Raw genomic sequence first — 123,005 nt, 5'->3', positions numbered from 1 at the left:
CGCGGAGCGGAGCGGCTCCGCCGTGCGCCCGCGGCGGGGAGCGCGGAGCCTCTCGCGGCGCCTCCCCCGCGCCGCCCGGCCCAAGGCAGCCGCGGGGGGCGGCGGGGGCGGGGGGCAGCGGAGGGCGGGCCGCGAGGGGTGGTGTGCAGGGAGGGGGGGCACCGGGAAACCTCCCCCCGCAGGGACCAGAGCCGGGGGGGGTTGGGGGGGCGATGTGTTGGGGCGAAACCCGGGGGGGGGACTCCTCTGGCCCCTCTTTGCCCCGCCGTCGGGAACCGCTGCCCCCTCCGGGACATCGCTCCGAGCACCATCCGAACACCTGTGTGCCTGGCGGGGACACCGCAGCAATGCCCCGGGCTCCCCCCGACAGAAGATCCACCTCCCGCATCCAGCAAGGCTACCTGCCCGGGGGAGCCGGGTCCATCACCTGTCTGAGTGCCCGAGCAGAGCAGGGGGCCCGGAAACAGACATTAGACCCGGGGGTGTCTCCCACATCACGCTCCTCATTGTTTGCCTGCAGTAAAACCCTCTCTTTCTCTCTCTCTGCTGTTTCCTCATCTCTCTCAAACATTTTTGCAGCCAGTCGGATGAGCTTATGACTCATGTGACCTTTTGAAGAAGCCCTATAACATATCCACCTCTCCGATTAGTAGTCTTTGAGGGGCTTCGTGTGAGACAGGGGAACGCATGCATTACCCCATAGCGTGTGCTTCCCAGCTCCATTTGTACGCACCTCCGTGTAAATGCTAATTGTTTACTTCCAAAATGCAAACAGAAAACGATGAAGGTTACCAAAAATGAAGTATTGAGAAGTAAGAAAATTAAGAACCTTCCACAACCCTAGATCACCTCCTTTATGCATACTCATTAGGTGGGGCATTCTAATTACGACATCACGCTATCATGTGCTGCTGCGATGGCTGTTGATGTGCTGCTCTGCCACGGGCCCTGCGCTGTGTTTGCTGCTGTGCTGAGCAGGAAAGCTGCAGTGCAGCTGTGCCCCCCTGCACTTCCACCAGCGGGATAGAATGGTGGACATTGGCCCCTGAAGAGGAGGAAGAGGTGGGCCCTTGGGGAGCTTGATCAGAAGCATCCACCCAAGCTCTTGGTGGGTGCCACTCAGGGATGCTGCCTCAGCAACGTGTCACTCGTCACCCCCCACTGCCTGCAGCCCTGCAGCAGCGCCCTGCACAGCCCCCGTCCTGCACGCGGGCAGCTGCCCTGGAGAGGAGGCAGCAAAAAGATCTCACACCTACAGAGAAGGGGCTGCAAATTGCATTCCGAGTGGGGGATTTTGCAGCCTTAATTGTGTTATTTTAACATCGTGTGTGTAGGTGTGTGCAGGGTGCACATGTACCGTTTCCTAGGCTCTTAACAAAGCGAGCTCCAACAGAATCAAAGTCCATGTCTCGAATTGCTGTGGTCCCTGGATGGGACTCCCTTTGCCAAGCCCTGCACCTTTCCAATCTTCACTGCACGGCGGAGCCAGGCCCAGGAGTAAGCGTGGAGCTCTGGCCCTTGCATCAGCACAGGGGGACCTAGGGAATGTGCAAGGGGCTGTGAAGCCAACAAGGACCTGGGGCCTTACTGCCCTGGCACACGGCTCAGGCTCTGCAGGGCTTTGCTGTGATGGCACATCCCTGTCCCCTCAAGCTGCTCCCTGCAGCTCATTGCTGTGTCCGTCAGCAGGCACCTGCTTGTGGGCCTGTGCCCTTCTGAGCTGGGCAAAGCAGAAATAAATAACAGAATCCAGAGTCTGCTGCAAAGATTTGAGTTGTGCAGGAAAAAACAAGCAGTCCTTGCAGACAAAAATGTCCTAAACCAAGATCTGTTTGGCTTTGTCCTTCCAACTCCAGTGATGAAAGCTCTGTTGCTTTTAAACTGGCAAAGTGACAGAAAGAAGGTAGTCAGAAATAATCCCTCACTGGATTATATTTCTTTCCTTGAAGGAAGAGAGATGCTGATCCGTGGTGAGCTGAGGTTGTTAGCAATGCAGTGCGTTGCTGAGCTCTGACCTTGCCTTGCCTGCACCTTCCTGCTCCTTGGGCTCCCAGGGGCGGGGGTTGCAGACCCTTTGGCACACAGCTTCATCCTTCCCCTTCCTACAAGTGGGTTCATCCTTCCTCCCTCCTACACATGGATTATTTTTATCTGCACATGCTTTGGGAGCACTGGGTGCAGTCCTGTGCTAACGGGACCCAGCAGTGAGATTGGCACATCCCTACCCTGTGTGCAACTGGGTTTGGGTTGGTTCTCTGTGCTGTGGTCTCACTGGCTCAGCTGCCTCTGGCCACCCCAGACACCGGGGGGGACATGAGATAAGGACTTTGCTGGGATGTATTCATGGTGCAGCAGCCCTCTGCCCGCTGTCTGCAGTGCGTCCGGCTCACACGCTGCCCACCTGTGCAGCTGCCTACTGGCTCTGCAGCTCCCTGCTGGGCTTCCTACAGTTTGATAGCAATAAAAATAGCAGGGGAGAGAAACAGAAACCTTCTCTTATTAAGGCTGCCTATCATGGGAACATGCACAGGCTACACAGGAGCGGCCATGCATGGGTAAATGAGAGGCATGTGGATTATCTGGAGACGCGGGTGAATAGCTGTCTGCTGCTGCATGCTGAAGGCCGTGTTGCTTTGTCCACACCTCTGCTTTCCCATGCACTGCTGGCATGCACCACAATTGCATCTTTTTTACCCCTTTCCCATACACTGGGAGGACAAAACAAGCCCGGCGCAGGGAAGCGGATGACACGGGGCAGCAAACTCCACGCCAGTGCCCAGGGTTCCCAGCTGCTCCATGAGGGCTCCAGGAACAACGTACAGGTCAGCTTCTTCCCAACACAGAAGCACCAAAGGACAGCCTGGCCGCAGCCCATGGAAGGGATTAGGGAATCCCATTCCCAAGGTCACAGGGAGAGCGGCGTCTGTGCGGAGCGTGGTGTGCTGGGACGGTGGGAGGGAGGAAGATCAAAGGGATTCTGTAAGGCAACTGTAGCATACAAGCATCAGAGGAACAAATAGCGGTAGATGAAGAGATATTTTGAAGGCTGAATCCAGCTGGATCACTCCGAGCAGCAATCGAAGGTTTGCTGCTACTCCAACCCACCACAATTTAATTGATTCCATTTAAATTCTTTGAAGAAGAAGCGGATAACGAATAATGAGGCAAACAGGATTGTAATGCAAATGAAAGAGATGAAAGATGGCTTCAGGGAGATGGTTCTTGAAGGTCAGCGTGTAACGACGAGCTGCTGCTGGTCACTCATTCAAACACTAATGAGGCCGCGTTCCCCCAGATGCCTTTGATGGATAGAGAAAAGGGAGGCATTTGCCATGCTCGTGCTCAGCCTTTCTTCTCCCTGCTCTGAGCGAATCGCCCCCTGGCCCCGGTGAGGAGGGTTTCACCTGGGCTGTCACAGGCACTGAGGTTTCTGCTGCCCACGTCACACTGGGTAAGCAGACTTCTTAATCGGGTTTTTCCAGATACTCTGATGGAGACTCTAACTTCAGAATTAATTAACTTCACTATCAAAAGCTGAGTCATTTGTCACAATGGTTTTGTCATTAGCTCCCATAATTAAGGAAAGTGTCACAAAACCAAATGTTTCACTTGCAGAAGCCAGAATGGCTGAAGCTCAGGAGTATTTCCGACAGAGGCACAGCACTGCAGGCACTGCTGAGATCGTGTGCTGGGGTCACAGGAGAGAAGTCCAGCCCTTGGCCACCCCATCCCACTGCACTCTCTTGCTTTGAGGGATTGTCCCTATGCCATCAGGGGCAGCCTCTGGTGGCCACACAGGCCTCCAAAGCCACACGGGCAGGGATGGTCAACAGAGCCCTGGTGGCTCCCATCTGTCCCTGCCTGCTCTCCTCACTACGGTCACGCCCCAGCTTTGCCCTTGGGTTGGCTTTGGCATTGCCAGCCACCTTGGAGTGTTCCTCTAACCAATCTCACCCCAGATATCAGCCTTTGTGTGTGCAGAGACATCAAACCAGAATGCTCAGGCCTCTTGCTGGGGAGCAGGGAGAGATGGGAACCTGCATGCCCCAAAGTCGCCCCCTAACCCCCTGCATGCTGTGATGCCATGGAGTGCTCACGGGGTGCTTGAAAGAGCACCTGCAGTACTGTTAACTCATCCTAGCCTTAGTCAGAAAATAGCTAAAAAGCCAAACAACCAACACTTTCCTTCCCTTGTGCTCTATGTGCATCCTTAAGTACAGCTCCTGCTGCAGGTTTCCATGCCTGGACCACGCTCCTGTGCTTTTGGTGATGCTCTCTTTCTGTACAGATCTGCACCTTTGTTACAAAGGTGCTGCAAGGTTTCAGCATCTGCTCCTGGGGCCACACCACAGAGCAGCAGCCAGAGCCAGTCACCCTCTGGGACCCTTCCCCACGTACGAACTGAGCCCTGCAGGCAAAGAAATGCAACTGCACAAGGTTTCTTTAAAATTATATATTTTATTTTATGTTTTTCAAACATGCAGCAAATAGAATAAAGAGTATATGCCCATCTAAAAGGAGGTCTTCATGAGAATCCTTCGACAAACACATAGCAGGTAGTCTAGGATGTAGAAAAGTCATCAAATACTTGCAGGTGAAATCAAATTCACAAACACAAACTGTTCAACAATAAACATTTTCTTTTTTTTTTTCTTTTTTTTTTTCTTTTTTTTTTTCCCTCCTTGTTTTAATTGCCAGTTTGAATGTGATCAGAAATAAACAGCTTGGATGACACTTCCCTGCATGGAGCAAGACGCTTCTTGCTGCCTTTGCTGATACAGGTTCCGCAGACAGCAAAAGCAGAGGAGCTGCAGCACGTTGGGTTCGTATGGCTCAGCTCCACACTCCAGATACAACCCCGCAGCCTGGCACTCTGTGCTAGATATCATGGCTCTTCATTTGCTCCTGGGACCAAACTGGGACCCAACACAGCCTCTCTGCTGCCTCTGCCTGCGAGCAGTCCCTGCTGCCCTGCTCCATGTCACTTCCCCCTTCCCTTGTGTTCCCTTGTCTCTATGAGCCTGCAGACTCCTGCTCCATCTGCAGCTGTGCTTTGGGATGGCCTGTGGGATGCAGCAGTGCAGGACAAGCCTTGCCTTACATGAAATTTCCATACAATTACAGCACCATTGGGTTGGAAGGGACTTCACAGCCCCTGCTGTGGGCTGGTTGCCCCTGCCAGCTCAGGCTGCTCAGGTGCTCAGGGCACCCACGGCTCTCTAGGCAACAGTGCCAGAGCCTCATTACTCTGAGACCACCCTAAGAACATAGCACACCAGATACATTTCACAGCCCTCACACCCTGGCCCCAACAGCCCTTTCCTATTCCGTAGCAGCAGTGGGGAAGAGCAGCCACTGGAGATGGTTTTGCCCCTGCCCCACAGTGAGTCCCCCAAGGCAGCCCATACCCCACTCAGTGTCAGTGGCAGAGCACCCGGTGCCTTTCAGCATCTCCTGAAGGCTCTTGGATCTGAGTCTCTTCCTGCAGTACTGCTTTCCCCATCCGGCACTAAAGATTAAATCACCAAATCACGGCAAGAGATGAGTCAGCCACTGCCACTCTACCCTTCCTTGCAGGAGTTCACACAGATCCCAGCATCTGTGCAGGGTAGATCCCATTTTACATTTCTGCATAGAAGAATCAGGTTATCTGGAAATAAACTTTAAGTTAAGAGCTTTGCACATAACAGAGTGGACAGTGTCAGCAATGCTCACACCCTGCACCCTACCCTGGACATAGTGCTGAAGAAAAGCTGCTCCGTGCAGAAGTGTGGCTCCTGCCCCAGGTTGTGGGATCCCTCCCTCTGCAGCAGCTCTCATGGGGTCAGGCCCGCAGCACCACAGCATCCCTTGAGCGACTGCACCATGGGAGCATCCTCAGAGCTGAAGGTATAGAAATTGGAAACATTCACCATTGAAGGAATACTAATTCTGCAGCAGCAGACTTGAAAGTTACAGTAACATACATGCTCTGAACATCAACTGTGATCTGCAGAAGATGGTGAGATGTCTTCTGAGACGTGTGCTGGAGTTATGAGCACTCCCATCAGAAGCTACCTCTCACCGCCCTGGTCATAGCATGATGCAAAGTTGCCCATAAGCTCCCTTGCACATCTGGCACAATTTGCAGTTTTGCTGTGTTTTGTTTGGTTTTCTTGAGCCCAGCTCAGCACCTGAACTCCAGACAGAGCTCACACATCCCAAAGCGTGCAGCAGGGCCGGCTCGGCCACGCACAGCTCCAGCTTCCAGCAGCCTTTTCATTTCAGGAATCATTGGAAGAAAGAAATAATTGCAAACGGTAGAGTTGGATGTTTACAAAAGATCTACAAACCAGAATCTCCTCGATAGGATTCCTTGTGATTCATAAAATTCCACCCCCGCTTTTCCCCCGTATTCATGAAGCAAAGTGTATTTACATTAGAATTGGTCGAGGTTTGAAAGAATATACATGCTTGGTTTGCAAACCAACCAAACTCGCGTGCACCAGGAGGGGAATGAGGCAGCACCACAGGAGATGTGTCTGCAGCACAGCAGTATCCTCTGGGCTGGGATTTTTGAAACCATACAGAAGGCCCTGGGTTACTGAACAAAATCCCCAGGAATTTTGCCTGAAATCTGGTAAGCCGAGATGCCTGCAAAGTTCATGATTTTGAGCCTTTAAGATAGTAGCAGAGGGTATAAAGTATAAAAGTTACCTTTATAAATAGCCCTCAGTACAGCCCCTTTGAAGTGGGCGTGTTTTCAGTTGGTAAACGGAGAATATAAATGTGTTTTGTTTTGGTAGAATATTAATATCTTTTACAGAGCTGTTAAATTTTGACAGTATCTGTGGAAAAAAAAAAAAAAAAAAAAAAAAAAAACAGGAGAAGGATTTATGGGAGTGCTGACAGAGTATATCAAAACTGCAAACTGTTCCAGATGTTAAAAAAAAAATCCTACCTTTCACTTAGAAAAAGATTTGTTCTGATTTACAAGAACATTAATGGAATTTATTTTGTAGTCTTAATGCCTGAGTAAGAGGAGGGGATGTGGTGGAACGCACGCTTACAGCAGGCTGGGGAGGAAGACAGCCTCGGCGAGCCGGTGTGACCGCATGTACAAGGCATTGAGAGATGTCTACAAGCAGAGGTTTCCACACTGATCAAATGTATCCATGTCTCAAACAAAAGGCTCCTCTAAGACACGTTCACAGTCATTGCAAGCTTCAGCACAATGGTTTAAAATATCAACCATGCTTAGCATTCAATGGCAACAATTTGTGAATACCTAAGTTCACAGGAATTTCAGCATCTGATTTCGAAAATTACAAAGACCGTAGCAATTTGGTATATTTCTGTTTAAAAACTCTATTAGTCACCACCAACTACAGTTCCTAGAAGTATTACTGCTTGTTGACTCAAAACCCCGCGCGTTTCCAGCAAGGGCAACCAAGCTAGCGGGTGACACACACACACAGAGGCCTCCTACAACAAGCGCTCGTTGCGTGCCGGGGTGTGGATGTACGCACTGCTGATCCCGGAAGACTGGTGTGGTATTTACAGGGCGAGCTGGAGTTTGGGGCTGCGGGAGCAGGGAGGTGGCGTCCGTGCCGTTGATTACACGTTAATGACAAATTCCGGGTTGGTGTAAGAGAAGCCAGCGAACTCGTTCTGGTCCAAGTTCATGATGAAGAGTTTGTCGGTGGGCGTGAGCTCCACAGGCTGCCGGGTGAACTCTTTGTCGAAGTTGGAAGTGTCGCGTTTGTCCTTCTGTCAAACGGAAAGCACAGAGTTAAAGAGGGCAGCGCGGGCCGTGAGGCCTTCGGCAAAGGGAGCGGGGCCGCGGGCGCTGCGGGACGGATCAGCACCGTGGACAGCGCCGCGCCGAATTGGCGCCAAACCAGCAGCTGCGAGGGGTCCTGGTGCCTGGAGCTTCACTTCTCACCATCATCATCATTATTTAGGCTCCTCTACGGTATGGTATTGATCAACACAGTGTTTTACTGATTTAATTTGAGATGTCATTTGCTGCAGGGCTGTATATAAGAAATACATAAAAACCTCCAAGAACAAAAAGTCCACATATGCAACCTTTTATCATTTTAATGTCACAAAAAGAACAATTTTGCAGCTACATCGTAGGCAAGCAAGCAAGCAAGCAAACAAACAAGCAAAATTAAAAACCATCCAAAAGGTATGGTCTTAATTAACACTGACAACCTGCTATAAGAACTGTAGTCCCATTGGCAGGACTGCGCTGAGATACTTTGCAAGTCCCGCAGCCAGCACTCACTGGGCTGAACCAGGGGCTACACTTGGTGCCATGTAGGAACCTGCCAAATGCTTTTCTTTAGCCTCTCTGCCTTTGAGCACCAGGGTGCCAGCTCTGTTTGTGGTGCCAGCTCTTGCCGAATGCTCTGGAGGGGCAGCACCGTTGTACTTGCGCTGTCACGTCACCACAAGAACCGCTTCCTGCCTGCCATCATAGCCACCAGCTGTCCTTACTGATGGAATACACGGACAATGAGCTGTGTCTTCACCACAACTCCTCCTGGCACAGCTGCCACAGCCAGAACATGGCAAATCATCCAGCCCACCTCCCCTGCAACCACATCCGGAGACCCTCTGGAGATGAATCCAACCTTGAGAGGTGGCCCAGGATCACAATGTCTTTGTGGGGACAGTGCTCTGCAAGGGGAGAATGGGAGAATCACGTGGGAACTTTTCCAGATCAGAAGGTAAAGAGAGCCAAGGATGTCTAAGAAAACACAAGGTAGGAAGAAGCAGAGAGATGGAGCTCAAGGAGCAAAGACGAAGCTGGAGAAAAGCCAGGATGTGCACATGAAATCTTGTTAGCCATGAGCCCTGCTGTCACAGTCCTGGCTGGGTTCTTCCCTTTGGACGCGAGGCAGCTGAGAGGTGCTGCAGCCCTATGCTCCCCTCCCAACAACACAGAAGAAGCAGAGGTGAATCCAGGGCATAGTGCAGAAGTGGGGAGGGGAAGACTTCAGATGCAGATAAAGAGCAAAGCAGCAGAAACACAAGTGTTAGACAGACCTGGATAAAAGACAGCCTCTGGAGGGGTCAGTGTGGGACCAGCAATGGGCAGAGGGCTCTGCCCATTGGTACATAGGCTGTAGAACCGTCAAGTGGCTACTGAGCCAACAAGCACTGAGATGATTCTGTCCTACCCAGTAGGAGAGTTGCAAAGGGGAATCCAATGTGCACATCTGGCTCCTGCGCACTGCAGCCCTTGGCCTTCCAGAGCAGTGCTGATGGTGCCAGGGCTGCATCCCTGCAGTGGGTGCCCAACCCAGGAGTCCTTAGGGTGAGTGGCTGCAGAAATGGTTGTGCAGTGCCAGGTCAGGGCTGGGGCTGCCCCTGCCCTGCCTCCTCCTTGCCCTGCCCTGGGGCCTTGGCACAGCCAGCGGTGCCCAGCTGCAGGCACAGCAAAGCAACTTCTGCTGAATTCTTACCTCGAACTTCATCCAAAATTGCTGGCAAGTTGGCTTCTGCCAAAGATGATGAACAGCCCATGAGCGGGTGGAGTTTGGTCACACAGAGCTGGCAAACAGGGATGAGGAGGAAGGGGAGGTTCATGGCTGGAAATGCTCCAGGACTCCAGGAGATACGGAGAAGCAGAGCAGGGCAGGGAGCAGCAGGACAGTGACTGTCCCTGTCCCCATGCTCCGCTGGAACCGGCTCCTGCTGCTGCCGTCCAATGCTGTTTGGAAAGTTCCCGCGGTGATCCCAACTGCAGCAATTGAGCAGAAGCTGGGTTTCCAAAGACAGAAAGGAAATTCTGCACGCATTCAGGAAGAGGGAGGATAGCAAGAGCCCCGTAATCCCTCTTTAGCTGAAACTGCCAATTGCTTTTAACAACTGCTCCTTTGAGAGCGAGCAGGCAGGGCGATGAGTCACCGGCACGCTGCCGCACTGAGATAGCGGCACTGAGATAGCGGCACTGAGATAACCGCGGCCACAGCTTCCAGAAATCCTCAGTGCTTTCTGCGATTGTCTCCATTTGAGGCGTTCAAAGAGCCACCGAGCAGCAGCCCCCTCTGCCAGGAGAAGCCCCTCTTCCTGTGCTCAGAGGAGGAAGGTGAGATCCCACCAGGCTCAGCCGCACGGTGACGCGGCGCACTCCTGGAGCTTCCATCCTGCATGGCGCTGCGCTGGGGTGGATGCTGAAAGCAATGGGCGAGCATTGGGTGCTTCCACCCAAAGGCCAGGGCTGCACAGGTGCTTCCAGACAAATGCAGGTTTCTTTTACGGTATTTCTTACTTTCTTTTTATTATTATTATTATCATCATCACCGGTATTGGAAAAAAAATAATAAATTGGCACATTACAACTTAAAGCAAGTCGATACAAAGTGACAGCCCACCAACATCTGCAGAACAGTAAAAAAAAAAGCTGTGAGGCCGTTATTGTTTCAAGAGAAATTCTTCCATCCTGAAACTTTGTCTTTGATGCCAGAAACAAAAAGGAGGCGATTTAAATATCCAGTGACATTTCTTTTTAAAATTGGGATATTAGTGGAAACATCTCTTTACAAGCTTCACAGCAGAATTCACAATACTGTTCAATGTTAAATAGCATCTCATTCGTGTTAATACTGTTTTTGACACATTTAAAGCACAGGTAATAAACTCCATCAATTGCTTTGGCATTCGAAAAAAAAAAAAAAAAAAAAAAAAGTTTTGCTATGAGAACCAACATTGTGTGCTATTTACTAGGGTGACCATGGATTTGAAAGCATCTACAGCAGCTCTTTAAAAATATCCTGCTTATAACTGGATACGTTTCGTTCGATTAAAAAAATTGCTACCTGGAAACTGCACAATCAGGAGAAATCTGTGCTGACAGCAGAGCTGCTTCCCCAGCCATTGACCACTGCTACCAAAGACCCAGAGGGCGAGCCAGCTCTGCCCCCAGCTGCCCCACAGCCCCCAGCTGCCCTGCAGCCCCGGGCTCTATGGGGTGAGGTCTGGTAGGGAACACTTCCTCACACTAAGATCAGAAGGCTGCAGATGGAACGTTCACGATCGTATTAAAGGACTTGGAAGGGGAAGAGCAGGAATCAAAGCACGTGTTGAAGAGATTTCTCCCAGTTGTCATGGCCCACACCTGTCCGTTTTACCTGGTAGCCAATAAACCATTTCCATTTTCTACAAATAAAAATCGATAAAAACATTGTTTTTACTTACTGCACATCACTTACACTTCAGGCATGCCCGAAATTATGTGAAGACACTTCTGGCTTTGAAATATGGTCACTCTAGTAGTATTACTAAAGAAAAACCATGAATGCAATGTCACCACAGCAGCAGTTGGGACTGGATGATGAAGATGAGATCTACACAGCTACTTAGCTCTTGGCTTCAGGTTTAAAAAACTCAGAGTTAAAAAAGGAAAATCCTTCGAATTCTGACTGGTCAATGTTCCTGATGACTTCCTGGTCAGGAGGTGTTAACACGGGTGGATGGCGAGTGAAAAACCGGTCGAAGTTTTCAGCATTGCGTCCACACTATGAGAGGGGAAGAAAAGAACGTATGGTGGGTGGAGAAACAAAGCAAACGGATGCGGTGTGTGCAGCAACCCCTCCCAGCACACCTCGCAGAGCGGGTTATTTCAATGCGGCAATGGCAGAAAAGAAAAAGGTGCAAAACATGTATGAGCTTTGTTAGTCACCATGTGATGTTATTGCATGAGATAGCTGGAGACGAGCAGGGACTGCTGGCTGCACCATGGCAAGGAATTGCAGGGAGCAATGAGATGGGAGTGCAATTACTTGCTGCTTTCCCTTGCTTGCACACAGTCCTGCACCACCTCGCACTGTGCCACACACACGCAGTTTCTCTGCTAAAGACCTTGATGGTTCCAGGTCTCACTGTGCACACATCCATGCTCAGGCCCTCCTCCTACACCTGGCATAGGAAGCTCTCACCCTGTGCTGCCAAGATGCTTCTCCCTGCTCCTGCTTGAGGAGGAGGCTTGCATCGCCTGTAGAGCCCCCCAGCTATGGCACTGCTGCCTGCAGGCTGTGCTGCTGGAGCTGCCAACTCCTGCCCCATCCCTGTCCATGCCCAGCCTGGCACGGTGCTGCCGGCACAGCACAATGAAGCCCCTGCAGCCAGCACCACCCTGGGCTGCCCCAGGGCCATTGCATATCAGAAGCAAAGGACCCATCAGTGCATCTCCACCTGCAGCAATCAGGGAGATCGGGAGCAGGCGACATGCTAGACACTTTATTTAATTTCCTTAGCAATCACAACAAGGGTCCTGTAATTTCCCGTGCTAGAATTATTTAATGTATTAATAATAGTGGTAGCTATAAACAGGTGGAGGCCGGGTTCCTGCAGCAGCTACAAATTGCACTCGGTTGCCACCCAGCACACGGGTTTCACATCCCAATGAGCTGCAGCTGATGACTTTGCTTTCTGGTGGCCGAATTCTCTCACACACAGTGCTGCCCTGGCCCTGCTCTCCAGGAGAGCTGCAGGAATGGCACCTCCCAGTCCTCACCTCTCCTCCCCTCCATCTCCCTATGGAGAACGCACACTCCAAGTGCTGGGATGTTTCTCCTGGTATTTAACTTACATTTGCTGAGGAAACAGATTTACATTTTTAATAAACATCAGACTAAACGTAATGAAATATTAAAGCAAATACACATACACTTCAACATCCCCCAGTGCCTGGCTCTGCCAGAAAGGAGGCTTCAGGGCACGCAGCAGCAGCATCCCGCAGCTTCCGCTGCTGTGCTCTCTGGGCAGCCCTTGCCACATTCCTACAGTGAGACACTCCTTATTCCCAGCTCTCTGGAAAAGGTCCAACAGGTGACAACAGAGTCCATTTAACCCCAGCTACAGCCACTTCCCTGCACTGCACTGCACTGCACTCCCCCCTCACATGCCCATGTCCCCAGTGCACTCCTGTGCAGCTCTGGCTCAGCTCTGAGCACAGCTTCTGTGTGTCTGCACTCCAGGACACACAGCCCAGCACAGTGCAGGATCCCTGCAAAGCTTTGGGTGTCTGACAAGTCAGCATCAGCCCAGTGCCTTCCTGAAAGCCATCGTCTTAACATCAAAATAGAAAATAAATTCCTCAAATTGAAGTTGCCGGCAGCACAAAGCCTGGGAGCTCACATCGGAAACAAAGCGACAGGGGCTTTTCTAGGCCATGCTGTCAGCAGCCTTCAGCTCTGTGATAAAGCACAGTGCGAGTGAGATTAGCACAGAGTCTGCAGTGCTGGAGGTTATCAGTGCGGGAACACGCGGCAGCACGGGGTTCACCTGCTAATAAGCAGCTCACCTGCAGATCATATCAACTGCCAATGCACTCTGAAGGCTGTGCAGCACTTTGACAATGCAGAAAAGACAGAGCTCTACGAAACGTGAGGGAGACGTGGGGCAGCCCCGTGCTGCAAGGCAACGCGTGTCTTCAAACCATCAAACCCCATAGGGATGACTCAAAAATGCATCCTTGGACAGCGCTGCCAGTTTCGGGATGGAGGGCACCAATATACTTTTAATACACATACTGACAAATGGTGATTCCCACCACAGTGCAATGCAGCAAGAATACATGGATGGGAAACTGTCGAATTCGCATCTAGCTGTAGTGTTCCAGGGATACAGGGGGCAGCATCTCCATAACTCCAACCACACAACATCCGCCAGCCCCATAGAATCATATCATAGAATGGCTTGGGCTGGAAGGCATCTTAAGGATCATCAAGCTCCAACCCCCCATCGCATGCAGGGCCACCAATCTCCACATTTCATACCAGCCCAGGCTGCCCAGGGCCCCATCCAACCTGGTCATGAACACCTCCAGGGATGGGGCATCCACAAACTCTCTGGACAGCCTGTTCCAGCACTTCACCACTCTCATAGTAAAGTATTTCCCTGATATACAATCTAAATCTTCCCTCCTTCAACTTAAAACCATTTTCCCTTGTTCTGCTATTATCTACCCTTTCACAGCTCTTAAAATTAAGTTCCTCTTTAAAGGACAGAGACACGCAGTGTCAATCTTTACGTTTATCCAACACCACGTCATGAAAAACCACGGTTAGGACTATATTAATGTACAGGCATCACTCCACTCTGAATGGAGAAAGGGGGAGGGTGGAAGTTTATCTTACATAAATCTTCAATGTGTCCTGCCTAATATTTATAGCCAGCACCAAATGACTTTTTTTTTTTTTTTTTTCTGGCTGCAGAAATAAACCTGTCAGTTTCAAAGATAGCCCTTTTATTTTATCAGCTTCAGCTTGACTTCAAATAGAGACAAAAGGGACCATAAAATATTCTCCATTGATCCCCCAGATGCAGTCAAGAAGGCTGAGTGGGCTGTTGCCACATCGCAGCCACTCTATGGATGTTCTCCTTTTTTTGGGGTCCTATTCAGTAGCGTTGGGAGGAGACAGGGCAGGGCTGTACCCATGCAGGCTGGGAGCAATTTTTGGGAGCATGAGATTGGTTAATGATCCCAGCTCAGCATGCTTTAAGCAAGGTTATGGAGCAGCTGCTGAGGCAGTTTCCTGCTGTAGGGTTTGCTGCCATCCTCCCCCATTAACAGCAAGAAGACTCTTCCCAATGCACTGAGGGTACTGCTGAGTGACAGGGGGGAATCTCAGAGAGCCCTCAGAACCTAAGCTTTTACAAATCCAGGTCTGTAAATGGCAGCTCACTATCAATTAATTCAAAGTAATTAGAGGAATAGTAATTTATGCTATTAAAGTTATTAGATTAAAAGCCATTTTTTAGAACCACTGTCCTGTTGCGAGCAATGCTGTGCTCTGCCATGGGATTTCAGTGCTTTCAGCATGAGAAGACTTCTCAAATCACCAGGCATTATGAAAAGTAAAGGAGTAATTAGGTTCCAAAAACAATAATTATCTCAACGAGAGATGGGGAGAGCAGGCGAGTGGAAGCACACTTCCCAGGGCAACTGCGGATCTGGGGATGGAATTGTTATGCACAAGCCCAGCACAGGAGCAGCCAAGCACAGCCCCATGTCAGAACCACAGCGTTTCTGCACACCACAGACAGCTCAGGCCCTGATCTGTCTCGTTACCGTCTCTGTGATAAAGGTTAATCAAGCACAAAGCACGAAGCAGCGCATGAGCTCCTGGGGATTGATTTCCAGCTCAGGGCACAGGCTGCGTGCTGTCCTGCTGAGGGTTACGGTGCAGCAGCTCTGAGGGGGGAGCAGAGCCCACTGCAGGGTATTCTCAGTGCTGCACAAGCAGCCAGAGGTCCTTGAGCAGCGCCTTTCCCACCCAAACGCATTCCAACATCACCCAAACCCCCACTTCCCCTTCTGTGCTGCTCTGATTGTGCTCACAGATGGCATGGAAGGAGCAGCGCTTTGCAGCACAGATGCATTGCTCTGAAATATCAGCTATCAGCAGTACCTGGCTTGGCTTAATCCTACCTAAATCCTGAACCAGCTGTGCTACCTTCCTATTAATCTCCCTGCTACCCAGCACTGCATTTCCCCCGCCGGCAGCCGGTACGTGTGCAATGACAGGCAGCAGCTTACGGGCCCCATTCTGCGGGCCGTGATCAAAAGGATTTTTAAAGAAATAAGACATTTAAAACAGGACAAAATCTGCATATTTTAAAACATAAGAACTGTGAGAAAGCACTTTAGGCAGAATTAAATTGTTTTCAGCTGCGACAAGACAAACAAGCAGTAACACTGTGTCACAGCACGCAGAGAACAGCACTGTGGGGAAAGGGCAGGTGGCAGGGAGGGAGCACAGAGCTGAGAGCCAACAGCAGCTGCTGACCTCAGGAGCAGCTTCTGCAGAGCAGGGAATGCCCAGCATCCTACATCCCGAGGTAGCAGCTCAGCCTCCCTCTGCTCTCAGCTCTGGATCGTTTGCACAAAGGCGAGGTCCCACTGTAAGCCAGAACATCATGATGTATGCACACAGCCCAACAGCTTCTGCACTGATGTGCTTTGGTAGCAGTCAGTGCAGCAGAGTAGTAACTGCAGGTAGCAGTTGGTAGCAGCAGAGGCTGCACGCACTGTGGGCACTGCAGCAGAAGGCTTTGAGGTCAGCAGTACCCCAGCTCTGTGCAAAGGCAACACTACTCAGGGACTGAGTTTGCAAACACATCTGTGACATTAAAATGTGCAGAGTGCCCTGACTTTGCTCAGTCAAACACAGCAACCACCTCTAGGCACTGAGATGTGGTCTAGGATGGTGGATTAAGTGAGCCAGCAATGCCCCAACCTCCATTGCTGGGGATACCTGTCAGTCTCAGCCTTGCCAATCAGAGTTAACTCTGGATTTGCTCTTTTCTGTAAAGCTTCAGTTCCCAGCAAGGGCACAGAGCCAACGGGCTCACAGGGCTCTGCACCTCCTGCCTGTCCCTTGCAGCACTGATGGCCTCACCCATCCTGAGCTCTGTACAAATCATGCTCCCACTTTGCTGACCCTGCTGGCAGCCCCTGCCCTGCAGCAGCACACTCACTGCACACACAGCCCCATTGCTGAGCGCACCCAACACAGCAGCATGGTGCAGAACTGCAGCTCCGAGCTCTGCTCACACCCACACCAGCTGCGGCCTTCCAGAGTTCACCTGGGAGAGAAGCTGCAGAGGGAAACACAGCTGTGGTGCCACCGGGGGCAGACGGCGCTGCAGAGCTGGATGGTAAAGTTTAGACAGAGGAAAAACGAGAGCGATCTGTGCAGCTAGAGAGAGAAAACAGGAAGGCTGAGCCCTGAGACAGCACAATGAGGCACGCTGTGATTAAATCCGAGTGATGCACGTGGTGCTGCTAGCCCTGTAAGAGCAAGACTGAGTGCCCAGTGGCAGCAGAGTGCCACTCTCACCGCAGCGGTGCCAAACCTCAGGGTGACTCAGGGTGCACAGGGGGTTCCTGCACACTGTAGGGGCACGGGCAGCACCCACACGAGTGCATGTGGGCACAATAAGCGGGGCTGGGGACTGTGTAGTGGGAGGGAGGGGGAGCGCAGAGCGCAGCACTTACAGCCTTTGGCTTGAAGGGTGGCTGGATCTCCTTGCGCTCCAGCTTGTCCCAGTCGATGTAGCGGAAGAAGGCGTGCTCCTTGATGTCGCGCTCCCCCTCCGGGCCGCAGCCCAGCCGCTTGGCAGGGTGCTTGGTCATGAGCTGCGGGGAGAAAAAGCAGCAGCTGTCACATATGGAGTGCCATGAAGTGTCTCCAGGGCTGGCAGCGGGAGGTGACACCCCAACAATGCTGCAGTGCCCGGGATGCGGGCATTGGTAACTCTGTGCTGGGAGCCTGCACAGTGGTGCTGCCACCCCCTGCCAGCACCACTCCAACAGGGCTGCCTGGGTGTCGAGAACTCAGTTTTGCAGCATGGTTCATGTTTAAGGCCACCATCCATTTCAGGAGAACAATCTGCCCTCCAAAGCTTCCATCAGCCCCAGGGGATCTCTCTTCTCCAGACCTGGGCTGCACAGGTGGGGACATGCTGTTAATGAAAGAGTCAACGTGGAGAAAAAGGCACACACATTATTCAATAAGAAAAGTGACAGGGGCTGTGGGAACCAAGGGCAGCTGTGTGAACATTCATGTCCTGGGGCATTTTTGGAGCTGTGTCAGGAGGCACAAGGAGACTCCAGAGATTTATAAAGCACTGAAGGCGCAGAGCACGCCTAACAAATGGGAAGGAGGAGTGGAGCTGACAGCCACCCTGCTGGAAAATGAGGCTCAGTCCATGGCTGACCCACTGATGTCAGCTCTGTGAAACGCAAGGAACTCATCCTCCCCCCGACAGGCTCTGGACAGCATCCTGACAGTTCAATCTGATCCCACCTCACTGTGCTGGAGCAGGAACATAAAAAGCCGCCTGTGACTCAATAAGGTTTTCCTAAAGCAAAGCTCTGACAACAATGCAAGAGCCTGGAATGTGCTAATAAACTGATGGAGCGATTTGGCTGTCGCTGCAAATGGCTTAGTTTGCATTCAGCCAAAATGGAAAGAAGTATGTCCTCCAGTCTTTGGTGTTGCATCCTTGTCCTGAAGCAGCATGGGGAGCAGCTCTGTGCCCACAGGCTCTGTGGGGCAGTGGGGCTGCATCCAGCACTGCTCTGCTTTGCAGTTGCTCTATGCACAACCAATGCTCAGGTACCAACTGGTTGCTCCCAACCAGAACTCCATTTCCTATCTGCTGCTCTGGGCTGGAAGTGGTTTCGTACAAACACCGCCTGCTTCAGCGGAAGTGTTGGTGTTAAACCCACAGTTTCCTCCTTGCACCATCAATGCACACCGCAAGCAGAGCAGCTCAGCCTGATTAATGAACCACACGGGATTTTCTACTTCATATACCTGCTGTGAAGCTGAGCAGAGCTGTACTGTAGCACACAAATCCAATATTTTCAATAGACGCATCCAGAAATTACATTTCCTTGTTTTCCCATTGTGCTTTTACGCATGTGAGCACGAAGGCACCATCTGTTATTGATATATAGGACCCATAAACATGCAGACTGATTCTCCAGGCTTACATGAGGTAATCATTGAGCTTTGCTTGTATTAAACAGGAACAAGTTGATTTAATCCCCATCCCTGAGACTCTCTGAGGCCCTGCAGGTGAGGAAGGAGGCTGATGGACACCTGTGATGGTGTTTGTGGTGGCTGAGGTACGGAAGGTCCCTGAGACCTAAGGGCTTTGCTCAGCTGCAGCTGTGATTTTCAACTCCCAAAGGCAGCAGGTGCTGAGCACCATGGCTCAGCCTTCCACTCCCCCACAGCATGCCAGAGCTCACAGGGACACTGTGACACCCGGGTGGCTCTGCAGGCACTGAGTGCTTTGCTCAGGCAGCACCAGCAGTGGGAATGCCGCTCAGAATACACCTCCCTACACACCTCAGGCAGCAAAACATGCCATGCTACGCCTCTGCTCCCAACAGTCAGAGGGAGCATGTGCTTGCAGCAATCTGTGCACCTGGAAAGGGCTGCTTTGCTCAGACACAGTGAAACCCTCCATATGGGAAGGAGAAGGGCTGCTCTCTATGCCAAGGCTCTGTGCACACAGACGCTGCTCTGCGAGCTGCAAGGGGAGAGGGTGTGATGGGAGCTGGCTGCTGTTACCATGCAGGGGTCGGTGCAAGGCCAAGTGCCTGCACCACTGGGACAGCAGCTCCTGCATCAGCCCTCAGACCAAACCTGAGCTGACAGCTGAGAAGGAAAATGCTCCATTTGATCTCCTAATTGGTGCTGCCTGCAGCTAGGGAGCTGTGTCCTGTCAGCTCCACATCCCGCTTGCTGGGCAGACAAACACTTGCTCCTTGGTTCACATTGACAATAAGTTTCTCAGCATCAGACACTTCACCTCAGAGCTGTACAATATCACACCTGAACTGACAGCAAGTGGTGACCAGCACCTGCACAGTATTGAGCTGCAGGAGCAGCAATATTCCTCTGCAATGGGAGAGCATGGCAGGGGAACACTGGACCCTTCACATCTGCACAGAGAGGCTCCTAGGGCTGCTTTGTCTCTGGGCTGACACAAGGCTGGTTCTGCCCCTCCGAAAGAAACACCAGGTATCAACACATGCAACACCACTTCAGTGAACTCAGGAGCATTTTGCTGTGTTTGAGAGGAAAATGCAAATACTTTGTTTCCAGCTCAATAATAGTTCATGAATACTTTGATGTTGGCAAAGAACATCACAAGATTTGCACACTTCCCCACAGCAGTCGTTGTGCACGGGGAACCACTGCGTGGCCCAAACCCAAGGATTACAAAGCACCAAGCTTTCTGTGCTTGGGAATTTCTTCCCATGCAGCTTCACATTTCCAGAAGTGAGAAAAGCCTCTGCAGCTACACACAGCAGACGTTCCAGTCATGGTTCCTCCTTGTCTCTTTCCAGCATTCAGATTGTGACTGGTGCCACACAAAGCAAAGCAGACAGCTCGATCTGTCCCCACTGCAGCTCCGCTTGCTCCCTCCGGCGCTGCAGGATGATCACAGCATCACACAGCATCCTCCCACCCTGCACAGCCACGGGCTGTCCCCTCGTGCCCCAACCCCAACACCAGGAGAAATGAGAGAGGGTGAGGAAGTTTGGGGTAACTCTTTGGTCACTGCTGCGGTTCCTAAATTCAAATGTGGTTTTTGCTGCGTTCTACTGGAGATGATTGCGCAGTTCTGTTTATTCTCTGGGACTCAGGACACCTCCAGCAACACCTTCTCATGGAGAAGTGATGTCCTGTTTGTGGCACAGCTCTGAACTCCGGCAAAACCAGAGAGGGACTTTGAAATACCATGGCAGCACTGAAAACAAGATTCACGTCTTGTTTGTAGATAGAAACACTATTTTGAGATATAGAACACTCAGATGTTTTAAGTATTAACTATTAAAAGCTAACATTTTTTAAATTCCTACACAAACATATTTATAGCCCTGCTTGACACTGGCTGGCTGAGATGAGGCTCAGTGCCAAGCACCAACCACGCGCACAGCACCAGGACCGAGGCCCTCCATCTCATGTAAAGGGAACTCAGGGCACGTCCTGCCCACACCTGGGGCACGGAGAGCTCAGGGCACTGCAGGTCAGGAGATCTGAGAACACAACAGCCCTCATGTAAGGGAGATGCCCACCAATGCCAAACTTCAGCTCCAAGCGAGAAACCTGTCATACCTAAAGTCAGTGTCTGCAGGATGAAGACTTTGTGTCTGAACTTGGGAAAACTATAAGTCACATTAATGTCATTTTTGATCAGTGCAAAGCTGCACAGCCCTGCCCTGCTGCCAGCCAGCAAGTCCTGTGGGAAGACTCCACCATGCCCACTGACCATGTCCCTCAGAGTCACGGCTCCACAGTTCCTGAACATTTCCAGAGATGGTGACTCCACCACCCCCCTAGGCAACCTGTGTCAGTGCTGACCACTCTTTCAGAAAGTAATTGTTCCTAATATTGAGCCTGGCAATGCCAGGCAGAGTAGTTTGCTCCTTACAGATGCAGCTTCCAGCCCTTACCCCTTTGCAGATTGCCACCGCCTCCTTGGACATGGACTTTGGGTAGGCCACGTTGTGTTCCATGATGGACTGGAAGAGCTCATCTTCATCTTCTCCCTCAAAGGGAGCCTGGGGCAAAACAAGCCGAGGCTCAGTGCCATTCATAACATCGCAGAACGGCTGTGTTGGAAGGGATCTCCCAGCCCCACCTCTGCCATGGGCTGGTTGCCTCCCCCAGCTCAGGCTGCCCAGGGCCCATCCATGGCCTCAGGCACCTCCAGGGATGGGACACACACACTTCTCTGGGGAGCCTACGTCCATGTACTGGAGGTCCCACTGCTCCTGCAATGTACAGCCAGGAATGCAGCCCACGTCTCCCTATCACTCGTCCTCCACCTCCCATCCTACAAACCACAGCTCCGTCTCCCACACAGAGCAGAGCCCCGCTGCTTCCCAGTGACAAAAGAAATTACATATCGGCATATTCTCATGATGGAATTTAGCACCTTCCCATAGGAATCAATTACAATTCAATTACCTGGCCAGCCAACATTTCATAGAGCAGGACTCCAAATGCCCACCAGTCCACTGACTTCCCATAGGGCTGATAAGCAATTATCTGAAAACAACACAAATATGGGATTACACTTCCAATTTTAACCCATTAGCACAATGCAAACTGATTTCACACTGTAGGCCAGGTCAAAAGGACAAGTTATTCACCAAGACTCCAAAATGGTGAGAAACTGCAATTATAAACAGGGCATTTCATAGTCCTCGACTGTGCACTAAATATTAGGAAAAAAACCAAACAATATTCACTCAGCCTGGCCTGTGCCCTGCTGAGGTCAGACCTCAGAGATATCCCCACCGAGAGCTTTCCAAGCTCCTCTGTGTTGCACTCCAGCTGCCCTGAAAGGAGTCATTACAGACCCTTAAAGTTCCCTTCCACTGACAGAAGCCTCCAGTGTGATCCCTGCATACTGTAGTGATTTGCATTCCAATTTCTCATTCTGTTTTTCTTTTCTGGGGGGAAAAAAAATAATTAGAGCAAGTAGAAGAAAATAAGAGTGTAAGTGATAATGCCCTGCCAAATACTGAGAGAAGTGGCCATTTGTCCTGTTTTATAAGAATATTAATCACAGCGAACAACAGAGGCGATAGGACACCATTATTAATCTTGGTGGGATGAAGGTATGCAGTGCACATTGGAGTTGGTAATTAAGTCTCTCTGGCTGCAGTAGAATGCAGGGTGGTGTGGCACACAGGTGCACCTCACTGTCCTAGCAAGGAGAATCTCTTCTCTCAATTATTTAAATGAATAAATATTAATCTTGTTACTGAAAATTCTGCAGAATGAGAGGATTTCAGAGGGATGCTTTTAGTTTAAGGCATCTGGGCATGATTGCCTGCCTGAATGTCACAGATCCAACAGTACCCTGCACCCACGTGGTGCTGCGCTAAGTGTCCCATGGTAACCCAGCACTCAATCATTTCTAGGCACTTTTGAGCTGTGGACATGGAGATTGTCCTCACCACACACCCCAACTCTGCCATGTCCCAGGGACCACCCCCTCCCCACCCCATGCCTTCTGCCCCCACCTCGGGTGCGATGTAGTCGGGGGTGCCACAGAAGGTCTTGGTGGTCACCCCATCCCAAATGTTTTCTTTGCACATGCCGAAGTCCGCGATCTTGATGTGCCCCTCACTGTCCAGCATCACGTTGTCCAGCTTCAGGTCTCTGCAATCAGAGCAAAGCAGTGATATGGACAGCCCCACATGTAGCTGTGCAGCACAGCAACGGCTCTGATCCTGTGGCCACGTGCCCAGGATCACGTTTGGAAGCAGATCGCAGACAAGCCAGAGCTGGCAGCACTAAGTGCTTATTTTACTTTTTCGTTTTACTTTTAACCCATGGGAACACCACACTGGGCAAATCACTTTTAAGTGTATGACAGAAAGTGCTCTAGCATGGCAGCAATACAGACTTCACAGAGCTTTTGCTGCACCTATGAAAAATCAAAGTCTGCTTAAGGCTCAGCAGCAACAAAGCAGGCACCTACTCAGCAAAACTCCCCGCATCACCTGTTCTTTCTCCCCCATGAAAATACAAATCAACTACCTCTGATCCCCATCCACAGATTGTTTGTGTTAGCTCTACCATCCCTGTCAAAGCTGAGCACAGCTGAAGCTGCTCCAGCTATGGAGATCCCTGACTCAACTCCCAGCACTGCCCAGGATAGGACACCCAGGCTGAAGGGCAGTTCTGCAGCAGCCATGTGGCACCATCTGCACATTACCAGGCATACATCACCATGCAGTGAGGTGCTCTGTGCCATGCTGGTTCTGTGCAGGGGGCTTCTACTCAGAGGGCTCCAGGGCTGCAGATGCCTGCAGGACGCACCCTGCCTGAGGGCTGCGTTCAGGCTACAAGGGCAGCACCAGCGCTGACACACTTCAGCTCGGTTTGGTTAAGTAAGAGCATGATAGAAGTAACAGCCATAAAAGGAACAGCCTAATTTACAACTTCTCGCTGATTTTTAAGAGAACGTTTTTTTTCTAGACAGTGCTTGATGGGCCAAAGCCAGCTGCACACGTGTCGGCATTTGGGGTTGGAGGAGGAGATGGGCACTGGGGACTGGCAGACCCAGAATCTCCGCAACAGCTGATGGCAAAAACCATCCCTTGTGTCAGCTTTGCTCCACTTCTTTCATCTTCAGAGCACTCTCAGCAGCACAACCCAGCAGCGCAGCTGTTCTCTTCCTGCAGAGCAGAGCAGGCGGTGCTGCTTGACACTGATGCTCATTAGGATGCTATGTCCTGTGCTGGGGATGCTCTGGGCAGGGGAGCACGGTGGCATTGAGTGCCAGTACTTAACCCAGCCCCAAGACATGGCCCCCACTCAACAGCCACTCGCAGTCCCTGGGGACTGCACATCATATTGTGAACAGAAAAGAAGTTCAGTGTCTGAGTTGGAAGTGACAGACTTGCACTACAAGTCTCAGAACAAGCCATTCATAAGCAGTTACTTTAATGTTAATAAGAAGAAACCACTGCCCTGCAGCAAAGCACACAGCTCAGAATCAGTCCCTGCTGCTGCCAGCAGCACTGGTTTTGTATGGAGATAAATGTGTGAGACAGAGGTGAGAGAAGCATTAGAACCATTCTGCTGAGCTCTCTGTCCTATAAAGCTGGAACAAAGCTGAGCACCTGTCAGATCCCAGCTGCACAGTGTGGCTCCTGTTCCCTTTGGGGCACACACTTGGAGCAGGGCTGCAGCCCCTCCTGCACAGAGCAGGGCACACCTGGGGCCAGCCCTGCTCTCGCAGCCCATGGTGTCCCCAGGACTTGCTCACCTACCGGTAAATTATGCCTTTGCTTTGCAGGAAGAAGAGGCCAATGGCTATTTCTGCTGCGTAGAATCTGCAATGAAAGATTTAGAAGGAAGACTGATAATTAAAGGAGATGAATCAAAAAGAAAACCTTTCACGTCCAATTGCACCACAAAAAACACACAGGACATGCATGGCCAAAGGATAACGACAGCTGCTACAGTAAGATACCAGACAGGCATCACATGGGGGACACAGCATAACCACGTCGGGCTGGGATGCGGTCAGGTCACCGGGGGTTGGCAGGGGGCTGTCATTCCTCATTACACTGATCCTCATTAAGAGAGAGCTGGGATCTATAGCTGTTTGTTACTGAGTGCTGGCAATGCAGCTTGAAAAGTTACCGGTCGTCACAGGAGATAACAGGAGCCACTGCTTCCTTTAGAGAATACCTGAAGGCTGCTGTGCTGGAGCTGCAGGGTGCTCTAAGGACTGCACTGGTTAAACCCACCTGGGCTCTGCTCACTGCCTCAGGCACTTACAGGTGCCACATGTCCTACAGAAGAGCTGCAGGCACAGCACCCTCAGCAACAGAAAAGGAATCACCTCACCTCTTCCATTCCTGCTGCCCTTTATTTCCCCTCATGTTGTGCTTAGGATGTGCACCACAGAAGCCTTGGACTGTGCTACAGGGATATGACATGAGCACAAAAATACCCACCCTGAAGGCACCACACCTGGGCACTGAACTTACACAGCGTGTGGCTCCTTAAACCTCCCGACCTGTTGGATCTGGTACATCAGGTCCCCACCGTTCACATATTCCATCACAAAGTACAAGCGATCCTAGAGGAAAAAGCAAACAATTAGCAGCAGAACTATTAGAGTAGGGAACCTGCAGAGGTCACAAACATTGGCCGAAGCAAATGACAGCTCCAATTTTTCACAGCAGTACAATCATCCCGGCTGCCCTCCCTATGGAGTGCAGGTGGAGCTCGTGTGCACACAGAGCTGCAGCCATTCCTGCCCGATGCTCCAGACTTGATTGTCACACTTCTTTGCAGGCAGATACAGCAGCAGCCATGTAGATACAGGTCTGAGAAATTCCCTTTTTTTTTTTATTAAAGTGCCTTCCCTGCAACCTGCTGTCCCAGTGCAAGGCACAGCTCTGAGCAGCTGCACAGTTCCTGTGCTCCCTGCTAACAGCACTCCTGCTGGATGGAAGCCCAGTCCTTCAACACTGTGAGAAATGTGACAAGTGTGGGCCATAAGCAAAGCCCCGAAGAGATAAGCACAGTAAGAAACAAGACCTGAGTATTTCCACAAATCTCAGAAGTGCAGATTAAAAAACCGAGAGTGGCTGCATCCCATCTCACAGCATCTTGCAGAGAGTGCCAGCACAGCACTAGCAGTGCGGAGCTCAGGAGCTGTGGTGGTCACACTGGGATGCTACTTCCCTTGGATCTTTCACAGTTAAATGGGAATGGCCGTGAAGAAGATGACAAGATTGCCCAATGCAGTGGCCTGGACATGGCAGCTTCCCCTGATAGGCTCAGAATGTTTTGGAGTAGAGGGAAAAGCGACAGCTTTGGGCAAAGGCACAGCTTCATATTTGCAGTATTACATCATAATACATAATAATTCCCATTCTTCACTTCATTTCCTTCCTAAACAACCCTTGCCCTGCATTTAGGACACTGAGGACAAGGAGCTAGAAGATATGCAAACGTGATCATTATCATAACAACTGTTGTATAGTAACTCCTTCAATTGCCCACTACTTTGGCCACAGGCAGAGCAGCAGTGACAGTTCTGTACAGCACTGAAGGGGCTGTGTACAACACGTGGCACTGATGGGATAGAAAAGCAATTTCAGCTTTGTCAGATGATGGGGAATTTCTGCACATTGCACTCTGTGTATGCCAACCCCAACACAGCAGCACCTGGGGCTGAGGGTGGGAGCAGCCACACTGCTACACGGTGACCCCCAGAGCAAGGCAGAGCAGGCTGTGATGTCTGCAGCTGCTTCCTAAACATATCGTCAGCTTCAAGAAGGGAGGATATTAAAAGGATGATCTCTTGAAACAGCCAGCTGAGCTCTAAAAGCAGCGTTAGAGCTTTCCTCATTTGGGCGGTGAAGGGAATGCTGCTGCTTCAGGAAAAAAACACCCTGAACCAAGCAGGCAGATGGTGGCCAACCCACGTCTAGGACAGGGTCATGTGGACTGGTGCTGGCTGTGGGAGGGGGATAGCTCTGTGGGACTGGAGCATCACCTAGAAGCAGCATAGAGCACCCCAAGACCTGCAGGGAGCTGGCACATATCCCTTCCTGGGGCTCCTTCCAATGTCTTCCTTCCTCTAATTAGCCCTTCCTTTAATTAATCCTTCATTTAGTCCCCCTGTCCTGCTCTTAACTGTGCAGCCCAGGCTGGGAGGGATGCTCTGGGCAGCGGTCCCAGAAACCCAAGTGCCCTGTGCAGCATTTGGTAATACACCCCACTGTACATTTTGGTTACATTACAGGCATAATTGCCACAAAGTTTCTATGGGTCTGCCAGGAGCAACCCGGCACTGACTTCAGTTCAGATGCCACAGAGATGCTGTGTGAAACAGCTCCCCCTTCCTTGCCATATTTCCATGACTGCTTCAAAGCCAGCCTGCACCCTTTAAGAGCACTGAATGTGTTTGGTAAATGAAATTTCTGAGATTAAACGTAATCTTTGTGAACAGTACTGTCACCACTCCAACAGGCCGCACTGGTTACCAGGAAGGCATCAGTGCTGCTACCTGGTGATGCTGGGTCTCCAAAAGGGATTTCTGCCCACAGCAAGGGTGATGCCAAGGGACCCCAGTGTGCACAGCACAATGCAGGGCATTTCAGCACTCACCATGGTCTGGAAGCAGGAATGGAGCTGGGTCAGGAATGGGGGCTTTCCAGAGAGTGCCAGCACACGCTTCTCAACCATGGTGCACTCCACGTCGTCGTCCTGGATGACCACGTCCTTCTTCAGGATCTTCACGGCGTAGAGTTCATCCGTGCCCTTCCTCTCAGCCAGCATCACCTGAGTGGGGCAGATGACAGCAGATGCAGGTAAATGTGTACCTGTCTTATTCCCAGCTTGTCACTGCCAGCACTCAGAAACCCACAGCCTGGTTGTCATTGTACAGCTCCTATCACAGTCATGAAAAGAGATTCAGGTGCCAAAGAATGCAGACAGCTCTCAGTAGTACTTCCAAAAGCACTGGGAAAGCTTCATCCAGCAGTCTTAACCCTAACAAATAACACACTGACGTGCTCACTGCCCAGCCCTGGGGTGAATCCCCTGAGCCCTCCACATGAGGATTGGCACCCACAGGTGGGGAGAGCACCCTCAGTGCCAGCGGAATGCATCCAGAGCATGAGCACAGAGCCCAGCAGATCACGGAATGGTAGAAATGTGCAGCAGAAAGAATTACTGTAAGCCAATGGCATCCAAACCCAGCGAGCTTCCCCTACCTCGCACATACCCTGCACAGTGCTCAGAACCTCCCTGTGAGCCAGCCCACCGCCCAGCCAAGAATCTGTTCAACCTCACATTTTACACTGCTTTCACCTATTTGTGGTTTTATTTACCACAAGGAATGGGATGTGCTGTGGGTCCTGGCATGGCACAGGGGCACGGCACTGAGAGTCCCACTGCTGCCCACTTCCCAGAGCTGAGCTGCAGCCCCACAGAGCAGTGCTCTCCAAATGCATGCGGCTGCTCCTTGGCTTGGTGCACGCACTTGGCTCCGGCTCAGTGCCAGGTGGGTGTCCTCACCACACTGCTTGTCATGAGCTGAGGAAGGCATCAGGGCTGCTCAGCGCCAAGTGCTTTGGAAAAGCCACTGACATTTACATTTCCATCAGCGGGGGGGCATAGGATTGCAACGAACACACGCGGCTGCCATCCGTTGGCAGCACTCAAAGCAAGCTGACAGCAGTGCTTCAAGATCGGATTTATGTTCTCACTGATGCTTAAAGGAGGTGGAGATTCTGCAGAATGGAGTGATGCTGTGCTGCACCCAGCAAGGCACAAGGGCCAGGACCACAGCAGCACTCCATTTCTCCTGCCCTCAGCCCTGTGGTGCTTCACAGCAGCTGAGTCCTTTGCACTGAGCACACCTCCAGGCCCATCCCCTGCTGGGGACATAGGGGTGCCCCCTCTGCAGGTCCAGGCAAACAGAACCCTTCAGTTCTTTTCCTCCTGTTAGCTTCACAAGCTAATATGCAGTTCAGACCTGTACGACGCTGTGCACGTTGTTACAAAGTGGGACTGATTTTTACCTGACAGAGGCAGTACAAAGCTGGCAAAGAAGGGAAGCAGTCCCTCCAAGAGAACTTTAAGAGAAAATGAAGCATTATGTGTCCGTAAGAGGATCCCACACAGTGCTGTCAGCACATGGATGTACCTCGAAATCCATAATCCTTTCCAAGAAAAATAAAACTAGGACTCTGAACCCAGTGGCTGTTGCCAGCAGGGATGGACCTGTGGGGGGCCCATAGGAGGAGTACAGGAACTGCAGAGCGCAGCAGGGCTGGGAGGCATCCTGCTGCTTTCCCAGACATTTTGCTTGGAGACTGTCAGGGAAGAGAGCATGTTGTTGTTGGTAATGGGCTGTGTTTGGGGACAAGTACACCAGGAAATTTCCCTGGAGGTAGAAAAGATCAGATGTACGGCCAAAAGCAGCTGCTGGAGAACAGGCTTGAAGCAGGAAATGGCAGTGTGTGGCACTGGGTGACAGCTCGACATCCCCACATGCTCCCAACCCAGGGCAGAGGCTGCCAGCACACTGTTGATGCAAAGAACTGCTGGCGGCCTTACAGGGCTGTGAATGTTTCATGTGTCATGTTCCAATGAGAGTGGTGTTCCAGCTGACCCAGCTCTGACAAGGGAAGGGCAAAAGGGCTTCTGTGCAGCTGGCAGCACTCAGCTGTGCTGCATGCTGCCCAGAGGCACCCGGCAGCCCGAGTGTGAGCACATACAAGCGTGTGTGCAGAAGGGATGAGGAGCACCACATTACTGCATTGCTTCTGCACATCTGGGCTGGCACAGTGAGCAGCTCCAGAGGGATAAGTTAAGACTGGTATTGCCCAGGATGCTGTCACCCCTACGAGTTTGCACATGCATGCAGAAGAGACTGCCCAGCGAGAGAATAACTTCCGCACCTGAACACCACGCACCAAGCCTGCCTGAGCAGCAGCAGGCTGGGACTGTTTCCAAGCAGCAGAGGGGCAGCAGGACCTGCAGGGGCTACCAGCCTGCACCAAACTGCCCAAGGCAGCCCGCATGGAGATGCACAAGGCAGCCTGCACTGCTGGCTTCAGTGCTGGCATCACAGTTCCTATGGTGACTGAAGCACAGATACAGCTGAAGTCTCAAAAGAAGAACAGCCGCTGACGAGCAGGCTTCAGCAACACTGCTAGTGACAGCACAGATTTGTACCCATTGCATTGCAAATCAAGAAGATTAGGACAAGTGCATTCACCCAGTGCAGTTTGCTAATGCCTCGAGCAGCACTGTGCAGGACATGCAGGTTTGCAGAGCAGCAGGAATGCAAACAAAGCTCACTGCTGCAGATGCCTAAGAGCTGGAGCACCATTGTGAGACAGAGCCAAGTCCCGGCCCCTGCTGTGCCTACACGTGCCAGCTGCTGGCCCTCAGCCACGTCCCACACTGGGGACAGCATCTCACAGATGGAAGATGTTCATGGGACAGGAAAACTGTCTCCCATCACACTCTAAACCATAACTGTAGCGGCAAAATTATCAGAAAAAAAACACCCTAAAATCCCCAGAAACAACTGACAGCTTGATAGCACGACAGATTGATTAGCTGCAAAAATATGAGCAAGCCTCAGAATTCAACTCCTCTCTATTTATATTACAGCAAAGCAAACCCAGGGTGGGCTGTGCCAAGCGCCGTGTTCCTCAGCCGGGAACAGCTCCCATCCCCATGCCAAGCCGGGGGCAGTGCTGGCACCACTTGCAGCCCTGAGGACAGGGACACCCATGGGAGCCACGTGCCCAGGGGTCGGTCCCATCTTCCAGAGTGCAACAAGACCTGAGCTGAGCCTTCATCCCACAGCTCTCCTGCACAAACAGCTAATATTGCACTTGACTTATTCCTGTAATACATAGCATTTGTTTGGGAATGCTCCAGCTTAATAATTGGAGATGTTCTGATGCTGAGTGCAGAGAAAGGGAGGCCAATGTGTGGCTATTGCTCACCCTGCATGGTCATAGCAGAGCAGTGATGAAAGTAGGACGTAGCAGCCACAGAATCATTGAATCATAGCATCACATATCGGTTTCAGTTGGAAGGGACCTCTAAAGGCCATCTGGTCCCACTCCCTGCACTGAGCAGGGACACCCACAGCTCCATCAGTGCTCAGAGCCCCGTCCAATCTGACCATGGGTGCGTGCAGGGATGGGGCACTGCCACCTCTCTGGGCACCTTGTGCCATCCCTCATTGCCCTTAGCATCAACAACTTCTTTTTTCTGTCCAATCTAAATGTCCCCTCTTTTAGTCTGAAACAATTCCCCCTTTCAGCAGGACTGTGCTCAGGGTTGGCAGTGGTGCCCAGGGGCAGTGAGCTGCTGCTGCTGCCCTTCTGCTGGCCCTGGGGAAGCATCAGGGCTGTGGGACCAATGGTGCTTGGGTGGCCCTAAATGCAATGCACGGCTCCAGCAGAGTGCAGGCACACGTGAGGCTGAGGCTGCATCTCCCAACATTCGGTTTTAATAAGCGCTAATTAGCATATTTATAACATTCTGTTCCAGGGAACAGTTTCTGTCACACATTCCCTTATATAAGCCATGATGCCGACTGAAGGGTTTGTTAATGTTTCTCAAATTAAAAGAAGGAAGAAGAGGGAATAAAAACAACGACAGCTTCCAGATGCCAAGCAGAAGACTTTAAAAGATTATTTGCTGGGAGGGCAGGAGAGAAAAGCAAAGGCTGTTGCTCAGAGCCAGGATTTTGGCTCTGTGAAGACAGGGCACTCTGCACCTACATACCAGCCCTGGGCAGAGAGCTGCTGCTGCACCCTGTGCTGTGCTTGCAAGCAGCTGAGCTACACTGGTAAGTTGGGAGAAGCACAGGTGCACGCACAGCGCTTGCTGCTCACCCACCTGCAGAGAGCACACAAAGCACAGAGCAGAGCAGCAGCACCCAATGCCCCAGCAGCGCCACTGCTCATCTCCAGGGGTGCTGCACACACCGGGAGGGGAGAATGGGGAGGGATGCGGTGCCACGGTGCTTTGCTCTGTGCAGGTGAGTTAGCACTGCTCCCCCTGTGCTTCCGTCTGCCTCCACTCAGGAGGTTTACACGCCGTGTTCCCTGCAATTAAAGCACTTTGCTAATCAGAGCACGTCAGCCCGGCTGTCACCGCAGTGCCGCGGCCCCGGAGCACGTGGCAGCACAGAGCTGCCCAGCCCACATGGAACTCACAGCAGCAACCCAAGGGCTGGGATTTCTCATGGAAATCATGGCAACGTTGGCGAGATCCCAAGAAAAATGAAGGCTCCAAGTCACATAATTACTGGAAGAATGAAATTCTGTTACCACTCAGAGCCAGTCTGGAAAATTAATTAAAATGTTCATGTACATTTGTAGTTATTAAAGGGAAAAAAAGGCCAAATAAAAGAATTTCAAAGGCAGAGGACAAACTGCTTCCCGAGCACAGTGTCTCATTTCTGGTGGCCAAATTTGGCAGTTTCAGAGCTGACCTTGACTCAGCACAGCCCACGGAGCTCCCGTCCTGCCTGCAGCCACACACCACAGCACTGCAAACATTTAAGTGCAAAGTGTGCAAATGCACACATCCTACCGCACCTTCCCAAAGCTTCCTTTCCCCAGAACCATCAAGAAATTGAAATCCGAGAGCTTCATCCGATCTCTGCTCCCGTTGTTATCAAACTTAGAAATGGCGTTTGTCGTCTTCTCATCCACAGCCTTGGAGCCCGTGCCAATCTTGGCCCTCTGTAAAGACAGAGACAAAAATTACTGGAAAGGGCATGGAGGGGTTGTCATAAAAACCCTGAACTGCTCTCAGAACCCCAAAGATGTCCTCAGATCTTCATGCTGCCCTCAGATCCCCATGGATGCTCTCAGAGCCAAACCACACACCATTGATGAGGAGCACTCCATGTTCTGAGCCCCCACTGCTGCCCCAAATTCGGCCCCATAGAGTGGTTAGGGCCACCCAAAGCGTAAACTGGGGCTTCACTGAGCTTTGTCCTCACAGAGCTGACCACTGTTTGCACCTTGTGAGCGAAGAACAGATGAATACAAATATTTTAATGTAAAATGCAGGAATTTTTATTGAGCTCCAACACGGTTACTATCTGATATCAGAGAGAACAGCCCTCCTGTGCCAGCTCAGGCTGAACACAGGAAGCAACAAATTCATTTTGAAAGGACAGAATAGAAAGCACTTCTGCATCCCCCAGCAATCACCCGAGCCAGTTCAATCACAATTGCTTATTAAGGAGCCCTCACAAACCCCCATATTTTTTAACCACAGAATCTCATCAGTTGCTTGGCACCTCCTCATTGGTCCGGGGGCTATCTCATTTGCTCAACTACCATTTGTAAAAGCTATCTCACAATTTCTTCGGTTTTAATTTTTAGAAATATGCCACAGTGTAGGGTTTGCATTGAGTTCAGTCTAGCATGAAATTCCATTAACCCGATTCCAGCAGTTCAATTTGGCTGCTGCTCGCAGCTCCTCCAGATAGCAGCCTCACCAGCCAGCTCCTAACCTCCGCTGCTGCTAATTGGTTATTGCAAGGTTCTCCTTGCTGTAAAATCCCCCATTCAAGGGCACCTGCAGCACCTACAAACATCTGAAAAAGCCCTGAGCTGAAAACTAAAGGAATGGCTTCAAGGATTTGCAAATATCATAATTGCTAACACAGCTCCAAACAAGTGCCCCAGGGAAGAGGCTGAAAGCATTCAACAGACTGAGACCTGCAAGCATTGCAAGTGGAGCAGTACACACAGCTTTCAGATAGGGAAAAAAAAGAGTTTTGGACACAGAAAAGGAAATGCAGGCACTGCTCTGGGAGTGCAAAGCTTTCCCCACTTACTACCTTCAGACTTCTGCAGTGTGCCAGTAGCACCCCTGTCCCAGCAGCAGGGACCTCTCACATCTCCCCCAGCTCACAGCGATTCGTGATTCTGGTCAGAAGAGCACAGAGCCTGGGATGCTCCTTGTTCACCCCTCTGCTGAAGGAGGAGGCCCCACATGTGCCCCAGCTGTGGGCTGCTTGTGGGATGCAGCTGGAGCTGAGTGCAGGCACAGAGACGAGCAGGAGCAGCCCGGCCACCATGGCAGCCAACACAGCCATGTAACTTTGCCTTCAGCGATCCTTACCCTATTATATTCCAAAGTGATCTCTAAAAGAAACGTGTACTTATCAGCAGGCAAACAGTCATGTTATGGGAAACCTTTCCTAAACACTCCATCACGGTTAAAAAACAATCTTGTCACATCAAATTTGACACTAAATTAACCTTTGCGAAGACAAGGCTTTAACGAGATTCAAGGGCAATCATTACGTTCCCATTGAATCACACCTAGGAGCACACTGCCCTGTGTGCAGCCCCAGCCTTGCAGCAGTGGGGCAGAAAGGCAGCAGGAGGGGCAGGGAGGGGTGTCCATCTCATCACCCTGCAGTGCTTAAGCCACCCCAGACTGCCCCTCCAGCAGTCACACAGGCCTGACAGGAGATGGTGATCCACCTGAAAGCCAGGCTAGGGACGGAGCTGGGCCAAGAGGGAAAAGGTCTTCCAGGCAAGAGCCCACTCAGAAAGAAGAGCATATCCCTGCCCTGAAGTGAGGTGCCTCGCTTTTGCCTACGATCATCTTTAATGCCTGTCTCTAAATGAGTAAAGAAACCCTCAAAACCAGTTTTAATGCACTTCTAACGTGGACACAATTTGGAGACCTCTAAGGCTTACAGCTGAAGCATGTCAAGCACTGCGCACAAAAAAAAAAGAAAAGAAAAAAAAAAGAAAAAAAGTGCTTGACCTTCGTTATCCAGCTCCATTTGTCATAGCTAATTTACTACATCGGAATTTATGCAATAGCAGCTGACGTTCGCATCTATCAAGCTGTCCCAGCAAGCAGCTGATAAGGGCCGAGCAGAACTGGCAGTGAGTGCTGCAGGCATCCTGCTGGGCTTTGGGCAGCACAATGCAGGCAGAGCGGGAGCGGCGCTGCCAGCACCGGGCACTGCTACCTTTCTGGGGCTTTGCAATGCGAAACCACCAGGGGAAGATGCAGAAGGGGATGCAGATGAAGTATGGCCACATGAGGTCACCTCTGGATGCTGCATTCCCTGACCTGCAGCCAAACCAGCATCTACAGCTCCCATCACACCATCCTAACACTGCCGGAACACCACGGAGTGCAAGGGTGCTTCATAGAGCTGACAACCACAGCATATGGCTGTATGTCAAGTGTTACATTAGAACTGCCTTATTTTCTTCAATATTCAGGCAAGTTATATATAAATGAGACATATGTGAAATTGAAGAAAGGAGGAGCATTGAGAAAAAGGAACCAAATCCCCAGTCCTATGCTGCAGGTATGGAGCTCATGCTGACATCGGAATGACGAGCATTTCATTTGGTGAGCAGCTCATTCCAGGTTGGTCTCCTGTGTGCATTCCCAGGGTACTGGGAAGGTATGAGTCCTGCTGAAAAATGGCCAAGATCCACTATCTGAAATAATGCAAGTGAAAGGACGATGGTTGCTGTGCTGCTTTCCTTGCAACTGGAAGCAATGTTTTCTTAAAAGCCATGAGATTGCAGGTAGAGACACGGGAACAAGCACAGACTTAGCAGTGCACAAAGCAAATGTTACACAGAGCACTGCACTGTGCAATAATCTCTGCGGTATTTTCAGATTGACATAAGCACCAAAGCACTATTCTCCTCTCATCTCCTCCTCCACCACCGACTGTTCCCTTTCCCCGCTCATCCCCTGATTGCTGCCACCACCCGCTGAGCTGCAGACGTGCACAGGGAGGTCACTGCATCTCCAAATCGGAATGAAACGCTTCAGGAGAAGGACAGCTCACACAATGCGTGGCAATTAAAACCATTTTGTCAATCCCAGGAGAAGACTATGGGAATGAACCATTCTTCCCAGCCCTGCTCTATCCAAATCCTTGTGCTTTAATTTGTGCTCTGCAGCCCAGCAGTGCAAGGAGCACTCTGCGAAGAGCTTGCTGCACCAACCAGGTTCCACCTCTATTTCATGCACACACGCAGAAACGCACTGGATTTCACCATGCCTGCAGACCTAAATTGAGAGGTGACACCGTGTGTCAGGCCTTTGCAGAGATCCAAACCAGCCACAGGCATGGCAGGGGGGTGGAAGGAAATAAAATTTGGGCTCTTGAATGCCGGGTGTGCACGGCCAGCCCACAGCTGGCCAGCCCACATTGCTGACTCCCTGACCACTGTTACCCAAACCTTGCTGATCCCAGCACAGCCACACACTATGAGCTATGAGCTGCAGCCCCACTGCTCAGAATCTGCCCCAGTGCAAACAGGAGGGGTTCTCTGGGTCCTGCCCTGCCCCATGGACCCTGCTGAGCTCCCAGCTCAATTCACCTCAAATTTCTGCCTCAGTTCCTCGTTTCCTTCTTCACCCTCAGGAGGCACCGGGACGTTGAAGTACTCCCCCTCCTCCTGGCTCAGCAGCTTGAACCTGGAAGAAGACAGCCAGGGGGTCAGGGCAGGGGGTGGGAGGGTGCTGACCCTCCTTGTCCAGGAAACCCTTCCCCAAGAGAAGGTGGGAAGGATCCCAAACCTTGCATTCCCTGACCCCCTATCTACAGAGCTTCCAGACACATACCCGAGCAGGACTGGTTTTGGGGTTTTGGGGTCCACAGTGGGGCTGGAGACTGATCCCCCTGCCCAGCAGGAGAGAGCTCTGATGCCACCTCCAATATGCCAGCCTACTCCAAACCTCCTTGAGGCAGATGAGGCAGGCTGGGGGATCCTGTCCTCCTGGCTATGGCAGAGTCCTACTGTGTGGGGACAGGCTGAATTCCATAGGGAACAGGGCCCACCCCATGAGACAGGGAGCATCCTTCGGGGCACAGGCTGGCACTGGCAGCCCTCAGCATGCAGCCAGAGCTCTCACAGGAAAAGGAAGATTTTAACCAGCAATTATCAGAAATCATGGAGGTTCTGCTCAGATCTGAGGCATTTCACACAGCCTCAGGCGAAGCTTTGGCTCTGTCAGCCCTCTTCTCCAGCAGCCGAACGGAGCAGCAATCGGCCGGGTGTTATCTACAGAGGCTGCGGCTGCAGCGCATGAACAAAGCGCCATTTGCATAATACAGGGACAGACTCTTTCTTTGAGCTCGTTTTCTCCATTAACTGCAGTTGTTTAGATATGAAATATACATCAGAGCCCCTTTCAGAGCTTATTCTTGCCAAATACTGTGACAAGGAAAATCACTTAGATCTCTGCTTACATGGTTTCTAAAAGCCTGGCAAAGCCATCGCTGTGCTGCATGGGGAGCAGGTGATGTACTGGCTCCAGCTGAAGGACATACAACCCACAGGTGATGGTGCATTAAGGAGGGAGGGGCATTTATTTTTCCCCAGCAGAATTTCTGTCTCCATCCAGGTCTTTAGGGCAGAACGCAGCCTGGGGCTGCTGCGCCTGCTGAGCCAGTAGGATGTCCCAGCCTCATGCCAAGTAAATTAATGCCATGCCATTTGGGTTTGCAAAATCTACATGCAATGTCTGTTTTCAATTACTGCACTTCACATGCTAAGCGTGGAGTGTAGCATAGCTCTCAGGCATCAGTGACTGGGGGAAAAAAAAATAGAAAGTGAATGAGAGGGCATGTATCCTACTGGAGGAGAAAGAATGGACAGGAGCAGACCCATTCTGTGCGATTGTGCAAACCCAGTGTTCCTCTCCGGTAAAGTAACAAGGACAGCAATGCCAGCACCATGCAGTGTTCCTGGTTTATAGAGAGCCCATCCTCACGGTCCCACTGCCCACAGGGAGCTGCATGAACCCCACAGAAGGGCTGGGGACACTGCTGTCCCTGCAGGAGCCACTCTCCCGTTGGGAAGTCATTGTGCCCGAGCTCTGCTCTTCTCAAACACCCCCAGTCTCACCATCCATCAACTCCAGACTTCTGCAGCTCGGAGATGCCGAAGGACAAGGAGCCCATGAAGTCGTTCCTGCTGGTCAGGTCCCAGTCCCAGATCTCCACTGACAACCGCCTGTCCTTGTCTGCTTCCTTCAGCTGGCTGCAGCAGAGTGAAGAGAAGAGGTGAGACGTGTCATTGGGGACAGCATGGCTGCAACCTTCCACCTCTGGAAAGCAGTTGGGAACAGCATGGAGCGCCTCCCAGCCATGGGTATGGGGTGAAAGGAATCATTTCTCAGCCAAATCAGCTTAATATCTCCCAATGATTAAATTGGAGCAAATGCAATCACATTAATTCTTAGGGGACAAGAAAAATTAGTTTACAAATTCAAGCATATTGTACTCACAATCTGAACGTCTCATTCCACTCAGGGTTCAGGGAGCACTTTATGGTTTTGGTCTTCTGTTTGCTTTCGTTTTTGGGGTCAGGGATTAGTTTAAGCTTCACGTAGGGGTCTGACAAGCCATTGGGATCCATGGGAACTAGGTTTTTAGCATCTCTTACTGGGGAGGAAAAAAATGATTATTTTCAATATTCAAACGATAAAAATTCCCAAAAGCTAAGAGAGTGTCATTGTCCCACATGGGATCCTGCCAAGCCACTGTGTGATGAGCCTCCTTGGTCTGGGCACCAGCAGCACGAGCAGGACAAGTTCATGGCCACACATCCCAGCATGGGGACATGGCCACATCAAGGCTCTGGGATCAGCCCACCTGCAGCTATCCAGGCAGCTGTGGCACCAGGGCACTCTCGAGGAATGTATCAGGCCATCGCTCACCTCTTCACAGCACAGAAAAATACCTCCTGACCCTCAGAGTCAATCAGTTGGCGCCCTGAAGCATGAGATTTGATTACCCCATGTTATGATCTCAGCATGCAGACCTAGACATTCCGTTAATGGGAATAATAATATCTTTCCATTAAAAAAAAAAAATCAAAATGCTTCTGTTTGACGTTAAATCACTTTCTGATTTTTCAAGCAGAAATCAACAATTCGGTGAAAGAGAACTAGAGAGTTCAAGAAGCCCGAGCTGGGTTCCTAGGCTCAGCACAGCCGGTGATGGCTGCAGGTTCTCTGCTCCTCTGCTTCCTAGAATCAAATATCCGTGCCTCTTCATACTACAGTTTGAATCTGCATTGGAAAGCGCTTCCATTACGAAAGCAAAAATGTGCACAGCCTTGATGATGTTTTAATTTGCTACAATTTCCCACTTTATCCAGCAGTCTTTTCCCGCTAAGAAGATAGTTATAAAAGCCCAGAAGAGAACACAGGCTGGGTTCTGCCCAACCCCTTCAGAACTTGCTAGGAACTGCAGCTACTTTCATTGAACCAGGCGAAATATCCCACCAGTTTTATGGTTTTGTTGCTCTCTTTTATGCATTAATATGCATTTATATGCATTAACTATATTACATACATGGGCTGCTCCAAAAGTAATGCCTCCTATTCTATTATGTTGGCCCATGACAGCAGAGGCAGCTGCCAGTGGGATGGCAGCAGAAGTTGAACCTTCCCACCAACGTCCCATTACATGTTGTTGCTGTGTGACAGACAGCAGCAGAGGGGCACTCTGACACAATGACATCCAACATGGAGGTGCGGATGAAGCAACGTGGTGGAACTGAATTCCTCCATGCAGAAAAAATAGTGCCCACTGATACACATGGACACTTGGTGACCATTGATGGAGACCAAACAGTGGCTGTGGCACAGAGAGGTGCTGGTGGTACGTTTCAGCAGTGGTGACATGGGGCACTTCTGCTGGCACGCAGCTCTTGTTGATCACTGGCAAAAATGCACAGCTAATGGTGTTGATTACATTGCAAAATAGTGCTTTTGGGCTGAGAAACTACTCTATCCAATAGTGACATTGTGCTCTTTGTACCTGTTCTGGTTTTCATGAAAATAAATAGGAGGCATTGCTTTCAGAGTGACCTATGTTTCTTACATGTGGTCCAAGACAATTGCTCTTCACTCAGTGTGGCCCAGGAAAGCCAAAAGGTTGGGCACCCCTGTGGTAGACAAAGCCAGGCACTTTTAAACTCCAGAAGCATCAATAGATTCCTGCACTTCAGCAACATCCCTGCACAGCAGACAATGGCACTCACAGTGCTTTGAACTCTCCTGGGTGCGCCCATTACTCATTGACATCCGAAGTAAGCAGCTGTAAGGGAGCTGCTCTGCAAACACAAACAAGCAATTAAAACTGAGATTTTAATGAGGAGAGTCAGCTCTGCAGCCTGAAATAGGGATTTTTCTCATGTCACCATTGAACAGTCCCAGGGCCCAGAAAACACGCTGGGAACGGGATCATGCCATGCTGAGTGCTGCCAGGCAGCAAAGCAAGAGCTTGGCTCCAGACTGTCATAGCAATGTCCGAACCCGGGCCCTGAATTGCTGCAGAGTGCCCACTCCTTTCCCACGCTGTGCTGAGGTTTGTGGTTACCTGCACCTCACAGTAGTGAGCTGCATGGTGTGGGGCCAGGCTGCTCCAGCATGCTGCCTTCCTCAGTGCTTCTCACTTGGTGAGGTGCAGACTGTGAGCACCTCGTGCAGCTGCAAAGTTGCGGGACACCCGCTGACCAAAGTCCTTCAGGTTAAACAACACGTGCTATTTAACCAAAAAAATTCGTTCTCCCAGTTGGAGGGAAAACATATCGTTACAAAGAAAAAGAAGCTGAGAAAGCAGGGAGAAAATAAAAACATGCTACCAAAATATTTCCTCAAAGCCCCGTAAATTTAAATTGATGCAAAAGCAGAAGCACGGCGCTCCTCAGCTCCGGCGTGTGCCCATGCTGCCACCTGCAGGCACTCGCTGCTGCCCAGCTGCACGCACCAGAGACCTTTGTTTCCTACTCCATTTGCAATGCTCTGTGCCACAGCGGCACTGCATCTGGACATGGGCTCTGCACAGCTGCCAGGACAGGGATCTGGCCCCAGCAGCTGGACCTGCATCGTGCCCTGCAGCCAGGGACCAAAGGCGCACAGACATCAGCCACAGCTCCTGGAAAACAGCTGATGCCCGCATGGCACAGCATCCTTTCTCACAGATGTGAGTGGTCTTTCAGTACCTAAATGAGGGCTGTAAAAAAGAAGGGAACAGACTCCATAGCAGGATCTGCTGTGATGGAACAAGGGGAAATAGTTTCAAACTAAAAGAGGGGAGATTCAGGCTGTATGAGGAAAAGGTTGTTTATGGTAAGGGCAGCAAGGCCCACAGGGTGCCCACAGAGGTGCCCCATCCCTGCAGATACCCATGGTCAGGCTGGATGGGGCTCTGAGCACTGATGTGTCCCTGCTCAGTGCAGGGAGTGGTACCATGCAGCATTCAGAGGTCCCCTGCAACTCAAATGATTCTATAATTTTATAACCCTGATGCCCATTGCCATGATGGGCAGCACTGCTGCCTCTCTCTGGTTGCATTTCGGCTGCAGGACCTTTGGTGCTCTGCACTGAGCTGACAGAGCTGGCAGCAGGGAGAACATGCGGGATTGGGAAAGGTGGTGAATCTCTGAGGTTGGCAGCAGGGGGGGCTTTAGATTTATCGCTGAGGAAAGCAATGGGTTTGGGGAGACTGCCTCCAGCCACACTTGTGTGCCCTCAGAGGCACCATGCTCAGCTCGCTCCCACTTTTGCAGGATCTGCCCTCTCCCTGCCAAAAACACAGCACAAACCCAGCTATTATCTGAAGCTTGTTTCTTCTTTAAGCAAACAGTCACTGAGGCAAAGGAAATCTCTGCTGACTCCCTGGAATTGACTCAACACAGGCACCAGCAGGGCTCCTGGTGGCTCCCAAAGACCAGGGATGTATTTCCTTGGGTCTGAGCAGACATTTCCACCTCCCCTTCAAATTTAGGACCAAGAAGCCCAAGGCCTCACCTGCCTGGGCGGAGAGGAAGGAGCTTAGCAGGGAGTGCACAGAGTCTCTCCTCTCTCAAAGTGCTCCCACTCCTTCATTAGCCATGCAGCAGAGCTGGGGAGCACAGTACATTTTCCTGCCTTTCTGGAAAAGCCAACAGATGACATGTTTTCACCAACACCTCCATAATGGGCCAGAAATAAAACCGTCTTTCAAATCTAACTGAAGAAAAGAAATTCCAGCTGCACAGAAGAGGCTGAGGGAGTTTCTGCCCTGCCTCCAGCATCATGAGAATGGCAACCCATGCCAGGAGCTTCTGTGCTTGTGGGGCTGTGAGTTCTGAGTGTCCATCCGCCCCAGCCCAGGTGTGACATTGGGTTGGGTCAGCCCTCCCTGTGTCTGGTGGATCAGATTGTATATTAGGAAACATTTCTTCTCCAAAAGAGCTGTCAGGCACTGGCACTGCTCCTCAGGGTGGTGCTGGGATCACTGTCACAAGAATGGTGGAGATGTGGCACTGAGGGATATGGTTAGTGGGCACGGTGGGATGGGTCGTGGTTGGATTTGGCAACCTTAAAGGTCATTTCCAACCTTACTACTTCCCTAACTCTGCGAAATATTGGTGGCCAAAGCCCTTTGAGAAGGGACAGCCCTCTGTCACAAAGCTGCGGCTGGGGGGCACAGAGCCCGGCAGAGGGCAGCGGAGCGCCGCGCTGAGCACCGGGAGCGGCGCACCGGGATTGGAGCGCTGGGGGCCGCTGTGCGAACGGCACCGAGAGATGACAGGAAAGAGGCGTTCGTATCTCATGGACAGCACGAACCAAGCAACGCATTTTCACGGTGCTGATCGGAGGGACTTCCCGCCCTCCACCTGGCCTCACCCCCGTGCCACACGTACCCACGACAGTCAGCACGTCCTTCTCGATGTCGGCCCTGATGTATATCCTGCCCCGGCGCTCGGTGTGGTCGGTCCCACACAGGCTGGGGACGTTCATCACGCAGCGCTTGTGCACGTTCATCATGCAGGCTGTGGGAGAGAAGAGAGGTTTGCTTGGCCCCCCCTTCTGGGGTGGGTTCATAGCAAACAGACCCCAAACCCAAGCAGAGTCTTGAGGCTGTGGGTGCTGTGCAGGCGTGTCCCCCCTCCTCCTTCCCATGCCTACATGGGCTGCAGGGCTTTTAGTCATCATTCCCATTTCCTGGGGTGCCCAGAGAGGTGGTGGTGCCCCAGCTCTGCAGACTGTGGATGGGGCTTTGAGCACCGGATGGAGCTGTGGATGTCTCTTTCAAGGCGGGGCAGTGGGATCTGATGGCCTTTTAGAGTCCCTTCAAATGCAAACAATTCTGTGATTCTATTTCTCTTCCACCCCACTGCAGTGCAGCACTGGCAATTCAGCTGGATTCACCAGGAATACAAAAAGGGCACCAAATACCCCCACAGCTTTACCCATATACAGATCATTTAAACCAATCCCTTTCTACTTGGTAACATTTTAAAGGTGATAATGAATATGCTGTTCCCATAACAGACAGTAAGCTTCTATATTTATGAGGATGCCAGCACATGGTAAGCACCGGGGTGTGCTGCTCCCCGCAGACGGCGTAAGCAGACGCTGTATGTTCACAGTCATTTTAAATAGGACTGCACAAGACTGACTCGGAAAATAACCAGTCTCTCTCCTACCCTCCTCCCTCTCCTTTCACGCCATCTCCTCCCTGTTCAGCTCCCCCAGCTCCCTGCACCCTACAGACTCATGTTGTCCCCCCTCCGGGGGTGCTGACCCCCCTCTCCCGTTCTGTCCCCGCTGCACCACTACTTACTGTCACATTTCATCCCCTGGTGGATGAGGCCATACAGCAACGAGCCACAGTGGTCGCAGAAGGTGGGGCTGGAGTATGTGTGGATTTTAAACTTGTGTTTGCTTCGGGGATCCTAGGAGGGAAATAAAAGATGAAGATTATAAACCCGCTCCAAAGATCAGTCAGGAGTGCACACACCACAGTGCCCTGATTTCTGTCTGTATTAGGACTTCCTAGCAACCATCTCTGTGAGAGCCCCACTGCTTTTGGGGGTCAGCGAGCCCCCCCTACTCCAAAGGCACCAAGTTCAGAAATCTCCCTCCTGAGGGTGGATGCAGGTTGAGGCCATGGCACACACTGCCCAGCTTAATTCCATCTCAGGTTAATTGCTTGGGGCTTGGGATGAGGCACAGCTCCCAGCTCCGCCATTTGAGCTGACAGCCTGGAGAGGTGCCCAGGCACCAGGACAGAGCTTGGCAGGGCACTGCAAGGTATGTAAATAAATAAAGAGTGGAGGCAGAACAGAGCTGTGGCACGGCTATACAGCACCCTCCCTTAAATGAATTGTCCAAGCACTCCAGGTACTGAAGCTTTTAGCTGCACTAACCACTGAGATTCTCTGTTCTTTCTCAGTGTCGCAGATAACTTGAGCGATACCAGAAGGATGGACTGGTAATTGAGCTGCATTTAATTCCACCCGCTAAGTGCGACGGAATAGGTACACGCTCCAGCAAACCCATTGTACTGGGAGCTGGAAGCATCCCACGTGCTGCCCCAACTGAACCTCCTGTTGGCACAGAGCACCGGGTGCTCCCACAGCGCAGCGTGGAACAGGGACCCACAGAGATATGGGCACAGTGCACCTGAAAGTTTCCACACGCTGATGGGGAACAGCCCACAGGCAGAAACCTTCTGCATCCCCAAAGCTCTGAGCCAGCACAGAACTGAGCTGTGGTACCGGGGCCTCAGGCTGCCCCTGGCTGTGCCCTGCAGGGTGTCCAGTGTGGGTAATAGTGTGAATACAGCAGGAGCCGTGTGCCACTGAGCCCTGAAGTGTTGCACGGGCAGGAAGCCGCCCCCAAGTGCTGCAGTTCCTGTGTTCCCTTCTGGAAAGAGACATTCCTGTTTAGGCAACCAAAAGCTTTAGTCATTCATAAAATAAGACACAAGCTCATTGCAAAGTGAGGCAGCTTCCACCTCATGCAAATGGTTTTAAATTCCCTCTGGAAGTGGGAGTTTCAAAGAAGTCAGAGGTGGAAAACACAAGCACGCAGCACACAGGGACCTGCGGGCACATTCACAGCAGCTTCCCACGCCCCTGCTCAGAGCAAACCAAGCTCATCTCCAGGTGCCGGGGGCTCCTCTTCAGTTGCCACCCTAGGGGTGTTACAGGGACCTGGAAGCAGCTGGGACTGAGCCCCACACAGCACTGTAGGTGATGGAGGAGCAGCTTAGAGCTGTGCAGTTGAGCTCTGAGTGCAAAGAGCAGGAGGCACTGCCTCCCCTTCCCCATGCTGCAGAACATGCCAGAACTGGGTGTTCTGGGGATCATTTTCAAGCAGGGCTGAAGTCTCTGCACGGAGAGACTATTTTTGCACCATGGAGACAGAGATGACGAGATCCCTGCGCATGCAGATGCTGAGAGACTTCAAGCAAGAACACTTACAACGAAGTTTGCCAAGAAAAGAAAATCTGCTCCTCCTTCCCTCCCACTAGAGCAGAGCTGGCCCTGAAGGACAGAACAGACAGTGTTCCCTTGGGAGCACTGAGAAATGTCACCAGGGTGTCAGCAAGAGGCTGTGACCTCTCCTGCCGAGCTGTCCAACCCAGACAAGGTGGCACAGACTTGGGGCCAGGCGTTCTGGTACCTTGACTATTAATTTCCAGCTCCTCAGAGCCCTGCTTCAGCACGACGCTTTGGGATGGTGCCATGCACTCATGAGTGACCTAGAAGTCCCTTACTGCTCAGGGCAGAAGCATGCATGGAGCCCCCAGGCACGGCCATGGCACCCAGTAGGCAGAGCCTGCCCGAGGCAGCGTTCCTCAGCAGCTAGGAGCAGAGCTGTTCAAACTGCAGGGCTTGAGCCATGTGTGGATGGCAGACGAGCGAGCTCGGCTCCGCAGAGCCAGGGAAGCAGCAGAAGGTGCTGGGAGGGAGCAGTGTGGATACATCTTCATCCCGCAGGAGCTGTCACCGGCCGTCTGCACCTGCCGGAGCTGCATGTGCCCTCACACGAGGGGCAGATGGCACCCGCCGGGAGATGGAGAAGTTAATTAGCAGGAGAAAAGCAAGCAGTGAGCTGCAGAGAGGCTGGAACAGCATGGGGCTGGAGCAGAACAGGGCTGCCGGAGGGGCAGGGTGCTGCTGACAGCCCGTGCACTGAGGGCTGGGGGGTGACACACCTGGGGGAGTCCCTGCACCCTGCTGTGAGCTGCAGCGTGGCACCCGGCAATGGGGTGTGAGCAGGGCACTGTGCATGCACTGATGCTATTGATACAGCTTCTGCTGCTAAAACACCTGTGGGTCCCACAGCTCTCACATTCCCATGAAGCTTCTCTCCTCTAAAAGCAAGCAGCATCAACCCTTTCTGCAGTACAAACAATTGTGGAGATTTTCAGGAACAGAGGAGCCCAAGACAAAGACGAAGCTGCTTGCAATCAGCAGTGAGCACAGGCACACAGCAGTGTCACAGAAACCCTTTCCCAAAGCTATAAGAGCTGGAAAAATAAAATGCAAAATCAGAATGAAACTGCACTGGCCTTCTTTATTCCTGGAGCAACTGTGATATTTATTAATGCATTGTGATTGGGTGACCTTTAGCAGGATAATGCAAAGAAGGTCATTTTAATGATTATTTTGTCTACAATTTAAATAATTATGCATTCTACTAATAGCTCCAGCTATAATTAGGTTTGCCAACTGCATTACATTATACATGCCTGATTTCAGCTCCTGGAGACCTTGCCATATTTCAAAGAACTTCAGCTTGAATGGGCACGCGAGCTCTGCCTGCTACAAGCAGAGCACTGGAGCGCCAGAGCTTGTAATGAAGAGCAGCATGCTTCAGTACCATGGTGTTGATAAGGGCTTCAACAGCATTAATGCAAAAACCATGTCAAAACCAAAGCTGCAGGGCAGGAGAGCCTGAGCCCAGCACATGGCTGCAAACCCAGCACCCCAGAGCTCAGTGCTGCACACAGTTGGACTTAATTGGAGAAGTAAGTGGTATAAACACCACCGTCCTCAGCTCCCAGTGCTGCGGAACTGATGGGCAAAACAGACCACTGTATCACATCTTCAGACATCAAAAAGCACAAGTGCCTGGCCACGACTTCAGTACAATGCAACATAAAACAACCCCACAACCTCAGCCCCAGCAATTATACTGACAACGTTGGTCTGCACTGTAAGGAGCAATTACATCCCTTCACTTAACATGCCCCATCAACACGCAATTAGAGCTGCTCTCCCTCTCCTGGTTGGAGGGCTTGTGCCTTTTGGCTTTGCAGGGTTAAGCACACACATTCCTTGGGAGCTTCAGACACCACCAGATCAAACAGAACTGCTCCTGGCTGACTCTGCTGCTCGTGTGCTCCCAGCTCAGCATACTGCCCTGCAGCCAGTGCAGACTGGGGCAGGGATGTCACCACCAGTGCCACCATGGGGAGAGGACCTCTTCCCTTTCCAGCTCAGCAGCAGCCACGTGGCCCACTGTAATGAAGAACCCTCTGTGAGGCTTAAACAACTGCAATAATTTAAACTCATTCTTTCTGCAAGATTTAATTGGGAATTAGTATTTGTCAAAGGAATGACAGTTACCAGATTGCTCTGCAGACTAAAAAAAGCATAGCTAAAATTATTACAACCTAGATCCTATCAGTGTTTGATATAACTACAGGTCGCTCTGGATTCATGCCATGGCTGTTAGCAACAGCGCAGAGGAAAGCTCAGCTTGAGCTTTGCAGCAGCTCGCAGTGAAGCCCCCATCCCCAGCCAGTCCTGCTGCAGGCAGGGCACTGCTACTTGCTGGAATAGTTTGCTGTCTCTCTATTCAAAGCTCCTTCAGGATTAGGTTGCTGTAAGCAGCCTGATTCCCCATGCAGAACCAACAGTGTTTGCTCTGCAACATTCCCCAGTTAAATCCTAGCTGACAGCCATCCAGGTGTACGAACTAAAGCTCTACTAAAGGGCAAAAAAAAAAAAAAAAAAAAGCCAACATGACAAAAAGGCCATTTTTGCTGCCTGTCTTAAGCCCTGAGCATCTGCACACCTCTCTCTATTTTCAGAAATAATGCATTAATAATCTGACAGCAGCTGGGCAGCATTTACCTGTCTGCCCAAGGAGCACAGCAGCAGCACTCACGTGGCAATAACAGCAAACAGCAGATGATTTGATCAAGGGCCTTTGTGCACATCCCTGTACCAGTGCCTCTTACAAAGGGGCAATTTGGATTTCTTTCAAACCTTCCCCTTGGCAGGCAGAGGCTGCCCACCAATAACTGGAGGGCCACTGCCGGCAGAACGCAGCAGAGAAGTGCCGTGCACCGGGAGCAGGACTGGGCACTGGGTGCTCCCTGTTCCTTCTTCTCACTCCAGCTTGGACAAGGCTGCTCAGGAGAAAGCACAGCAAGAGCCCACAGTCAGAAGCGTGCAGAAACGGGCACAGCATTTCCCATCACCTGCTGCTCTCCTGCTCGCTGCTGGCCAGCTGCTGGGCGAGGATGTGCACAACGCCCAGCTGGGCAGGCTGTCTGTGCCTGACACCACGCAGCAGGGGCACCTGGAGCACAGCCCGCCCCACGCTGCTGCTGCCAAGCCTCATTTTCCTTGAGCAAGGTTAAGTGCTTTCAGCATCTCAGGGTCCCTCATTCCAGCTCTGCTGCAATCATGTTTGCTGGCACTTTCCTGCTATTTTTGCATTGTGACAGGCACGGTTTGCAGCGCTGTGACCTGCAAGCAGTGCTGCGGAGCCATGCCCAGCTGCACCCCCAACTTGTGCTGCCTGGCTCTTACCTGCAGCCCCCAAAACTACAGCAAATGGCACAAACAGCAGCACCCAGAGCCTGGGTTTCAGGTTTGCTTGGGAGGAGAAAGCAAGCAGGTCTTCTCTAGCAACAGCTGCTACCCTCTGTGCCTCCAGTACCCCCCAGCACAGGGGGATAATAGGGTGGGAGCATCTGGGCTCTGCAGCACCCCCCTCCAGCTGCAGCAGCCTCATAAGTTTTCAGATCCCTATGCACAAATATCTGAATATGTTCCTAAATGTATATATGTTTATATCTATGACATATATCTTTTGTAGCCTGAGCCACGTCTGCAGGGTGCAAGCAGGTCTCACTGCCATCTTTAGAGTTCCAGATGACAGAGAATAGAGAACGTGTGACGATAGAGCTCAGCCATGTGGCTGAGGGCATCTCACTGTGTGACATCACTCAGCAGTAGCACTGCTGCACAGCCACCCTGGGGGCTGCAGCTCTGTGTGCTGTGCAGTAGCACCATGCAGAGGAACCTGGCGTGGGTGTGCACATGAGATAGCTTGCTAGCCCTCCTGACTGAGCAAAGGGCAGAGTGTAAATCCCCTTTTATCACACTTCCCCATACTTTCTCCAGTTTTCCTTGCTTTTTTTTTCCTGTCAGGCTCTCACTTCATAGAGCAGCAGTGAAACCACCCAGAGCAATAGGGGCAGAACTCACTCCTTCCTCATCCCTATGGGTGTAATTGCAATGTGCTGCAGAGAAATTGCATGCTGCAAAACCATCACAACACGGCATGACTCAGGCAGGGGACACTGCTGTCCCTTGGGCTGCGGATGACACCCCTGGGTGCTCTGTGGTCAGACAAAGTACAGCAGCCCCTGTTCAGCTCCAGCCCCATACAGAACGGTAAGGGACCAATAGAGAATTTGGGTACCCAGTGTTCGGGTCTCTTCGGTTGATATCTGTGTGCTGCATCTCCTTTTCCCCTCCACTAACTAATTTGTAAGGTTCAATAGCTTCCAATACACTGCAATTAGCAGCAGTCCCTGCAGAGCAGAAAGCCTTCAGCAGGAAAAGTGATAGGCACATGCAGAGTGCCAGTGGGGAATTAAAAAAAAAAAACAACATAACAGAAGATCTTGACTAATTGTCTAGTGGGAAGTGGAAATAAAAGTGGGCTTATCAAATTGTGCATGACAGCCATGCATCCCTGCAAGCTGACAACCTCTAGGAGAAGTGCGAGGAACACCTTGCCACACACAGGTTTAATGTTCCACTGGGTCCTGGGCTAGCTACAAAAGCAAAGCAGCTCCATGCCCCTGCAGCCCACCCCACCAGCACAGAGCCCCAGAGCTCTGTTTTTCCCCACGCTTGTGAGCAGCACATCCCAAACCCACATCCCCAAATCCCAGCACCAGCCCTGCTCTAGGCAGAGTGACCAACAGCACTTGTGCAGACTCCACCTTCCGCAGCACACTGCACTTCCTGCACCCACTGCTTCTATTTATAAAGGTGAGAGTTCTGGTGCACCACAGTTTCCCCAATTTGCTCTTTCTCCTTGCAGTTCCCCAGATCTCCACAGTCTGCACAGTAAAACACAAAAGCTGTCGGACAGACCAGGAATGCGCCAGCAGAGCTACGCATAGCAGCTTAAGTGAGTCCTGGTCTGTTGAAAGCACCAGGATGGACCAGGAGCTGCATCCTTCTAAAAACTATAACACTACAGAACAGTTTGAGTTGTAAGAGACCTCTAAAGGCTGTCTGGTCCCATTCCTGCACTGGGCATGGACACCCACAGCTCCATCAGTGCTCAGAGTCCTGTCCAGCCTGACTGGGGGTGTGCAGGGATGGGGCACCGCCACCTCTCTGGGCACCCTGTGCCATTCCTCACCTCCCTTGGCATAAAGAACTTCTTCCTTATACCAACGTAAATCTCCCCTCATTGAGTTTGAAACCATTTCCCCTTGTCCTATCACAACAGCCCCTGCCAAACTTGTCCCTTTCTTTCTTACAGGCCCCTGAAAACAGAGAGCAGTATTTAATTCAGGTGGAGTCTGGGGGCAGGGAATGCTCCTTCAACATGCACATGCACTGGGCACATTAATCCTGCAGGATGACACGAAGCAGACCCTTGGAAGAACAATACCTGCTCTTCCTGGGGGGCCCCAGGTTGGCCCTGGGGAACTGCCCGCAGTACAGTGTGGGAGCTGGCCCAGGCAGGGCATTGACACCAAGATAACATCAGGGCAGATACTTACGTCGGAAGCTGGGCCCTTGTCTGCGCCGGGGCAGGAGAAGGTGACGAACTCATGGCACCGCTTGTGCACCACGAAGCAGCAAACTGCAGAGAGAAGAGGGACAGCGTCAGAGCTGCATGATGGGACCTGAACCGTGCACACCCAGAGCCATGAAACGTGGTTGTATCTGATCTGTGGGGAGCAGCACCACAGACACTGAGCACGATTCGCTAAGATTTAACGTTCCGCTACAGATTTCCTTATTGATGACTGTCAGGCACTAAAAGCAGAAAACTAAGCAGAAGGAAAACATGGAACGAATGTCAGAGAGGGGCTGGGTGGCTCTGCGCTCACTTGGAGCTTGCTGAGGTCATCTATGTATGAGAGGCAGCGCCCGGCGCACACAGACATCTGCGCTGCAGAGTGTGTGTGTCCAAAAACAGAATGTTATACCAAAGGGAACAGGTGGGCAACATTCCTCCCACAGCTCTGCTTTTCTTTAGCAGCTCCCCAGCCTCCATTTGCCAGACCAGAAGACACGCGCTCCTCCCTCCTCGCACGCACACAGATCACAAAGTTGGAGTTCTGGGAGCAGTGCAGGAAATTTGTCCTCGTGTGCCACCTCCCTGACTGCACCCCTGAACCAGGAAGCCCCGTCAGCAGCACTGACCCCACTCAGCACAAAACAGTTAAAGGCTGGGAAAGACCTCAGTGCTCCTTCTGCTGCTCTGTCCCCATTCCAGAGCAGCAGAGAGGAGATGCATGTGAAAAAACGGTTCTGAGCACCAGAGCATGGGCAGCAGATAGAGATGCACAGAAATGAAGCCTACTTCCATTGCACTCACATAGGACTTTCCTTAAGGAACAAAGAGAAAGCAAGCAAAGTTTCCCATTAAGCTCACAATCCACTCAGTGTACCCTGCTCCATGCAGTTTCAAATGCATTTTCCTTTTCACATTTTTCATTATGCAAAGAACAAACAGAAGGTTGGGGAGGCACAACAGCTGCCAACAACTCCTTCCTTAGAGGAGCTGCTTCTCTGAGCCAAACAAATAAACATTTTCTTGAAAACACTGTTCACCATTTCTGTCATTAGTACACACAGACAGAAGCATCTGGGAAGCAGGAAGGAAGAAATTAAAACTGTATTAGCAAAGATTTGTCCTGCAACAACCCCCAGCAGCCCCATGGAGCCCGTGCTGCAGCACTGCTGCAGCAGCAGCGATTTGGGCTCAGCTGAGGGGTGGATTTTTGCTGGGCTGCACTTGTATAGCATTCCCCTGCACCATGTTAACGAGCTTCTGGATGCAAACATGATGGAAGAGTGAAAAAGGAGAGAAAAGCAAATCCTGGGGTGCTCCATCGTTCCCAGCTTCTGCAAAGATTTGCACTCTGGGGACATCGCTATCTGCTCCTGCCTGGGGAAGGTAAACCAGGGCAGCTGAGGCTGCAGGAGGGAGCAGCAGCTGTATCTGAGTGTCCTTCACCTCAGCTGCAAACATATAGAGACACTGTGGGGCTGTAAGAGACCTCAGCACAGGTGGAACGCCCATTTCTGGTGGCAAGAAACCAGAAAGCCAATGCCTGGGAAGCTCAAAAGCATGCCAGGTTTTTATTACAGCCATATTCTTCTAAGGTTTTATCCGAGAGTTTAATTATTAAAGAAGGCATTAAATATACGTGCCCACTTAACACCTCCTGCCCTTTGAGCAGGGACCCAACGAACAGCAGACACACGGCATTATCCATCCCAGCGGAAAAACGATTGCAGCGTCCGCAAAGCATTCCACGCTACTGTTCAATTAAGTAAATGGTACCCTGGCCACCGTGGGCCACCTCTGTGGCCACTGAGTGTTCAGCAGGAGCAGTGGGCTCCCCGGCAATCAATATTAATACGGATTGTAAGGAGAATCCATTTGATGATGATGAAGCGGAACGCTCGCCTACGCATCCAAAGCAAGCAGGAGGCTCACTGCAGTGGTGGGGGATTTACATCCAGCACTTCAAACGAAGATCTGCAAGCCTTGAAAAGGTCCACGCAAACATTTCATGCACACTTAGGGGAATAATCAATCTCTGCAGAAAAACAGCCCAAAGAATTAATCAGGTACAGCAGCTTATGCTCTCATTCTGCCTTGACCCCATGTGTGTGCCTACCCAGGGGCACAGGGATGGGAGGTGCTCCTCCCGTGGCCGATGCAGTGCACCATGCTGAAGGGCAGCACGCTCCACTCCATTGCTGCAGAGCTTTAGGACCGCATCTTCATCACTTTAGAAACTACAGCACAAGCAGCAGCTTTCCCAGGTTGCTAATTAGACAGTTCATTTGTAAATCTTATTACGCGATAATAAAGTTATCAAATCCCATTGGTGAGCTACAAACGTCCTGAGTCATTTATACACAACAAAAATGAAACATTAACCTTTACCATTTGTTGCTGTGTAACGCATAGCTGCTTGCTGGCCCTAAGTTCTTCTTCAGTGCCATCTCCATTACAGGCATCTGGGGAGAAATCACTGTCTTGGGGGAGGTGAGGAACATAAAAGCCCACACAAGGCAGCGTGCTGCAGCTCCGCAGGTTTGGGACTCGTGGCAGCACTGCAGCTACAGGGATGGGGCTGCCCCAGCGCAGTGGCATAGGATATTTTCAGATGTCTGAGAAGACTCTTATTTTAAAAGGTGGGAGGACAGAAAATACTAAAGGTGTTGTTAATGTTGAGGGAGAGAAAAAACCCAAAGCTACTAAGAGGCTTCTCTGTCTAAAACGCTGCTCAGAAATCCCTGAGAAAACTATAAAGCAGTTTCACACGTGGATCACAGAACCTGACAGCCAGAAAAAACGCATTAAGAAACATCCCAAGAGCACAGCACGTGTCTGGCTTCACTTCCACCACAGGAGGGACCTCCGGGCTCAGAGCGGGCAGCAGTATACAGGGACAGAAAACACACAGCTAGGAGCAGTTATAGGCTTGCATGCTTTGCAATGATACTGTAAGATAGCACAGCAGAGAGGAGCCATTGGTGATGGCAGGAGGGAATGAATACACGGATCTCACTGTGCAGGAGTGCTGCCATGAGCTGCAGGTAGAAGCACTCCCTGGTTGCCTTTGGCATCACAGACACCAGTGATATTTGGAATAGCATGGGCTGTGTGAGGAGCAAGGAGAAATGGTCTCAAAATTAAAGAGGGTAGATTTAGACCAGACATAAGGAAGAAGTTCTTTATGCCAAGGGAGGTGAGGAATGGCACAGGGTGCCCAGAGAGGTGGCGGTGCCCCATCCCTGCATCCAGCCACAGTCAGGCTGGATGCTCTGAGCACTGATGGAGCTGTGGGTGTCCCTGCTCAGTGCAGGGAGTGGGATGAGACGGCCATTAGAGGTCCCTTCCATCTCAAACCATTATATGGTTCTATGATTCAGTTGTCTTTTGAGTCAATAGGAGAAAACTAATGAAGAGACCTCCAGCAGAAGTAAAAATGGGAGGGCAAAGCCCTTGGCACTACATGAAGCACAGGAAGAGGGGAGGACGCTCCCACAGCCTGGCAGCAGCCCTAGGAGCAGGCAGCAATGCATTAAGGTGCAGTGGCTTTACATTAAGGTGCAGATTTGGTCACAGTGAACAGAGGGCTCCTGGGCTCCACATCCCTGTGCACACCTCTTCCTGCTCATGTGGGGTATTTTCTTCTGTTTACAAAATGTAAACAAATGCAAATGAATTCCCCTGCCATATGCAACATCCCTCACCTCACATGCTCTATCTCCATTCAGATGCGCTTCTAACAGCAGACAGTTGGGCAGCTTGCCCAAAGACACAACAATGCCGAAAGATTCGCTGTTAGAATATAAAATCCTTCCTCAACCCAACAGCTTCTGCCCAGGAGATGCCCTCTATTGCAGCATTAAGCTCCTTAGCCTGGCACTCAGGCTGCCAAGGGAGCCAGCCCAGATGCATGGAACCCAGGAACATGAAAGCCTAGGAACATGAAAGCCCAGGAACAGCAGGACCCTGCCAGCACCGTGGAGCGCAGCTTTCATTTGGCCAAGTGCTCCCATTGCTAGAGGTGTCTGGTACCTCCCAGACAGTCCAGGCTTCCACCCTCAGCTCCTTTATCACAGAATGGCTTAGTTTGGAAGAGACCTCAAAGATCATGCAGTTCCAACTCCCTTGCCAAGGGCAGGGTGGCCAATCACTAGATCAGGCTGCCCAGGGCTCCATCCAACCTGGCCTTGAATGCTTCTTCAGAGGTGGCACATGATCTCTGAAATGGTGCTTTGGCAGCCCATTTTTCCAGGCTGGCTTTTTGGGATGCAGCGCTGGCAACATCTGGGACCACTGAGGCAGCACACCGGGCATGCCGTACATCAGCCCCTGAGCCTGCACACTGTTGGCTGAGAGCCTGCCACATGGGATCTGATTAGCCTCATCTCCCACACGAAATGCAGTTAGCTGGCAGGAAGGTATCCAGCCCTCCTCAAAACCCAGACACCATGACAAACGGCTTCCTGCAAGAATGAACCCTGCCTAGCAACTGGATGCCACATAAAGCAGCGCTGCCTTTATTTGATCTCCATTTGTTTCTAATTTCATTGTACGGACTCCTTGTTCTGAAGAAGGGGCTAATCAATTCTCCCCAAGCCCTTCGCAAAATGAATAATTCAGGGAAGTCACCTCGATGCTCCGGTCAAGAACACTTCTCCCAGAACTCGTGTCCTCTTTGTCATCCTCCTCTAGGCAGAGCAAAGTTCTGAAGGCACCCAGGATGGCACCAGATGCAGAATGTCAAATAAAGCAGACAGATGGAGAGTTAAGAGAGACAGAACAAGGACCGACCAAAACTCATCTCCAAATCAGCCCCAGCGAGGAGATAAGGACCTCCCCGGAGAGCTGACAGATCCTCACTTGGGCAGATGGTTCTAATAGCATGAAACTCAAAGATTATTTTGAGCGCATCTCAGTGCGTTGCTGCTCCCCTGCAACCCGGTGGAAGCTCTCATTTGGATAATGCCTCCACTTTGTAAATAACGAGAGATCTGGGGAACGGGCTGCAGCTCTGATTATCGGAGCTGGAGAGAACAAAATAGCACACACAAAAAAGTATTTTTAAAGGCGCTTTGTGCTTATCCACCTACGCTGGGCCAACTGCGAGGTCAGATGCATTAGCCCGGCTTTGCCTTCACTGCACATCCAAGTGTACAGCAGCAGCCCACCATTTCCCATTCCAGCACTCAGAAGTATGGCTCGGTACATCAAACAAAGTCAGTGAAGCATGGTAATTGTAAAATAAGGGGAAAGAAGGCTTCCAGGAAGGGAAGTCCTAAATTTCTGACAGCGCTTTACAGCTTTTAATCACTTAGAGCGCATAAGGAGAAGCTGAGCTAAAAATTTGTGCTGTTTGGATTTAATCCCCAGCTTTGGTTAAAAGCTTTCTGGAGTCCTTACAACACAACAAAAATCTTTAATTCCCCATCAGACTTCAGCGGTTTTTCCCTCGCCAGCCCCAGAGATGCAGAGAGAGCGGACGTGCTCTGAGATTGCTGGGCTCTGTGCTGCAGAGAGCTGCCAGGAGGGCACACGTTGAGGTGGGGACAGGGAAACCACCCCTGCTCCGAGCCCCTGGGCTGCTCAGCATCTGAGCATTTCATGTTTTGAACAATTCTCTTCATTTTTCAACTCATTTTGCTTTGCTACTATATCCATGCTGCATTTTTTGCTTTTCTGCTCCAGGAGAAGCCCCACAAGCCCAACCTTCTTACCAGTATGCATCCATCCTGGCAGGGCAGCCATTCCTGGCTGGGTTTCTGCCTGCCTGCCTGATGGCACCACCCTTGGCAGAGCTTTGGGGTGCTGAGGGGCCAATAGGACATGGGGGGTGTATGATGATATCATCAATCCATGGTGACAAGAGGCAAAGGAGGTAGGGAGCAGGAGAAGGCATTTCTGTGAGGTTTCAGCTTCTTAAAGAACAGGTTTTGTTTTTGTTTTGTTTTTCTTAAGGAAAGGGGAAGAAAAGAGCAAGACTGCCAGCTTCTCTCCAGAGAGACCTCACCAGCTTTACCATCCCTAGAAGGCTCCAACTGCCCAAGCAGCTACAAGGGATTCTCAGTCCAAGAAAGCAACTCTTAATCAGCCCAGTTAATTCTACACTAACAATACAAAGAAGCCTTCATTACAGATTTGAAGAGGCCCAGCCTTTCAAATCAGCACTGAGAAAGCTGTCATTCAGTGCCAAAAAGATAAAACTGTTTTCCTTCAGAAATACCAGGCACTGCAATGTGATACTTTTTTTTTTTAGCCACACAATCTCCCAGCCATTATGAAACCAACCAACACTGCTTGTTGTCCTCTGGCAGCCATGGGAGCGGGGACCACATACCTCAGCTGCAAGACCCGGCTGTGCCTAGGGTGATGCAGTCAGCAGTGTGCCCTGGTGGCCAAGAAAGCCAAAGGGACCCTGGGCTGCATTGCACAGTGAGGCCAGCAGGTGAGAGCAGTGTTCTTACCCTCTGCTCTGCCCTGGGGAGGCCACACCTGGAGCACCATACCTAGTGCTGGGCTTCCAAGGTACTGACAGGCATGGAACTGCTGGAGAAAGCCCAACGGAGGGCTGCAAACCTGCCTGGATGCATTCCTGTGCAATCTGCTGCAAGGGTCCTGCCGTGGCAGTTTGATTGGAGGTGCGCTAGAACACCATTCCAATCCCCACGGACCTGTGATGCTGTGATCCCAGAGCTACAGGAAGACCCCAGCCCCAGGGCCCAGCTCCTGCAGCCCAGTCAGCAGCACCACTCACTCAACCAGCAGCTCCAGAGCCACAGAGACATGAATTTTACATTACAGAGCTCAGAATTTAAATACTTCATCAACATCTCTCACATACCGAGCTGTAACAGAGATTCACTTTCAGGCTGAATAATTCAGCCTCCATTGCTCCCGCCTGGCACGCGCCGCAGCTGCTGGCATCGTCAAAGCGAGCAGCTCCCTAGCCCTGTGCAGGGCTCTGCAGGGCAGTGCAGGGTGCCCTCCCCAGCCCCAACCCCTCTGCAAACTGTAGCACTCTGAGGACTGTGCCAGGAATGTGTTGGTGAATCCTGGGGATGGGGAGGAAATCGCATGCAGGTCCCGAGAGGTTGTGTGGGCAGGATCCAGCTCGCCGCGGGCTCCTCTGGAAGGCTCTTAAAAACACTGTGGGCTCCTCCTCATCCTTTGGTGGCCACATGGCTCCCAATCGAAGACGACTGCTGCCTGTCACTATGTGGGTGCTGCACTGGGCACAGCAGTGTTTCCAGCTTCCAGGGGCAGCTGCTCGCCACCAGGATGAAGCAAACACGCACCCGCAGCGCTCTGCACACACAGGCAGCCCCCAGCAGCTGTGCCGAAGCACAGGGGGAGGGCCACTCTCTGCTCATTTCTAAAGCAGACGTTTTTAATATTCATTTTTTATTTAGAGGGGTTAAATATTTTGAGCCCAGCCATGCACTATTAGAAGGATTTCAGTACATATGAACAAAACACTCAAAAAAAAGAAAAAAGTCTGCAGCTTTTATATGAAATACCAGGCGTGAATCGACAACACACTCTGCATGACAATGAACATAATGAAGCCAGGCGGGATGAGGAACATCAATCATCCCCGGCAATAGGATAGGTGTGGGCGGGGAAGGGGCCGATGACTGCATTAGAGCTCAGGTTGGGGAGCGATCTCCATTCTCCCCCTGCATGAGACGTAAACACCCGGAGCCACACTCTGACTGCTGGCAGGGGCTCCTGCACCGGGGGCATGGGAACGAGCTCCTGCACCTTTCCTGAGCTGCTAAGGACATAAAAGCTGTGGGGAGCACAAACACTGCTCCCTGCAGCCTCACCCCAGCACCTCAAGGGGTGGCCAAAAGCTCCTCATGGAGTGGAGACCCGCACCCAGCACCCACTGAGGGGCTCGGAGCGATGAGGGCAAAGCCTCCCACGTGTTCTCCTTGCACCCCATGTGCTCCCCCCACGCTCCCCGTGCCAGTGCTGTTTCAGAGACCCACGCACAGAGCAGGGGGAACTGAGCCCGCAGCGCGACTGCCCACACGTGGGCCCTGACAGATGCCCTGAATGAACAGGAGGGAAACAGACTCGGCTCTGCTCTTTAATTATAGCCAGGTGGCACAGTGCCACAACACTAACAGGTAATTTTTCAAGCTGGAATTTGTTTCTTTCAGCGTTAACATCCCCCTAACCTGTTTCTCAAAGCACAAGCCAAGAGCCTCCATTACTGCAGCGCATTGCTTCAGCCTGTGGGGACAGGGCTGAGAGGAGCAGAACAGTGCTGGTGCTCAGAGCCATACCCAAGGACAAGGGGATGGGGACACTTTGGGATTGGAAGGGACCTCTGGAACTCCCTCAGTCCAACCCCCACAGCAGGCCCCCTGCAACAGGTTGCACAGGAACGCATCCAGGCGGTTTGCAGCCCTCCGCTGGGCTTTCTCCAGCAGTTCCCTGTCTGTCAGTACCTTGGAAGCCCAGCACTGGGTGCAGTGCTCCAGGTGTGGCCACCCCAGGGCAGAGCAGAGGGGAAGATCACCTCCCTCACCTGCTGGCCTCACTGTGCAATGCAGCCCAGGGTCCATTTGGCTTTCTTGGCCACCAGGGCACACTGCTGGCTCCTGATCACCCTGTGATCAACCAGGTCACCACTAGTCCTTCTTGGCCACCAGGACAGCCAGATTCTTCTCCACAGAACTCCTTTCCAGCAGCTCAGCCTCTAGCCTGTACTGATGCATGTGGCTATTCCTCCCCAGGTGTAGGATGCTACACTTGCCCTTGGTGAACCTCATCAGGTTCCTCTTCCCACCTAGCTCTCAGCCTGGTGCAGTCTCGCTGGATGGCAGCTGTGTGATCAATCGTGGTCCCTGGGGACCAGATTAAACCATCTTAGAAATGAGTTCTGGGTTTGGCATGGAAATGCTAGGAGCTGCAGGAACCTCAGAGGATCAGTGCTGAGCAAAGCCCGACCTGGGGCACACTTACACAGCCGCATGGTGCTGCTCAGTGCTGCCTTGTGTTGGGTTACAGATGGGCTCAATTAGAAGCACAGAGATGGAAAAGAGGCTTGGAAAAAAAAAGAAAAAAAAAAGAAAAAAAACCAACGCAGCACATGACAAGAAAGAGAAGATCATTAAAAACTTGGCAGCCTACTTTAACGGCAGTGACCTGGTAATTTGATATTGTAATTGAAACGCCAGGTCGGACTCTGCGGAGGAGGCAGAAATATGGCAAGGTGTCCCTGCAGGATGGGAGCAGGCACCGAGGAGATGGTGGTCCTGGTGCATCCCTGTCACTGCACACACACAGCCCTAGGAGACGGCTGCTGGCTGGCTTTGAAGCCTTGTTTCTTGCTGTAAGATCATATTAATCTTGCTGAAGGAAGATAAAAACCCAGTCCCCAAAGTGCTAATAATAATATAACTCAGTTTAAGCTGAATTTTGTCACTTATCTCCAAAACAGAGAGGAAAACTTCACTTGCCTTTTTTCTTCCTCTTATCCCCCTCTTAAATTAGAGATGTTCTGAGCATTGTCTGACATCCAACGCCAGAGAGCAGGGTCATTAAGCAGCAGTGCTCAGATAGCACTGCTCTCACTGTAGGCATGCGGGGAGGTGCAGAGGCAGCGGCTGCTCCTGGACCCATCCGCATTCAGGCAGTGGGGTTGGTGGGTGTATCTGCCTAAACGAGTTGGTGCCATGTGAGCCTGTCCCAAACGCACTGCGGTATCTTCCTGAACCGGGAGCACTACTGAAGCCTGCCCAAGCAGAGAGCTTTCTCATGCCCGTGGACACTGGCCAGCAGGCTTCACAGCTCTGATCCTAAAACTCATCTTTCATGGCACTGGAGATTCAGACACTGAGCTGCTGTTTGATTCTGAACACCAAAGCAAGAATTTATGCTGAGCACATGCTGCATGATAAAAAAGTCATTTCCTTCAGATATTCTATTTAGGGTACAGAGCTCATACACGAATGAGGCATTTCCCGAGCTCCCTTGGCCAGAAATGCTGCTTTATTCTCTGCTAACCTCCAGGAACACTGGAGTCACCCTCCAGAACCTCTCAGCCAGGTGGTTTATGGACTGGACTCTGAAACTGGCTGTAAAAGTGTAAGGGGATCTTCAACCAAGACTAGATCACAAACACAGAGCTGCTGTGCAGTGGAGTTTGGGAGGCATTTACATATTGCATTTACATACTGCTAACGAGACAGCACTGTCTGTGAGCATCTTCTCAGTCCCCTATATTTCTAATAAAAACAATGAAAAACCAAGCACCAAGCTTTAAATTATTCAGACTGCTCCAAATGCAGGAAAACAGGTAAATTTACCTTAAACAACTGAACAGCACAGGTGCGTATTATTTCTCACCTCACTTCAGCACATTTTCCCCAATAACACCACATGCCATTTAGCACGTGGGTCCCACACACTCTCACAGCACACCCATGGACTCATTTCACATCACATAACAGTTCTCCCAACTGAGAGAGCTCCTGCTTCACCTACCCAGCCCAGGGCACAGCCCGATCCCAACTGCCAGGCCAACCTTCCCCAGCATCCCCTGGCTGTGTGGCTGTGCTTCTAGATGCTGCTCCTCTCAGAACCTGGGATGTTCCCAGGAGCTCTTTGGGAACAATGCAGTGAAGTACCAGGGCAGCCCTGGGACTCACTCAGCAGTGCCAGAGGTGCTGCACGGTCCTTTTGCTTTTCAGGAAGTGCAGAAATAACCATCATGAATACAACAGCAAAATATTTTCTTGGCCGATATAAAGACAGATGACTTCTCTGTTGCTGCCCGTGGCTCACACCAAGCATGCTGCATTTTGCAAGGTTCTCTTTTCTCCATACAGATAAATGTTTGAAGGGTTTCCTGTACCCCCAGGAAAGACAGCGGATCAGTTTAAGTACTGCTGAGAGCAGCAGCCAGTTGGGGTCCCCTTAACGCAAAGCTCCCTACAGAGGCTCTGTGAAGTGCCGCAATCATGTTGTGCGATTGTGCCACAGCCCTTCCTGCAGCACTCCTTCCTGCAGCGCTCCCCGACCCCACACACTGCACCTCCACACAGAACCCAGTGTGGAACCCAGCAGGAACACACAGCCCTCATTTGCCCCGACAGCACCACGAGGCGCAGACACAAACATCTCCTGACACGAACAGAGCTCCCCTGCACACGGCCATCAGGAGCATGCAAGATGCTTCCATGATCCCTTCCAGCTGATCTCTGCCCCTGCCTCCTGCAGGCTGCAAAGCTCATGCAGGCAGCAGCGTGCCACTCTGCATGCACCTGCAGCACCCTGAGGTGAGAAGGATGGCAGGGGGCTGCTGCACCAAACCAAACCCTGCCCCAAACCAACCCACCCCATGCTGCGGAGCTCCCAATCCTGTGGAACAGCACAGGACTGGAGATGAAGCTCCTCCTTTCTCCTGCCAGCCCAGGGCATGTGATGCTGCCCAGAACCCACAGCCCCATTGCTCCCTCCCTTCCTGTCTCCCCAGCCGATGTAAGCAGAGCACTGGACGTTATCTTGTTATTTCAACCACATCCTCCTGCCATGCTCCAGCAAAGAGCAGAGGTTCATCTCCAGCAGCTCTGAAACAGAGCAGGTGTTTCCTTTGGTCTCTAACTCTGCAGCCTCGATAACACCAGGAGGTCCCACTGGGGACTGTGGGGACCAAAGTTCCATGGCTGCACCTCCCTCCCAGCACCCCCCTTTTGCCCCACAAACACCTCGGGTGAGCAGGGAGCAGGCTTGAAGCAACTGCACAGGGCTCAGTAGCCAGCAATAGGCTTGAAAATGCCCATTTAGAAAGGGGAAAAATAACATGTTGAAGCAGAGAGCCAGCAAGATGCAAATAAAAAGGGCACAGCTCTGCTGAGCAGAAGCACCAGGCACCACAATGAGCCTTGAGCACCCCCAGGCACAGGGAACAGTTCTGCCCTCAGCTTTCAGCTTACCGAAGCCCCACTCCATGGCTCAAAGCCACCCCCCAAGTCAGGAGAACAACTGCCACCATTGCCTGAGTGAACCCCATTTCACATAGTTAAATGCAGGAACTCCCACACTTTCTGTACTTGGACGGCTGATTTCCTTGGAAAGTCTGCAGGGTGCTGTGACATGGATCCCTTCCTCCCAATAGGAGGTGAGAGGAAAGCTGGGGAGGGGGGCAGGCAAAGAAAACACAAGCCTAACAATTTGGAAATTTTCCAATCAAGGGGAGGGGGGGGGGGAGGAAGTTATTTATCAAACACAGCCACACCACAGGGGAGCACACACAGTACTGGGGGGCACAGGCAGCACAGGCAGAGGAATAGCAGAGCCCAGGACAGGGACACCTAACGTTCATGGGGCAACGAAAGGGGGTCACAGGTCCCTTGGCAGGAGGAGCTCACAGCAGTGAGATCCCTCAGCGCTGACCCTCCAGAAACAGGCGCTCATGCACAGCACCCCCACACATCCCAGTGACACTGCAGCAGGAAGGGATGCAGATTACAGTTTTTTGTTGGTTTTCTTCCCTTGAAAACAGGCCATTATTTCATGACAGTTTGGAGCACTATATGTTATTACACAGCAACACGACTGCCTTTAAGACACTCAAAGGGTTGCAGCTGGCAGGATCTCTCGTGCACTTGGCACTCCTTTTGATGTTATACAAATAAAGTATTAAAACACCATTTCCAGCATGAAGGTACGCAGCGTCTGCTCACTGCTCTCCCTCCAGCCAGAGCCGCACAGCACGGAGCTCTATGGATGCTGCAGGAAGAGCTGGGATTCAGCACCGGGTCCAAACCCCACAAGGTGCAGAGCCAGCAGCAATCAGACACTGCAGTATCACATTAAGGGAAGCACCCACAGCACGCTGCCATGGGGGTGGGAAATCAGACCAGAGGGGTTTTTTGTTTCGTGCTTTGCTGTAGCTCTCAACGGTCAGGTTGTTCAGAACCTACCTCGCAAATAAACTTCATCAAGTGATGGATTGGAGCTGCTTTTCTTGGGCAGCGGTCCTACATGATTACATGGCACTGTGCTCAATTAGAGGGTTATACGGGCTGCCAGCTTTTGGATGGGAGAGGAGAGAAGAGTCCTTTTATTTACATGGAGTTCTGCAAAGAGCCTTCCTGGCTCGCTTCCCCCTTCCATGTCCCTACTGGCCAATGGGACTACATTAATGTTTACAATATGGCCTACTTTTTAATGCGGCTCTGTCCTGGTGAAAGAAACCATTTGCATTTTTAATGGGATTTGGATAAGCAGTTCCACCCATGCACAGAGCACAGGCCCCTCCACCATCCATCCAATCCTGCTGCTACCAGGGGCAGCCCCACACCAAGGGGTGCAGCTCCACGTGGCCGTGCACTGCTGTGCTCAGCACCAACCCTGCACCTGCACCACTGCCAGCACAATGAACACAGCCCTTCCCAGCCAGCCCACAGACAGCTTTACAGCCATTGGTTTTATTAAAGTAAAGCAATGAAGGAGAGAAAACCATACATATGAACCCAAAGGGAATCATTAAAATATTTAAGCTTGCCTAAAATTTCTTTTGGCTGCTACAAAGCATTCCATATAAATGAGATAAGGCCTATCAATAGTAAGTGCAGAGCTTGGCTTTGATGGTACTCCTGCAGTGTGTCCCCTTCCATCCCACTCTCAGCTGTTGCCACCCGTGCAACACCACCTGAGCTGTGCAGGGCACCCTGCCATGCATCCCTGCACCCACACTGCAGGAAAGCCACAAACTTCCCCAACGCTGCCTAGTGCAGCAGTCTCCTGGGTGTCCCTGTGTGAGAAACAACGCTTCTGGGAGCAAAGGGCTGCACAGAACTGTGGGTGCTTGGGGACGAGGAGCACACAGGTACCCGTAGCAGCCACGTGGGGCCCCCAAATACTGCTGCAGACACCTAGCTGTGTGTGCTAGGAGGGCTCTGGGTCCTTCCAACCAGACTGTGTTTCTGAGCCCTCCCCATGCACTGCCTTCCAATGCTACCAACACCAAGCATGCCAGCCCTTCCCAGCTCATCATCCCACAGCCCACTTGCTGTGGCCCCAGCACCCCCCAGCACCACGGTGCTGGCTCTGCCCTGCTGATGGGTCTTGGGCTCAGCCTCAGAGATCGGCAGCTGCCTGGGGGCGGCTTTCCATGCCTGATGCAGTAATAAATATTTGGAAGGATTTGTTGTTTCACATAAACAGTAGCAGCATATTGCACAGGCTCAGCTGAGGAGCTGCTCCTTGCTGCCAGGCTCCCAGAGCCTGCTCAACCCCAGCACCTGGATTGCTGCTGGTGATGCCAGGCCTAGCCCAGGATGTACATCCTGCCTGGTTCACAAGGGACCCTGCACACAGCTTTCCAAGCCAGAAGCAGCACGGTCCCTCAGCAACATGCCGCACAGCACACAGGCTATTTATCTTGGAACCAATGCAGGCTGAAGCTACAGAAAAGGAAACAGGTTCAGCCTAGGACAGCAGATTCATTTGCCAGCCACCCCCAGGGAAGCACTTCTCTGCCCTTCAGACTCCAGAGCATGAAACACACACCCACCAAAAGGTGTTTCCCAAAAAAATTTGTCTGTTCCACACTCTGCCAGGATTTTAATTCACTGCAAATGCAGTGTTCTCAAGCACAGTGTACGTAGATGGCAGAGGCCGTTCCTCATTGCACATTCTTCTGCTACATCACCACTCCTCTCAGCACCTCCACGATCTTCCTCCTCTGTCACCACTAAGCAGTGCTGCTCAGCAGCAGCCCAACATCATCCCCACCAACCTCCGCAACATCCATAATAATTAGGTTAGAATTCTATTTCATTACAGCATTGTTCTGGATGGCAAAGGCTGAACCCAGAATATCCCTCCGGCTGATGGGATCGTTTCTCCTGCAGCATCTCCAGGTGGGTGGCTGCCACCAAGGGGATGGGGCTGCAGGGCTCCAGCTGTGCCTGCGCATTGCCCAGCCACACCACTGCCATGGAGTCAGAAAACAGGAGCCAGCTCCCTGAAGCAAAGAAGTACGAGTTCTCAGAACTAGAGATGAATCCCTCTTTCAGTGTTATTCCTCTGAAGTTGTAATAGCCGCTCAAGTGTGCCAAGTTCAAGAAGCAGCCAAATTATTTCCAGTTTGGCTGATGTATCTGAGGAACAATTCTTGTGAAGCTGCTCGCTCCATTATCAGAGTAGAATTTGGCCTACATAGGATCCCGCTGCTCCTTGCACAAGCTGCTGACGGTCCCTCCTGGGAGCAAGAAACATTCTGGACAATGCATGTTAAAACTCCTACCTAATGTAAAGGAACAGCCAGCACTGTGATCACCATCTTCACTTTCACCCAACCCTTAGATCTAGCAATGAATCATTTCATCATATTCATAATGCTGTCCCACCACGCAGCACAGAGGCCCTGTCCCAGTGACATCCCAGAGCCTTTCCATCCCCTGCACCCCCTGGGCACTGGGGCTGAGTGCTGCCACGAGAACCTGCAGAGGGTGGTGTATTACATGGCTCCATAAGGTGCAGCACTCAAAGAGTGCCCCACCTCAGCTTAGGTATTGGAAACAATTTCCTCTCCGAAAGAGCAGTTGGGCACTGGCACTGCTGCCTAGAGAGGTGGTGGGGCCACCGTCCCTGGAGGTGTTCCAGAGCTGTGGAGATGTGGCACTGAGGGATGCAGCCAGTGGGCACAGTGGGATGGGATGGGGTTGGGCTCGAGGGTCTTGGAGGTCTTCTCCAACCTTAATGGTTCAGCAATTCTGTACTTGTCACCTGCGTGCTACAAAGACAGCACTCCCACCTCTGGTGGTTCTAAAGAAAACCATCCCAACTACTGATTGATGCAAGATTGGAAGCCAAAGCATTCTCTATGGCAACCCAAAAGGTCTCAATTATCCATGCAGGTGGCATTGAGAGCAGCCCTGAGGTACAGGTCTGGTAAACTCAGCTATTGATAGGAGGTATTGAAGAAGAATTCTCATTCAACCCTCGAGAGTTCAGGCAGCTCTTTCATTAGTGAAAGATATTCTTGAGCTCCCTACACAATCGGAAAGACCATTATATGCACAACTTAAACCCATCTGAGTGTCTTAACCGGTGGGGAGCAGGGAGGAAAAGAAAGAATTAAATCCGCATTCAAACACAAGAAAGCCCGTTCCCGTAGCAACAGCAGCATTTGCGGAGGGCTCTCAGACACAGAGGTATTTGGCACGTGGATTTCTGCCCATCTCTATCACTCACAGGACGTGGCAAGGAGAGGTGCAGGCAGGGCATGCCCACATTGCCCTACACTTCGGGGTGGCTGAGAAGCAGGGCAGGGTTCCAAGAGAAAGCCCCATAGATAACCATGTGCTGAGCTCCCCTGATAGAAGCACCCATCCCGCAGCAGCACTGTGCACCCATTCCCTGTCCTCGTGGCATTGCACCAACTCAAGGTGACCACTGAGCACAAGCACGTCTTCTCTTGCACGTCACCACGCAGAGGCTACATGGCAGCCCCAGAGCATAACTGTGGGGAATGAAGGGTCTTGTAGGGTACTGCCAGACTGCAGGGAGAGGCTCTGTGCAGCCCCAGCCTGGAGGAAACCACCCACACACTATCAATACGTACAAGAAAACCTCTTGCATGTTTTACTGCCTGTCTCCAGCAGTGAGTCTGCAGCAAGGATGACTTTAAGCAAGAAATAAAAGAAAAAAAAATACTCGAAAGAGCAAGCAGGAGGGAAAGCTACCATGTTGCTGTGGGCTGCACCAAAACTTCCTCTCCACGGCAGCGCGGCGACCCAACTGCCCTCATGGGGTCCCCCAGGAGCCACTGCTCAGCTCACGCACAGAAGCTCCACAAAACCAACTTCACGCCTGGTGCAGAGCAGCTTCACACCCAGTGCCTGGGGATGCACGAGAGCATCACGGGGAGGGCACAGCCCCAGGGGAGAACTGCAGACCTTAGCAGTTGAGGGGAAAGGCACACGTGAAGGAGGGGAAGCAGCGAAGACCAGCAGAGCTCAGATGTTATGGGGCTGCAGCTCCTGAGTGCTGCAGGGCTGTACGTTCTGCACCTGCTCAGCACCACCAGCAGCAGGATGGGGGATCAAGGCTGTGCATGGAGCATGGCAGCATCTGAGCAGCATCCTCTGCTGGGACGAGGGGCAGATATGCTGCTCTCATGTCCAAGGGAGGATAGATCAAGCAGAAGCAGAGCAAAACACAGGAGTGCACGCTGGGTAACAGCAGCATCCGTCTGCAGCCTTCACACCGAAGAGCAGAGCACAGCTCCAGCCAGGAACCCTGTGCTATGGCATGGCTCTGAGGGCCTCTGCCAAGGGAGAAATCCTGTCTGCTTGGCAAAGGACAACACCCACAGAGGTCCAAAGACTGAGCGTATGCCAGCTGCTCCATCTCACAGCAAGACTTCCAGGAGCAGAGTGCCTGGGGGTGATTTGGCTCCATGTGGCACAGCCCCTCGGTACCAGGATGAGTGGAACTCGCTGCCACCCCAAGCACTGCTCATGTTCACAATGGTTAGTGAGAACCTTTGGGCTTCAAAAATAACTTGGGGAAGTGATACTACAGATTGTATCCAGACACACACTGCACTCGCTGTTCTCCCATGACAAGAGCAAAGGGACAGTACCAGTCTGTGCTGGAGGGCTGCCGGAGCTCTCTCCTGCACCGCTGTGCACATCCTGGAGCAGAAGCTGCTGTCCATGAGTCCCCTCCACACTGCCTCAAGCACAGCCTGGTCTCAGCTTCCCCAAAAACACTCCCTGAAAGTGGACCCACACACTACAGGAACAAACTGCACCGTGGCTGTGCAATGCCATCTTCCCTCAGTGTATTTTCTGTTCTTCTGCCTTTATATGAAGTCATGCGTTTGAGTTATCAGAGAGCTGGAAGTGAGTCAGCACAGCAAACCACAGCCTAAGAATGTAACTAATTAAAACTATTCACTCAAGCCAGCATGCTCCAAAATACTCAAGACCCTAAACAAAGCCAAACACATCAGTTGGGATGCAGCAAGAAGCCCCAGTCTGCAGCTCCTGCCCTCTGCAGCAGGTTGTTGTAGGAAGCAGTCTCACTTCAATACAATGCTCAGGGCTTTGCTATGGGGGACCATGATCCTCAATGGAGATGAATATTGTGAGCTTTGCTCCAGCCTGTGAGGCTGCAGAACTCACACAATGTGTGGGGATGGCATCTGCTGCCCAAATCCAGGGGTCAGAACAGGGCTTGTTACTCCCCAAACCCACCAGATATGGGGCAGGCCAACACAGAGAATCAGCAGCTTTTCACTGCTTGTATGAATAAAAAGCATTTAGTTAAAAAACCCTCTACAGCAGAGAAGGCTTTCTTTACACAGTGCAGACAAAGTACGAGAGCAGGAAGAGCAATGGACAGGGCTGCCTGCAGCAGTGCGGGACAGTGGCAGCCCCCAGCACAGCCCTGCAGGGCAGATGCTATCTGACCCCAACGCATATGATGATGGGGAGCAATGCAGAATGCTGACTTGTGATAACGGAATTTTAACGGCAAAGAAACATCACAGACAGACGCTGAGTGCTCCCACATCATTCATCTCCCTTCTAATCAAGGGATGAAGCGAAAGATCCAAGGCCCTATAATGAATCTATTATTTAAGCATGCAGTAAGACCTGGCTTATGGTAATAAACTCTGACATTAGCTGACTAACCATCCAGCAACAAGCACTGCAAAAATCATGTCAGACGATTAAACAGGACTTCTAAAAATAGCCCACCCGACCTGCCGCCACCACCAGCCCCAGCTTTCCCTGCAGGGGGGCTGCTGAAGTGGTGTCAAACCTCAAAGTATTTCAGCTTGCAACTGAAGCAGTGCAGTTTCTGCAAGCGACCCACCCCTACCTCAATCCAGATTGCTCAAATCTTCACAGAAAGAGATCTCGCCACGTGGCAGGCCAGAAACAGAGAGATAGATATTGATTGCAATAACGGCAGAAGCACCAGGAAAGGCTGCAACAAGAACAGCTGGAGCCTGCATGTGAGATGCGCTCACCCAAGGGGAGAGCTGCAAGAGGACGAGGATCTGGAAACTTCTGGGGTTGGGCTGTCAGTGTTCCCCATCCACTCCTGCAGCACCAGCGGTGCCTGGTGCATCCTGAGCTGGGCTGCAGGACAGCTGCACTCCACGCACATTGCACTGCTGTCAGGATGCTGAGAGTCAGGATCACCTCTGGGAGCCTCACGCAATGGGTGCCATTGCGTCGGGTTTTGCAACTTGCAACTGTGTTGCTTCAGGCAGGAGGCAGTGCACAGGGCTGTGGGCTTGCACCAAAAGGAAAGTGAGCTCTGAGCCTGGTGCTATGTGGGTGCTGCTGGACTGTGAGGGCTGATGGAGCACCACATGCATCATGGATGGGATCACGCTGAATTAGAGCAGGCAGACAAGTGCACAGTGCTGCAGATGGGCACCATAGTCTAGAATAGCAGAAGTCCAGGCTCTGGGCAGGACTCAGAACACAGTGATACAGCACAGTGGGAGGTGACACGGGCCAGCTGAGCTGTGCAGCCAGGGGATGTGCTAAAGAACCCTCCCAGTACCCACTGCAAGGCAGCACACTCCATCGATGCTGCAAGGAGAAGGCAGAAAGGTACGCCTTGCCTGAGGTGAGGGACAGCAGTGAACAGCTGAGGACTGCCAGCGCTATGGCGAACAATATAGCACCCAGAGACCTCACAGGGGACAGCAGCAGCACCCTGTGCTCCTCCCTCGTCTCTTAAAGGCGAGCAGGGCAACATCACATCCATCATCTCCCTCTGAAGTCACCAATATGACAACAGTAGGACATCATGTGACAGCACAGCTGAGATCTGTGCCTCAGAAATGGGACACTGCAGGGGTACCAGGCAGACAGCACCAGGCTCAAGTCCACACCTGAGCTACTGGGGATGCCAGGCACGAGGCTCCCCAACGGAACTGCTCCCCTCTGTGCAATGGGTTGGCATCTCCCATATAGCAAGTCTGGACAGCAAATAAAACCCAAACAGGACAAGAGCTGAATGTGCAATGACCCAATCAATGGGAACAGCTGCCTCAGCTGGCAACAGTCTGCACAAGGCTATTGCAGACCCCACAGTCTCTGCAGCAATGGGAAGCAAGAGGCACATTCTTTATCAGCATCCATCGGCCCTCACGTAGGAAAAGCGCATCAAAACCAACAGGAAGGCACTGCAGACACCTCCTTCACTATAACCTAGCAGCTATGCATCAGCTGCCTCAGCACAGATGTACACATGACCTCTGCTGCCCTGCAGAACCACATCCCTACTCCAGAAGCTTCATGAACCATTTGGGATAAAAAGCAACAGCATGATCCAGCACTCCTGGAAGGTTCCCTGAGACCTGTGCTAAACAGGCAGGCAGTAGCAGCTGGGCAAGAGCATGGGCCATCCCAATAGCCAGGTCATAGACCCGAGAGTGACTGCCTCATGGCACTGCTCCATGGGTACAGCCCCACAGCATGCTCACTCACTGTCACTCCTAAAGGCAAAAGCTTTAGCGCCCCATACAAGTCAGCAGTGAGCTGACAGCTATTATTTTAGGAGTCTCCATCTGGACCCATTGCAGCATCTTGCAGCTCTAATTTAGGGCACAGAAGGACGCAGGAATGGCTGCGCCTCCATCCCAGCCCCATGGAGCACGGCGGGGCTGCGGCATACACGTGGCTGAGGGAGGGTGGAAAGCAATGACAGCACGTGTCCCCTGAGTGCCCTTGGGGAATTTGCTGCTTTACAGGTGGTGGGAAATGCATTTCGTGCAAAGAAAGGAGCGTGCCTTCAGTCACTGCAGTGGGAGAAAGTGCCTCATGCTGTGAGGCCATGCAGCATGCACAGTTGCATCTCAGAGGTACACAGCACAAGAGAAAAGCAAAGGATGTGGGACTCCTGCTCCATCAGAACAGCTGGACCAGCAGCTCCAAGCACACTGTACCCAACAGCCTAGAGCAGTTTTACCCCCAGTTTTACAAGAGTACGGCTGCATCCCATGCCCACAGCACTTCCCCTGGCACAAGGAGGAATGCAGAACTCCCCTGTGCCTCACACCCCTTTTCTTCCCCCTTGGGAAATTACCAGCCCAACCATGTTATTTTGAACCTCTGACAGAACACTGCTTGCTCACATGATTTTCCTCTGGCATTTTCAAGAAGTACTCTTGTTTCACTCTGACATGGTGGAAGGGAAATTGCAGCTGAGCGGTGAGGAGGGAGGAACTTGCAACAGAGCTTCTGGGGTGATGGGTGCAAGAGTGGGACGGGCAGTGAGCCCCCACCAGCCCTGGGAACTGCTCTGTGGGTGGGCAGCAGCCCCTCTCCCTCTCCCTTTGGGAATAGGAAGCACTTTCCAACCCCTCCAGCTGGGCCCAGGGAAAGGGGAAGATTTGGAGTTACAGAATTGCGAACTTATGGGGGATTACCGAGAGGAACCCTGCAACCCAAAGGACACCACAGAGCTGACAAAATACTAGAGTTGGCACAGAAGGGGTGGGCAGGAGCCGACCAGGTCCTGACTGCTCTGCAGCAAGAGACAGAGGCAGGGACAGCATGCAGGTTTGTGCCACCCTCAGCCAGGAACACGGTACCAGCATATGGTTACACAGCTCCTTTTTCTGGCTCTACAGAGAAGCATCTAATGGCAATTCATAAGCAACTGCTGGATTCAGTATTCCTTTACAAGAATCACAGCCTTATAATTTCTGCAATTAGAAAGGGAGTTCTTCTTCAGTGATCTAAAATAGAAGTTTTTGTCACAAATTACTGGCTTTCACTCCCCTCATACCTGAGCTTAAACTGAAACTTAAATGGAAATTTACAGGAGAAGCAGAAAGTGAGTCAGTCTGCCCTTCGCAATAGTCATTTATTTTCATCCTCCTGGACTCAGATAATAGTAACAGCAGAGATAATCGCCTTCTTCAGAATTCCCTGCGAGATGGGGAGTGGGCTCTGCATGTGCTGTGCAACAGTGCTGCCCCAGGACCCAGCAGGAAGGGCACTGCTGTGCTGTGCTGCTCACACCAGGCCCTTCCAGCAGGCACTGCTCACACTGCTGTTACTCCACATGTCCTACCCACACAGCAGCTCAGCAAGGAGGCTGAGGCAGATCCCAAAGGTCCCCTCCCGGAGCCATCAGCTCTCGGCCACGAGCTCCTCTCTGTGCTGTCAGCACTCCACGAGCAGATGGCACAGCAGGAACAGGCTCACAGAGCGCATCTCAAGGTGCTTTGCTGTCACCCAGCAGCAGAGTTGATTCAGAACTACACTGCAAAGCCCCCCCTGCCCTGATACATGCCTGCAAACGTTCGGGTCAATAGGGGACTGCTGGTAGGGAAAGAAATGCTTTTAGGTATATAATAAGAGAGAATTTAATTCTGTTCCAAGGTTGGGAGAAGCAAGCCATTTATCATGCAGCTTCTGATGACAGCACTTGTCCACAGCCTGGATGAGAGCTCTTCCCTTACAGCAGAGAGAGAATGGCAAAACAAAGGAATTCAGACTGAATTGTTGAGCACTGAGACGCATATTCCGATAGTTTCAGGGAAGAAATTTGAACTGCAGAGTTCGAAGTTACTTTAGCAAAGATTCTCTGTAAGGGTTTGGTACTCAACAAAAATGCAAATCTCCATCATGGTTTCCTGAGCAAATGAGCTATTGTTACGTTTTTTTTTCCAGTCCAGCAGCATCCTCCTCTGAAGATCTAATAGCAACCCTATTGAGTAGCTGCTAATTACAGCCTCTCCTCCTGCCAAAAGCTCAGTCCCAGAGCCTCCAAATGACCCAAGGAGAGAGAGACTTCATCCATCCCAGAAGGCACCAGGTCAACGGTTCTGCCATAACCTCTACCACAGCCACACAGCTGCCCACGCTGTGCCCGCTGCAGGCTGCTGTCCTGGCACACACCCCGCTGCCCTCAGCCACAAAGCATGAGGACAGGCTCAAGGACAACTCTCCCACCAGCATCCTGCTTCTGCAGGCTCTGTACTGCAGCACCTGGCTCTGCTTCCACCACGCAGCTGTCTGTAAAATGGAATGCCCCTGCACCAGGAGAGGATGGCATCAAGGAGGTCACACAGTGACAGGAAGGGACACAGTGCTGGGATTTGGGCAGCTCGAAGGATGGCTGCTGGGCCAAGGGATGACAGCGTCTGAGGCAGGGAGAGCCCCAGCAGAAGCACTGCGCTCGGCTCCTCGCTGCCATGAAGGTCACTTTGTCTCATCCGGGAGAGCTGCACGCTGCTGCCACAGCCCTACATGCCTCATTTCCAGGAGCCTTTGGCCCTGAGGCACTTCTCCATCAAAAACAGATGAAGAAGATACATTTGAAAGTTAATGGGCTGAGCTATTGGAGCTGGCCCTTAGTTGCACAATCACACGGGTGAGCTCGGCTGTGTGGCTGCTGCCCTGGGCAGATGGGGGTGCAGGGGGCTCTGCTCCAGCCTCCAGCTCTCCTCGCACAAAGACAGCTCCCATCCCTACAACTGAGCTGGATCTTAGCACTCCCTGCTGCAACACCAGCTGCTGCACAGAGAACTCTGAGCTCCAACCTGCCCCCAGTCTGCTGTTCCACCAGGCACCGCCTGAGCAGAGCAGCCAATCTCTCCTCTGAGGGCACACTCTTGGACAAGGAGCTGAAGGGTGGCAAGGAAGCACTAACCCTGCAGCAAAGCTAACCTCCATTACGATGAGGCAGAGGTTGCATCACAGCACAAATGGCTTCAAGAGCTCGTACCAGCTATAAACCACAGCTCAAAGGATTCTTTCAAGCCATGCATGAACATCCCATAGGGAGAGGTGACAGCATACCAACAGCACTGACAGCACTGGAGCTGCAGGAATGCAGATGGCACTGCGTCACCTCCCACAGCTGGGCAGGATACATCCAGGGCCCCCCGCTTCACCTCCTGGACCATCCCCCTCTGCTCTGCTGCCCCAAGGCAGCATTGAGTTACAGAGCATTTCCAAGTATTCTTGAACTAAGCAAGAGCATTTAGCGTAAGAAATGCAAAGGATGAAGAAAACCTAAAAACAAATTACTCAGCCTCTTTGGGGAGGCACAATATTAACCATCTTGACAAGTCCCATCATTTTGCTTACGAGGCAATGCTGGAGGTCCCAGCCAAGCAGCGCACTACGATGGAACGAGCTCTGAATCAGCCTCTCCCCAAACCACGGCGCCGATAAAGGCGGCAGAGCTGGAGACGCGGTAAATAATGACTTTGCACTGCGTCAGGAGCTAATCCACTCAGTGATGCAAATTTCATCCGTGGGCCACTTCCCCCTCACTCCGGCTTCTCACTGATCTTCCAGAACAGCCTTCGGATGACTCCTGCCTTCGCGGCGATGTCACTAAGTTGCGCTGAGCCATTCACCAGCGCCAGGACGACTTTCCCACCTCTTCACAGCCGCACGCTCTCATTCTTCGGCTATAATTAGAAAGCATGAAAACGCTTTGTTCATGCGCCGAGGGTGGCAGCCCGGCGATGTGCTGGCTGTGCTGGCTGCTCGTTGTTCTCTCTGAAGGTGAAACGGTTCCTGCATGGCAACGGAGGGACCGATGGGCACAGAAACCGAGGCATCACGGTGTGATGAGGACAACTGAAGCTCAAAAGCTCAAACATAATATGACTCCCAGCCATCCTGAGCAGCCAGTAGTTGCCACTGCCTAAAAGCCCATCTTGCTCAGAAGACCCTTTGCAGAGCCCCCTGGTTTTGACTTTACCTTCCCAGCCATCCCCCCCAAAAGTAATCCATTTTTTCCACCCGCTTGGAGAGAGAAAGAGTTTATTCCTCTGAGGAATCAGCACCTCCAGACAAAAAGGAAAGTTTGCAGGTAGACTGCATCTCTGAAAAAAATAAAAAAAAAAATAAAAAACATCCCCAAACCTACTGCAGGATTTAATGGGAGCTGCACTGCAATGCACCTGAGGGCAGTGAGCCCCAGACCTGCAGGTGCTGTGATGTGTCACTGCTGGGCTCTTCAGCAAGCACTGCCTGCACAGCCAGGGTCAGCAGAAAGCACATTTAAGAAGATATATAAGCCTGGCACAAAAGCCAGACCAAATATGGAAGCAAACTGAGCTAAGGAGATGCAGCACCAATGTATCTGATGCCAAGTGCAGCAGGAAGGCTTGGGCCACACTCACTCATCCTCTGCCACAGACATTAAATTCCGGAAGCAAGAGGTTAATGGTTTACAGGTGCTCATCTCAAAGCAAGAAGACTCAGTAGAGTTCTGGAAGCACAGGAGCAGTGCAGAAAGCAGCCCAGACTCTCGAAAACCCGGGGCAGGGCTGCAGCTAGGCTCCAGGTCAGCATCACCCAGAGCCATGTGGTTAATGCCCACACACTGCCCATTGGCTGCAAGCATCCCGACTGGGCTGCACATGCCTGCAGATCCATGTGAGGGGCAGCTCAGCTCAAGTGTGCCCAGCGGCAAGAGAAAGCATCATGTCCTCATTAGCAGCAATTATCAGCATCAAACAGGAGAGCAGCAATTGCTGCACCCCACGCCTGCCCAACCTTGGGCAGCTTCCAGGAGAGAGGCACTCGGTAAGCAACAAGAGGAGCTAACTGCCTTCCAGGAACCACTTCCCAGGAAGAGGAGCACCAAATTGCAGCTGAAGCGGCTGCAGGAACGGCCCCAAGGCAGTGTGCACTGCAGACCCACGTGCAGCCAGCAGCCACCCACCCCACAGCACCCCCACAGCGAGAGGCTGAGCACGGGGAGCTGCAGGAAGACAGCTGCCACTGCTCTGCACACACGTTTCCCTCGGAGGGAAGCGGCATCAGCTGTCGGAAGCAATGGGGAGAGCAGAGTCACTGCACTGACCCCATCCACACCATTCGTGCTTCCTCTTGCAGCAACAAACGGCCATGTAATCCTCAGAAGGAAAAAGACAGCTGCTGGTGAGTTGGTGGTTTAATTGCACAGAATTCAGGTGGCCAACCCAGAACACATCGAGCTTATTTTACTTTCCGATGGAGAACAAGGTTGAGAAATGCTTGCAGACCAGAGGAGAGTCCAGCAGCACTAACTCAGAGCAGCCACAGTTCCTGGAGCCCCCAAAGCAGCTGCACATCACCTCCATGAATTGCTCAGCAGCATGCAGCCCTGGGGCCTCCTTCCTTCCCGTGCCCTCACCCCTCTTTCCCAGGGCTCTGTGGATGAGATGATGACACAGTGTGAGCTGAACAAGGCGCTGCTCATTTTGTTTCCTGTGGCACCACTTGGAACAGATCTGCCCTGCCCTCACCTCCCTCCTGCTGCAGGCAGCATGCCGAAGGCCATCAAACAGCAGTGAAGGATTTTGGCACTGGCAACACAGTGACAGCAGAACACAGTGACAGCAGAACACGGCAATGGGAGCCCAAGGCTGCACGCACCAGGACAGCTGTATGCAGAGCCCTGCTGCCGTGGGTGCATTCGTTGCCCTTGTCACTGTTTGTTCCCAGCACTCTGCCTTCCATTGCAGCTCTTGAAGAAAACAAGGAACGCGCTGCCCAGAAAGCCCACGGCCACTCCTCTCCCGCAGGGAGCTCATTACTCACCTTTTCTAAATGGTTCTAATTGATGGACTTTTAGAATAATGATTCACAGAACCACGCTGGAGGAATTAATTGCGCAGCACCACACACCCCCTCTGCTCTGTGCTGCCCTTCAGCCCGCACCATGCAGTGATGGGAGCAGCCCACAGCTGGGCTCCAGCAGGTCCAGAGCCCTGCTGATGGCGATGCACAGGGCTAATCCCCTGCACAGCTACTTTCTGCAGATAAAACACATCCAAACACTCATCCTGGATGAAATCCCATCCCATCCCTACCCTCACAAGCATCCCTCCTTGTTGCCACGCACGTTTGAGGCAGAGCAGAAGACAGTACTCCAACATTTCCCTTCTGATTGTGCACTACTAAATTACGTGTTGCAGGCAATTCTACCCCGAACTAAATAACGGGCACAGTCAGAAGTTTATTTCTTAGTCATGGTGCTCACGCAACTTCTTTGCTGATGAATCCAAAGGGGGGCTGGACAGCACCGATGAGTGTATCCAGCTTGATATTTTGGTCTACTCAAATGTCTTCAGAGGAGCAAGAGCCCTGCTTGCTGGCTGGGAGGGCAGCAGCCCTGCTTAAAGGGCTGGTGGGACTCCTCAAGCTTGAGCTTCACCCCTGCACTCACAGAACCCACACTGAACTTGAAAAGGAGGGATGTAAGAGGAGCTGTACCTCCTGCCTTATGCCAAAAATTCAACATACATGGTCTTGTTCTGCTTTGCGGCCCTGGCGATTTCCTCTCAGGGGTCCATCTGCAGAGATGGAGGCCCAGCAAAAACCTGCAGCTCGCTCCCCAGGAGGTGTCCCCAGGACAGGGACCCACGCACAGCTACACACGGCCACATGCTCAGCACCACCTCCAGGCACCAGCACCCCACGAGCCCACGAGGCTGGAACAATTCACAGGATTGCGTGCAAACAAGCCAGCAGGCACACCGCAGAGCTGATGCCATCTGCTGCGGGTCTCCTGAGGGACTGCCCAGGCACTGAATTCCCCCGGGAGACTCAATTGCTTGAGCAGCACCATCACAGAGACTCAAATCCTTCATCGGAGCCCTGGGACCAACAGCTCTGCTTGCTGCAAACCTACGGAGCATGGAACCATGGGGCTGGCTCAGAGCCCCCTGCATGGCCCCAGTCAGCGGAGACACCCCAGGAAGGAAGCTGACCACTTTGTCATCAAACTTTTAAGATCACTGTAGGATGACGGTTACCTTGGGAGATAAAGAAAAATCTACCATGCTAATTGTAAAGGGGGAGGGTGGAGAGAAACCACATCCACTGAGCAACAAAAATGAACCCTTCAGCGCTGTAAGGAGACACTGACAGGGCTGAAGGTATCAGTGATCCCTGCTGAACCTGATAGCCACGGGCCAGGCTCTGCAAGAGGCCTCTGCCAGCCCAGATTTCCTGCCCAAATAACTCCAAAAAGCAGCTGAGGAAGGAGGTATCCAGCACAGGAAAGAGCAGGATTAGGGAATCCAGCTCCATTCAGGCTGTAACGCTCATCTTAGAAGGAACTCTGGTCACACAGCCCCAGTGTGAAGGCACACACACCTCCTGCTTTCCCTGCCAGCGCAGTTTGATGCAGCCCTGCAGCAGCACCAACCACCTGACACAGCATGGGGGTCCGGCCCCACTTCCCTCCCACCCCCCACCCCCCACCCCATTGCCCGCAGCCACAGAGCACTCCCTGCATCACAGACCACACTGCCATGTGCTGAAAATTGTACTACCACCAAGAGACACACGGAAACCCTCCAAAATTATGTTTCCAATTTCTGCTGCATTATATAATTAGCACCATTTGTGTCGCAAAAGTAATTGCAGTAACATTTTTAATTAGTCTATTTGAACACTAACATTTCTCCACTGTGCATAATATGTTGACACGAAATTACTGGGTTTGAGGCAACTCTGAATGATTGGAGTTTGTTTTGCTTTTGTTTCTCCCTTGCTACACGCAGTCAATAGCAGCGCACCGCCGATGAGATGAAGCCAGCCCTGAGCTACGCTGGGTTTCACTGCAGTGGGTTTCACTTCCGTCTGGAGGGCAGCGAGGTGTGGGAGGAAGGGGGGTTGTGACAGCTGAGAAATACATGAGAAACACTCTGGGAGGAGGGGAGCCCTGCCTGACACCCTCAGCCACTCAGGCTTTGTAGTGAGTGTTGTTCCAGGAGAGCAACAAGTGAGAGCATTGGTGTTGGAGGGCTGGGAGAAGAAGCTGTGGAAGAAGGATATGCGTATGGGACCAAGTCTGGAAAGATTAAATTTGAAGGATATGTTTGCTTACTGTGTCAATTCTAGGGGAAGGAAGTGAACAATGCACCCAGAAAACTCACTACAGGAGATCCAAGCACTCACTACTGAATGGTGCCCTTTTTTTTCCCCCCTTCTCCTCTTTAGGAACCAAGATCCTTCTTTCCAAGATCTTTCCTATTTTGTACACGTGAAAGCAGTCTAACAGATGCAGGTTATTTTTGCTTGTAACTGAGAATCACATTACATGACTCCTCACCTCCCCATGAGCACCGCTTCCCAGGCTCTGGGTCAGGCACAGCCCAGCAGCACAGCATTAACTGCAGCTGAGCAGACCCTGCTGGCAGCACAGGTGCCCTCCTAATACCTCCAGCACACCCAGCACCCCGACCTACAGAGCCTGAGAGCTGCTGGCCAACAGGAAAAAGGTGCCCCAAGGATGCTGAACAGGAATATTAACAGAAAAGGAAATGCTAACAGAGGTAGCGGCTCCCAGGAGAAGGAGACCTAGAGCTCCATTCTTGATAGCTTCCAGAAGTGTTCCCTTCAGATGTATGCAAGGATAAGAAGGAGATTGTATACAAGGATAAGGAGATTAGCAAGCAGTTAGGTGGCATTTGCAGTATCCATTAGTATTTCAAGCTACAATGAGTCAGTTTCTGCAAACTTCCTGCCAAAAGTCACAAGTAATGAGCTAATTAACAATCTAATTATTGCAAATGCCCTAGAAAGAAATCAGGGCACAGGTGAAAACCTACTTAAGCATGGCAATAAGAAACAGCTTAGAAACAAGACAGGCATGTGCCTTAGCTATGTTTCCAGCCATCCCTGCTAACAGTAGGATACAACAGTCGGGCAATTATTAAAGTTGAATTAAAGCTGTTCTCATGTCTGTCATACCAGAATAACCTGGAAAGCAGTTTCTATGACAGAAGGACGTTACAGACCAGTCACACACTTTTGGCAGCATCACCGAGCACAGCACTGCAGTGGGAATCCTATGGTGTGATCACAGCCCTGCAGCTTCCAGGGCACAGGAGCTCTGTTTTGCCCCACAGCCAAACACGGACAGTTGGTGGCCAACAGCTGTGCATCAGCACCTCTGAGGCTGCCCTTATGGGTCCCATTTACTGCCCTTACACTAGAAAGAGATTTGATATCAGAAACCTTAAGAGTTAAGCCTCAAAGCAAGCGCACAATGACAGGTTTCAGCAACAGTTCTCAACAGCTGAAAGATGCTTGAAAAGGTTCAAATGAGCTGACATTGAATACTACAGGAAGAACAGAGCAAACGACCATGAATTACACAGGAGAAAAGAACAAGCCCTGCCCCCCCTCCTCAGATGAGCCCCCTGCCCCTCAGCCTTCTTTAGGGCACAGCAGATTTCAGAGCTGCTGTGTTTGTACAAATATGCCAACCAGAACACTGCACACACCATAAGGAAAGGCAGAATTGAGGGCTAAGTAAGACTAGGAAGACCCACAGAAGTATAAGATGCACAGAACTCCTTCACATAGCACTGCTTCATTGCCTGTGTGTGGAACCTCGGGTAGAGGGAAGCCCTGTCCTGAGCAGCAGCAGCAGGACAGGTTGCAACATTCCTCTGCCCCAAGTGCCAACATTTGGGAGTCTGAGACAGACAGCAGCCTTGGTGGGTTGCCCAGGTCACCCAGGAGCATGAGGCACAAGCAAGGTGTGCCAAAATGAGCTGTTCCTGTGCTACTGAGTTAAACAGCGGTTTTATTCCTTATCTTGGCATTCAGTCTCCTGCCAAGACAGAGCTTTACCCAAATCCTCACTAGAGCAAGTGCCAGCAATTACAAGGCTGAGCCATGAGTCCAGGGCTGTAACCCCACACAGGTGGGACCTGCATCCCCTCCTCCACTCCTTTGCTGGAGATCTTGCAGCCTCACAAGAGCCAAGCAAAAGAGGGTTACCACAGCTCGGTGTGCAAGGGCAGCCCAGAGAGCCCCTCCTGACCCCCAGCACTATCAGAACCAAGAACTCCACCTGTAGTAACCCAGCAGCTCTCACGGCACATTTTGCTGTAACGCCTCATTTTTCCCCAGCAACACAACAGAGCCATTGAAGTTCCTCAGCCTGCACAGCCATGGCCCCGCGCTGCTGGCCCAGCCGCCCGCCTGCCATTACCAAACCTCTACACATTAAATGTATTAAAAACCATCAAACTCTGCCTTTTTTTTTTTTGTTTAAGGGGGGGGGGGGGGGGGGGGGGAAGTTGTGAGAGGCAGGGAGGAAGGGAGTGCCTATGCAGCCTTCTGCTCATTTTGGGGTGCCAAAACCCTCCCCACGAGCGACCCTAACGCACCGACCGTCTGCTCCAGATGGGGGTATGAAATGACGAAGCTGCTTCTCAGCCCTCTCCCTGCCCCTGTGCCCCGCGGCCCCGATGCGCGACACTCACCTTGACACTGGAAGCCCTGCTTGCCGAAACCCCTGCGGGGAGAGAGAGAGAAAGAGAGAGAGAGAGAGAGAAAGGCTGAGCACCGGCACCGGGAGGTAGAGGGGACGGGGGCAGGGTGAGGGGACCAGGAGGGGGGAAAAGCGGGGTCCGGATGTGGCTGAGGGGGGTTCGGGCTGCAGATGCGGATCAGGGTGGGGATTTGACGGGAATCGGGAGGGGGGATGGGGTGGGGGAAGGTACGGAGCGGACGCTCACCAGATGAAGTCGGTGCAGTGGCTGCAGAAGGTGGGCTGCTTGAAGAAGCGCGCCGTGAACTTGTGGTTCTTCACCTCGTGCACGTTCTTCTGCCGCAGGGCTCCCTTGCGGGCGAAGCGCACCGGGCCCTCCTCTCCCTCGGGGCCCGGCGCCGCCGGCGGCTCGGCCATGCTGCGCTGCGGGCGCCGGGCTGGGCTGGGCTCGGCTCCACCCGGCTCGGCTCAGCTGCTGGGCTCGGCGGCGCTCAGCACCTCTGGCTGCAGCTGTGGCGGGAGGCAGCGACACACACCCGGCGGTGCCCCGCCCCCTCATCTACATATCACCTCAACTCCGCCCTTCATCTGCATAACAAGCCCCGCCCTCTAACAACAGACCCCGCCTCCCTCTCGCCCCTCTCGACTCAAGCCCCGCCCCCAAGCCCCCGCTTTGCATGCTGATAACATCGGTATCGATGCGCGAGTGGGCGTGGCCCAACGGGGCTCCGCCCATGCGTTGATTTGCATACAGCACCTGCATCCCGGACCGCGGCCCCGCGCCCACGGGCGCATCCTCGGCCCGTGCTGTGCTGCGGGCAGGGACGGGGCGAGCGTGAGTCACTGGGCTGTGGCACGCAATAACAGCAGAGACAGTAACTAGGGTACATAAGAATCCACAGGGAAATCCTGGCTTCAGGTCACTCGCAGGAGGCACCTATGCTGGGTGATGAATGCTTGCTGCAGAGCTGGCAGGAATACTGCTGTTCCCAAACTCAAAAGCTTTACAGCGCTAAAGCCAAGATCGTTTGTTCTGCCCTGATTTCCTGTGCAATGTGAGCCAACAGCAGCCCGGGAAGGGGGGATGCAAAGCTCAGGAGTGCACCTAGGATGATTTCAGGACTTATAGTACAAACAATAGCACTTCAAAAAATTACGGTGCTATTACAACTCCAACAATAGCCTCATTTTCACATCTCACTGAAGCCTCCAGGTCAACTCCCATCCCATACCAACCACCTCCTCACCCCCTGCCTGTGGCACTACAGAGAGCTCCCCACCCCCCTCCCCCCACCACAGTTACCCCTTCAGCTCTCCTCGTGCCAGCCCCATGCACTGAGCCTGCTCTGGGAGCATTAAATCATAATGGAAGGCAGCTTTACCAAAACATAACAACTATGACTGTGACTGCCCCTGCACTGCCTTGTCTCAGCCCTCCTGCCCACACGCTCTTGCTCCAAAGAGTGCCCCCAGAGCTTCATGGAATTTGGTGCCCAAGAGGGCACCAGAAATAGACCCAGAGCTGCTATTATGCAGCTGTTTAAAAAGCTCCATTATAATCATAAATGCAGAGCTGACCTGTCCTGCTGGCAGTGTCTTTCCATAAGCAGACAGCTTGTTACTAACACCCAGCACCCTGCAATCTTAATGCTAAGGAGGGGAGACAAATTGCAGGCATCCCTCTCCATGCAGAGCTTTTGTCCCGAGGAGGTGCAGAGACGTTCTGGCTGCTGGCTGGAGGTGGTACAGCTGCGGGGCCCCTGATTGAGGCCCGGGCCCATTCATGGAGCTTTGCACATGGAAATCTTCACAACAGAAATAGCTTTTTATGCATGCAAAGGAATGGGAGGAATAAGAAAAATAATAACAGGTCATTTTGATGCTTTTCCTGTGTACTCTTGTAAAGGAAACTGGTATATAATCCTAAGTGCATGCTGCACTTAGCATGTAGCCATGCCAAGCTAAATTCTGCTCTTTTTAACTGTGCTTTGCTATTTCTTCTTTGTTGTTCTTTTAATGCATGTACCCATTTTCCAAACACAGCCCTCATAGCAGTTGTATATGAAACCCAGCAGCAGCAGAAACCACGGAGATGTCTTTAATTTCCCCATACAATCACTGATAATCATGTCAGTATTCACATTCAAGCTTTCCTCCTTCTGCCGAGCCTCAAAACAAAAGCCAGGTATGGTTTCTGGTTTCAGGAGGCTGCTTTCTTTTTTCTTATTTTCCCTTACTTTACCGTTTTCATTATTTAACACACTGAGATTCATGTTATATTAAAGATGGGACTTCCAAAGCCATAGTAATTTCCACAGGAGCTGGGTTCTCAGATCCCCCACACACCAAGAACACATCGGGCTGAGCATCCACGCAGCTCCTTCATGAGAAAATTATTGTATTTATTAACGCAAGTAAAGCCTTCAGAGGTGCAAGGAGAGGATGAGCACATGAACAGAACTGAACCAACGCTCACACAGTAGTGCAATGCATGGAGCAGAGGCAAACACAGCAGAGTTCATTCCCATTCCCATAAACCTGCAGTTTTATGGAATCTTCCAGACAGAGCAGAGCCAGCAGTGTAGCCCTACACCTCCCTGAGCTGGAGCTCAGTGCTCCACAAAGGATCTTGCACACAGGAGGCAGACAAGGTCCTGACCAACCCCTATGGCATAGGGACACTGTGCCAGCTGTGCCCAGATCAGCTCCCTCTAAGTAAATCCAATGAGGCTGACAGAAGATTTTCTCATTTTCTCAGTGCATGTTTCTTAGGAACCTAAATCCCCCACAGGAAGCAGGTGGAGGAAAAGTGGAGCTCTAATGAGATATAAAGGTGCCTCAGCAGCCCCTGTGTGCTGTGCGGATGCCGTCTCACCCTGCGCCGTGCCAGGAAACCCAACACAGGGATGGGCTCCAGTTGCCTGTGACCCTGAGAACGGCTCCTGCTGGCCCCAGCTCTGGGGGGACTTAAGCAGAGTTTTAAAGTCTCTCGCCTCAGATTGTCCATGCAGATACCTCCATATACTGTGTTCTTCTTTAGGACATCATCAGCCTTTGGAAGTGCCTCCCATTACTCTCAGTCACAGAGCTGCAGGTGGGTTCTGCCCTGGTACCTAGGGCCATGTGCCTGCAGCAGTGCTGTGGAGTTTGTGCTGCCCCTGCCAAGTATCCCTGTCCTGCCCCCGTGACACAGGGGGTGAATGGGGGGCTTCCCAGTGCCCAGAGCTCTGTCAGATGCTCTGGGGTTTCCCTTTCTGCTCTCACCATTTTTGCATGTTTCACATCTTGAGGACAAAGAGCAAAGAGAGAAGTGACATTCAAGAGGGGAGAGCCCAGCTTGCACATCCACTGTGGGGAGAGCATCTTCAGCAGAAGCACAAAGCCAAGCAGCCCCAGTGCCAGGACAGGGGCATTATGTAAACCCTGCAGGATCACCAGCAATGGGAGAGCTGTGCAGCCGCAGACACTGCTCCAGTTCCAGACCCCAGCAGCAGTCACCTCACATTCACATCCAGCTCTCATTGCGGCAGGGCAGGCGCAGGAATTGCTGCCTCCTTGGGACCTGCAGGAGAAACTGTTGGGGCTGCTGAGATGCTTCCAGATCTGCTCAGAGGAGGGGGCTTCAAAGGCTTCTCCCCCATCACAGCACACTCTCAGCAGCTTGTGCCCCATTTCCAGGCTCTCCCACCAGCCCGTGTTGTTCTGCTGGAACTCACAGCACCCACAAGCATACGGGGCAGAGGGATACGGAGCTGCTGGGCTGCTTGGTGAGCTGCTTCCTAGCTTGGTGTGGATGTGCAACATTCCTCCCATCACCGCTCAAGGCACAGCACATTGCAGATAAATAAATGCAGTGAGGAAAGCCTGCAAATCTCTGTCTTTCTTTGGGTCTCCAATTTGGGCAAGGGGCAGGGACAGCAAAGCTGCAGTGGGAGTGCTCCAGACCTCCACACATGGGAAGTGTCATTCCCGCTGGGACCGTGTGGTTCAGAGCATCACAACCACAGTTGGGCGGTTTAAATATTTCATATTCCTCTCTGCTGGGTTTTCAGGAAGAACAAATTAATTCTGTTTCATATACCCAAAAGTGGCTCACATCAAACCGCCTTCCTGCACCGTTGCTTAAACAAAGTTAGTGGTAAAATCCTTTGGGTTTTGCTGCCTGTTTCCAAATCCATTTGATCAATAACTGGCTTTCATATCCTCCGACTGTAAGAGGGCTAGCAGGCATCGCTCCTTGCCGTTGATTCAAACCGCGGGGATTTTCCACCGCCTTGGGAGAGGGGTGAGCACACAAGTGAGCCTGTGTTGCACGGGAGCGCTCCTGCTTCCCAGTGTGCCAAGGAGAACGGGGCAGACCCGCAGCCCCAGCACACTGCTGCCTTCGGAGCTGCTCACTGCCACTGCCCTGCCACACGAGCTTCTCCCCAGCCCGCCTCCTGGCTCCGTGTGCATGGTTCATCGCCTTGCTCAGAAGAATTGTCTGATCGTGAGTTATTCTCCCAGCCCTGCCAGGAGCCCAATTTAAATAACAATGAGGCTCGGTTACAGGCGGCAGGTCTGATCCCAGCGCACGCTGACTTCTTCATTAAGCTTTGCCTCGCGAGGGCTTTCCCTGCAGCCGAGCCATTGACTGCAAGCATCGCTCACAGCCGCCGTGCCGGTGGCACCCTGAGCCAGCAGAGCCCGCAGTATCACGGTGCCATGCTGCAGGGTTTGGTGCCAGCCTGGGGAAAAGCCTTAAACCCTGATGGAAACCCTGAGACGTTCCTGTCGTGGCCTTGGCCTTGGCCCATCCCCTATTTTCCACCAGAAATTACTGCAGCATAAAGGTGAGGGCACAGAGGAGAGCAGGACCAGGCACACCCTGTTCTGCTGTCCCGTCCTGTGCTGGAGAGTGATCTCTGATCTTGGGGCCTTGATGGCACAGCTGCACGCACAGAGCTTCCAATGCAGCAACGTGCAGAACTAGCACTGGGCTGCTGACCCCACAGCTCAGATGCCACCAACACCATTTACACCCACTGTTGGTGGGAGCTGGGCAGGAATGCTTTGCTCTCCATTGAGGGACCTGATAGCAATCCCCAGGCCACGAATGTAAAGGCAAACAAAAGCTGTGGAGGAAAAGCAATGAAAAGTTTGTGAAAACAGAACAACCTACCTGTTGGTGAATTTCCAGAAATATTTGAAATGTTTCAGCAATAAATAAATATATAAACCAAAAAACAAACAAACAAACAAAAAAACAACAACAAAAAAAACCCAAACCACACAGAAAGAACTGCTGCTTTCCTAATTTAGAAATCAAAAGAATTTTTGAATGGAAAACATTTGCATGGGGTTTTTACTGCTCTCAAACTAAATGACTGACTCGATTTGGACAGGAGCACAGTGCTTATCTGGCTGCTTTCAAGTCCAATTTGCCCCACGCAGCACTCTGGGCAGGCACTAAGCACACTAAGCTCCTGACTTTGGTTTCTGCCCCTCTGTGTTTTGTGGCTACCATCAACCACGCACTCATTGCACCCAGACTATGTGACAATGACTCCCAGCCTCATGGCTCCTGGTGACAGCCCAGAGCTGCACACTTTCTCCCTTCATCTTCCCAACTCCTCCTGTAGATCCATGTGCTCCCACACGCCAGACCCCAAGCACAGCCCAGGAGATCCCCTCCCTGGCAGGGGAAGGGCCATCCTGCCACGATCTCCCCTGATCTATTTGAGGTGGAATCTCCTCCTCTGAATGCTGGGCTGTCAGCGGGTATCTGAACATAATTAAATCCTGCTGCTTCTTCAGATGTCCTTGGAAGTCGTATGCCTGACCTATTTCTGATGCATCTCTGTAGCTGTCCTCCAAGCCTCCCCAGCCACGCAGCAAACGAGCTCTGCCTTTGCCAGGGCACTGCCCCTGTTTGACGTTCTCTGTGGTTTAATGACCAAACAGTAAAAGCTATTGACACAGGCTGTGATTAATACACCCGGTGGGAAAAGCAAAAGGCAGCGCTGCGTGGTGGGCAGGAATGATGGCCAGGCAGGGCTGCACAGAGCTGGTCCCTGCCTGCCTGCCTCTGCCTTGGTTGGTGTCAACACGCATCCCTGCACCCCGTGCATCCCTTCATCTCATACATCCCTGTACTCCATGCATCCCTACACCTTGCATATCTCTGCAACTGTCAGCCTCTGCACCAGATGGGTGGGAGGCACAGAGGGGTGCAGGGCAGGGTCCCATGACGGTGCTTCACCCCTCTGTGTGCCCAGATAGGAGAGGGGCCCTGCGCTCGTTACATAAATAGGCTTTTGCTGTGCTCATCAATGTCATGAAACCCCACCCCGATTACTGATATCACTGTTCCCATGGCAACAGAAGCGCTGCAAAAAAAAAAGGAAGAATGGAGATGAAGAAAGGCACAGGGAGGGGGAAGGGACAGCAGTGCCTAGAGGGCCCATACCAACCTAGGATGGTCCCTGGGGTTGGAGTGGGCTGGTGGGATGCTCAGCAGTGTGGGGACCACCACAGCCCCCCTGGGGACCTTAGCACTATCCCACTTCCTTTAGTCCCAACATGACTTTATCCATCTCAAATACTCAGAAACCCAATATCATCTATTCCATCCCCTCTGCCTGTCTGTTGCTACATTCTGAGACATATTATATGCATCCAGGGTAGCTGAAAAAGCTTTTTTCCCCCTCAAGCCTGAGTCCCTAAATCCTCACGTGATCCCAGGACCTGGGAATAACATCAGGAGACAGACAGCAAAGCAGCCAGAGCTGGGTCCTTTCAGCCATTATCCCATTCCTGGGATAACTGCAGGACAGACAGACAAAAACAGCCAGCAGAACCCCTCTAGAGCGAAAGAAGGTCTTGCAGCTCAGCATCCCCTACCCAGCCTTCCCACATCCTCTTTTTGAAGAGCCCCAGTGGGGCTGGGAGCCCAGTATGGGCACTGCTGTCTGTGCCCCGCTCCATTGCCATCCACCCAGGGCTGTCCTGTGCCGTCATTCATGCCGTGGTTGTACAGAGGAGGAGGAAGCCACGCCGGAACCAAGGTGCCAATTACTCTTTCATTAACAGCCGATGTATTTCTCTATCAGCCCTCTGCTTCTCTGTACAATGTTGATCATTTTGATGGAGCATTTGTTTTAATTTCCTAAATGAGGAAGCAATCTTGTAAATATTGTGCGGTAATTAAAATGGCTATTTATTGTGCAGCATTCTGCCTGCTGCCAGCACACACTCCGATTAGCATTCCCCTCCAACCGAGCCTCTGCTCCCACCCGTCCTCAGCTTGAGGGGAGCCCCACACAGAGACCTGCAGGCAAGCACCACCGTGTCCATCCATCTGTCCGTCCACCCATCCATCCTTCTCTCCATCTGGCTGCTTGCTGCTGAGACACAGCCAGAAGTTTCATGCCCTCCAAAATCCAACCTGGCAGCAGCAAACAGCAACCCTTGTTTCTGCAAACCCATTCCTCAGGTTGAAGGTCGACAGTGGGATTGTCCGCTATGGGGACAAATTAGGAATGTGGTTTAGAAGAAAGGGATGCAGTGATTTCTGTCATCCCATGCCACCCACCCTATGGCCACCACTGCCATGGCCTGGGATGGAGTGCATGGTCACACAGGCAGCTCTGCAGCCCAAGCCTATGGCTACACAAAGCCTAGAGAATTGCCAAGTTTTCTCTGAGATGGTTCAAAATCCTCCTCCTGGGTCTCCATGGTGACCAGAAGCAAGGGCTGGCTCTGTGTGCTGGGGGGCAGTAGCTGTGCCCCAGGGAGCTCTGGGGACCAGGGATGGGCGGGGGGTACCAGGGCATTGGGACCTCTAGTACTGGGGTTGTGCTTGTGCAGGCTGAGGAGTTATGTGCCTGAACCTCATCACATCTGCATAAGTGCAAATTAGTAGCTAAGGCTTTGCCCGATGTGGTTTCTGTTTGCAGAGAGGAAATAATAAACAATCACAATAAAAAGAGCTGAAAGAAAAAAAAAAAAAAAGTAGTATTACTTGAAAATAAAAAAAATCTATCTGAACCCTTTTTAAAAACCCTGCAAAATAAAAATCCTCCCGGCTCGAGCAATGCTGAGTAGAGAAACACCTCGGGGTCAGGGAGTGGGGCTGGAGGCACCATGCAGGCAGGAAGAGGGGCTCAGGGGGAGTTGGGCCCACAGTGCTGCACTCATGCGGAGGAGACCCCAGCCCCCGTTCCCCCAGGAGGCTGCTACCAGCTGCTCCCCAGGGAGCCCGAGTGGGCTGCGATGACAGAAAGTGAAAAGAAATTAAAGATCAATAGAATGAGAAGAAAAAGCAGAAGTGGGGGTGGGAAGCAGAGCGGTAGCCACCCCCCAGCCCCGCTTCCTTCCATCTAGGACCTCTCACGCCCTCACACAGGGTCCCAGGGCAGAGATCCTAGAGCTCAGCTGGGGATGCCACTGCTGCTCCAAGCAGATACCACCTCAGCCCCCTCCCAGCACCCCACACCCAGCTGTGGGCCCCCGCAGTGCTCTGTGCACAATGCTGAAGCTCGTTAGGGCTCTTTGCATACATGCTAATCAGCGGGGAGCCTGCTCTGGCATTTGTGCCTTGGTCCCCAGCTTCAGACCAAATAGAACAGCACAGGAACACATTCCCTGGCCTCAGGCACCAAATGGGCACAGCAACAAAGGGCACCAGCCCAGCCCTGCCCTGCTCAGACCTGTGGTGAGAGCTCTTCCAATGCACACTGCAGACTCCCACTCCCTTTCCCATTGCCTCTCTCCCCATCTCCTACATACAGATACCAGCTCATGTGCAGTGCCAGCCCCACATGTCGTCACCCACCTCCACCATCCCCTGTGTCCCCGTGCTGGTGCCCACACAACCACCGCCATCCTCACCCCCAGCACGGCCTGGCCCGGCAGTCAGCAGCCATTGGTGCTCCCCAGCTCCCAGGAGCTGAGTGCCAGCAGCCACAGCTCCTAGCAGCACTCTACCTACTGCAGCAGTGCAGGACACAGAGGTGAGCACAGTCCTGCTGCTCCTGCAGCCTCATTCAGCAGCACAGAACATTCTTCTACAGAAATCTGCACATCCTGAGCAGGGCAGGAGGGTGCTCACTCCTGTGCTATAGCACTCAGCCACAGGACAAAAGGTAAGCACAGAACTCCTCTGCTGTGGGGCTGCTCATTAAAGCCCTCCGCCCTCCTTAGCAGATGCAGCTGTGTTTGCTGCAAGGTGGGAAGCCCTGTCCCAGGTGGACATAACAACCAAACCAACCTGGTTGGTCCTGACTCAAGGACAAAGGACAGCTGCCCCGATCCCACTGCTAGCCTCTATCCCTGCTGCTCAGCCTCGCTGCTATGTGTTGCTTTGCACTGCCACGTATTGCTTTGCTCTTCCATGTGTTGCATTAGCACTGGGATCCCCTGCTCTGCTGCCCAGCTCCCCTATTTCATCATCCCCATCCTTGCGGCTGTTGTGGTGCCGAGAGGTCTGAGAGGCAAGGAGGCACTGAGCCACATTAGCTGGCTCATTAATTCACACATCTGTGTGGAGCAGCTCAGCCCTGCAGTGTGGTGCCAAATCCCAGCAGCTGTGCCCTGTGCAGACACCAGCCACCAAAAAAGTGTCATCAGCCCAGGCAGAAAGCATGGCTGCCAGCAGCTCCACACCACTGCTGGGAAACTATTTGGTCCGAAGATGCAGAGTGCTTACACCTGCCCCAGGACAGAGCAGCTCCTAGTGCTAGGATTGCAGAGAGGAAAAGGCCAGTGCAAAAAAGTGAAAACTTGTGCTTAACGGGAGAGCTGCAGTGCTGGGGAGCGGTGTGGGGACAGCCTGGGGACACTCTCCTGATGGGCACCAGGAGCTTCGCAGCCAGCATGCAGGGCTCTGGCTGTGCTGCAGATCCACGCACCGTTAAACGCAGTGCAGACCCATGGCCAGGCCTGATGTGGAATTAACTGAATGGGAATGAGATGTATTTTATGTCCTTAAAGCACATTAAGTGCTTGGAAGTTAATTGGTATTTAATTAGCATAAATTAAGCTCTTTAATAATAGTCGGGGAAAAACAACATGTATTACGGATGCTTTATTAAAAGTCACCCTGACAAATCAAAAATGAGTGCGCCGAACACATCAACAGCAAAAAGGGGAAGGACATGAGGATGTCCACAGGTGCACTATGGAGCAGGGGTGCAGCACAGCTCCCGCGCAGCAGCAGCTGCAGCTATAACTGTGCTTCCTGCGGATGCCACGGGCCGTGTTTCCTCCCGAAAGAGGAAGGTGGTCGCTTGTTCACCCCTGCGGCCGCAGGCGCGCTTCGGCTGAGCTCTGCCCCGAGCAGCGCAGGCGGCTCCCGGTGCCCACGGTGCCCCCCAGCCGCAGCCCCACAGCCCGGGGAGTCCTCGCGGTTGCCTTCGCTGTTTGTTCCGGCATTTTTTGCAGCGTTGCCATGACGACGGTCCCGGTGACATCTGCGCGCTGTTTGTCTCGTAGCGGGTTGCAGCACTTTCCTTCCCGAGCACGCAGCCCCCTCGCCCAGCTCACCTGGGCCGGGGCCGTTCCGGTGGGACCTTTCCTCCCTCCAGCCTCACTCTTTTCGCAATAAAAAGCACGGCTCTGTGTACAAGCGTGTGCGCATGTGTGGGTCATTTCCTTGACTGAAAATAGCGAGTGAGCTGAAAATAGTGAGATGCACTGGAAAGGATTCTGCCAGACCCATGGGGACGGCGGGGACCTGGAAGGAGCTCCTTCCCTGTGCCAGGTGCTGCGGGGCCATTTCTGCCCAACCCCATTGGTTTTCCTCCTCTGGTGCTGTGTCCCAGCCCATCCCATGCGGTTTCCCCCATGATCCCCACAGAAATGCTCCTGTCTGTCCCCATTCCAAGTGTGGCACTGCATCCCCAGGATGACCCCTTCTCCTGGGCACCTCATAGTAGTGCTTGTAGGAGAACAGCATCAGACACTGATTGGAACCTCAGCCACTTCTGCTACCCCCCCCCAGACAACGCTGCCTTCCTCAGATGTGCTCAGAAACCTCCAGCCGTGTTTAAAAGTTTGCAAAATTCAGAACAGCCAAAAGCTCTCCTGGGAGGGACTGCAGAACAGCTGTGTGCTGGTGTCATTGCTGTGCAGAGCCTGCCAAGATGTGGGAGGGGTCACTGCCAACACCTCCATCCCGAGAGGCCAGGGTGATTTAGGGATGGGGATAGATCCCCAGTGTGCAGATGTTGGCACTGGCTGCTCTCCCCATGCCAGCTGTTATCTCAGAAATCATGTATTTCTGCCAGCAGCCAGTGTGGGCTTCCCTCCCATTCCCATTTCCCTTTTTGTTCAGCATGCCGAGAAGCCTCCAAAAACTGCATCTGGGCTCCTAGCATGCAGCTGCAGGGGCAGTTCTGTTGGCACAGACTGCAAAATAATGTGGACATTGCAGAATCTTTAGCCAGTGTCCGTCCATGTGCACCACAGCCACACACAGCACAGCTACACACAGCACAGCCACACACAGTGCAGCACAGCCACACGCAGCACAGCCACACGCAACACAGCCACATGGAGTGCAGCACAGCCACATGCAGCTCAGTCAGGTTCCCTGCACAGCAAAGAGTCCCAGGTGCATGCAGGGGAAAACTGAATGCTGCACAGTCTATGGGGGGACAGCAGAAATGCAGGACAACATACTGCATGAGTGGGCAGAAGGTGTTGGTGCCCCCAGCATGTTTGGAGCTGGGAAGCTCCCAGCATGTGCACACTCCTTAAATAATAGTCATAAACAGTATAGGAATCAATTGGTGCCAGCAATGGGGGGCACGTGTTGCTTTACTCAGCTTTGTGCCAATCGTATGGAGGTAACAGCAGCTGCTCTGCTCCGCAACCAGTAGCTCTCACAGCCCCCAGGGGAGCAGAGGGGCCCAGGAGCAGCCTAGCAGCAGTGGTACAGAGCTGCCAGCCACAGCCACATGCTGCACCTGTAGCATGGAGCCGTGCAGTCTCACAGATGCCAGGCACAGCCCTGCAGGACAGACGTGGTGCATGGCCGGGGCACGGCAGTGCCATCCCAGCGTGTCTCAGCAGTGTGCTCAGCAGGAGGTGCCAGGGTTGTGTTGTGCTGTTGTGCAGCCTTACTTCAGGAACAGGCGGATCTCCCGGCCACCAATCACAAACCTTGCAGGAGGGAAAAGAAATTCAGGGTCAGCATCTGCACTGTTGTGGCATGCATAGGGAACACAGAGTGCTGTAGCTCAGCACCAGCCCCATGGGGAGATGCAGATGAAGCCAGCGGACATGCCAGGCTTGGAAGCAGCAGAGGGGCAGGGGCTCTGCTGCAGGATGGGATGGTGAGCAAGAGAGGGCAGCCTTGCTGCAGCACCACGTACCTCATCAGTATGCTGCAGATCAGGCAGCCGATCACAGGCCCGACCCAGTACACCCAGTGGTAGAGCCAGTAGTTGGTTATCACAGCTGGCCCAAAGGCTCGAGCAGGGTTCATGCAGGGTCCAGATACGGACCTGAAAAAGGAACAAATGACATGAGCTGCTCCTCAGAGTGTGGAGCAGTTCCCATGTCCTGTGTCCATTTGCAGGGATGCCGGCATGGTGTGAAAGCTGCTGAGCCCATTTTGGGGCTCACCCAGTGCTCAGCTATTAACCAGAGAATGCTCTGTGCTGTGCGCAGGTAGCAGAACAGTGCAGGAGAGACAACAGCATTCACAGCTTAAAAAAACTGCAACAGATAAATATTTGCACATGAGGTTTGAGCGATGTTGAAATAAGAGCTCTGAATCCCGCTAGAGGGGGCACTGCCTTAACCAAACAATTCATTAACATTCAGAATTATGTGTGCTGGTTATCTAGGTGCAGTGCCAAAGGACTCAGGCTGCTCACCCTTAGAGCCAGCCCACAGCTGAGCCTGGAAGCGATTCCAGCAGCTGTGAAAATACACATTGAGGAGCTGTCCTTGTTTGCTCAGGGCTTCCTACTGTCAATACTGCCGGGGTGGCTGCTTACTTTTGTCAGCCCGTATCAGGTAATTGCAGAGGCTGGTGCGGCATGAGATGTCCATGTGCTGAACTCAAGTCTCCGGCCTCCCTGACACATTTCTGGGGTGTGCCCAGCAATTCGCATCTACCAGTGCCAGTAGACCAAGTGTCTGATCTGCCAGCATCCATGGACATGCTCAGAACCCATCAGTTGTCCTGCCCATAAGGCTCTGAGTAGGGCTGCAAGGGGGAATATCCCATCCTATCCCATCTCATCCCATTCTACTGCAAACTATCCCATCCCATCCCATCCCATCCCATCCCATCCCATCCCATCCCATCCCATCCCATCCCATCCCATCCCAAAACCTACCAACTCAAATCATCCCATCCTGATCTACTCAAAACTGTCCCATCCCATCCCATCCCATCCCATCCCATCCCATCCCATCTCATCTCATCTCATCTCATCTCATCTCATCTCATCTCATCCCACCCCATCCCATCCTGTTCCTCTCCCCTTACTGGTGCAGAATGCAGCAACTCTATTGCCAGTTGGGGTGGCAGTGGGATGCCCTGGTGCTGGGAGCTGGCAGCCCCAGGCTCTGCCCACCACAAGCTGCAGAGAACTGTGAGTGGGAGTCCCATCCCTGCAGCCATGGGTCCCATCCTGGCTGCTGCAGACACTGGAGTGGAACTACTAGGGCTTCACCCGCTGCACAGTGGGAACTTGAGCTCACCCCACCATGACGTTGATGACGACTGTCAGGGCGACGCAGACAGGTGCTAGATTGCTCTTGGTTTCCGCATTGACTGCAGTCATGCAGACCACAAGCAACAGGAAGGTGGTCATGATGATCTCATTGCCCAGCGCTGCGCCGATCTGCTCATTTCTCTGGATGACTTCAAAGGCCCCTCCGTAGCTGTTGTTGAAGTTGTCACTCTTTGCCACGGCCTGGAGGGGACACTTGGTTGGTGCTACCCCTCTCCATATTGTTGGCATTACAAACATATGTGCTCACTGTCAGGGCAGCGTGGGCGGGCAGAGTGCTGGGCTAAAGAGGAGCTAATCTCAGCACTTTCCTCCTGCAAGCGAGCCCTAAGCACCTGGCAAACATAAACTCATTAGCAAAGGCTCATAGCGTCTCCAGAGATAATGAGCTGGCTGTGCTCCGTTGGACATGCACAAAGCGAGGGGCTGTGCGGGGCTCAGAGCCCAGGGATGGGCCACACCAGATTCAATTAATGGTACAGAATAGTGTGGCAGGGGAATGCTGTGCACCTAAGCAGCTGAAGCTGCAGATGTGCTATGCTCTGCCTTGGGCAGCACCCCTACACCAGCACCCAGCCCAGCTTGGAAGCAGGACTATGGGAGCAGAAAGCAGGCACAGCACGCCCTGTGCTCACACAGCACGCTGCAGTGCAGGATCATATGAACATCAGAGCTCTTAATTACACTGAGAACTGGTGCTGTAGTGCCCCTTCCCCACTTCAGCACACACCTGTGGCTGTGCTGACATTGCACAGGGCAATGTCAGCTCTGGCAGAGTGGGAGCACAGTCCTTGAGCCCCAGCGAGCCCCCCTCTGGCATGTGTACCTTTGTCAGAGCAGCCCCTAAGATCCCTCCGCAGAGCTGGGCAATAATGTACGGGATGACCATGATGTGTTCCATCTTGCCGATCAGCCATATGGCCAGGGACACGACAGGGTTGATATGAGTTCCACTGTAAAGGAAAAGAAGAGTCAGCGTGGGGTTCACCCTAAACGACAATGAAAAAATGAAAAAGCAGGCTCTGCCTGCTGCCTTGCCCCCACTGCCCTCCTCAGTGCGGTGTGAGTGCTGCACTCACTATGGGCTGGAACCATGAATATGTTTTTAGCACTTACAAGAATGTGCTGTGCACTGCAGGGGAGCAAAATCTGGCTGTTTCTGTTCTCTGCAGTTGCTATTTGGAGAAGCAGCAATTCCAGATGGGATATGCAGACCTTTCTAAAGCACATGCAGAGAATCAGCTGCCACGGCACATTTTGAAAAGTGGTTTTGGAGCTCAGGAAACCACCAGGTCCTTCCAGGAGCAGCAAGGGGGAAGTGTGCATAAACCTCTTCTGTGCATGATATTTTGCAGTGCTGCAGGCTGAGGATGAGCCAAGCCCTGGCCTCTGTGCTGCTCTTCTGCTCAGCTGCACATCATGGCACAGCATTGCACAGCACAACATGGCATGGCTCAGCATGGCATAGTGCAGCGCAGCGCAGTGCAGCTCAGCACAGCATGGCACGGCATGGTATGGCTGCAGGTTTCCCTTGCTCTGAAGCTTCCAGGACACTCTACTCCATGCAGAACACATCTCGCATGAAGGCAGAGGGCAGGGCAAGGGTTGTGCCCTATGTAAAGGACATGACACCACTCTTTCCACAGTCTCCAGCACTGCGCTGGGCAGTGCTATGCCCCAACTCCAATGCAGCAGCAAGCACTCGCCTAGCAATGGGACTCAGATTGTTAACCTCAGAGACCACATGCCAGACAAGATCATATACCTCTGAATTAAGACAGATTATCATGGGACACGCATTAATTAGCAAGCTTCATAACCGATCAGCCCTAATAATAATCGCTGGTGAAGTCGTTGAGTCAGAGTGTCTAGGAGCTCACAGTTATGTCTTATTCTTCAGCTGTAATTAAAATCCAAAGTCGGGTTGTCTCAGTCAGGCCCAGGCAGGAGGGTGCTGTGAACCCCTAGGCAGGGGCAGCCCCAGGACCCATCCTGAGCTGCACAGATTCAGAGTAGGGAGATGGGGAAAGAAGGAAGTGAAGCCCCACAGGGACCCGTTCAGCTTTTCCATCCAGAAAGAAGCTGTGTTTGGGAGTCAAATAGCAACCTATTTCAGTGAACAGCTTTGTCTAAATGTTGCTTCAGAAGAATTGAAACCATTTGTAAATGGAATCCAAGCATTTCCCAGTGCACAGGGGAATAGAACACGCAGGTCAAAATGTGTCATCCTGACATTGCTTCAGAAGGAAATGCCACAGATTTCCCAAGTGATGCTTTTGCTTCAGCTTTGACCTTTTTTTTCTCTCCTTACATTAACAAGAACCAAAATCAGAATGCTGCAACCAAAGCCAGAATGCTGAACCTCCCCCATACCCAGAATCTCGCTCACAACCATTAACCAAGTGGCATGGTGCACCTGGGGATGCTCCTAGGGAAGAAGGGACCCCAGGGCTGTGTGATAGGAGAGCCATGAGCACATCCTGGGGGTCACCAGCCCCTTACCTGATGTTTTCCAGGCTGACAACGATGGGCACGATGGACAACCCGTGGACCAGCGCAGGCTGCATCGTCCCGGTTTTTCCTGAGTCCTCCACAACTGACATGCAGCCGATGAAGACGAAGGCTGCAGTGCCCAGCAGCTCAGCGAAGAAGGGCAGCACGTAGCGCTCGTACCAGTTCTTCTTGGCCGGCGGGCGCTCGGAGTCCACCATCTCCATCTCTTCTTTGGTGGAGGGCTGCCCACACAGCACGAGGGGGGCTGGAAGAAAGCAACGTCCTGTTAAACAAGGAACAGAAAGCCCAAATCCCAGCCCTATGTGCACGGAGCACAGCCTGCATCCCAGCAAGCAGCCCGGCAGCCCAGCACAGAGAGGCACTGATGCTGTCCCAGGGACACTCACCCTGTGAGAGCTCAACGCTGGTGCTGCCCGACGCCAGCACGGCCACAGAAGGTAGCGGGTGCTGGGGAGCACCGCACAGTCCGAACTGCTACCAAGCTCCCCCTGCCCTGTATATGGAGAGGCTGTGACTGGGAGGCTCAGAAGATGGATTGCATTTGCATTGCTAAATAAAAAAACAGAGAAAAAGGGGCAATAAAGAAGATAGGCCAGCCCCCAGGAATATAAAACCTCTTTATCACTGTCATTCCTTGGTTCAAGGTTTTGCTTTTTTTTTTTTCCCTTCACCGGGGGGTTTTTTTTTTTTTTTTTTTTTTTTTTTTTTTTTTTTTTTTTTTGTTATCATTGTTGGTTTAGGTTTTGCTACTACAGCAGAGGAAGTGACCCTTCCCACAGTGCATGCTGCATGTACCTGGGATGCCAGCTGCTATTGCTGGGAGGGAGCACATGCGAGGATCCACTGACACTGCATGCACTCGAGCATGCACTGTTCCAACAGTGCCCTGAGAAACGCAGAGAATGGCCCAGCTCTGCCCACAGACGATCCAAATCCTGCTCTCCCAGCCAGGGCTGAACTCACTTTAAGAAAGGAGAGCCCAAGCCTAGGATTAAGGCAGAGATTTGGGTATCAGTGCTGTGCTGTGCCTTCATGGCACAGTGCAAATTAGTGCCCTGGAACGTGTATGGATGGGGAGTGCTGGGGCTGAAGCACTCAGGGCAGCAGGTGGGTGCAGTGCACTTGATAAGGGGTGGTTGGGAGCACCTGGGTGGAGGCAAATGGTCCAAAAACCTTCTACTGTCATTGCCTACATACTCAGTGAACAAATGGCATTTACTTTGTGTTGCTGCATTAACACTAGTGGGCATTTAGATCTTAAGGACAACATCAGGGAGCGTCAGCACAGAGACCTCACTGGCAGCAGTGTGCCTGGATCCACCTGCAGCTCTAAGAGCTGATGTTGAGCCAGTGTTCACAAGTGCTCCAAAGCCTGCCTACCACACAGAGGATCGCTGGGCACACAGCATAGTCCAAACCCAGGAGAGGGTATGAGGATGCCACCAGCTGCAGCCTGGCAGGGAATGCCGTGCTGCTGCCATCCACACAGGCAGAGAGACAGCTCTGGTGGCATGAGGCCCCAGGGCTGCACCAAGCACTAAGGATGTGTTTATCATCCCGCTGGGGATGGGTGCTGAGCCACCAGGGGATGTGTGCTGGGGGCATTTCAGCCCCTTGAGCAATCGTTTCATGTTTGTGATGGGTCATTAAGGATTGGGGCTTACAAGTATTTTTTCTCTTGTAAGCAAGTGTAAAGAACGCCAACGATGTTTTATGGTGTTTTCACAAGGCACTGAGGATAGGAAGGAAATTTCCACTGGTCTGCCTCAGAGGAGCTGCTGTGGCCATGCAGAACAGGGCCAGGCAGCAGGTGAATGGAATCCAGCTTCAGGCACCTCCACAAGTTCCCTTCTCTTGCTGAGGTTTGGTTCCCTGCAGACAAAACCTCTTGGCCAGAGCTTATAAAAATCACTAGAATAGCAAAAGTGAGCCAGGGGGTTGGCAGACCCTTGGGCATCCCTCAGATCCCCCTGCACAAACTCATGGCACAGACCTCACGCAGTGCCCCAGCCTGCCAAGTTCCAGCAGGGTCCCAGCATGGAGCCAACTGCTCTGCACGGCTCAGGGCTTCACTGGGAGCGATGTGAACTTGGATAAAAGGAGCACAGAGGCTTGATTCTTGGAGACGCTTATGAGAGGTAACTGCACCACATTCAAATCTCATTTGGTGCTTCTCAAAGTGCTGAATAAAGACAGAGCAGTGCAGGACCGGGAGGATGATGGACACTTCTCGGCCACTGTCTTTGCAGCTCAGGCAGCAGCGCTATGCCATCAGGGCAGAGGTCACAGAGTCTTCTTCAGATTTTTCCTAGAAATGGATTGGGAGCACTGGAAGGTCACAGCTCCAAAGTGAAGATTAACTCAGTGTCCTTGGCTTTTAAATATTTACCATTATTGTTAGGCAGTAGGGATGTTTGGCTGAGCCCAACGCAGGAAACGCTCCATGCTCAGACAACAACGCAGCCTGGGTAAGGAGAGCAGCCAGGGAATGGAGCATCACCCCGCTCTGCCAGGCACTCCTGTGCCATCCACACCTCACTGCAGCGATATAAAGGATCTATATTCGTCACTACAAACTGGCCAGAGGTGCTGGATTTCTTTTGTTTGCTCTGAATCCTCTCTCCTGGACTTCCAGCTCTCCAGCACAATATGTTTCACATAACTGCGAGGGGAAATGCCAAAGGGAATTCCTACAGACAGATTCAGTCCTATCTGAACTCCACCTCAGCAGCCCTTGTGTGCTCACCTTCCACTGTCACACAAAGACACAGCCCTGCTCCTCACACCCTGCACTTCTGTGGGTAAGGTTAAATGCTTGGAAAGAAGGGTCTATTTTGGGGAGCTGAATACAATCTACACTCACGGGAAAAGGCGTGGGGATAAGGACAGATAAATCTGTTCATATTATCAGACATTTATTTTTGTCCTTGTTTGTGCTTGCACCGATCATGTGGATTTCTTAAATAAGTGACAACAGCAACTGTGTCAGTCAGTACAGGAAATGATAGCACAAAACAAGCAGTGCCTCAGAAAAACCCTTTTTAAGAGTTGTAGATGGATGTTAGAAGAGTTCTCTATCTATGCAAAGAGGTCTGAATGCATCTTTAAGTCTAGAATTGCCCCCAAAGCATTTTTTTCCTGCTTAATCATGCAGGTCCACAACTTGCTTTTCCATATGAACCACAGAACCAAACCTCAACCCACCCAAACACAAAGCGGCACTGAAGCAAACACTAACCAAGAACATACTGCCATCATCTAGCAGCACCCAAACGCAGCACCAGCTGTGGGCAGAGCCTCTTCATACTGCACTGACATGTTTGATGGGACAGACTTCAGGCTGGATGCCTCTATGAAGTGCAACAAGAGGTGGAGGTGCTGCATGATAGCACCGCTGCAATAGGACCGAGCACAGCCAGCATCCATATCCAGCTCTTACAAAGCAATAAAGGAACCCATCTGGCACTGCCTTATCTTGACAGTATTTATCCTGGGGACTGATAATCTAATGATTACACAACTGCTATTGAATGAGAACTTGCAGAATTATTTGCAGCTCATAGCAGAGACACAGGCAGGCTGACCTCTGCCCACATGCGATCCTGTGGCGTAACAGGGGCACTGGGGATTGCTACAGTAATGCTGGATGGAAATTTCCAAGGGTTCTCACACAGGGGTACTTTGTTCTGTTAGGGACTGATTAAGGGTCAGTTGTGCAGATGCAGAGCAAGGCTGATTATGGAGAGCAGTAAACAGTTGTATCTGGACCTTAACCTTGATATTTAACATTAAAATCAATCAAACTCTACCTAGGCAGAAGCCAAACGTGGCTGGAAAACCTCTCCATGCTCCTGCCAGAGGTGTTCCTCTCAGTGAACAGCTATGAGGTGCAGCAGAGCTTGTCTGTGCAGAAACCAGCCAAAACACCCATCAGGAACCCTGCAGAACACATCCTACCAGTGTGAGGCCTGTCTGATGGAGCACAGAGCTGCAGTGAACCACATCTCAAGCCCCTTTATATCAGAAACACACGGCTCGGTGGCTGCACCCTGCTGGTGAGCTCTGGTCCCACTCAATAAGTGAGGCAAAGATACGTTATCCCAGGGCCAGGAGATACGCTCTGTGAGAGTGCCTTGCCAAAGTCACGTTTGTTGCATGTGTATTTGCCCATCTAACTCAGAAGAAGCCACCAGGCCTGTCGCGTTGGCACCGGCAGTCAACGCTGCACATAACAGCTCCTGCAGTTCAGAAGGCACACTCAGCTTCTGATGCGTTGATGTGTTTTTAAGTCTGAGCTCTCACTGATCACAACATTACCTGTCAGATAACCGCTGGGCTTAGATGTGGGCATAGCTGTAGCACTGCACCTTGTCTATTTTCCCACATGTTCAACTGCCAACACCTTTGATCCAGCTATTTCAGATGCTTTTGGCACATTACTTGGAACTGAGACTTTTGAGGATCAGCACACCTCTGTGGGTGCTTGCCAGCACCAGACCAAGCAGCACCAATGCCATCAACTGGCCTGGAGCCATGCACAGGCAGAGCAAGGAGGAAACAGGAGCACTGGAAGTAGGGGGAGTCTGGTCAGAGCTGCATGGAGGGTGCCCAACACCACAGGTTGATCATTCATTTACAAGTTCTTATTCTGTGAACAGCAAGGAAGAAAACAGCATTTGCATGAATACACAAGTAGGATATTAGAAAGATGGTAGAGTTAGAAGGAGAATTTTGAGAGATGATCAGAGACAGCTACAGCTCAAAGTCAGCCAGGTTTGCGGCAAGGCTGAGGTGGAGGGGGATGAGTTCTGGTTCCCTGTGGTTGAGCTTCATCTCACAGGCTCACCTGGCAGTGCCTGTGGTGGGGCAGATCCCGCATGACTTCTTCCCAAATGATGGAAAGGCCTTTCCAAGTGATAACGCACACGGTGAGGGCAGAGCAGTCAGGAACCTGTCCAGGTGACAGCAATGCTGATGATCAAAAAGGAGTGAAATTCCATTAACTCCACTCACCTGAAGCAAAATGAATTGGAAACACAGCCCAGCTGGCTGAACAACAGACCCAGCACAGCCACATCCCCAGGTGCTGCAGCCAGCTCTGAGCAAGAGGTGAAATATTTACTGCTACTGCTATTTCTAAGAAATGGAAAGAACCTACGTGCTCCCAACCTGTAGGCATGCCTTCATAATGCTGTGTCTTCAATCCAGCAAAGGGCTTTGCAAGGCAGCACACACACCCCACAGCAGCACAGCCCTCGTGAGTCACAGATCTGTAGGTGGAAGGGCCTTGCATGCTATAAGCTCATTAAAAGCAAGACAAGCAGCTTAATGGGCTGCAGCATGATCCAAGATGCAGTACTGAGGAGCTCCAAAAAAGCAGGAAGGCGACAGCAGCCACACAGAAGGCTCAGGTGTGGAGAATATAGTTTCTGTGTAAAGGAAAAGGGCTGGGGATAAAGTTCAACAGATCAGAGCTGAGCACATCTTCAGAGTAACCATGCTTCAGATATCAGAAAGTGATCTGCTGGGCAGCACCAAGCCATGTTAGCAGAACTGGTGAGTAAACTGCTCCTGGCCTGCTGAATCAGACCCATCTTTCTGTGAAAATGCAGGCTGGTCTCATAGACAGCACATCCATATTAAAAAAAACAATTGCTGCTCCAACTGTGATTAACAAGACAGAATAAGAAAAAAAAATGCTAATACAGCAGAACTGAGCTCTTTATACCTTTTCTCAAGCATGCATCTCAGCCTAGAAAAAGACCACTGATATTTTGTCAGTGTCCCACTGAACTCTGCAAGACCCTTCAGCTCTGTTTGCCTCTTCAACAAAAACAGTGGTACAGAGTGAGGACAAAGGCATGTTTCCATGAGGAACCTTTCCAATTTTTATGCTCACTGTAGCAACTGCAGCTACAGTCCTACACTGGCAGTGTTTCAAATAATGTTTTATCTATACAACTTTGCCCTTGTAACTGATACCCTTGTCTTCTGGCAATATCAGTGTGCTGTTTTTACCCAATCACAAGGTTTCAGTACCCACTTTGCAGCTCTTTGGAGGCCAATTTCTTGCACTGTCCTTCTGAAGGGGCAGACTCCAAAAAAATCCATTACACACTGGTGTTCCAGCCAGGCAAATGCCCACTCCACACATTGCCACACACACAAACTCAGGAGAAACTGCACTCTGAAGATGGGCACAATCATGATCCTTTTATCTTTCCCCCATTTAGCAAAGCAGTAAATTTGAAGGACTCTGATCTAATTAAGACATTCACAGATGGTTGTTGAACTTGGCTCCTTGGGTTCATGTTAGGCTGACAGAGCAATTGCACAGTGGGAACAACAACAAAAGAAATTTCAAAACCTCTAAGTAAAAACAGTGCGAAAACAGAAGACAAAAAGCTGCAGGCCATGAAAAGCAGCAGGCTGACACTGTCCCCTGCTTCACTGGAAACAGAAGTGCTCATAAGGAAGTCTACTTCCCCAATCTACAGAGCAGGCAACAGCAATGGAAAAAATACATCACTCAGTGGCAAATCCTGTAGTCTCTAGTTGTAGCTGCTATGCACAAAAAGGAACTGTGATAGCAAGGCAAGAAAAAGAGACATACCTTTGTGGGCTCCTGCATTGGCAGAGAGAAAAGGTCAACACTAATGCAGACCAGGGCAGCCTGCATGTGCCTCTCAACAGGAGGGGTACAGCTAAGCTCCAACAAAAAGCACAGGCATAAGCATGCTGTTGAGATTGTTATCTTAGAAGCAAAGGTTTTGAGTTCCTTTCATTGCTGCACAAAGGATCCATCTCTTCTCTTTGGGGAATGAGTTTAAGTGAATACTTTGCAAAGACTGAGAAGAGCGTTAACCAAATACTGCATTTCTGTGCCTTGTCACTTGAGAACTCGGCATGAAACCAACATAACAGTTGACTGCCTCTAGTTCCCAGTGACTGAAACTGGTACTTGATTCTGCAATGAGAGCAAAGTGAAAGCCATTTCTGTTTTCTACTTCTGTTCCCTTGAAATTGTCTTTTAAAAAAAAAAAACAACAAAAAAACAACCACCCCAATAACCTCGTTTGCTTGTTCATCCATCCAAACCCATATCAACTATATCCTAACAGATACGTTTACTCTACAGGAAGTTGCACGGAGTACAAAAATCAGTTTATCCTTGCAGCGACTTTTAATAAAATGTTCTTGTTGAAGCACTTGCCAAAGGCAAAATGCAGTCAAACCAGAAATGAATAGGTCATTTCTAATAAATAAGACAGTAGACACATTATAAATATTAAACATTTATTATTATTCTTCTTCTCAGAAGGTTGCAGGATTCAATTCCAAACAGTAGGAAGGTGGGTTAGGGGTTTTTTTTTGTTACTAAATGGATTTTGCTCGTTTCTTTTAAGGGGAAAGAAAGAAAAAGAGACTGCTGTAAAAATACTGCCAGGAGTGCAAGTATAGTTTACTTCCTTTCTCACCACAACCATCCCCGTGCTGAACTGCCAAGCTGAGCCCTTCCCAGCTAAATAAAGTCTAATTTAATCATGGACCCTTTCCTTCTTTCACTCTTCCCAATAAGGGGCAGACCAAGCATAGTGACAGCCTTGTAGCAATAGTAAAAGCCTGGAGAAAGCTTACAGGGTGACACTTCCTAAGAGTTAAACCCAAACAGAAAGAAAATTAACAAAACTAACCTTCATGATCAGCAGTGCACAGTGCAAAGAGAAATCCACTAATGCAGTTCAACATATTTTTCCAGCTTCCTATCACAAATACAGTTTACACATCCACAAGGAGATGAAAGTGGAGAATATAATCCAAGAACACTCACAGTTTTAAACTGAGGAAGGTAAGCCTTTAAACAGGAATTACAGTCATCTTACAAAAGCCTGTCATTATACACATATCCAGGAATGAGAGGCGAATCTTGCTTCATAACAGCTGCTTAAAATGGGCAAAAAAATTCAAACTACCAAAAGCCAACAGGACAGTCAACATCAGCAGCACCCGTCACCTTCTTCACTGGCACTGCTTACACAGATGAGCAGACTGAACTCGGCACATGCACAGCCCCATCATTTCTGTGACCTTGTCTCAAGAAGGCGGCAGCAGCTGTGGCTTCTGGACCCACGGCTTCCCTTGAGCAAGTACATCAGAAGGTGATGTCTGCAAGACCTGAAGGAAAGAGTGATTGTTTGGGGGAGGAAATAAGCATTAATTCTTATGCCACCCATATTTCATTACTGAGATAGTTAGACACAGAAAGAGGGATGCTTTCAGATTATTACTATTTGAAAAAACAAACAGAAAATACAAAGGATCTGGTGGCAGGAAAAGAATTAGGAAGAGAGTTGATCTGCACTTTCAAGTTTTTTTTTTTTCAGCAGTTCAGCAATTGATCTGAATAAATCAATCTGAAGCAGTACTGACGTTGTGACAAAAGGAGCAATACAGACTGCAGACAGAAGTAAGGATCTGTTCATAGAATTAACAAGAGAAAGATGGGGAAAGGACCATTAATGGCGACACTGATTTTACACTGGATAAAGAAAAAGTAGCTTAAACTGAGACATATTCAAGTATTACACATCTGATTATCTCTGAGAGTTGTCAGAGTTGTCTTTTTTGACTCCTAAGATACATTGCAGCATTTAACCTCAGTATCCAAAATTGTCCTGAATACTACTTTAATCAGAAAAAAAATTAATGCTGGTGATCCCAAGAATGCTGGCTACTATGAGTAGGTGAACATCTTGCACAGCAGACACTCCAAGCTGAGATCTGTTATTACAGTAATGGGATACTGTACATCTAGCTTTACCAGATGTTTTAGTGCTCAGTTTGGTTAAGGAATACCCACAGCATCAGCAGAGATTTCATCTATTCACAATTGATGAGGAAAAGCAAAATAAAATTGTTATTGAATACCACTTTGTCAGGAACAAGGGGGGGCAGAAAAGGAAAGAAAAAACAGATGTGAACTGGAAGCCATATCAGTTTTCTGGAAATACTGGAGTCCCAGATACTGCAGACAGAACTAGAGAGACTCGAGTGCAAGAGTTGCCTTCCAAGCTTTGGACAAATAATGGCTGCAGACACGCATTCTTCACCTGAACTACAATTCATTTTGATTTTACTATTTCTTCAACAGCACAAGCAACACGAATAATATTACGTAAAGTTGAAATTCCAGGGGGAGATACAATTTTAAGAACAACAACAACAACAACAACTTAAATTTGGAGGGTTTCTTTTCCCCCCAAAGAATGGAAATCTTCAGCCTTAAATGGATGTAAATGGTGACAGTGCAGAAGAAGCCTGGGCTAAGTAACAAAATGTATTTTTATGTTGTCAGGACACCATGATTTTATATACCATGTGCCCATATGGTACTTTACATACATACAATTTGTAATCCTTTCAATTAGCACTGATAGTGTAAAGCAGTTATTTAAAGCAACCCATACGGCATCTTCCAGTGTAAAATAAATCATAGAATGGCTTCGGTTGGAGAAGACCTTAAAGACACCCAGTTCCAACCCCGTGCCATGGGCAGGGCTGCCCCTGTCCAGCTCAGGATGTCCAAGGCCCCATCCAGCCTGGCCTTGAACACCTCCAGAGATGAAGCACCCACTACCTCTGGGCAATCTGTTCCAGCACCTCACCACACTGACTGAAAGAATTTCTTCTGGACATCTAACCTAAATCATCCCTCTTCTAGTTTAAAGCCATTACCCCTTTTCTGACTGCTATCAGAATGTAAAAAGGCAGTCCCTTCCTGCTCACAAGCTCCCTTTAAAGACTAAAAAAATAAAAATAAAAAAAAAAAATCACACTGAGTTCTCCCCAGAGCCTCCTCCAACCTAAACAAGATTAACTCCCTCAGCTCTTCTTCATAGGACAGGTGCTCTCTAACTCCCCAATACCAGACAGGCTTCCAGTTGGGCAATTCAGATGGCTATACAAATCTCCCAGAAGGCTGGGGAGAAACAGTCTCCACCCAGGAGGTGTTCACAGCCTCAGAGAAACAGACCCCATTTTCCAGCTACACAATGCATCTATCATAGGACTGGTACAAGGAGTCCCAGTCTCTCCACGTAAAATGTCAGTGTGAAGGGTTACTTCTGAGATGTTGGGGAACATTACCCAGATTACTGTTGTCTTTAGAGGCCCAGCAGATGCAGTAGTGCTGCATTAGTTGTTCAAAGAGTTCTTTTTCATCCAAGAACTCAAGTTCTTCTATTCTGTGGAAATAAAATAAAACTTGTCATTAAACTGAAGTCTCAGTGTAGTTTATAATGTACACTTTTTCACTCTTACAGCATGGAAGATATAATTCAGAGTAGTTATCTTTGCAGTAAATTAATACAGATATTTGTCCATAATGATGATACCATCACTCCTAACCTTTGTTGCCAATGTACAAGACAAATGATCAAAAAAGGTATTTTTAACTTCCACACACAGAAATTTAATGTTTCAGGATTAAAATGTGTAATTTCTCAGGAATATCAGTGTTTTTCCTCAAAGCCTTTTTACTCAATGCACCTGGTCTTGCTGGACTTATGTAGCACAGCCTAAGAGAAGGAGATTTATCTCAAGCAAAGGATTAACAGCTAACAGCAGAAGATAGTATTTTCTCCAGACAATCACAACAAGTCCATATCATGTCTCGGTGAGTGATGGGTACACCAGTGCAGTTCCTAACAACTCTCCCACATGAGCTCATGACAAAGCACAAACCAAATGGTGCATACAAAATGTGAGGATTTTTTTTTCCTAAAATGGTCCCTACCAAAGATTCTTGAAGTAAGATCTTTTTTGAAGTAAGATCTTATGTTTTCCACTTCGCCCAAGCGAGAAAACTTCTCTCAAGCTGTCCTTGTTCAAAAAAGTTTAATATGGCATATTCTGCTCTCACTTCAGATTACATGAATATCAAAAGCATTTATTTTTCTTGGTAGAAATTTAGAATGGCTGCTAGTGAGGATTAAATGTGACTGAGGGGAGACTGTTCCTAAATACACTTACCGAGGTGCACGTGCTGCAGAACTGTAGGTAAAGAGTCTTATAAATTGAAAGTATTATTTGCCATGTATTAATACTGAGGAACAGTTTACATAACTTACTCATTGGCACCTGGATCAAGTGGAAAGAGCTAAACTGATACAACAGTCAAAAACACTGTAAAAAAGTACAAACTACATCTTTCCAGAAGCACCATCTGGCACAAGCTCAGTCATCATTCCTATTTAAACCACCTATGATTTTCAGTCTCACCTGCTCAGTCCCATGCTTTCAGCAATCCACATATATGAATGTTAATGAATTACTTGTAGCAACTCACACTTCATATTACATACCTAAAGTTAATAACATAATGCCAGGCACACCTTTCTGTTGCTCTTTGCTTGTATTGTACACAGGTCCTAGCAATAAATTACCATGGCTTGTTACCTAAATCCTCTGTCAGGGAAGGGGAAGAACAAATGCAGCCATTTTCTTCTGACTCGTAGTAGAAGGAACACAAGGCAAGTAATCTTATGTACGCCTACAAGATTGGAGCAAACACACAGATGTCGTCTCCACCTTGAGAACATGAAGAATGGATGCCTGCTCTATCCTAAGGCCCCATCCCACCCATTTAGTGTTGTTGAGGCTGGATGTCCATCACAGAAAACACAAGCATTCTCCTTAAGGTTCTGCAAAAACTTCAAGCTCAAACATATTCTGCCAAGCTAGTAGCACCTACATGAAGCTTCTCCTCTGATATGCGAGATAATCCCATGCTAAGTATTGACAAGAGCAATCTTGGAAATGGTGTCTGAAGATGACTATTGACTGCAAGCAAGCTATCAGCAATACCTTTTGACATCAGCCTGTGGCAAGAAGCTGTACACTTTCATCATATCAATGGCATGTGCATTTTCCCATCCATTTAACAGCAATCGTTCCTTCTGCAAAATAAACAAGTGTTTACAGAAGACACGAGGAAGAGACAGCAGAAAACAGTTCTTCCCCTAAGGATTCTGTAGGGCAACTACTTGACGTGTTAGAGAAGACTATAACTGCTCTTCATATAAGCATTTGCTGCAAACCTCTACTGAGGCATGGCAGTGGGTTAGATGGAGATGCACTCTGATCTACTGCAGCTTTTGTACAACTGCAGAAACTAAGTGGTATTCAGCAAGCATGACATTAACAGCAGGGAACTGTTATACTGTGGTCAGGAAAGGATTTCACAGAATGGCTTAAGTTGGAGGGGACCTTAAAAACCATCCAGTAGGTAAATCATTTCCAGTAGGTAGCAGCTGCCCCAGACCTGCTTTAGTCACTGCTCTGGGCCTTACAGTGCACACACTGCATTATCAGATTCATCTGTTCTCATATCAAACAGGCAGAGCTGCGCACCCTATTACCTGAGATTCTAAGGATCTGCAGACTTCCACTCCAGCCAGGTTACACTGTCGTCTCTGCAAGTTCTCAATCATGATCTGTCCGAACCGATCTGCCATGTTCACCTCAGGTAGAGAATGAGACAAAAGTGTTCCGCCTTCCGAAAAGAACATCATCGCAGTGAAAAGCAGTAACTTGGTTAAACTCTCTAGTTGTCTGTCATAAAATGTACAGGATAACTTATAACAATTACATTCTTACATTGGGTCTCATTCCACACTGGCACACCCTCCTCAGCTACACCACATTTACAAGTCAAGTGCTTTTTTGATGATGGCAATGTATGTCTCTTTCAGGCACATGGACTATGCACCGAAAACTGACTCTGCTTTAAGTTGTTTATGACTCACATGAGCTCTCTGGTAGTAATTTATAACATGGAAGTTATATATAACATGGAAGTCCTGTTCCTCACTTCTGGAACCCCCCAGATTCCCTCAGCAATATTGACATTGATTGAATTTTTGCTCTACTAATTCTCTAATGCTATAAACTCACAGGCAACATGCAGCATTGCTTCATTTACCAGTCTTATCTAAACCAATATTCTATAGCTCACCCACATAAGGATTAAGCCTAACTGTTTTGGTTCAGTATAGTTTAGCAAATCATCCTTCAGAACAGACATATATTCTTTGCAATGAGATAACAGATCTGCAAGATGAAACTCATTACCAAAGAACTTCAGCAGAACCTGTTGTCTGTAGAAAAGAATATGGCCTATTCTTACTTTATAAACACAATTCCCACCTCTGAGAGCAATTTTTATGTCAATAATGCAGTTCAGAAATGCCATTTTTGTTTTACCTGCTCATAATTTATAAACATCACCACTGGAAAAGTGCTCGCCGCCCACTGTAAAAGATTTGCAGATTGTTGTGGAGTCATGTAAACCAGCACACACTCTGCTACCAGAAGTGTTGGCAAACTTCAAAATAGAGAAAAAAGAGAACTATTTGTAACAAAAGAACAAGAATTATAAGCAGGCAATTCATGCTCCCCAAAATTCTTAACAGAGCTCTGCTATTATGAACCTGACACTTCAGAATGAATGAAATCACTTTGTTAAGTTGACAAGAAATGAGTTTTCTGGCAGCTGACAAATTAATTACAGGGGCCTCCCCTGGTTCCAGAATGGAGATGTTAGGAAACTCTCCTTTCAGTTAGATGTGCAACATGCTGAAGAAGTATCCTTTAAGCCACCTCTGAGCTGGGACGGCATGAACCATAGCACACATTAAAATCCATTTTGGGGAGAACCATACCCTGCACACACACAGTCCATTCTATTTTAAGAGATTAGTAAAACTAGGAATAAAGTATGGACAAAAAAAGATTTTTAAAAAAGTTCTAAGAATTATAATTAGACAAATTGGTTCCATGTAAGTAAAAAGAGTGACACATACTATTATCTAACAAAATGCAATCTACACTTTGCACTTTGTCTCTTCCCCCTCCATCCACAAAAAAAACCCAACACATCACCAAAATAGACAGCTACATGAGTAATTTCGCTCAGAATTGGAGAGTTTTCTTTTAATTGGGAAAAAGAAAAGTCACTAGAAGCAGGAGAACCTCCTCAAGGAACAGCAATATAAACAAGGCGAGATTTCAGAAGATGAAAATGTAAAGATTTAAATGGCAGTTTGATGCATTCTGCTTTCCCATATGCTCTCTCCCACCCAGCCAGATAGCCACTATTTATATATATTATATTTGAAAAGTATGTCCATCATCTGCTTTAAAAACTTAAATCCTGCCACTTCTAGAAGCCTAATGCTTGAACAGCAAAATGTCAAACGTTAGCTTCCAGAGTTAAGTTCTCAAAGGATTCCATAGCAATCTTTTTCCCAAAAGGTCTAGGGAACAATACAGGCTTTAAGCAGAGGCAATATAAAATGATTACAAAGATAAAATTCTAAAATGATTTAATACTGACAGAATTATTCTTCATTTTACCAGCTAATGCTCCCAGAAATCCTGACTCACACACCTAGAACAACAGTGGTGGAAGACATCCACTGATTGAGGTACTCCCATTAGTCAGCATTAAAAGACTCCACTCCTCAGAAAAAGTTCATGACATACTGATACACAGGTGACAAAAAAAGCAGTGTGCAGAATGGACTGCAGAAGCACCAGCCCTGCAGCAGCAGCAGCTTTGGCTCAGTCAGGCTGGGTCTGCACAGTGTCATCTGCTCAAAGGACTTGGGAAAAGGTAACCATGGAAATAGCACAGTGGATGCAGAAACTTTATGTCCAAGCCTAACTTTGCACTCGCCAGCCTGTTCTGTAAGCCCTTGCCAAAAACCCTCACAGAAATAACAAAGTCTTACTGTACATCCAGTTTGTGTTTCTTTAGCTTTTCCTCTAGATCCGATGAGAAGCGAAGATCTGCTCCCACTATGGAGTATCGGCTGGAGTCTAAGCTGTGGGAATCTGCAAGTTCAGAGTTTTCAGAGACCAACAGTCACAAATAAGAGACATGCTGAAATTATAAATTAAAAAACCATGCAGGAACACACAAAGTCAAAACTCAGTTTGTTATACCTAGCAATTAACTGCAAACTCTTCTTTTAAAAACATCAATTTCCCTCATAATGGACTGTTGGGGTTTTCAGATTTTGCTGTGTTAGCATCAGACTGCAGAACACCTGGTCCTGTGCTCTGCAGCCAGGACAACGCTGAGAGGTTATCCCATCTGTTACCATGGTTTCAAGGAAAGCAGAGAGGAAAGAAAGAATGTGAAGATTCAAGGCAAGGTTTTTGTTTTCTTTTTAAATCACCCAATACACTTTTTATGTACATCTCCTACCTAATCACTGAAAAACTAAAGTAACAATGTCCCAAAAATTAACAAGATATAGTTATACAAATTAGCAATATGTAGAACTACATAACACAGGTGAGTATCAGAAACAGGTTTTGGGGTCAGAAGTTATTTGAGGCCCCCTGTATGACGCAGCAACAGTATCACATGTGCAGAGTCAAAATACAAAGACAGTTTGCGATGCATATATTCACCCTGGGGCACAGCAGGCAGCAAGCTTCCAAATTGTTTCCCCATATTAAGGAGGAAGAAATCCTAAAGCCTAAATACACTTTGCTACAGAGCAGAACCATCAGGAGGCCAACAGAATTACTGACAGCAGGATGCGCTCATTGCTGACAATCAGTTGCAATCAGTTGAGCTACACAAGACCAGACCCTGCAGAACACGTTTTACAAGTACAGTATCTAACCCACTTAAAGACATAAAGTTCTGTGGGAATGTAACAGATTGCTCTTTCATGCTTTAACTCAAGAACTGTACTACTGGAGTGAAGACATGAGGGCAGAACAGCACATAATTTTTCCCTCCTACTGTGTGCATGTGACAATCAGAGCAAGCAGTAAAATAAGCAAGCTAGACGGGGTGGGGGGAACAACGTGAGAGTTTGGAACAGTCTTGTTACGGACACTCATTGGCCATCTGCAGCATGGGCACAGCTCCTGGGACCCCACAGCAGGCACACAGTCCTGAGCAATGACACAGGAACAGATGTCATGTGCTGGGTGAAGAGAAAGAAGAGCCAAGTGGCTGAGGAGAGGGGATAAAGGAGGTTTTGCACTTTGGGAGGAAAAAAAAAGATGGAAAAAAATACCATGCAGTTCATTACACTAAGCACTACATCAAACCCTCCAGAAGAAGGATCTCCATGTAGTTTTCAAGTGACCAGCTCTGGAAATGGCTCCTGTAAGTCACAGTGGTGTTTTCCAGCAGCAGTTCTGAACAGGGACAGGGAACGGTTTGTGCAGAGTTACAGGGGAGTGGGAAAGGTTGTGCAGCAAGTGATTCAACATTTTCAGTCAAGGCTTTTCTCCATGTGCATGTTCTGTAATAGCTTTACTGCTTCCCACACCCTTCTATTTAAGTTATTATCAAGGCCATGATAATGGTACCAAAAAAAAAACAAACCCTCCACACACAGTAAAGTACTTATATAGTGACTTGTGTGCTGCCTGGAGACACAGCAAAGTACGTGTCAGCCATTACAATCAGTATGGAATTGATGCAATCTTCTTGTCCAGCTTCACTGACTTAGGCACACCAGTATATTAACAATGAACAAAAATAAACTGCAAAAATTTTGAAGTGCTCCAATAATGGAAACACCACAAACATTTCATCAGAGGCAGAAATAAACATTTTCCGCTCACACCACGTTGATTTGAGAATTTCTATCACTGAAGAGCAAGAAAGAGCAAAACCTCCCACATTTTAGGTTAAAGCTGTCCTTTACAACTGCTCAAATTTCAGCACAATTGCCGACAATGAGCAAATTCAGTGTCAGTCATGCCTTGGCAGGGTAAGAGAGGGGATGGCCATGAACTGGCTGCTTCCCAGTGCAAAGCACAGCCAGCAAGACACAGCCTGCTTATTTCAAGTTACCTACCAGAGGAAAAAATAATAAAATAATTTACAAAACCAATGGCAGAAGGAAAAACAAACAAGCAGGTTTCCTTAAAGGCAACTTGGCTCAGGAGAAATATTTCTTACATTAAAGCTAAGCATACTCAATGCTTAGGAACATCTTTGAGAACACACAGGACTCCCTACAACAGGAACTTCTAAAAGGCCAAGAAAGCTGATGAGGAACGGATTCTCTTCAAAAGCCTTCTGCTCCAAACACAGACACTACTTCTATTTCCAGTGTCTGGGCTGCCTTGCTCCTCTCTGGTCCATTCAAACAGAATGTACTTGTTTCTCCACACGTTTTCCTGCCAGCTTCCCTCAAATCTCCATTGATGGCTGTTGGCAAACACATCCGCAGATGAAAAGTGAAGAAGAGCTGCACACACATTATATGAAAGCTGATACAATTGCTAGAAGTTGTGCATTTGAAATGTATCCGAGAGCATCTCATTAAATATCTTCATAATTCACACATGTCAACATTTGCAAGCAATACTTTTATCTCAGAGGAAATATCATGGAAGGATACAAAATTTGCATAGTTTGCACAAGTCAATTTTAAAATGAAAAAAGGCAAAAGGAAATAAAAGTTTGAGGAAAGAATTTAAGGCAAACCTCTAAAATTCCCCATAAGATTTCTTCTACTTTCGGCCTAGGTATGGTGTAAAAAAAAAAAAAAAATCACGTCAAAGAGATGAAGATATCAAATGTAACCAGGGAAAAATACTTCAACAAAATCAGTCTGACAGCTGCTCCATCCTTTCACATAGAGGTGGCAATGACAGCTGATGATGGCTGGCACTGTCACCGTTCCCACACTGGAGGCCAGAAGTCAAAGCAGTCATAGGCACCTGAGAAAATAATGTGATCCTACTTCATGGTCTTTGGCACCAATTTCTGTTTTACTTTATGTTTTACAAGCATAGCTTGATGTTCTAAATATGAGTACTTAGAAATAGCTGTCATTCTGAACAAACAGCATTGCTGCAAATGCATTGTAAAATACCTACCTGCAGAGTAACTGAAAAAGGAAAATGAAAACGAAACTCAGCCTGGTAGGACAGGGACATCATCTCAATTGATTTTTTTTTTTTTATGCAAAAATCTTTTTTTCTTTTAACTGAATCAAATAGTTGGTGTTCCTGGAAAAACAAACTATTTTTCTTCCTTCATTATAATCTTGCTCCTTGAAACATCAGCACAAGAACCAGATGCAAAGGAAAGCAGAATGAGAATGGGAAGAGCTTCCTGTAACAAGCACACCATGCATGTGCATTCTGTCCTAGAGGAGATATTGCCCCCAAAACCAAAACACTTCATATGGAAGGCTTCCTTTTTGTCACTGACTTACATGTCATCTCCCTTACAAGCTCCATATCCCTGGTTTTTGAACAAAGGCAGCCACCTCACTGTGACTCAGGCCACTGTCCTAATGCTGGCAGAGCCAGTGGTGTTTGGTGGCTGAATCCATGGAAAGTCTCATATTCCAGGCACTCATTTCCAGTATCTCATCATGGCTTTGCTGCACAGTTGATTGGTGTCTTTCCGACAGCACAGAATTATCTGACAGTTTTCTCTGTGATGCTCACATTCAACATATTCAATTGTGTAGATTGTCTTGTACTTTTCTGAAACTAAGCTGTGCAAAATATCAGATTCAGACTTCGTTTGGGAAACATCAGGGAAGAGAGAGGAGGAAGAAAACCAACCCCATGACTGCAACCTACCCCATGACCCAAAGGCTCCTTTCAGCCTCATGTATAGATAACATAAGCACGCACAGATATATTTTTCTGATCACACCACTCACATGTACAGTTTCCATGACTTTTGGCATGGCACTAACAATACAAGTGGCTGGAATTTAAGTGTCATTGCACTCACAGAATGTCAGTAAGATTTGTTTCCACTTGTCTTTTGAACCACGCTACCAGTAAATAAATGTCCAGCTTTATGATGGCCAGACACTCACTCCCTACCTTAAATTGTCCACTGAAGCAGCACTGCTCGAAGTTACAGCCACAGGTGCATAAAACACAGCATCACAGCACAGCACTTCCTCTGCTACAAGTATTCAGAGTTCTCTAAGTCAAAAATTCATGAGTGACACAAAGGTAATAGTTCATTGAAGTACAGTTTGTACCTGAAAGGCAACAAAGGTAGAGCTTCCTGATGCTCACAACTGCATTATAAACACCAGACAGCAACACTGAACTCAAGAAACTATTTAACCTGTCACTGCCACAACTGTGTCATATTACTGCACAAATTCACTGCTTCTCCCTGGAGATCTAACATTGCCTTGTAAAAGACAAAGCTATTCAATGACAAGTGTCATCTTGTTGCGTTGAAGAGCAGAGGCCATGAATATCTACACATGAACTGCAAGCCTTGCTGCCACTTTTTCGCTCAAACAAAAAGGAGAAAACAAATGTTGCCCTGAAGCCAAGAAAGTTGCATGTTAGCACTGCTTCCAAAAATGAAAGCACTTAGTGTAAGGAAAAAACTCAGTATAAGAAGAGTCATTTCAGTGGATATTATAGGAACTCAAGAAATAAATTCCAAAGCAATTAAACAAGTTGTTCCTTGTGCACAAGAGACAGTAGTGTGGACCTGATTTAAGAGGGGAAAAAAAAACCCACCAACCCCAAAACCACCAAATCCAAGATTCTAAAATGCTAAGCAATAACTAGCATTTTACTGTCTGGAAGCACTGCTTCATTATGCCCCATTATAATTGCTGACAGATGACACTTTGAGAACACTGAATTTTTCTAACAGCTCTATTAGGTCACACCAAAGGTCCATCCCACACAGCGCCCTGCCTCCCACAGACACCAGCAGCCACTATTTAGGGAAGAGACAAAAAGAGCCCAAGCACCTGCTACTAATACTGCTGTTTTCTATCCTTTTCCCTAAACATTCTTAAGTTTGATTGGGATTTCTGGACCATTACTGGACCAACACTCTCATTTTATAAGCATTATACATATTATGACATGCACATCTTGTACTTCAGTAGCAATGATCAGCCAGAAGCCTCCCATTTCCACGTGAGGCACAAACTACTCCTTCCACCCATGTGCATCACTTTATATTCATCTGCATTGAATTTTATCAGCAAGTCACTAATTTCACAAGATTCTTCTGCAGTTTTTTACCACTCTGAAGAGTTTGGTCTTGCCAACAAGCTGCCACTTTGTATTCAGTCTATCCTCCCAATTGTTTCTTAGTATTGAATAATATCCGCCAGATTTCCACCTCCCTCTACAATGAGAATTAACCACATATGCCTACTCTTCATCCCCAGCTCTTTAGAGAGAACCATTCCTTCCCCCCCCCCCCCCAACAACAAAATTTTGCTGGCAAACTTTGGTAAATAACTTTGTTAATATGCATTTTTAAAATCCAATTATATTAGTAATTGGATGCCCTTCTCTACTACATTCATTAACTCCAGTAAGTTTGTGAAGCATAACCTACCTTTACAAAAGCCACGTTAACTATTTCTCAACACATGATATCATTCTGGGGTTTCACTAAGACTGTCTGTTAGAGTTCTTACTAACTTGTCCAGTAGAGGCATCAGTCCTACTGGTTTGCAGCTCCCTGAATTGGGCTCACAGAGACCAATGGAGCCTATTTGAGTCTCAGCTGCCATCTTCCAGTTCTCAGGTACTAAGATAATTTAAAATGAGAAGGCACACAGCAGCTAGTAGCTGAGTGATTTCATTGACAAGTTCCTTTAGAACTGTTGAGAAGTCTTTAGGGCCATACAAGATTCATCTGACTATTTCATTTGTCTCTGTATGTCCTCTTCTGGTGGTACTTCCACAGGAAGCAGTTCTATTAATATGTCCTTAGGAAGAAGAGTTCCCAGAGGGATTTCACACAAGCTTATCTATGGTTTTTGTGTGCCACAGCAGACTTCTAGCACCTCCAAAGACCCAGACACTGGGCTACAACCCAGATGTCTCAGCACAGTACAGCCTACACCAACTTAGCCACACAAATTCCTACACTAAGGCATCCAACACCCAGCACTGGGAAAGAACAAGATGAACAGCTTTAAAGAAATAAGCCAGTCCAGTAGATTCAGCAGTGATGCACTAATTGAAGTTTACTGCTACAAATTGTTAATTAGAAGCTTTTGATTGGAATACATGCAACTTGATGACTTTACAATTGTTCTGCTGTAATAGAGGTATCTAAAGAGCTACTCAGTTACACAAACACTATTGAACCATTCTGATCTACTTCATATTACTGCATTTTCAGGAGTGCTTATGCAGCATGTCTATCGTATCACATGGCTGTACGGTCTCCCTCTGAAACTCAGCAGTACTTAGAAGCTGTTTTTCTGAGGCAGGCACACAGGGCTTTCATCTTTTTAGACCTGAATGAAAAGTAGATAACTCTGATATACAGATGTCATTTAAAGATTCAGTAAGTTACAAATTACAAATCCCCCATACGCAGTAATAAGACATGCGGGGCACATACAAATATATACAGTCTACTCAGTGTGACAGTACTCTGATCCAAGTTCAGGCACTAAGCAGACCTCAGATGAGCACCCACACCAAGTCACTGGCAGGATAAGCACATCCTCTCACTCTCTTGAGGGCCCCTTTGAGCCCTCCAGACCTTCAGCTAGAACAGTGCTCACAAAAATCACACGCAGATTTAACTACAACAGGAAATACACAACCTCAGATTCACAGTTACGCTTGCTAACACAAACTAGTTGACACTGCAGGTGCAGATAACTTGTCTTCCTCCTAAACAGTCCAGAAGAAAAAACTACAGCGCACTATCTACAATTTGGGCACCACAAAGGTTACTCAGAAGAATCTATTTTTTCCCCCATAAGAAAAGAAATGTTTACATTAAACTCTTGACACAACACTACAAGTCTGTAAGCTAAGACAATACGAGCACATAACACCATCTGAGTCTAATATCCTCTTTTAAAATACTGAAACATAACAAGCAGCACTGGCTCTTAAGAAATAACTTCGTAAAATACATTTGGTGGAGTCACAGAAGTAACACAAAGACTTGTGCTCTTAATGAGATTGAAAGACAGAGGAGAGCACTCATTTTAATCAAGCATACATGACTATCATTAGCATTCTTTTTTTTCTGTGACAGAGTGAAACATAAGTTAAGCTACATACAAGAAAGAAAAAACTTTCTAGCAGGATAAAACCTTTTCGAAAGACAATATTTCTAACATGACACAGAGCAAATGGGCATGATTCTGTAAGAGAAGAAATAAGCCTCTTTTCTCTCCCAATTCTCTGTCCAAACAGCACTTCAAACATTAAAAGCCTGCCCACATATCAGAACAAAGTGATCAGAAAAGTTTTAAAAGTGCTGCAGTACATTGCTGACTTATTTTAAAGATGACTCACCTATTAGAAGAGAGTCCCCTGAATGGGTTTCTATGATTGGTTTTGACAGGGGAGGTTTTGATCTGTGGGAAGAAGGAAGAAGCAGCTCTGAGCAGTTAGGCTTGTTTAACTATGTGCTTCCAAAAAAATTTTTCTTTCAAACACATGTGAAGGACAAGAGAATACCTCTGCCCTCTACTGGAAAGAAAAGTGCTTGCAGATTAGACTTACAATATGCTGCAGTTGAGTTTCATACCCACCAACTCCTACAATTCTGAGATAACTCCTTCAAGACAGATCTAGACACTCCCCTAAAGTATTCCCCGTAAAACTTATTTATTCAAATAATATTCCAGTACTGTATCAGCTAATTCTTCTCTCTAACTTGACATGCAAATCTGAAAGTTTCCTTCTGTATTTAGCTGGAAGAGAAAGAGACTTAATTGCCCCCTAATCACCCTGAGACTTGCTCTGTCTACTGTATTTTAGACAATTGAGAATTAAATCAGTGTGCCTTCCTACAGCTTTCACATAGCGACTTCCCCAGATTGAAACAGTGACAGAATAATCTCTTCTGTAGGACTTAGCTTGAATAATCAAACCTTTATTCTAAATCACAGAGTGTGAAGGACTCCTTTGAAGAGAGACAGAATAATTAAAACTCATAGCTCGTAATTCATTACATTTTGCTGATTTACATATGCAGTCCTACACAGGTTAACACGAGCCTTACACTTACTTTATATTATGTATTTTTCTTGCAACTATCATTGGAAAATCCACTTCGAAGTATTTTCTAGGGAGAAGATTTTCATCCTGAGAATTGGATTAAGACAATAGTTAGGAACACCCACATAACAAGAAGATATAGCCTTAAGTCCCAAGCAGTTTTGTTTCAGTTTACATTGGCATTGTTAACAACAGTATATTTAAACACACAACTTAAAAAACAGAAGTTGAGAATCATTGAAATGTTCTCTAGGAATCAAACAAAATATTTAACATTTTTAGGTAAGACACCCTGGACACTGGAGTGGTATTGATTCGAGTTAATAAAAGTTAAAACAATCTCATATTCACAGAAGTGTACGTCAGAAGAAAAACTTTGCATCTCAGAAAGAACTTTTCCCTTCCACTGAGTGTAACATATATACTTGTGACCATGCAAAATGCAACTGGCCTCTTCTAGCTTTCCTTGAAAAAACAAGATTTAGTGTAAGTTAGTAAGTAACAATTACACAGCATCTGAATATTCTGAATACTATCACACAGTATAAGAATCATGAATTATCATCAACTACGTAAATGCACGCAGATACATAATATTTGTGTCTATAATCTCACATTCACATAAATACACATAATTCAGAAATGAGTAAAACAGCACGCACAGCACTCTACCTCTATAACATACTTGTGTGCCAATATATAACAAGGACAGTGAAAACCCATGCTTAAAGATGACAGTAAGATGTGAAGTTCCTGAAAGTCCACTAGAGGTCAGCTTCATGTCACATTTTTTTCGGGAAGGGCAGTGAAAAACCCTCTCCTCATGCACTACAGTTTAAAGACACCTAATTCTAAACAAGCTGTGAATAAAGTAAACCACCCCAGCAGTCTCCTGACATACACAGCCTCACAGCACACCTCCACATCGTGCTACAGAAAGCAATACTGATAAGCACTCACAGAAGAGTGCTTCAAACATCCATGCAAATCTCTGCCTTCAGCTGAGCAATTTCCTCTCAGCTATCACTCACCTTTAATCTCCAGAACAAGGTATCCATGCCAGCACCAAGATTAACAATCTGACAGTTGCACTCGGTCTTCTTTAGAAAAGCCTCAAGCAGATAACTGACACCCTGAACACGAGCATAATAGCCTATTAACGAAAAGAAGTTTATATTTTTAAATTACTATTTTAGTATAATACTGGATGCTTAATACTCAATTTTTTTAAGCAACTTTGGAAACTCTTTGCCTACTTAAAGATATACTACTTTGGAAGAAGAATACACTCTTTCACAAACGTTATTATTTTTTCCTGTTACTATTTTACCCAATATAAGGAACAAAAAAATGTAATTCCTTGGGTACGTGAAAAACAGACCAAATTAATTCAAGCTGTTGAGCACACTGAACTCTTGCAGAGACCAGAAATGACCCACACTGCTGACCCCACTCAAGTAGTGATACTGATTGCTTTGTACAGAGTACTGCACATTAACCAAGACATAGGGATACTCTATTCAGAATACAGAAAGCAAATAATAAGAACTTCAATAATAAGAAAAGCTATTAAGAAGCTCACACAGCAAGTAAAGTTAATACAGAGGGTATATGCCTTACTTTTTTTACATATACCGCATGCTCCAAACACACAGCATACGGAAATTAAGACCAGAGTGCTTCAATGTTTGTAACACCACAACATGATGGCAGCACAGCAATATGAGCATAGTAGCAAACTCCCAGGCTGTAGAAGTAAGGAAATGCTCAAATACAGAAGTCTTGGACACAGAAGTAAAAGACAGAACCCGCTTACCCTAGGAAAGCCTCAGGTTCACAGGGATCTCCAGCAAGAGGCCCTTACCTCCACTGCCAACCCTTAAATGAGATCTGGGAAGGAGTGGACCCTGGCTCCACCCCTTTTGCTCATAGAGGTGCATTGTATATATCTGAGCTCCCATGGGTTGGCTCCGCCTTCTCACCAGGTGCTCAATCACCATTTCAGGTGATAACTTAGCATTTCCACTATAAGGGACACTTAAAACATACTTGTACT

The 123,005-nt window shown here is 50.0% G+C and overlaps 3 protein-coding genes across 5 annotated transcripts in view; all 3 read right to left on the bottom strand.

Moving 5' to 3' along the window:
• Positions 1 to 6,833: 6,833 nt before the first annotated feature.
• PRKCB (protein kinase C beta) lies at positions 6,834 to 82,085 on the bottom strand. 2 transcript variants are annotated; one of them, XM_042864545.1, is made up of 17 exons: positions 81,916 to 82,085; positions 81,661 to 81,692; positions 50,401 to 50,483; positions 43,186 to 43,297; positions 42,263 to 42,391; positions 37,851 to 38,007; positions 37,469 to 37,603; positions 35,939 to 36,035; positions 32,147 to 32,293; positions 27,177 to 27,350; positions 25,043 to 25,134; positions 24,317 to 24,379; positions 22,559 to 22,697; positions 21,495 to 21,575; positions 20,978 to 21,085; positions 16,997 to 17,137; positions 6,834 to 7,749 (listed from the first exon to the last, which is right to left on the bottom strand). In XM_042864545.1, the coding sequence occupies exons 1-17, from the start codon at positions 82,083 to 82,085 to the stop codon at positions 7,597 to 7,599; spliced, it is 2,013 nt and encodes a 670-aa protein (XP_042720479.1). In that variant the 3' UTR covers positions 6,834 to 7,596. The 2 variants fall into 2 exon arrangements, with proteins under 2 accessions (XP_042720479.1, XP_042720478.1); XM_042864544.1 differs by lacking the exon at positions 6,834 to 7,749 and adding an exon at positions 10,277 to 11,510.
• Positions 82,086 to 93,712: 11,627 nt separating this feature from the next.
• On the bottom strand, positions 93,713 to 98,395 carry AQP8 (aquaporin 8). The gene is made up of 6 exons (XM_042864620.1): positions 98,299 to 98,395; positions 97,901 to 98,156; positions 96,225 to 96,351; positions 95,367 to 95,581; positions 94,025 to 94,156; positions 93,713 to 93,812 (listed from the first exon to the last, which is right to left on the bottom strand). The coding sequence occupies exons 2-6, from the start codon at positions 98,113 to 98,115 to the stop codon at positions 93,770 to 93,772; spliced, it is 732 nt and encodes a 243-aa protein (XP_042720554.1). The 5' UTR covers positions 98,116 to 98,156; positions 98,299 to 98,395; the 3' UTR covers positions 93,713 to 93,769.
• A 6,799-nt stretch (positions 98,396 to 105,194) lies between these two features.
• The window catches only part of LCMT1 (leucine carboxyl methyltransferase 1), a 19,004-nt gene continuing 1,193 nt past the window's right edge, over positions 105,195 to 123,005 (bottom strand). The window contains exons 1-10 of one of the 2 annotated variants that reach the window (XM_042864586.1): positions 122,999 to 123,005; positions 121,981 to 122,102; positions 120,960 to 121,036; positions 120,242 to 120,303; positions 112,705 to 112,807; positions 111,176 to 111,296; positions 110,332 to 110,433; positions 109,778 to 109,869; positions 108,059 to 108,156; positions 105,195 to 106,087 (exon numbers count right to left, since the gene is read on the bottom strand). The exon at positions 122,999 to 123,005 is cut by the window's right edge and continues 68 nt beyond it. In XM_042864586.1, the coding sequence (XP_042720520.1) occupies positions 106,065 to 106,087; positions 108,059 to 108,156; positions 109,778 to 109,869; positions 110,332 to 110,433; positions 111,176 to 111,296; positions 112,705 to 112,807; positions 120,242 to 120,303; positions 120,960 to 121,036; positions 121,981 to 122,102; positions 122,999 to 123,005 (807 nt within the window). In that variant the 3' untranslated portion in view covers positions 105,195 to 106,064. The remainder of the gene's footprint in view (positions 106,088 to 108,058; positions 108,157 to 109,777; positions 109,870 to 110,331; positions 110,434 to 111,175; positions 111,297 to 112,704; positions 112,808 to 120,241; positions 120,304 to 120,959; positions 121,037 to 121,980; positions 122,103 to 122,998) is intronic. The other variant, XM_042864585.1, reaches the window with a different exon arrangement.

The sequence above is a fragment of the Lagopus leucura genome, unplaced genomic scaffold, assembly GCF_019238085.1.
Source record: "Lagopus leucura isolate 7727_CA_CO unplaced genomic scaffold, USGS_WTPT01 Super-Scaffold_760, whole genome shotgun sequence".
NCBI lineage: Eukaryota > Metazoa > Chordata > Aves > Galliformes > Phasianidae > Lagopus > Lagopus leucura.
This window is presented reverse-complemented; position numbering and strand designations above follow the sequence as displayed.

Excerpts from the sequence above, each read along its gene's own strand:
- PRKCB (XM_042864544.1), bottom strand. The coding sequence starts at position 82,085 with ATGGCCGAGCCGCCGGCGGCGCCGGGCCCCGAGGGAGAGGAGGGCCCG. Across the intron at positions 25,135-27,176 it reads ATTCCTGCTTCCAGACCATG|GATCGCTTGTACTTTGTGAT; the intron begins GTGAGTGCTGAA and ends TTTTTCCTCTAG. Across the intron at positions 17,138-20,977 it reads CGGTGGCAATCTGCAAAGGG|CTCATGACCAAGCACCCTGC; the intron begins GTAAGGGCTGGA and ends TTCTCCCCGCAG.
- AQP8 (XM_042864620.1), bottom strand. The coding sequence starts at position 98,115 with ATGGAGATGGTGGACTCCGAGCGCCCGCCGGCCAAGAAGAACTGGTAC. Across the intron at positions 95,582-96,224 it reads TAGGGGCTGCTCTGACAAAG|GCCGTGGCAAAGAGTGACAA; the intron begins GTACACATGCCA and ends TGTCCCCTCCAG. Across the intron at positions 93,813-94,024 it reads ATCTGCAGCATACTGATGAG|GTTTGTGATTGGTGGCCGGG; the intron begins GTACGTGGTGCT and ends CCCTCCTGCAAG.